This window comes from Rhododendron vialii, chromosome 5a (assembly GCF_030253575.1).
Source record: "Rhododendron vialii isolate Sample 1 chromosome 5a, ASM3025357v1".
NCBI classification, from domain to species: Eukaryota; Viridiplantae; Streptophyta; class Magnoliopsida; order Ericales; family Ericaceae; genus Rhododendron; species Rhododendron vialii.
In genome coordinates this window covers 28806626-28949656 of record NC_080561.1, presented here as the reverse complement: position 1 = coordinate 28949656, position 143031 = coordinate 28806626, and the positions used below count along the sequence as shown (strand labels likewise).

General features: G+C 38.3%; 11 protein-coding genes, 2 long non-coding RNA genes, 1 other non-coding gene and 1 pseudogene across 26 annotated transcripts; 9 read left to right on the top strand and 6 right to left on the bottom strand.

Moving 5' to 3' along the window:
* Positions 1 to 4244: 4244 nt before the first annotated feature.
* LOC131327349 (F-box/LRR-repeat protein At4g14103-like) lies at positions 4245 to 7159 on the top strand. The gene is made up of 4 exons (XM_058360461.1): positions 4245 to 4477; positions 5053 to 6034; positions 6174 to 6329; positions 6661 to 7159. The coding sequence occupies exons 2-4, from the start codon at positions 5060 to 5062 to the stop codon at positions 6928 to 6930; spliced, it is 1401 nt and encodes a 466-aa protein (XP_058216444.1). The 5' UTR covers positions 4245 to 4477; positions 5053 to 5059; the 3' UTR covers positions 6931 to 7159.
* A 1280-nt stretch (positions 7160 to 8439) lies between these two features.
* LOC131327348 (uncharacterized) lies at positions 8440 to 12552 on the bottom strand. Of its 4 annotated transcripts, none has more exons than XM_058360459.1 (8): positions 12048 to 12547; positions 11734 to 11914; positions 10699 to 10927; positions 10403 to 10623; positions 10173 to 10265; positions 9984 to 10091; positions 9499 to 9836; positions 8440 to 8705 (listed from the first exon to the last, which is right to left on the bottom strand). In XM_058360459.1, coding segments are annotated over exons 4-8 (600 nt in total). In that variant the 5' UTR covers positions 10463 to 10623; positions 10699 to 10927; positions 11734 to 11914; positions 12048 to 12547; the 3' UTR covers positions 8440 to 8704. The 4 variants fall into 4 exon arrangements, with proteins under 4 accessions (XP_058216442.1, XP_058216439.1, XP_058216443.1 ...); XM_058360456.1 differs by having other exon boundaries at positions 9499 to 9875; positions 12048 to 12540; XM_058360460.1 differs by lacking the exon at positions 9984 to 10091 and having other exon boundaries at positions 9499 to 9875; positions 12048 to 12552.
* Positions 12553 to 13378: 826 nt separating this feature from the next.
* LOC131327347 (uncharacterized) lies at positions 13379 to 14103 on the top strand (annotated as a pseudogene).
* Positions 14104 to 26261: 12158 nt separating this feature from the next.
* Positions 26262 to 32865, top strand: LOC131327345 (DNA excision repair protein ERCC-1). Of its 2 annotated transcripts, none has more exons than XM_058360454.1 (9): positions 26262 to 26627; positions 27082 to 27196; positions 28832 to 28935; positions 30756 to 30855; positions 31028 to 31104; positions 31593 to 31692; positions 31858 to 31929; positions 32009 to 32077; positions 32347 to 32865. In XM_058360454.1, the coding sequence occupies exons 1-9, from the start codon at positions 26329 to 26331 to the stop codon at positions 32641 to 32643; spliced, it is 1233 nt and encodes a 410-aa protein (XP_058216437.1). In that variant the 5' UTR covers positions 26262 to 26328; the 3' UTR covers positions 32644 to 32865. The 2 variants fall into 2 exon arrangements, with proteins under 2 accessions (XP_058216437.1, XP_058216438.1); XM_058360455.1 differs by having other exon boundaries at positions 32196 to 32865.
* Positions 32866 to 33368: 503 nt separating this feature from the next.
* On the bottom strand, positions 33369 to 45586 carry LOC131327343 (uncharacterized). 5 transcript variants are annotated; one of them, XM_058360450.1, is made up of 5 exons: positions 45423 to 45586; positions 40732 to 40984; positions 37503 to 37602; positions 34466 to 34822; positions 33369 to 33745 (listed from the first exon to the last, which is right to left on the bottom strand). In XM_058360450.1, the coding sequence occupies exons 2-4, from the start codon at positions 40933 to 40935 to the stop codon at positions 34494 to 34496; spliced, it is 633 nt and encodes a 210-aa protein (XP_058216433.1). In that variant the 5' UTR covers positions 40936 to 40984; positions 45423 to 45586; the 3' UTR covers positions 33369 to 33745; positions 34466 to 34493. The 5 variants fall into 5 exon arrangements, with proteins under 5 accessions (XP_058216433.1, XP_058216436.1, XP_058216432.1 ...); XM_058360453.1 differs by having other exon boundaries at positions 34466 to 34750; XM_058360449.1 differs by lacking the exon at positions 45423 to 45586 and adding an exon at positions 42735 to 43057.
* Positions 37829 to 39518, bottom strand: LOC131327344 (uncharacterized). Its single transcript, XR_009200273.1, has 2 exons — positions 38514 to 39518; positions 37829 to 38418 (listed from the first exon to the last, which is right to left on the bottom strand). It is a non-coding gene; the product is annotated as an uncharacterized LOC131327344 (long non-coding RNA).
* Positions 44580 to 44691, bottom strand: LOC131328169 (small nucleolar RNA snoR100). The gene has a single exon (XR_009200444.1). It is a non-coding gene; the product is annotated as a small nucleolar RNA snoR100 (small nucleolar RNA).
* A 22695-nt stretch (positions 45587 to 68281) lies between the features above and the next one.
* On the bottom strand, positions 68282 to 68758 carry LOC131327781 (uncharacterized). The gene has a single exon (XM_058360913.1). It carries the CDS (start codon positions 68756 to 68758, stop codon positions 68282 to 68284), a length of 477 nt encoding a protein of 158 aa, XP_058216896.1.
* Positions 68759 to 84361: 15603 nt separating this feature from the next.
* On the top strand, positions 84362 to 84997 carry LOC131327779 (uncharacterized mitochondrial protein AtMg00810-like). Its single transcript, XM_058360911.1, has one exon. The coding sequence runs from the start codon at positions 84362 to 84364 to the stop codon at positions 84995 to 84997; it is 636 nt and encodes a 211-aa protein (XP_058216894.1).
* A 2701-nt stretch (positions 84998 to 87698) lies between these two features.
* LOC131327342 (probable E3 ubiquitin-protein ligase LUL4) lies at positions 87699 to 96038 on the top strand. The gene is made up of 4 exons (XM_058360448.1): positions 87699 to 88214; positions 89953 to 90460; positions 94320 to 94422; positions 95677 to 96038. The coding sequence occupies exons 1-4, from the start codon at positions 87766 to 87768 to the stop codon at positions 95685 to 95687; spliced, it is 1071 nt and encodes a 356-aa protein (XP_058216431.1). The 5' UTR covers positions 87699 to 87765; the 3' UTR covers positions 95688 to 96038.
* Positions 96039 to 99646: 3608 nt separating this feature from the next.
* On the top strand, positions 99647 to 102987 carry LOC131327341 (uncharacterized). 3 transcript variants are annotated; one of them, XR_009200271.1, is made up of 5 exons: positions 99647 to 99960; positions 100229 to 100333; positions 100590 to 100735; positions 101365 to 101483; positions 102700 to 102987. It is a non-coding gene; the product is annotated as an uncharacterized LOC131327341 (long non-coding RNA). The 3 variants fall into 3 exon arrangements; XR_009200270.1 differs by having other exon boundaries at positions 99647 to 100333; positions 101373 to 101483; XR_009200269.1 differs by having other exon boundaries at positions 99647 to 100333.
* A 1315-nt stretch (positions 102988 to 104302) lies between these two features.
* Positions 104303 to 111744, top strand: LOC131327340 (signal peptidase complex subunit 3A-like). Its single transcript, XM_058360446.1, has 7 exons — positions 104303 to 104394; positions 104429 to 104711; positions 104846 to 104890; positions 109121 to 109183; positions 109573 to 109626; positions 111071 to 111157; positions 111265 to 111744. Exons 2-7 carry the CDS (start codon positions 104586 to 104588, stop codon positions 111388 to 111390), a joined length of 501 nt encoding a protein of 166 aa, XP_058216429.1. The 5' UTR covers positions 104303 to 104394; positions 104429 to 104585; the 3' UTR covers positions 111391 to 111744.
* Positions 111745 to 114429: 2685 nt separating this feature from the next.
* Positions 114430 to 122250, top strand: LOC131327338 (nuclear transcription factor Y subunit C-9-like). Of its 2 annotated transcripts, XM_058360444.1 has the most exons (3): positions 114430 to 114586; positions 114684 to 114732; positions 121467 to 122250. In XM_058360444.1, exon 3 carries the CDS (start codon positions 121473 to 121475, stop codon positions 122217 to 122219), a length of 747 nt encoding a protein of 248 aa, XP_058216427.1. In that variant the 5' UTR covers positions 114430 to 114586; positions 114684 to 114732; positions 121467 to 121472; the 3' UTR covers positions 122220 to 122250. The 2 variants fall into 2 exon arrangements, with proteins under 2 accessions (XP_058216427.1, XP_058216428.1); XM_058360445.1 differs by lacking the exon at positions 114684 to 114732.
* Positions 122251 to 129982: 7732 nt separating this feature from the next.
* On the bottom strand, positions 129983 to 136490 carry LOC131327337 (increased DNA methylation 2). Of its 2 annotated transcripts, XM_058360442.1 has the most exons (3): positions 136364 to 136490; positions 131394 to 132396; positions 129983 to 130487 (listed from the first exon to the last, which is right to left on the bottom strand). In XM_058360442.1, exons 2-3 carry the CDS (start codon positions 132376 to 132378, stop codon positions 130234 to 130236), a joined length of 1239 nt encoding a protein of 412 aa, XP_058216425.1. In that variant the 5' UTR covers positions 132379 to 132396; positions 136364 to 136490; the 3' UTR covers positions 129983 to 130233. The 2 variants fall into 2 exon arrangements, with proteins under 2 accessions (XP_058216425.1, XP_058216426.1); XM_058360443.1 differs by lacking the exon at positions 136364 to 136490 and having other exon boundaries at positions 131394 to 133509.
* Positions 136491 to 141738: 5248 nt separating this feature from the next.
* Positions 141739 to 142414, top strand: LOC131327778 (uncharacterized). The gene is made up of 2 exons (XM_058360910.1): positions 141739 to 141816; positions 141944 to 142414. The coding sequence occupies exons 1-2, from the start codon at positions 141739 to 141741 to the stop codon at positions 142412 to 142414; spliced, it is 549 nt and encodes a 182-aa protein (XP_058216893.1).
* Positions 142415 to 143031: the final 617 nt, after the last annotated feature.

Sequence of the window (143031 nt, the reverse complement as noted above, 5' to 3'; positions counted from 1 at the left end):
ATCAGGTATGAGTGGGTGATAACATTTCAAGTACTACTTCTTAACTTGTGGACTACATATAAATTCAGTGGTAGATTTGTTCAGGTTCTCTCTTCTACAGTTATACTCCTTTCTTTTCTTTTCTCTTTCTCACTTGCCCTCATTGTCTGCTCTCCAACCTTCGATTCATGAAGACTAAATTTTTATACTGTTTTGATAGGAATCACCTTTTTGACGGAATCAGGCTCCGTTCCAGAAATGGAATAAGAACTTATTTTTTGTTCAATAATAAGGCTTGTTCCACAAAGATAAGAAGGAGGTGCTTATTTTTGAAGAATTTATATAGGTACCAATAGGCGCCGGGAAGGGAAATCATACTGATGGCCGCGCCGGGCCGTCTCTGGCCACTGGACGGCCGATCTCATCATATATACTCGGAAAAGGGGTGTTCGGATTAAGTACCCTACACACCTCGGATGCCGTTGATTCCCGCGATAGCCCCCTCGGTTTTTTTTTTATAGAATTTTTGGACGACTCGGATCGGCCGATCTCATCATATATACTCGGAAAATGGGTGCTCGGATCAAGTACCCTACATACCTCGGATGCCGTTGATTCCCGCGATAGCCCCCTCGGTTTTTTTTTTTTAGAATTTTTGGACGGCTCGGATCGGCCGTCTGGTGGCCGGAGACGGCTCGGCGCGGCCGTCGGTACGATTTCCCTCCGCCGGCGCCCATTATTATAGCAACAGTCTTATTTTTGGTATAAGGCAACTTCAAGCTCAAAAATCATGTGTTTACGCAAATAATTTTTCTATCACTATGGATCTTATTTGATAGATCTCATTGAGATCTTTAATACGGTGCCAAAAAAATTGAATTTTTTTTTTCATTTACATTATTTTTGAGTTTGAAAATGTGAAAGGAACTTTTTATTTGGGTTTTGTGGAATGATCCTTCTTATTTTTGAATGAGAAGTGGCAAAATAAGTACTTATTTTTTAAGAAGGTTTCCGGAATGGAGCCTCATAATCTACAATCGAGAGCACCCAAACTTTTGTCCATACCAAAAAGTCCCATGACAAAGCTCGATGAGCCGACAAGATAGCGAGATTATCCACTTTTAAGCACCACGTGGTGTCCCAAGTCCGATCACACTACTTTTTGATTACGGGTGATATGTTTTGGGTGCCATGAGATCTCGGAGAAAGAAACTTGTTTGATTTGAAGACTCTCACATAAACTTGTCACTTCATATCGTTCAGCAATTGTGCCACGGTCACCGTAACCATCGCAACTCTCTATAACCATCGAAAGGAGGGCAGTTTCTAAGGTAGTAGCCTGGTAGGTTATCTGTTTTTGTTTTTTTCCCATTGGAAATCCTATTCATGTAAGCGAGTAAACAAACAAATACCATAGCATTGGGTCAGTTCAAATAGAGATGTTTTTTACTCCTGCAGTTAACTGGGAATTTAAGATAGAATCTCAATCTCTTCGTGTGCTTGTATCGTGAGTTTTCAGGGGATTTACCGAACGGAAAGGCAAATGATACTGAAGTCAATAACCATTCAGTTGACAGGTTCTGTGTTTGATCGGTTGCTTTGGAAGTGGAGATGGCCTATGGTGAGCTGAAAAGATATGCAAAATGATCTATAACTTTGTCATTCATTCTTTCAACGCAGGCCCCGAACATCATAGTTCAATCCGGTCTGTGGTTTGGAGACATTTAGTCTTATCCTCTGGCTTATTCCTGTCCTCATGATTTGTTCTTCCTTTTTTTCATAGCTACATGTTTGTTTCATTTGATTCTTTTAGAGCTTCGATCCTTTCAACGATGATGGTTTCATGTTGGAAAGGGTGCCTTCTTGTTTGGCATCTTCCCTTAAAGTCGTTTGCATCTCGGATTTGGATAAGAAGCCATTGAAGATGGACTTTTGTAAGGTTTCTGTTTGAAAATGCAACCATTTTGACAAGGATGACGTTGCATTGTGACTTAGAAGATAGGAGTATGAAGCAGCAGCAAAAGGTCTGCCATCAATTGAACAAGCTTCTCTGAGGCTCAAAAAGTTGTGTTATCAAATTGATTTCACGGTAAAAGGGCCAAATTTCCGAGTCTGTGTTGGTATTTGCTCGTGTGACGTGTCCATGTATTTTGAAAACAGTTACTGACCGTGTGTGCACCGCCTTGTGGCTTACATGAGTTGGTTTCCTACCTCATGAGATACTCGTCCTGAAAATTTTCTGCAATGAGGGATGACAAAGAAACTTGTTTGTTGATGAATGCAGAGGCTCTCAGAGTAATTTCTTAGCCAATATGATAAAACAAGATTTTTAGAGCAATGTGTTACAAATAATGCATTAAGGCCTAGTGGGTGGGTGGTGTCGTTCTTGAATTTGTTCGAATGGAAACAATTATCTTTCTTCCAAAACAAAATTCAAGATACGGGAGATTACCAACTTTTATTTGAGAATTGTCAAAACATAACGATGAAATTGAATTCAAAATTTGGATAATAGAGTGGAAAAAAGAAGAAGGGAAAGACTACAATACACACTCCTTATTTGGGTGTGTATCATATGCATCCCCGAAATGTTATGAATTATAGAGAAAATGTTACGAATCATATTGCTAAACAGTTATGAAATGTATAAAGGTTACGAGATACATCAAAATGTTATGAATCATAATGAAAATGTTACGAATCGAACTGTTGAAAAGTAATGAATTCTTGAACAAAAGTTAAGAAACACGCTAAAATGTTATGAATGAACCATAAAATAGGTGCATATGGTACACTCTTTGAAGAGGTGTGTATTGTAGACTTTTCAAAAAAAAAAATTAATTGGAGGATCTTATTGATTGGCATATTGTGATAAGTTTGACTTCTTGCATACAGAAGTTTTAGGCCGATAAATAAGCCCGAATCAACGAATAATTATATTGGGCAAATTATAGTTACCCCCCTCTAACTATGCCTCGCGTACACTTACCCCCCTCTAACTTTTTTTTTGGCACTTAATCCTCTTAAACTAACGGAAATTCAAACGGTCATAACTGCAAACGGTCATAACTTTTTCGTACAAAGTCGAAAATATGCAAATTATATATCGATTTCGAGATCTTGAAGTCAGCTTTCTAATGACACCAAAATCACATCACGATTCAAAGCACACAGAAAGTTATGATCAAAAGAGTAAGGGCTGGTAGATAGAAAGACCGTTTTGATCATAACTTTCTGTGTGCTTTGAATCGTGATGTGATTTTGGTGTCATTAGAAAGCTGACTTCAAGACCTCGAAATCGATATATAATTTGCATATTTTCGATTTTGGATGAAGAAGTTATGACCGTTTGAATTTATGACCGTTTGAATTTCCGTTAGTTTGAGGGGTTAAGTGCCAAAAAAAAAAGTTAAAGGAGGGTAAGTGTACGCGAGGCATAATTAGAGGAGGGTAACTATAATTTGCCCTAATATATTTGCTTGGTTTGAAAACACAAATGAGGTTCAAACAAATTTTCACACTTCACTTTTTTATTAGGCGACTTGATTATGCCACGAGTAAATTTAGAGAAATTTTTTGTTTTCTTTTTGTTTATCATAAGCTGAACAAACTACAAGCTTATTCAAGCATGAATTTTTATTTTTTATTTTTTGTAACTTAGGTGTTTGCGTCTATTTACGGGCCTGTTTACGATGTTTTTTGAATGGCACCTCCGATGTTTCTTGTTTTTCCTCTGCTAGCAGGGATCCCAATTAACAACGAGCAAAAGTCCACTGTGTATTTGGCCCTCAAGTAGACTTGATCATAAGCTAAAACTTGAACAGCCCGTTTGGTACGTGAGAGTTCGCGCGAGAAGAAAGGAGACGGGGAGAGAGCTCAATCTCTCCCTCGTTTGGAAGGGGAACAAGGCGAGAGAGGGTGAGAGAAGGAGGGAGACCAGGAGGGAGACCAGAACCCCTCCCAAGCTCAGTTCCATTTCTCGCCAAAAGTGGCAAGATTCTATGAGAAAGAAAAGCGTGTGATTCACCCCTCGTCGGATCGTCGTTGGACGAGTGGCTGTTGGTCGCCGGAGAAGAGAGAGAGAGTACCAGGTTTGCCGGAGAAGAAAGAGAGAGTTTTAGCTCGCGGAGAAGTCACCGGAGAAAAGATCAGCCGTCTGAAAATTTAATTTCTCACTATTATTTGAATGGGAAGATGAGAAATTACACCCCTTTTTTTTCTTTTTCTTTTCTTTTCTTACTAATACGGGAGAATACACTTCTTTCTGCTCTTTTCTCACGGGGCTAGAAAAGCGGCCCCAAACTCCCAAAAAATTTTGAAAGTGTAAAAGGAGCCGGATAATGCCAAACTAGCCGAGAGAGGACCTTCCATCTCTCTTTCTCTATCTCTCCCTCTCTCAGCCGATTAGAGCGTTGGGGAACCCTAAAAATTCGTTCTTCCGGTGCTCAGAAAGACGAGCTTCGAATTAACAACTCACACTGTTTCTGGGGTTTCAAAGGTAAGATTTTCCATTCGGTCATGGTTTAGAAGGATCGTCTTAGCCACTGATAGTAGATGATAACCTAGATGTGTTTTTTTTTTTTTTTTTTGAAATTCCTTTTATACGGTGAACTTCGATGGTCGTGCTTTCAATTAAGCTCCGGATAGATTTCTTCAGTTTGATTATTTGAGGTCTAGCATGTCCATGCTTTCTCACTTCCGTTGAATCAGTGTGTGTATATAGCTCTATATATAACACCGAGTATTTGTATGTTTTTTTGGATAAAGAGTAACTTCTTAAGCAAGCCCATTTCGCATATCAATTTTCATGCATAAATGGAGTAAATGTTAATCATCAGTATCTGTAAGTTATTTCTATGGTCATTTGTACCATTTACTTGCTACACATTGTACTTGTATTTTGATAAAAACAAGCAAAATCTTCTGATCGTAATATTTTTCCTCAGAACAATCTAAGCTTCCATTTATGTCACTAGTTTAATTTGCCATTCGTTATGGATTCTGTAAATTTTCTGTCTCATTGGATCATATCTCTTGATCAATGACTTTTAGATCCCTAATACCTTTATTTAGGCGGCAAATGGGACAGGGAAAGCGACAGAGGGATGATAGCGTTCATCCACACTCTTCCGCAAACATAGAGCTTTCAGACAAACAAGATGTCAGTGACGGCAATGATATTATCAGCAACTTGCCTGGAAATGTTATCCATCACATCCTCTCCTTCCTCTCCACCAAAGACGCCATAAGAACTTCAATATTATCTACTAAATGGGAATATTTGTGGACCTCTATTTCTGACATTGATTTGAATGATAATTTGAATGATACGTTTCCTCAGACTACTAAATGGGAATATAGGAATTTCTTGGATTTTGTAGACAGAGTTTTTCACTTTCACGATGAGTCAGATATTAAAAGTCTTACTATTGACTCGTCGGAGCCTGTGAACTCTTCTCGTGTTAATTCATGGATCTCTGCTTCGATGAGGCACAACATTCAAGAGCTTACTCTGTCTCTAAGTTGGAAAGCACAGCCTGTATTGCCTTGCCACCTTTTCACTTGCCAATCTCTAGTGACATTGAAATTATTTATGAACTGGTCTTTGAAAGTACCAAGTCAGATTCACTTCTCGAACCTTAAGACCTTGGAACTTTCATATGTTACATTTTCAGATGATAACTCAACACAACATCTTTTCTCTAGTTGCCCAGTGCTTCAGGAGTTGACTTTGGTGCACTGTGGATGGAAGAATCTAAAGACTATAATGATTTGTATTCCGACACTGAAGAGATTGACTATTGAGGATGAAGCTATATGGGCTCGGGGTTTCCTCAGTTGTGTGACCAAAATTTATGCTGCAAATCTTATCCATCTCCGTTGCATTAGTTCCCTGGTAGTTGACTTCCGTCTATATGACCTATCTTCATTAGTTGATGCATCTATTGGTTTATGTGACGGTTCTTGGGCAGAAGACGGAACCCCTCAAGTGCTCGGGTTACTTTCTGGGGTTGTCAATGTTAAGAAATTGTCGATTACAAGTGATACGCTCCAGGTATGCTAGCTTATTTAATTTGCCTTATATATAAGAAAAGCTGGAGTTGTTTAACTAACTGTACCTTGATTATATTTCTGGCTCGCCCAGAAATTAGACCTTCATAGTACTAATTTGTTGGGGGGTTTTTTGTGCCAAGTACCTCACGCTGGTTGAAAATCTCTCCGACCGTCTTCCAACATTTTACAACATGACCCATTTGGAGCTGAATTTAGAATTTTATGGTCTTTCCTTTGGAGTTCTCATGGTCCTACTGGAAAAATCACCAAAGCTAGAGTTTCTTAATTTTGAGCAGGTACGTCTCTGGAGGAACTGGTTTGTCAAAGGTTTCTTTTTCATCATCTGCATTTATGGACAAAAAATCTCAGTTTGATCCTGTAATGACAGCCACATGATTTTATCAGTCACATTTGCCTGAGAAAAAGTTCAAGTTCGAACACCAAAAGCATATTTGTCATCCAACTTTTTCAACGTGGGCCCTGGACAACTTAGCCAATCCAGTCGCAGCCCAACCCGGTCCATGGACCGGAGGCAATTCATTCTAATCTTCTACCTTATTCCTGTCCTCATGATTTTTTTTGATACTCATGGACACTGATTATGTTGGTTTCATCTAATTCTTTTAGGGCTTCTACGACCGTGACGAGGATGGCTATACATTGGGAAGAGTACCTTCTTGTTTCACATCTTCCCTCAAAACTGTTGGTATTGCATATTTTGATGAGGATGATGCAAAGATGTGGTTTCTAAGGTTTTTGTTAAAAAATGCAGCAGTTTTGGAAAGGTTGATGTTGCGTTGTTACACACAAGATCAGCAAAAGCTCAGCTGGCAATTGAACAAGCTTCCCAAAGGCTCAAAAAGTTGTGTTATTGAGTTACTCTCCCTCCGTTCCTAAATGGCAGTGGCGGATTTACATGAAGACCAGTGGGGGCACATACCACTCTACTTTCCATAATTACAGATTGGCCTACAATATTTAGGAACTATTCTAGTTTACCCCCTTTAGTTATATACTATTATATGTCTCGTATGTAAGTGTAATGCCTCATGTTCTCTTTCCCTTTATGCAAGCACTGCCCTACAAATTTGTTCCACGTATTAATGCATATGTTATTTTTTAGCCATTGATGAGTACTGGTTTTCAGTTTTCACTATGAATTTTGATCTATCTAGTTGTTTTATTGAGTTTTTTTTTTTCACTTTCACACTTAGCTTAAGGTTCTCTTGGTTAGTATTAGTGTATAATGGTTTACCATGGTGCTTTATAATATTAGAAGAGTTTTAATATTTTACTCTTAAAATTTCATTCATTTGGTTGATTTTGAGCTAAACTTACTTATAGACATACAAAATGCATTTCACTTGATTACATCTTGCCCAAAGAAAATTAAAAGTTGATGAGAAAAAAACTTTTAAGTGCAAACAATAAATATTACTATAGCAAGCAAAGTACCGTCAACATACATGTCAAAAAAACATAAACTTACTCCCACTAATTTTTGGATATATACACCAGTTAATAATGTTTTTTTCCTTCTTAATTCCAAAGAAACCAATGGTATTAACAAACATAAATAACCAATGACAAGGAGTTTGTTTACATCCATAAGTTGACTTCCTAAATTTGTATCAAAATGCTCTTTTACTTAAATTGAGAAATCTAAGGTTGATTTATATAAACTCCATCATCTAAACTTTCATTCAAAAGCTTATTTTCACGTCCAAACGTAACTCCCAAACATAAAGAGTTACCTACCAACGCCACAATAATTTTTCAACGAGTTCTTCTCGGATACAAGAGAGAAGGGCTCCATAAAATTACGCCTCCTTTTTTAGTGTAACCCTTGGCCACGAGTTTGACTTTATATCGTCACTACAAGAAAATTTGTGTTTGGTGATGAATTAAATCGTCACCAAATGCACGTTTTTTGTCACAAATAGTTTAGAGACGAAATTTTTTTTGTCACCTAAAAGTTGTCTCAAAAAGTCACATGGTGACGAAAATTTTGTTTCGTCACCTATAGTAATATTGGAGACGAAATTTTTCGTCACCAATTTACAAATTTTTTTGTCTCCCTTATCCAGTTTCGTCACTAGTAGTGAATGAATATTGACCAGGGAAACTATATAGGTGACAAAAAAACTCGTCTCCAAAGAATTTCATTTAAATATTACGGAAATTAGTATAGGCGACAAAATGATTTTGTCTCCTATAATCATAAAATTAAAGCCGATTGGTGACAAAAAAATTCGTCTCTGAAAAGTTTCACAGGAAAACCTCTTTAGTGATAAAAAGAATTTGTCACCTAAATTACATATATTAGAAATATTGGTGACAAAAAAAAATCGTCTCGCACTCTTCTAAGAATACCATATCAAGTACATTTTAGAATCTACTCCAATAGATCTCAAACAAGATACTATAATGCAATATTCATCCACCCCAAAATAGTCATCTACATTTAGGATATAATGCATCCATGTACGAATGTCAAAAATAATCAAACTAGACCATATGTGGTTCATCACAGTTCTTATCCTATGAATCATCAAAAAAGAAGAGTTCTTGTAGCATCATTAAAAAAGAAGACTCCGAACTTCATCCAAAAAGAAGTCTTCATAGGAACACGCATATATCATCTCCCGCTACCAACCTTCTACATACTCAATCTGCAAACATGAAACAAGATTAAGAAAATATTGTTAAGATGTTGTTAATAGAAATACGAAACATCATGTAAACTTAACATTACACAAATGAAACAATGAGTGAGGAGCAAAGCACATCAATACCACGACTTCAAGTAAGGAACAAGCAACCTCATGGAATCAATGCAAAGACAAGATATGCATAGTAGTACCACAGCTTCAAATGTATATATGCCAAAATGTAATGAATTTTATGCTATGAATGAAATTATGATAGTTAATGCCAAAATCAATCAACTGAAGTGTAAAGCCTTCATTTTGTGCTTCATAAACGTGGACAGTATGCAACAAATAATCTGATAATAGAACTGGAACATTACCTTTTGCACTAAACTTTTGTGACTCTTATGACTCAAATCCAATCCCTATTGCATCACAACCTATGTCCACTTACTACTGGGAACACTTCTCTAACTTAAGGGATCAACCATGGCATGGCATTAGATAAGCAATATTTTGCAGAACACTTTCGGAAACTCGGCTTCAAAATGAAAACAAGTGTTGTGTGTTTAAGGAAAAAACAGAAAACCAATGAAAAATTGGCCTGGTGGATGGAAGTGCAAACTTAGGTAAAAATAACTTTCACGAACACATTCATGGATACTATTTTTGCCTGAGTAATCTAGTCAAACTACTAAACTATTTGACTTCTATAATCTAAATATACTCTGTTTTTTACAGAGCAGCTCTTCTATCACTTAGAAGTTGTTCTAACTAAAAACATATCACTTGTTGGAGAGAGAGAGAGAGATACCAGTATCCGGTGTACCCTTGATTTTTAAGGCACTCCAGAACACTAGCCAAAGCCCTCCCCTGTTGCTCTTTTGCCTCCACTAGCTTGGCTATCGTGGCATTTGCTGCTTCAATTCCTTCTGATTGCGCTTGAATTTTTTCACCTTGCTCCTGAATTAACTCATCTTGCTCGTTTACCTTTTTCTCGAGGTGTGTTACATATTCATTATTGTTCACAGATCCAACAATGATACTCCTAACAATAGAGGAAGGCCTCATTCCAAGTCCCTTCAAATAGCCTGATTTTACCTTGAATACCTTGACAGAAAGCTCCTCTTGCGTTATCGGGACTGCACCATCCTGAGAATTATATTCAGCCTCTATTCTTACGATCTCATCCTGTCATTTTAAAGTAAATTGAGTAATTTAAGCTCAAACAGTTTAGTAGATGCAAGTTCTAATAATTACGCTAACACAAGTACACAATAAAGTACTTGATACACGTACATGGATATCTTCGCATTCTGGAGAGATCCACTCGTTTGTGTCTGCATTAAAGTGGGTGGATTTGTATATTTTTTCTAATGCAGGCACAACACCATCAGTTCCTTCCATCTAATATGTTTTATTCGCAACAAATGAGTTAATAAGCCTATTTATAATTTAATAAAACTGAAAATATAATTCAAAACGCACCATTTCGACAACCCTAACCGGCAATGACTTTGATCCACATCTGTGTTTGCTTTTCTTATTGGACCTGTTATTGGTGTTTGCTTTTGATTGTTTCTGCAAGGAGTAGAAACCAATAGAGAAAAAAGAAACTATGAGGTAGTTCAGGTTTAGAATGTGGTTTTAAGAGCATTAAAGATTGGGATGCTACAAGAAGAACCTATGGATATTTTTATGTGTACTCAAGAGATTACCTGCCACTTCTTATCATTCCACTTCTTATCTATTAAGCTTGTCCACTGTTCAGGCTTCATACCACCTGGGGGTTGCTTCTTGCATACTCAGCCCCCTTTGCCTTTACAAGCTTATCGTATTTTTTCTTCAACTTATAGGTGTAGTTACTTATTCTTCGTCCACATTGTGTTGCCACTGCCTTATCAACATCAATAGGATCTCCTTGCAAATCAAACTTATCCTGCAATAGCAACTATTACAGATAATGACTTCGTTGTCATTTAAGAAATAATAAATAAGTAGATCTTGCAACTACCGTCAGTCGCTGAAGTATAGGCCCTTTAACACTATCATCCAAGGCCTTCCACCGACGGACGCCAAGGTCCATCACATGTGTCCGAACCTCAAAGCCAATCTTTGAGGCCAATTTAGAAGCATGCTCCCCTACCGCTGCACGGAACTGTGATGGAATGGGAACTTTAAGCCTTCCATCTTTATCAATGACCCTTTGTGCCAATTTGCCTCCCGTAGGCCCACGAGTGCGTCTAACAGTGAGTATTGTTGTAAAGTACTAGTAAGAAGTTTTTCCAATTGGCAAGAGAATATATAGCTATAGTATGTTTCAAAAATTCATGGAGCATGGAGAATCAAATGACCCTTGACTAAACTCACACAAGCAGAGGTCAATATGCAGGTAGATTCTGCACCCGTTCGAAATGTTCTGTATCCTATGAGAAGTGTACAGATTTAGGAATAACATACAGTGACATTGGAGCCTTCATCAATCTTAACTGTACTCCCAAATTGCTGGAGTTTGGTGTAAGAAAAAGATAGTGGAAGCATCAGGCAAAAACTTGTATCCATATCTATGTAGAAAATAGGTGTAGCAGCCTCTCACTGCAAGGCTCTACTATGATATCACAATAGGCCTAGTTCCGAAAGGCTCCAATCAACATGATGGCATACACTACGCCAACACAATAACAAGGGTAGGAAATTTCACAAGTAAAAAGAATATTTTTCCAGCCAATTCACAAACTGCAACCAGATCAAAGAATATTTGTCCAAGCACATGTCACTCACATTAAAAATTGAAGGTTCAGGCAGTGAGCAAACATATTACATCTCTTTCCTTTTCTTTTGTTGTTCCCCCTTCCTTGCATATTAAGCAAATCTTATAATGGAGAAAAATTGCAGCAGAAGTAACATGTGCTTGGACAAAAAATGAACATGCAGAAAAAGAAGAAAGCTGACACAGAGGTAACAAAAAAAGGCAGCAGCTACTGGTTTATTCAGGCTTAAAAAACAAGATAAAGAATCTAAAAAATAATTCTTAAACTACATCACTCACCAACATTGTTGTTAGCTAATGCCTCACTTTGTGGCTGGACAATGGGAGGTGGTAGGGCCTGGGTATCCATGTTAGGTTGTGGCGTCGATCGGGTGACCCTCTTGGAGATCATAGTTGCATAGGATTGTGGCTCTGGATGGGACTGTGGCGCTCTTTGACAACCTCGTGGCATCTCTAAGGCCTATAACAACACAATACAGAGTGCCCAAGCATAAATATATAATGTACATATAACAAGACTACTAGAAAGAAAGAAAGAAAATGTATAGATACATTATTTTTGCCTATCATTAACATGTACTTATATATTGTACCTGCTCAAAAGAGTCAACCGACTCACTATCATGGCCAGGGTCATCCTCATCACGTGAAAGCCTATAGCCATCATCCTCCAACTCAACCCTAGTACGCTTTCCATTTTCAGCAGTAACACGTTTGCGCTGCTGAACTGATCCCACAAAAGGAGTTGCAATACTCTTCACCCCATTAGATTCACAGATCTTATTGTTCCTCTTTATCTTCTCATTTCTTTTCCTCTCATAATCTGGTATGAAATGAGTTGATAGAAAACTAGGTTGGAGCGACACTTTTCCTCCTTTGGACATTTTGTGTAACTATGAACTAGAAAATAAACACAAACATTTTAACCTAACGTAGACCAAGATCAATGTAAAAAATAAAACATTAGGCAAAGTGGAAAACCAATAACTTCAAGAACTAAGCACATATATAATACATGTCAGGATTCCCCAAAGTTACGTATTATCCTAAAAATGCAACACCTCGTGCATTTCATATTCATAACATGAGTACACATGCAAGAACATTACTACACCGATCTCAATCTCTACAAATTATGAAAGAAGACAAAGAAGAAAACAATACAAGATCTCAAAGGGTATCCAAGATCTTTCGCATGAGCCTCAAACCTAGCACGCTTATGCTCTGGGGGAGAAAGCCTATCATCTACCTCAGCTAGAACTTCTTTTCGCACCTTTGCATGCAATCGATCCCAGTCACGCCATTGATATCTATCAACTTTCCATAGAAAATGACCTCCCTAATAATTGGGTGAGCTTGTCTCTCTAACTTGAGGTCAACACAATACTTGCACGAGCAATATATATTAATTGCCCCTGTAAGCTTATTTGCATAAGCAAACTCAATGAAACTTTCTGCCCCATGTGGGTTGTCTAGCCTATTCTTCATGTGAATCCAAGACTTATCCATTAGAACTATACGTATGACCACCAGAAGTGTTTAATACAAATCAAAACAAGAAACATTATAGAGTAGAGAAACAAAAAAGCTGTATATTGACCAAGTCTATACAAATTAAAATCCACAACAAACGAAGCACAAAAAACCTTGCGGCTACAATAATCAGTGTTGATTTGAATCTTATCCTTGCTTCTCTTATATTAAGCAAGCACATTAAAATATAATCCTCCTGAAATTTATATAGATGAGACAATACCTTAATAAAGCTTAATCACCTCAACAAAAATGCAATGCTTGAGATCATCAAAATGCATTTTCAAAAAGGTCAACACACACCCACACAAGCTGGCATAGAGAGAGATAGGGCTAAAGATTGAAATTTTTAATGCATGCGGAAAAAATGCTGAACGATGACAAAAAAAAAAAAAAAAAAAACCAAGCTTTTTTATTTTTTTTGGGAAACTAGGCCTAAACAATTTAAGAAGAACCAAACGAGGCCTTAGATCCTGAAAGTTCTCCTATTAATCTCCACCACCACCACCAAACCCTCGTTTTTCTACAACAACAAAAAAAAAAACAAGGGTTACATTGCAGGGAGTTCGAGCTGACTCGAATCAATTCTATGGCATCTAAGGTGATTACACTGAAGGTGAAAGGCAAGGCGGCGAAGGGCTCCTCAAGGCCGTCGGAGGACCGGTCGCTGGCCAAGTCTGTTGAGGAATGGAGGAACTGGATCATGAAGAAAGCCAAGGTTTACTCACTACGGCTTCATCCTGCTCGTCATCATCATCGGCATGAACTCTGACCCCAAGCCCCAATTGGTAGGTCCGTTGGGAGCCCAAAGGAAAGCTCATCAGAGGCCGTTCGCCGACACCCTCTACAGGAGATCTTATTACGCACTGTGCATATATCGTGTGTGTGCACGTGTATATGTGAGGATAAAGCAAGCAATCGACAACAACGAGATTCCGAGGATACCCGGGGACGCTTGATTTGGGACAGCTCGATTTGGGGAAGATTGATTTCTCCACCACTGGGTCTCTCCCTCTCTCTCCACCGCTGGGTTTGGAAAAGAGGGGAAGTAGTGAACTAGGGATCTGGGAAAAATACAGAGCAAGAAAAAAGATTAAACAAAAAAGACAAGGCAAAAAACAAACGACGTCGTTTCACCTAAGGGAAAAATTATTTCCCGCCCTCGAGCCCTTTTTAACGCATTCCAAATGCTGCCCAAAAAATGGGGACCTAAAAACGGCTGTATTTGAAAGACAGCCATTTTTTAGGTGTACTAAAAACGCATAATGTGCAACAGTAGCACAACAATCCATACGTACTCAATAAAGAAAAATTCTCGTAAAGTTCTATAATGTATCACTTAAGGGCCGTTAGAGTTGTTTTTTTAAAATCGGAACCGTCTACCTTTTTATGTGAGAGTGATTATATCATTCGTGCTAAAAATAAAGTAAATTGGTTATCGTTATATACTTGATCGCATATAAAAAAAATTCCTATTAATGAATCTACGTCCCGCTGAAAAGGCTTCCAAAACCCGATAGACCCGAAAATTTGTGAGAGTAATTAAAACACCAAGAACAACAAAATGAACGGTATGGATCGTCATAGTTGTGTCGCAATCGTGTGGCTAGCCTACATTAGACTATAGCAGAATACATTAGTTTAGAATAAAATAAGTTGGATGTATAGATTTGAAAAGTAGCTGCAGACTCATTTTTTCGAATGTTCAATCTAAACCGTTACGATTTAAGATCTTATCAAATTTATCATTCTCCCCTATATAGGTGATAATCAGATGTCGGAAACTATGTGATTGAAACACATTTGGTGCTTCCAAAGGCGTTAAAGTCCTATAATGCATCATTCAAGGGTCGCCCAAGATATTTTTTTAAAATCGGAACCATCTACCTTTTTATGTGGGAGTGATTATATAATTCGTGCAAAAAATGAAGTAAATTGGTTATCGTTATATACTTGATCGAACATAACAAAAAATTTCATATTAATGAATCTACGTCCCAATGAATGGGCTTTCAAAACCCGATAGACCCGAAAATATGCGAAAAGTGATTAAAACACCAAGAACAACAAAATGAACAATATGGATTGTCATAGTTGTGTCGCAATTGTATGGCTACCGTACAATAGTCTCATTTTTATACAATAGAATTATATAATATATATTACTTATTCCATTTATAAGTACAAAAAGATTATTGGCCTTGGTGGGTTGAGATGTGTGTTTCAAGTCCCCAAGGACTTGGGTTCGAACCCTATAGAGATTATTTTTTTAAAACCATTTTTTATTAAAATTAGTTTTTTTTCTTATTTATTTTCTATGTATTTTATTTTAAAAATATTTATTAGATAAAACGCAGTGTATATCAGTATATATGTAGTAATTGGTATATTATCATGTTTGAATTTTGATTCAAAATTTCTTAATCATATAAAATATTTTAAAAGCTTATTTTACTTAAATAAAAGGAAAAGATTAATAAATTATTAGATTATCAAAAAATACACAGAAATAAAGTAAACTATAATCTGAAATCCCTTGTTTATTTAATAACATATTTTTTTTGGTTTTTCCATCCCTCGTGTCTTGCCCATGCCGTGCCTCCTTCAAACGTGCCGTGCTCGTGCCGACTCGGCCCATTTTAACCCTCTAGTCCTGCCCAATACTTATTACACCCTGCCAAAATGAAATTCAGTAAAATCAAATTGATTTTAGTACCATCAATGACGAAAAAACTTTCCTCGCCCTAAGTGTTCTCTTTTGTGAGGAATTTTTCTGTCGTCTATTGGTTTGAGGATTTCACACACCAGGGAAAAGATATGGAGGGAATTTATTAGTGACGAAAAAAATACTTTCCTCACCTATAATTTCATTTGTCCTCAGTTTTTAGAGACGAAAAAAAAAATTCCTCACCAATTTACTACTATTGGTGACAAAATAAAATTTCCTCTCCCTTAAATTTGTTTATCCCTCTAATTGGAGACGAAATATGTTTTTCCTCTCTAAATAGACATATAAGAGACGAAATTTAGTTTCGTCACAAGGAATTTCGTCATTAAATATCATTTTTGTTGTAGTGCGTTCTATATTGCCCTCTAAGTCAAAAGTAGTCTTGAAGACCCACTTACAACATACTTTCTTGTATCCCTTATGGCAATCCAACAAAATTTCAAACTTCATTATATTCCATTGATTAAACTCATCATTCATGGTATCAATCCATTTAGTAAAATTATCACTTTGCGCGGCTTGTGAAAATGAAATCAGAACAAAAGCATTCGTGTAGATAAATCAAATAATCATTCAAATAGCAAATCTCTTGTTCCTTCGAGATATTCTTAATGCTATCTTTTGTCATTGTTCTACAATATCTTTTAAATAACCACATCCTATGGCTTACCACTCCCACTGATTTCACCATTCTTAAAGAATCTAAATGACCAATTTTTATAACTGTCATACTATGGTTAAATAGTAAAACTCATACCCTTTGAATTTTCTATAGTAACCAATAAGGTCACCATAGTTCATTCTAAAATTCAAATTATGTCATGTGAATTAAAAAAAAATTCTAGCCTCTGCTGGACAATCTTAAACATTCAGGTATCCTAAATTCGGTCTCCTTCCCATCCACATTTCAAAAGTAGCATTTGAAACTGTCTTACGAGAAACCTAATTCACATAAATGCAGCGGGCTTAAAAATATCTATGCACCACATAATGGGTATTTCAGAGTTACAAACATACTTCTAACCATGTATACAAATATACGATTATCTTTTAGCTATCACATGATGCTAAATGGAACAGACCTCTCATAATATTTATCACATATGTCCTACCTCGTGACTTTTATATTATTTTCTATTTGCCCTTTCTATCTCAATAACATACACCTAAGCATTCATTGATTGAGATCTTTATGTAATCGAAAAGCTCACATAATAGGAAAAATCATCTATAGGTGATAAAATAGGCCTCTTAGATGAAATTTTTACTTCTATATAAATCACTTTAAGAAGCCTATAAATTCTTGTGACTTACTCCTTACTGAATATGATTTGCTTGTACTTAATGCAAATCACACATACAAGAGATTAATAAAATTTCTATTATATATCAATCTCTTAATATGCTTGATTGAAACATAGTTGCAATCGCCAATGTCACAAGATGAAGTAATTTCCATTCATACTAACCAAATTAACATTATAATGCAGCATAAGGAGAGTTCTTTATAAAATGGTCATCAAACTTTAGTTCATTCAAACATAATAAAATACCACAAGACAATAATTGGTATTTTTCAATCACCATAAAATTTGTTTTTGAAACTTATCAAAAATCACCATAAAATTTGATTTTGAAACTTATCAAAATCTAGTTTGGACTAGAGAAACTAAAATTTATAAACATTCTAGAAAACAAAAATGATGACCAATTCTTGAATAGCAAATGATACGTCACAAAACCCTTTTAATAAAAACTGTAATCCAATTCTTTAGAACTCAATGGGCTTATGTTTTCAATAGCTTCAAATCTCTCCGCGTCTTGGTTTATAAACATAAGTCGTAGCTCATAATCAAATCACTTCATAGTTGAAGGACTGACAATTAGTTAGGTTAGATTCGAAACATATAACATTAGTAACTATTTTCCCCTTTCGAATCACTTCCTACGTTTATGACAAACTTTCTGATAATGTCTCAACTATTTACAGAGGTGACATATATAGCATTGCTAATGCCAACTTCATGCCCTATTTAGGCTTCCTTCACTTTAATTCTCAAGTACTTTAGTTGAGTAGACCAAATATAACATTTCAATGGTATCCTCAAGCATTATAAGCACAATAAACATGTTAATACTCACTTTAAACATTCACACGAACATAAGGCTTAGTCTATTCCATTTCATTCATGCTTTTCCAAAAAAAAAAAATTTTGCGCTTCTCAAATTGAAAAAACAAAGTGAAGAATTTTTCGAGAATCATTACTTTATCAAGATCTAGCTTAAAAATAAAACTAATCTGGTCTTTTTTAATATGAGAAACTCAATCATTTAAATTGAAACAAAATAGACTAAGCATGTGAATGTGAAACAAATAAATTGACAATGCACACATATCATATGCTCACTACAACAATGTTTTGAGTTGCCAATAAGTTGACAAAATAAATTTTGTCCAAATAGTAATAAATAGTGTAACGGAGATCTGTCTTTGGGTTCATCTAATGTTACACTACTAACAGTTATGGTGAATCCATGTCACCAATAGGACTAATTGATAAGGATTCACAATTAAGTAGGTTTGTTACCTTTGAGTATCCAATTCCAATTTGAATTGTGAATACTTATAAATTATCCTATTCCAATTCACTAATCACTTAGAAGTGGTGTACCTTTAGGCCTACCTAATATCCATGCGACTAGATAATTGCGATTTGCAAAGTCATTATTTTTAACACTTAGGAATGGGAATAAGTTTCATATATAACTTGATATTTATGAATCATTCCAGTTGGGCCACTTTGGTGACTACCAAACCGTATCGTAATAAAAATATCAAATAAAAAAAGTGTTAAGTTTCAGTAATTTTAATTGAAATTGATGAAACATTCCAGCTGGGCCACTTTGGTGACTACTAAACTGCGTCTTAATAAAGATTTCAATCAAGATAATGACTTTTGCATAAACTTTAGGTGAAAAAACAAGAAGAAAAGAATCACTATTTTAACACCTCGTCATAATAGATATTAGAATTTCATATTTTGATTAACATCTATCAACATGCCGGTTCGATTGCTTTAGCCCAAACTATATCCTTATATAGAGTCAAATCAAAATAATGATCTTCATGGACATTAAAGGAATCGTAGATTATTCACAATTCTATAATATGATTTGATATTTGAGAATCATTATGATTGGGTCACTTTGGTGACTGCCAAATCTTCTATGTTATAGATTCAAATCAGTAATTTTCTTTATGGACATAAGGCAAATAATGAAGCATTCACAAATAAAACTAAAATTTGACGATTCTACGAACCATTATAATTGGATCACTTTGGTAAATACCAAATTGACCATAATGTAGATTATTCATCGAAACAATAATTTTTCACATAACCATTAGGTGAATAAGAGTTATATGCATCTGCCCATCAAAATGCATACGATACGACATGCATTAAGCCCTCACGGATCATATGCAAGAGGTAATAAAAACTAGGGAAATTTTTTTTTATATTCCTTCGACTTTGACCAAAAATTCATTTTGGTCCTTTACCTTTCAATTTCGGCATAAAAATACTTCGACTTTCCAATTATTTTCAATGTCATCCAATCTGTTTTCTTTGAGTCTTGCTATAGGGATTGACGGCCGCGCCAGGCCATCTCCGGCCACTGGACGGCCGATCCGAGCCGTCCAAAAATTCTATAAAAAAAAAAAAAAAAACGAGGGTTAATGTGAGAATCAACGGCATCCGATGTGTGTAGGGTGCTTGATCCGAACACCATATTTTCATGTATATATGTATATATCCCTAAAGGATGACATTGAAAAAATTGGAAAGTCGAAGTATTTTTATGCCGGAATTGAAAGGTGAAGGACCAAAATGAATTTTTGGTCAAAGTCGAAGAGATATAAAAGAAATTTTCTGTAAAAACTACTATTATCTTTCGATTGTCCGTCAACATTATCCCGTACGTAATGCAAGAACACTAGACCCACCAAATCATATGTCTTTACAATCATGGCACATGAGCATATGAATTAGGCCAAATTAATTAGTTCTCCTTATGCTGGGTCTGGGTTAGTAAAAAAAATCAGTACAAATGATCTCATCGATCAGTGGCACCACAAAACCAATCATGTATGTCCACATACCTTTCACACCTTATTTCACGTTCATTAATTCATAAAATAAAACACAAAATTCCCATGGAAGGGTATAACGTCAGATCCACGGAATGGAAAATACAATTCTCTACATAATTAATTAATAAATGGTGTACTTCAATGGTTTACCCCGAACATACCATCATGCATACGGCATACCCATTAATGACGGACAATATAAATCGGTAAAGTTGCTCAATTGATTTATTCATACCATCGGTAATGGAAAATCATGATGTTCAAAAACCTAAAAGCTCTGATACTACGTGTAAAATTTATTTTTAATGGGGTTAGATAATTAACACCTTATATTTATGACATGGTCTAGAACTATCATGATTTATCACAATACAAACATTAAGCATAAAGTTAAATAATCAAGAACAGCGTACCCGGATCTAGTAATGCGGAACTTGAGCGATCCAGTGATTAATTGAACCAACCATAATATTGCTAGAGCATTAAGCCATAGGTGTTTCTCTCACTAGCCTTTCATTCTAGCTATTTAGTAGCACACGTTAAATAACTGATGGAACCCTAGACGCCTCTTTTATAGGCTCTTTATAGGCAAAGAGAGGACCGATTTTCTTATTAAATATTAGGCTCTCTATAGGCAGAGAGAGGACCGATTTCCTTATTAAATATATTGATACTAACTTTCCATCGAAGTATAGTGTATTTAGGAAACTTCTTTATTTGACCAATAGAATAAAATAAGATATGGAGAATCCTATTAAACTCATAATCCAATATGTGCCATATAAAATATGTGAGCCACTACATTGACTAAATTAAAATTTAGTCTTACATTAATCAGTTTCAGAAAAATGTTCAAGCTTTGTTTAATTATGTAACAACTCAATTTCAAACAAGCTTTTAATTAAACATACACCCTGTAACGCTCCCAATTTTGGGTACGTTAAATAAACATTTTATTGATAAAACCAAATGGAGTCTGGCTCGTTATTACAACAAAACTCCCACAAGAGTTTAATATTTACAAAAGGGAGAGGTAACTAGGGCCTATCTACTGTTCCGCATCCTCTTCCATCCTAACCAGCTTCTCAGCTCCAAAAGCCTCCAAGGTGTACTATTTATCTTGATAATCTACAAGATCTGACACATTATACCAGCGTCGCCACCGATATAATATGTCAGGGTCACCAAAAGGTAACACCGTGAGCTACAATGCTCAACAGAACAATCCCATACCCACTAGCCCATAACTTACAAACAATAGGTTATAATAAAACATCGATTTCCACATGATACGTGTATACACAGCTACAAAAGACAATATCAATACTACATCCGCAATCGCTATATAACTATCGTTGGTGTCCAAGATTTTCTGAGTTTCTCCTACGTGACTCATCGTAGACCGTGTTAACATTTTCACATACCAATCCATCTTTCAAAAATCATTTGTTTAACACACCCAACCTCAGTTCCGCCGTTCCGGGTTCCCGAGTATCCTCACAATGGTTCCGCCGCACCGGGTTTCCATTGGCACACGATTGCATTGGCTCCGTACCGCGGATAACCAAGCCATACCTCACCATGGTTCCGCCGCTCCGGGTTCCCATGGGAACGCACACAATTCAAAACCTTTGGTTCCGCTGCTCTGGGTTCCCGAGTATCCCACAATGGTTCCGCCGCACCGAGTTCCCATTGGCACACTATTGCATTGGCTCTGTACCGTGGATAATCAAGCCATACCTCACCATGGTTTCGCTGCTCCGGGTTTCCATTTGGGGTTTTCGAAATCTAAACCCTCGGTTCCGTTGCTCCAGGTTCCCGAGTATCCCCACAATGATTCCGCCGCTCCGGTTTCTCATTGGGTTTTTCACAAATCTTACTTTTGCACACGCACACAACTCACATAATGCCACCCAAAACCGGTCATTATGTAGTTTCAAAATATTTTCATCCTCGAAATACATTCCCTTTCATTAATCACACCCTAGGTGCCATGTTTCTACTTTCTCGATTCTCGTGTCTCGTTACATACAAAGACTCCGCGGTAGGACAAAAATAAGCATGAAACATTCTAACAAGATCATCCAACTTAATACTACTCATCATACTCAATCACCACTTATAGCATAACGCCACATGTACGGACGCCCTTGGAGTGTATCACTTATGCTTATTCAAAGCACAACGCCACATGTACGGACGCCCTTGGAGTAAAATCACTTATGTTTTATCACACCACAAGTAATACAAGCAATTCATATATGCATACTCATAATTATCTTTAAAGATCAAAATACAAATACTTCTAAACAAACGATAAGTTCTATCTTTCAAAAATCTATTCTTTCCTCTTTTGTCAAAAGTTTAAAACAACACATGTTTATAAAGAGTAAAGACATTCTACTTTCTAACATACGGTTCTATACATAGAGTTAGGGGGCAAGGGGTTCTACCTTACTTCTTGGCGGTAGGGCGGCTACGGAAAGTACGTCGGTGATCGAGCGGAGTAACTTCCTACGGAATGCTTATGGTAGCTTCGAAAGAGAAAGGTTTCTCTCGAAACTTCTCTTTGACTAACACTACTCTACTTTATGGATCGAAGGGTGGTCGGGTGGCGGTTTAGTGGCGGCTTTGGATGAGTTTCTTTGAAGGATTCAAGAAAGAACCTCAAGAACTAAGAAAAACTAAGCAAGAACAAGCAAGAACTCTTAAGTTTTCTAGAGAGAAGGGGGATGAAGGATTGGTGTGAGTTGAAATGAAGTATGGGAGGGCTATTTATAGCCAAAGTCTTGGCTATTATCCAAGGGGTACAAATTTCCCTAGCGATTATTGTCCAATGGACAAAGGAATATTGGTAATAATTTGATATGACTAGTCATGGGAATCTATTGTCCAAGGGATAATATCTTCTCTAACATTTATTGTCCAATGGACAAAGAATAATGGTAATAATTTTGAAATGACTAGTCATGGGAATCTATTGTCCAAGGGATAATATCTTCCCTAACATTTATGGACCAATGGGTAAAAGATCATTGGTGAAAATTATGGCTTGAAATGACTAAACATGGGAATAAAAATGATTACTCCTATGGTATGACTAGTCTTGTCAAGTTTATGTACACCTTGGCAAATCTAGCCTCCATGATCCAAGGGGTAAAAATTTTCCTAACAATTATTATCCAGGGGATATTGATGGTAAGTAAGGCTGATGTGACTAGGCTTAGGCTTACATCTTTTAGAAGCAAAATAAGGGTTTCCCATGGTCCAAGATTCCTATATGACTTGTCTGGTCCAATCTAGGCTTTCATTGGCAAGACTAACTTCTATTACCCAAGGGATACAAATTTTCTTAGCAATTATTAACCAAAGGGTAAAAGGTGATGGTGATGTCAAGATTATTCTAGATAGGACAACACCTAGATTTGGGGAAGCATACTGTCTTATAAGTTGGGGAAAGTACATTGGCATATGGGTTGGGATAGGTACAGTGATACACATACTTCTGATTACCTCATGAACTAATGGGTAATAATTTCCCTACTTCCTATTACCCAATGGATAAACAATCATGTCATATATTCATGACATGACAAGTCAAAGGTACTATGATGTCATGGCTTTAACTAATGGTCACTAACTTTCCTAGGTTTTATTATCCACCGGATACGTAATCATGTCACACTATTCATGACATGACAAGTCTAAAGTACAATGATGGGTAGTCAAGTCATGCTATTATCCAATGGACCATAATTTTCCTAGTTCCTATTACTCAATGGATAAAGAATAAAAGAGGTAGGTACGGGCTTGAATAGTCTTGTTAACCTTGGCAAGTCAAAAGTCTATTAACCAAGAGATAAAAATTCCCCTAACAATTATGGACCAAGAGGTAAAGGAATATTGGTAATAATTAGGGTTTGAAATGACTTGTCATGTGAGTAAAATGATTACTCCTATGGTCTAATGGTCCAATAGGGTTTGGAGGAGTTCATAAGGTTTAAAGATGGTCTAAAAGGTCCAATTAGGGTTAGGGTAATGTAACTAAGTGAATTAGTGGTCCGGTTCCTCCAACTAATCGGTTGGAAACTAACTCTACTTGCCAAGTAGGATTTCTAGCCAAGAAATATAATTTAAAGATTTTATCTAACTCGTTAGGAAAATATACAAGTACTTTTATAAACATACTTGTTTTTAGAAAATGACTAGATTGCTCGACGTGAAAGATATAATTTTATAAGTCTCAAATCTAATTATGACGGATTATAAAATTTAAAAAGAAATTTTTAGTAGCAAATCCAAGTAATTAAAATAAAATTTAAATATTTAACGAAATTTTTATTTACCAAAAATCAGGATCGTTACACACTCATACTCGAGTAGCTTGGTTCATTTAGTAGCTCTAGTTTTAAGGTTTATCTACTTCTTTGGTCCTCAGAAATATGGGCAAGTTTCATAATCGTCCTTAGAAAAATAATTGTTTCAATTTCATCCTTATAATATTTATCCTGATTCAATGGTGTCCTTCCCGTCAATTTCTTAACAGAATCAGAGAATCTATCTAACGGCATATGACATGGCAATAATGTGAACTCCAAAAAATGATTAATTAGCTATATAGATGATGTGACACCCTTATTCAAGCATTAACCCAAATAGCAAATGCAAACCTCTAAACAAAAAACGTAAGAAATTTTTTGTTGCAAATGGGTACCAGTATGGTACCCAGTAGCCAATCACCCGCTACCAACTAATTGAGCTGCAGATTGCGTTTGTAACCTTTTGGTTGGTGCAGATTGCATCAGTAACCTTGGTATGTGAACACATGGTCTTTCATAAAAGAAACGGAGTTAAAAAAATTCCGCCAAAAAAAATTCTCTCTCTTCAGCATATCCTCTTCGCTCCTACTTTTTTTTTTCACTCGATAGATGTCTAACTTACCTACTCCTAAGGAGACGGAGAAGGGAATGAGGAAGGAATAGCGCTGAGCGACATATAGATGGAGCTAGCCCAAAGGGCATCAACCACTACACCAAATACTCGCACTATTCGCGAGAATCGAACCCTCACCTCAACAACAAATCACCCCTTTCAATAAGATTTTTTTTGGCACGACCCCTTATAAGATTGAAGCACATTACTTGTGCAAATGGAAACGAACTTTTTATGTATTTTTTTTGTCAAAAACTTTTTTTTTTTGTTTTTCCCTTTTGCTTCCTTTTTCTTTTATAAAAGTTCTGGGTAATTTTTTGCTAATAAAAAATAGTGGATGATTTGGACGATTTATAAATAATTGATGAACTCACCTCACACAAATTTGAATACTAGATCGTTTACACATTTTAAGCAGTTAAAAAGGATTAGGTTGTTCTTGTAATTCTGGATGAAACCTCCAATTGGTATAGTATTGTTTGCTCCTGAACTTTTATCCTTAAATTGCTCATACGATAAAACTATATCCAAGTGACTGAAATTTAAAGGTTTTGCACAGAAATATGGAGGTTGTAGTCTGGGACGAGGTGGGTTTGGGTATCGGGCGGCCTGGATTTGGGTCATTTTCTAAAGGTAGTTTACTACTAGTAATAGTTTTGTCCAAATAGAAGGCCACCTTTAACTCTAGATGACTTTGCCTTGTACACATTAGCTAATCCCGTTACCTAGTTAACGGCAAGGTTGACATTGAATTGAGATTAATACTATGAGGACGAAATTGAAACTACTATTTTTATAGGGATGAATTTGAAACTTGGCCATATTTATAAGGACCAAAGAAGTAGTAGATAAGCCTAATTTTAATGAGAGAGTCAATGTGTAGGGTAGAGATAAATGAGTTTAGAATGAGACTAAAGTCCACTTTGACTCCTGTGGTTATCGCCATGTGTGGATACTCCTTTATGGTTCAAAATTTAAAATTGACCACATAACTTATCTGTGGTTTTGAAAATGTGCGAATAGACCATCTGTCGTCATATTTTTCATCCATATTAATGGACACAACATTAAAAGACCGATATACTTTCATCATGTCCCATTGATTCTTCTTCTTTTTTAAATCTAACCACACCATCTCTTATACCGAAAATTGAATCCAAACCGTTGATATTGTAAATTTTGACAAGTACTACATTTATGCCAAAATTCAAGTCAATCAAAAAATGGAAAGCTTATGATCGAATCGATTTTGTTATGAAATTAAAATTTCAAATTTGAATTTATTAAAAATTAGATTACTGAGTTATTGATATCTGATCGAGATGATTTTTTACAGATATACTTTATTCTTTATTTAATACATTATGAACGACTCAGATTACATTTTAGAGGCGTGTGAGACACAATCCCGTTAATATGGATGAAAAATATGACGGCGTAGCCTTCAGACTGTGACGGTGCTCTGAAACATTTTTCAAATTTGTGCAACCTAAACGAACTCCAGAAGCAGAGAGAGAGAGAGAGAGAAATGGAGGACGAAGACGGCGATCGAGAAGGAGCTGAAGAGGATCGTCGCCAATATCAATCGGAGAAGAAGAGTTCGAGTTCGTTCGTAATAGAGATACCATCGTACCAACAAGTCATCAAGCCCACGCAATCCCAACCCACTCCCTCTCTCTTCACCCCTTCCCCTTCCTTCTCCCAAGCCTTCAATTTCATCAAGAACTCCGAATTCTACTCCCCTCCTCCTCCTCCCGCTCCGCCGTCCACCGCCGCCCCGCAACCCTCTCACACTTCCGCCGCCGCCGCCGCCTCCTCTTCTTCTAGGTTTTCGCTTCTCTTTTAGATACTGTTATCTTGGCTTTGGTTGATCGCTTCCTCCGTCCAAAATTCGTGCAATTAAAGTACTTCATAGTGGATTTGAATTTCTTGGCACCAAATGAAAGAACTCGTGAAAGTATTTTATTTTATTTGGTGCAAAGAAATCCAAAAAATTATGCACTGAAGTACTTTGTTGTTCTTTTCTTTTTTGAATCTAGAAATTACACAGCTCGTAATTTGGGATGGAAGGAAAATTTTCCCATAGCCGTTTCACACATTTACACGGGGTGAGGTCGCCTAAGAGTTGCTGACAAGGAGAATCAGGTTCCTGAGACCTTAGGAGGGAGCAACCCCTTAAGTCCTAGGTTTAGACCAACACCAGGCCAATCCCTTGGGGTTAATGGAGGGAGTATTTATTTATGTGGATATTGTAATTTGAATTTTGTTCTCTCTTTCTCAGGCCGTTAGGGAACGAGCAGGGGGTCCCGTCTTCATCTTCGTCTGCTGTTGCCTCATCGTTAACGACTACGCAAATTGCTAATAACCGTAATGCTATTCTTGTTAGTCATAGACAGGTGGGTTGTAATATATGAGTAAATTCATAGCTAAGGGAGTTTGTTATTTTTGTTGGGAATGAAGTTATAGTATTAGTTGTTTATTGGTAGGTTTTTTAAACAAATTTCTGCCATTATGTAAAAATGGATAATTGGTTAGTACAATCAGAAGAATGGACAACTTGGTTAGCTAGTTCTGTTTCGCTTTCTTGTTGTTTTTGTTTTTTGTAGCTAGCATTTCTTTGTTGGTCTTAATATGGTATTGTTTTTCACTTCTGTGCACAGTCAATTGAACAGGATGGTGTTGGAAAAAGGTTGTGGTAGGCATGTAACCAACTAGCTAGTTGATAAATAGAAATATGGGAATTCCCTTTGTTTTGTTAAGTTAGATGGAATTTTTTGGTATGTTTAAGGGAAAATTGGGGCGTGCAGGCATTTCATTCGTGCCTCAGACTCCTCATGATTAAGTATTTTACTTGAGGATTCAGGAATGAGGCATAATAACCCACAAGCTCAATAATGGCACTTACAAGCCCTTTGGATTTTGAGAAAAGAGAGGGTTGTGATTGGAGAGTTCTCACCAAATTGGTGGATTTGGTCGGAAACGAAAATGGAACGTCAAAACTCCTTTTTCTTCATTTCTCACCTCTTTCAGTTATCCAAACAAGTGATAGGATTCTCCTTTCGTTTGTTTTCCCATGTTTACTTGCAATCCAAAGGGGCTGTAAGTGTCATGTGTCTGATTCATAAATGTCGAGGGTCCATTACAAATTGTTATGGTCTTATTAGAAAATTGGGTATTACAGATTTTAGGATGGCTTCTGAAAAAAGGTAAGGGAAGAGAAAGAGAGGAAGAATTCCTCGCGAACATTGAAATTGAATGGCCTTCATACTATGGCTCTCTTTCGTAGAAAGAACAAAAGGTTGGAAAGCACCAGTACTAGAGAGTAAAGTGGGTGAAAAAAAAGAGGAAAAGAACTCGGAACCACTGACAACTTCTCTTTCCTCCGGTCAATATGAAATAGTTCTAGTCGCCCTGACTTGTGAACTGAAAAATTCTTTGATCCCTATCCCTATTGACCAAGTCTGCAACGGAAAGAGTGATCCGCTGAAACCATTGAAAGCAAGTTAGTTTACCAGTTAGACGAGCTACGGATGAAGTAGGTAGAACGTTCATCCAAAATGTAACAAGAAAGTTGTATTGGATTACTCTTGAATAGCATTTGATTTAAATTATAAAAATTCTAGTTGTCGTAATTAACCTTATTTCTATGTCAGCAATAGAGGGGTTAAAATTAGCTAGAGTGATGAACTGGGAAATTTGAGTTGTAGAGACCAACTTTCATGGGAGAGTTGTGTTTTTTGCAATAAATCTACCAAATAGCCCTTGCATGGTTTCATTTCTACAATTTTGCCCTTGCTTGTTAAGTTCAGTTTGACAAAAATTCTTTTACTTTCTACGACCCTTTGCCTAATCAAATGGAGCTTTGGGTGAAAACTAAAAGTGGAAAAGTTAGAAGGCAATAAGGTGCATGTTCGGGTCGGTTTACTTCTGTCCATTGAAAACACATGAGATGGAAAATGCACTTACCCGAGTACCTTGTGAAGTGGCTTTATTCACCCACCTAATCTGATGTTTCCTTTCTTTTCATTCAGAAGGGAAATCCACTGCTAAAACATATTAGGAATGTGAGGTGGGCTTTTGCAGATGTTGTTTGTGACTACACGTTGGGGCAGAGTACATGTGCTCTTTATCTGAGGTTTTAAATTCTTTACCTCCTATCAAACTCTTCTTGATTTTCTTTGATCAACTTCTAGTGCAATGCTTTTCGCAATTCCATATTGCTCTTCTTTTGTTTCTCTTTCTTTTGTTAATAAGTGCATGTCTTTTGTCTAGGGTTGTGGAATGCATTATTTGACTTGGTTGTGTCAAACTACACCTATCTTATTTACTTCCTCAAGTTTTCCCAAAATGCTAGTTTAATGATGCTCCGCCTGAGTCTGACTATGGCTCTTATAGTAGCCGATCAAAGTGTATTAAACATTTAAACATACAATCCAATCAACTAATGAGAATGGATAAAGTGGCTGATCCAACTTAACCAAGGCTTGTTGAGTTTTGGTTAATACCTGGTATCCAATGTTCATACCATGTAATCCTGTCCTTCAAAGGAAAAACCAAAACACTGGTCTGGGGCCATTATCAGAAATGACTTGTGACTAGCTATGTTTCATGGACTCTTCGATATGTTGAACGTACCCAGGTGTCTAGGGCACTACTAGGGGATATAGTATTACATGACTGGGCGGATGTCCACATAACAAGCATATTTAGTTATTGGATTTCACCATTTAACAATGCTAGAGCTCCCATACTTGTGCACAAATGTTCAATTGCTTATATTAAACACCATTTATTACCCTAGAAACGTGAAAGTTGGTTTAGAAAATAATATTTTACTATATACATGTGTCCTTGGACTTGGGATTTCTCGATGCCTACAACTTTTTAAAGAACTCCAAGTATCGATGCTAGAAGTCCCATATTTATGCAGGAAATGTTTAATCGCATCTACTAAACACCATATACTACCCTAGAATCGTAATTGTACCTGAGATCTAAACATTTTGCTATATTCATGTGTATGAGCTTTGGAATTCCTAAGTTATTGATTTGGCATAAAGTTCTACACTTCTTATGTCATGATACGGTCAAATGAAATCTCTTTCCTTTTCCCAGAGTGAATTTTTTTGGTTGAAACTGGTCTTTGGGCTTTGTATTGAAGTGGTCCAGTTTCCAGCTGCATGTTTGGGGATTAGTAGCAGGATCCTTCTAAAATGGATGCGCTCCCAAGATGGGAGCTTGACAGGAGCTCACTCCCCTCAAGACGGGAGCTCACTCCTGTCTAGGATGTGAGCTTATCGGGACATTAAGGCAGTTAATCTCTTGCTTTTAAGAGTTATGCCATTGTGGAAATAAGAATATCAAAATCGTGAGTCAAGAAGTTTTGCAAATTTAAAATTTCAAACTACAAATAATTACCCTTTAAGATTAGGAAAATTCTGAATAAGTATCACTTTGCCTTCAATGGTTAAGTATTTAAAAATATTTTATCTGCTTATTTATATATAATCTTATATATGCTCTTTAGGCGCTCCCAAGTCCCAACCTTAGGAGCTTCTAGATGCATCCGCTCCCCCACACCTGCTCCCGCTTCGTGCTACTAAGGTTTGGGGTGATAGTGTCTTTAATAGCCATACCAATCTCTGTTGTATAATTTTTTAAACTCTTGATCTATGTGGCTTCATCCGTTTATGCTGCGATGTAAGGGTAGGTGGCAGTACATTATTTTTCGTCTTTATGAGAGGGACTAAGTTTTTGTGTATGTCTCCAACAATGCAGGCAGTGACATAAAAAAAAGTACTGCTTTTTAGCGTTTGCTTGTGCAGCTTACAACTGCAATTGGATTTTGGATTCTATATTAACAAACTCTAACTTATTATCCAATATTTTGTGGACAGTGGCAATTATTTTGTTGAACTTTGCCTACCTAATTTACTGATGTAGATTCACATGCAGTCTTAGGTATCATCTACTTCATCCAGATTACCTCTATTATCGAATAAGGGAATTGCCGAAGAACTTCAAGCTTCGCGTTGTTTTGTGCCATGTTGATGTTGTAAGCCTCTTCATTAAATGACTTCGTCATGGCACTTGGTGGCTTTTCATTCAAACATTTTTTATTCTTTCCAGAGTATGCATTTCTTGCAGTCAATTTGCATTTGCTATTTCATTTGCAACTTTTCCTGTAATTTGGGGGATCTGATTGCCCACTTCCTTATTTATTCCAGGAGGATGTGGTGAAGCCTTTGCTTGAAGTTACGAAAACAGCGCTACTTCATGATTGTACCCTTTTATGTGGCTGGAGGTATCTTTTCTAGTGCACATGGGATTATGCAAACTATTCTATTTGTTTGTCTTTTTTTAAATTTCATTCATCACAGGGATTAAAAAAAATGAAATCCTTCAATATGTGAAGAAAGGCATTGAGAGAGCCTCGGAGAGTGCACAATGCCCTTGTACTGCTGCCACTCCCAAACTCTCAACCTAGCTCTCCGCCCCTCTTTAAGTTTTTCTTTTTTCTAGAACAAAAAATGACAAAAACAATAAGAAGGGAAAATGCAGTTAGAAGTCTATGCAACTCCAATCATTCTGCTGCGTTATTTGAGAAGACTATAGAAACTTCTGATCGCATTGGATTTGCTCTGTATATCATCCAATTATTCTGCATGTTATTGCAAGTGCCACTTGAACTTACTAATAAAATAAAAATGCACTTGCAAAGATAACTACCTAATGAATGTCTTGAAATTGTTTTTGGATGTAGAATAAACCTAGTTTGTTTCTTTGTTCTAGCTTGGAGGAGTGTGGTCGCTACTTGGAAACTATAAAAGTCTATGAAAACAAGCCGGCAGACATTATCCAGGGGCAAATGGATTCTGACTACTTATCACGGGTGTGTATCTCATCCAGATCTTTGGTCCTGTGATTATGGTATGTTATTGAGAAGTTAGAGACGATCCAGGGGCTATTATCATGTACTTTTAACACATAAATCAAGAAAGTTTGTTCCTTCACATTAGCAGCTTTTTGCGTTGATTGAGCATCTCTTTGCTTGTAGTTAAATCATGCACTGACAACTGTTCGGCATGTTAACAAGACTGATGTGGTCACCCTCGGATCCACGTTCGGGGTATGCTTATGCGTGCAACAAGCTATTGGTTACATCCATAGTTTTCTGTTCTTTGGGATTAATTATCTGCTGATTTCAGACTCTTTCTAATATTATGGATGCATCCATGGAAGATCTAGCTCGTTGCCCTGGCATTGGAGAGCGCAAGGTTAGATTCTGCTATGTTAAATTGCTCTCTTTTATACTATCCAGTTTTCAAGCACCATCCGTGTTTTCAACTCTTCGGCAGTCCTCTTATATGAAGGGCATTTTGCTTTTGTTTAAAGGAACCTTGGGATGGAGTGATGGACCTAGGAGACTTATCCACATTAGATGTTTTGATGACTAAACAACTGGTTTGATGTGAAAATTGATTTATGAGTTTTAAGGTGTTTTAAGAGTTGAGAGTAAATGAGCTTTGCTCTGATGATGGATCAGGTAAAGCGCTTATACGATACATTTCATGAACCCTTCAAGCGTGTAGTTCCCAAGCATCTTTCCATCCCAGGAACCTCTACGCATAACAATTTTGAACCTTGCCCAGCCAGTGAAGAAAATGAAGGTGAGAAAGAGGAAGACGCAAAGAAGCGTACAAAGAAAGAACCCGAAACAACCATTAAATCAGCCCTATCAGCTGCTTTTGCCAAGTATTCAGATAAAATCGGTAAAAAGAACAATAATTCAGTACAGGAGAAGATTGAAGAATCCAGTAGCGCTGTGGAAGAACAAGGGTAGAATAGGAGTTGCAGTGAAGAGGCTGGAAGCTGATCCAACCTGGTAAGGGGGAGTTTCAGATGGATTTTTTTTTGTTTCTTGTTTTTGTTAGATTATAGATCCTGTTGTTTGAAAAGATGTGTGAAAAATAGATCTTGTAGAAGAGCAGTGTTTACAAGTGTATACTGAAAAATAGGTGATGATTTTCACCATACTCAATGTTCATCACCCGTGTTCCGTGTATCCAGCACATTACTGCATCTTATTAGGTATTCACATAGCGGCAGAGACGACCAATTTTCACTCTGATTGTGTAATGAAGGAAATTACTTTTGTCATTGGTCATCTCCTTCCCAAGGAATGAGTGCATTATGTTGAATTTTCCGAAGTTGGTAAATAGAACAATAATTCAAAGTTGGTAAAAGTCCTTTCTATTGCGCCCCCGAGGAATGAGTGCATTATGTTGAATTTTTCAAATTTGTTCTTTGGGTTAGGGAAAGCAAAGGGCCGGTTGGGCTTGGTTTCAAACGGGACCTGAATTTTGCAACAAAAACCTAACAGAACCAAAACCCGACGGGTTTTCTATCACCTAGACTGCAACCGTACCTGACAAGTATCGTTTCGGTTGTTTTCTGAATCCAATTTTTATGTGTATACATATAAGGTATTTATGTTAGTATATATTACAATTCGAGTTCGATTTTGATGCAGATGTATAAAAACTTTTCAGATTAAAATCCGGAACCGAACAAAATTTGAAACCGGTGCGGTTTTTATTTGGGTCTCTCTCTCTCTACATCTTTTTTTTTCTCTCTTTTTTTGGAACATGAGAACGTGTATATATAGGGTAAAAAAAAAGTTCAAATACAGCAGATTAGACCAAATACAAACTCAAATGAGCAAAAAAACACAGCTGTCAATAAACTGAAACAAAGCCCTTCAACTGCTGCACCACAATTGCAAATAGAAGAGGCTGCTTTGCATCTGTATCAAATGGGAAGTAAATATTGACTTCAGAACGAACTCTTGAGAATGCTGCAAAATTAGCCAAAGCCCTTTGCCCTCGAGAGAGATTGTCTAGAACCCATCGAGAACACTGCTGCTTGAAACTCCTGCAATCCAACTGATTGAAAACAATAGACAGAATCAATGCATAAATTCACATGTAAAAGGCAGCTTATTATACTCCGTTAAATCGTGTGGAACATATCCACTGTCTTTGTCTTTCTATCAGGAAAAAATTGGAAGCTTCTGCACAAATTTGTGTTCACAAAACCAGTTATTGATGGGCATGGACACTCAGTTGTAAGCAAAACTGGATAATCTCAAGTCCTTTTCGTTGTAGAATAATGAGGCAGTATATTGGTGGAAAATGACTTTTACAAGTAGGGTGCGTAGCAGCGTAGGGAGTAATGACATGGCATTTAACTTGCTGATCGGAAGCTCGAGAATATACAAGCATTCACATACCAATTCTTATTGAGGAGCGAATGATTATAATTTGTGAGCTCCTATAATTTGAGGGGTGCATGCTTATAATTGCGTGATTATCTTAAAAAAATGTACTAGCAAATCATGAACTTTCATAAAATTAAAGTGGTTAATCCTCCTTGACAACCCATGCTCCAGAAAGCACATGCCTCAACAGTTCCAAACCACACAATTTGGTCCCAACTAATGTAAGTAGGAGGGCCAAATAGCATACAAACCACCCGGTCAGTGTCCGCACAACACGATTGCACTTACATTAGATCATGCAACTTACAACATCAAGGTTAAGAAGTACAGTTTTAACAAAGGAACCATTGACCCCAGTAAAACATGCAAAAGCAAAATAACGTACCCATGTGTAACTCAATTCAGCAGCTTGGTCAATCATCTGGAAACCCCAGGAACTGGTTTATCAGTTTGGCAACTGGATTGGCATCACCCGGATGGTATGGAATGAGACTCTCCAAGCTCATACTAGTGATTGTGTGCAAGAGCGTTTGAGGGGAGGCACAAAACAAATGCTTCCTGTCAGCTAGTTCTTCTGCTAACTCGCTTTGATGATTGTCCATCAAATCCTCATTCGCTACCACAATTAAAGGCTTACACAGCCGCAGCGTCTCAAATATGCTTCCTGAACCTGCATTGTGGTAGAATTCAGTCTCCAAGGTACCCCATCCCTTTTTCCTTATTTTCTTCTTCTCTACTCTCTCTGAGTTCACCACATGCTAGATTAGAAATTCATCCCTACGTTACCTTGAAACACCAGGATCGATAGGCATTACTATCAGAAGTTGGAAGACAATAAACTTGATTGGGAGTGGAAAGAATAACAATTCTGGTTACTAATTTTTTCTCCAATTCTCTTAGAAGCTCAGAAAACAAATATCCAAGATAGAACGCAGGTTTAATTCTTGGTTCTACATCATGGATTCATTCACACCTTAAAAGACAGTTCCACTGGGTAGAAGTCATAAAACCATAAAAAAAACTTCAGAATTGTTTCACATCAATTTTTCTTGTCCCTTTTGTTTTCATTTTCTCAAAGAGAAATTGGGCTACAAGGCCGGCAGAAACTGGCTAAACTAGTTCTAATTTGGATAAATTAGAGCTTCATTTTGGAAAATGGTAGACATATACAAATCTGAAATACTCAGAAATGTTAACAATGATGGTAGATAAGCGAAAGATGTTTTGGAATGAAAGAGTTTTCCACAAGTTTCAAAAAGGCCAATTCAGGAGGAAATGGGCTTTGTTATCTAGGGTAAAATATGGAGCAAAGAGCATAAGCAATTGGGTGACCAACGAATATGAGTTGAAGAGACCCTACGAGTAAAACTAAGAGATAGGAGAAATTCAAGAAGACCCGTAACATCTTTAAATGCGACCAAAGAGAAGATAAACAATTCCATGATTTATTCATCTTTTAGCTTTAGTATTCCACGATCCACATACTGGAACAGCTCTCCTAAGGAATCTTTAAACCACTTTATATCTCCTCGTATATCTGAATAGCAAAGATGCTCCATTAGTTATGTTAGAGATGCCAGCAATCAGTCAAGCACAAAACATTCCCCACGAACTAAATTTCATTTCTTATCCGCCAAACAGGCCGAAAATCTCCTTTTCATGGAGCATTACTTTATAAAATGCTAGTGCAGAAATGAAGTAAATTGTTTCCACTTTCCACCAAAACACACCGACACATAGTCAAACCACTCAAAACCAAATGTTTCTAAATACTTGCATGCCTTTCAGTTTTTTCCCAGTGGGTATGAATCTTTGGTGATTCTAAAATCATTGGCCATGTCACTTTTTCATACCCTTCGGCTTCAGTTTGGGTCGTGAAAAATTTATTCTAGTGAATATTGAGAATATTAAGGAAAGAGAAATATATTATTTAATAATTCATATTTTGACAACAAGAATTACATAAAAGCAACCAAGTAGCTTATTACATTATTTATTAATCCCAAGCTTTACAATCCAGTCGTCATCTATTACTGTAATTATTTTTATTTGAATGAAGAACACTTTCGATTTTCACAGCAGCCTAGACCCACATTTTTCTTCTCGAGCAACATCACATATAATTCCAAATTCCAGGACTGCTACCCAAATTTATATTTGGGCCCCAACATATTTATATATACACGCAATGTATAGAGTATTCATTGGTTGATTGATGTGATGTTGTTTATCGAATCAAAAACCCTTTACACTTCCTTTTGGAATTTTATAGCCAGTCAAATCATTATATGTAGATTATACTATCATCTTACAAAAAGCATATCCACTCTTTTATGCGTATGTATACATACAGTCCGTCTCCCGTAAGGACCACCTCATTTTAATAAAATGCGGACCTCCCATTTCCTGATCGAATTTCGATGATCCGGGCCTCTCAATGTGTTCAGAATGTGATTTTAAGGGTGCACGCAAGAAATCAGTAAAAAAAAAGACCAGGAAGGGCTTGATCAGAGCAGTTTTTGTTTATTTTTTATCGAACGGTTCAAATAAAAACTGCTCGGACGAAGCTCTTCCCGGTATTTTTTTTTGTTGATTTCGCACGGGTACCCTTAAAATCACGTTCTGAACACATTGAGCGGCTCGGATCTTCAAAATTCGATCGGAAAATAGGAGAAATGAGGAGGTCCGCATTTTAACTAAAATGAGGACCCCCTCATGGGAGACTGACTATGTATACATATATATATTTACTATATATTCGCCCTTTATCATATCTCCCCACATACTATATCCACCCAAAACTAATTTGGTCGGCAAACGACCCGTAATAGGCTACATTATACTTAAGAACTGTTTGTCGGACGGATAAGGATTTGGGAGATAAGGAATAGGGGGACATGGCATAGGAGGGATTAGCTAAGACGGAAGGATTAGCTGAGAAGAGGTTTGTTTAGTTTTCTTAGTAAGAGTAGATTAGCTTATGGTTTGGTTTGGTATGTTTGGTAGTTGATATGGGTGGACAAGAGTAGTGGGTAGTAAATAATGCAACAAATTAGTTGGTTGCCTTTATGCACTTCTTGTAGTGCCCATATTTCCTTTTTTATTGTCTACCTAAATTTAACAGTTGCATATATGTTTTCGAATATGAATTATTAAATAATATAATTTTCCTTCTTTAATATTCTCAATATTTACTATAATAAATTTGTCACGACCCAAACCCGAAGGGTATGAATCTGTGACTTGGCCAATTATTTTACCATCCCCAACTCTGAAGTTTCGAGGCAACAATGTACACATTTTTGCGCCCTATGCTATTTATTCCCTTTGGGATGGATAAAACAAGTTCAAGGCACGGATTAATAACTGCCAGATCATCTGAATAATTCGAGATAAGGAATTGAACACACCATGACACATACCTGCATGACTAATTACAAGAGATGCAGATCTCAAATTGTCTGCAATGCTAGACGAAAATGTAAAGTAGTCTACAGCCAGGCACCCATCTTCTCCACTAGACTGCATTCATGGGAATTTGTCTTAATGAACCAAAGATGATATTGAGAACTTAAATGAAGAAAAGGAAATTTCTTCATGGGGAAAACAAATCCTCATTTAAGTTCATCTGTGTGTAATGTATTACATGCCAATCTTCAAAAGTAATTCTCTCCAGGCTAGAAAATTGCTTAACCAAAATAACAGAAAGAGCCTTTTAGCATATGCAAAAGATCCAAGATATATCATGAAATTCAAACCAACTTAATCATATAAAACTTTCATGAATCTAATTACACGGGGTAACGCTTCCTTAATAGTGAAAATAAATAAATAAAAGAAAAAATAAATAAGAGCAAATACAGTTCTCATTTCCCCCTCCCCTTCACTAGGCCTAGATACAAAAAAACATGCACTTTAACTTGTGCAGAACACAAAATACTATAGCAAAATGAAGGTACAGAATTGTTACTGCACAGATGGTAAGTGTACAAATTGAAAGTCTCTTGTGTTTTAGTTTGTATTATTCCAAGATCAGCCAATCCAAATGTTAAATAACAGCCTAAGAGAACTCAAGCAGACAGATAATACTGGTGTAAGTTTTTGGTGACATGAGTGCACAATTAGTCAAATGGAAAAGCGTAGGTTTCAGACAGTTAAGACTAAAAGAAATAATCAGCGCACATTCGGACATTCTATTTCTTTCAGTCTTCAGAAGAGGCCTTTCGTAGCATTAGCTGAAGGCCAGTTGGGGATGCTGAAATGCAAGGGGCGAATAACTCCCATTATAATCGGCGCACATGCACTTTCGTACCATTTCTTTCAGTCTTCAGAAGACACCTTGCTAGTATTCAATTTTGACACAGATCTTATTAACTCCCATTATTATCAGTGCACATGCACTTTCTCCATTTCTTTCAGTCTTCAGAAGACACCTTGCTAGTATTCAATTTTGACACAGATCTTATTAAACAAATAACTCCCTTCACAATCTTATTAAACAAATACTGAAATAAATCTTTCAAATCAATCTGTTCTCTTCTCTCATCCGAATCTAAGCAGAAGTCCTCAAAATACAAATCAAACTAGTTCCAAATTCATCAATCCAGAAGAACACAACAGTCTGTACATTCTAAACATTGCTAGTAGTCAATTTTGATTTGTGTTTTAATGTATGCAACTTTTTTACTGGTAGGAGAAAACCCCAGGTCAGTCTAATCTAGAACTTAGCTCGGAACATAAGCAGGATAATGGCAACAAGCTAAAGAAGGATTTCACAGCATCACACTCACAGAAATAATAAAAAGGAAATAACCTGGACAATGAGAATCTCAAAATTACACACGCCCATGGACAAAAAACACTAAAGATGTTAAATCCCACGCAAGGTGGTGATATGGGCCAATTAAAAGCTCTGTCACATGGACTCATATACGGGTGTTGGGTGCGGCGTACATGTCAGATTCATCTTGAACCCATTGTATATGGTAAAAAATCACATATAATTTCATGTGTGCAAGCAGTGGCATAGCCAAGAATTGGTGGCAGTGGGGGCATAGTTGTCAAAGGCGCGCCCAGGGTGCAAGGCGAGGCGAGCCGCACCCCCATCACCTTGTATGACCCCAGGCGATGCGACATTAATAAGGCGCAGCCTAGGAACAAGAAGCGACCAAGGTGACGAGGCGCGAAAAGGCGCACTTTTTTCAAATTCGATCACAGCCCTAGGATTATGGTTGTGTAGGTTAAGATTACCTTTTTGCCGTCGATCTGAAACGAACAAAAGGGTCTCTCATCGTTTCTCTCATCGATCTCTCTCTTGACTCCTCTCATCGATCAGCCAACTTTAGAGAACTTCAGCGAGCAGTTAGATGGTCTCTCCTCTGTCCCTCATCACAATCATCTCTCTTAGTTGTCTCTCCTCTCCTCTCTCTCTCTCTCTCTCTCTCTCTCTCTCTCTCTCTCTCTCTCTCGTCTGACTCATCTCTCCTCGTCAACAGTTTGGGGGGGGGGGGGGGGGGGGGGGGGGGGGCCGTGTTTGGGTGTGGGTGTATGTGTGTATCAAGGTATTCTCCCCTCTTCTCTCTCTCTACATAGGTGTATATATTCATAATTGTGAGCACATAAACTACATATACACAACACACAGTCAACCTACATCTGAATAGGAAAAGGATTTTTTTTTTTTTAAAGTTTTTAGAATGAGCTTTATTTTCTATCACACACAGTCAACATACACAAATGCGAGATCGGTGACCATTTGACATTTGATGGACGTTTTTATGTATCCTTTGGATGGTATGCTTTCTAAAACTCATTGGCTCAGTGCTTATTATTTGAAATATTAGTGTACGCTATTTTTCCTATTTTTTCTGCATAGGCGTGCCTTGCTTCAAAAAGGCGCAAGGCGAGCTCGCCTCGGGCCCAACAGGACTTTGCGCCTTTCGCCCTTGACATCTATGAGTGGGGGCACAATTAAACACTCGTTACTTTGTTATGAGCAAATTTCATCTCATTTTTAGGAGTTTTTGACATAAAATTTGATTCTTTTGAAGTATTTTCTTCATGAATATGTAGAAAAAAGATTAGGATCCTCTCTGGTTCCCTTGTGGGACGTCGATCTAAACTCTTTGAGGGTCTTTTTCAGGGCAATTCGATGAGTGGAACTGTTTAATATTTACAACTTGTCGAGACCGTTAACAAGCTAAAAACCATGTTAACCCAATGGGATTGATATGTTCTTGAAGTACATCCATGTTTTATGAAATAATAAAAATGAAGTTTAATACACTAATTCAAAACTCACTTCGGCATAACCCGTGCTTGAATTGGTAATTTTAGATCAAATACATAAGAGGTTATACGTTAAACTAAAAGCACACCAAAAAAAATTGGGGATTCCAGTGGGGTCATGGGCCTCTACAGGGCTTGAGTGCCCTCCTCCATTGCTGTGTGCAAGGAATCTAGGATGGTATAAGCATAGTTCCACGATTAACTCTACTAAATAAGCTTTCTAGGTGGATGTCATACTATAATAGGGCACACCTCATACCATAACCAAGTGTCAAATGTCAAACACTTGAAATTCTATACTTTTCGAGGAGGTCCATGTAAGAGAGATTAAAAGTAAAACTCACACACAAACCTCAAATGTACCTTGCTGGGGATGTATGATCCACGACCCATTTGTATGAGAAGATGGGTATAACCTCTGCCAAACAATTCCCGTTTAACTTCTGCATTGTCCACAGCTTTAACAAGAGCATCAAAACTAGTTGTTCCTACCGTCACAAAAACAATTCTCTTGGGTTTCCTATCATCATGACTCTTGGGTTTCAAATCATCATGGGTATCACCCATTTATGATTGCGTATCTTTCTCTCTAAGTCACGCTATCCAAGCTCAGCAACTGCCACAAGAAAAATGAATCTTTACCCCGATAACCATAATTGAGTAGCTAAGAATATATTTAATCATGCGCGCACGCAGACACACATATATACATAGCCACAGAGAGGGAGAACTGTCAAAGAAAATCAGTGACAGATTTCATGCTGATTGTGATTAACAGAAGTTAACTTGACAAATAAGCTCTTCCATTTTGGTTCTTTCAAGGTATTCATCATCTTTAATGGGTTTATTTTTCTTGTAAGTATCATCTTTATTGGGTTTATGAAAACTAAGAACAAGAGGAACTATCGCAAGAAAACATAATGACAGAGACAAGAACCATTACGCGTGAGCAATGTTCTCAAGAACTCTCTCTAACAAATGCAATCCTTGCAGGAAATCGTTCGATAACACTTCTTCCTACTTGTTTCTCAATGATATCTGACCATCAAGACAATTGATGAGGACAACAAAAAATAATAAATTGCTAGATGGGGGTATTTTGGTAATTGCAGAGACTCTAATGAAGAGTTGCATGGTTTGTACAAGGATTGGTAGATCACGGTCATCCATGGTAGTTTGGTAGTTAAATGGTAGTTAAAGGGTCATCATGAATTTAGTGCTTGCATTAATATTCATCTAGTGCATTAAACACATGTAACACAGTTCAATGTATGCATTAAACACATTTTAGTTCTTTGCATTTAATTGTTAGTAGGTTCGATGTATGCATCTATATCTAGGTTCATTCATTGTCTTGTTAATGTGTTCATTAATTAGGTTCATGTCGCTTAGACTTCTAGGATTTCAAAAGGCCATTGTTTAGCCTATAAGTATGGATGTAATCTTTCTTTCCAATATAGAGTTGATTAATGAATTGAGTTTTACAAGGCTGAGGCCATTGTAATTGGGGTTTGGGCTGTGGTCCTTGCATAAACTGCCTAACCCTTGCGAGGGTGAAGCACCTCTTATCTCTCCTTCTTCTACGCGCACACTCTTCTCCGTCTCATTCTTCCTTTCTTCTTCTAAGTGCACTTATCTAAATAATATTCTTATTTCCCCACCCAAAATCACCACGATTCTTATTGTAGGCGGCAATATTCTGACTGTCCTAAAACCGTCTTATATCAACAATTCCCTTGAAACTCTTTCATTTCATACAAGTGAATTCTTATTCTTACGAAGCATTACCATTATTTATTCGTAGCTAATATAGACGACTGAAGTCTTCTTCACTTGCAACTGAGTCTAATTGTCTTTCAAAGTCTAGCAAATTCGAGCCAAAAAGGTTGGATATCCAAACCAAATGAAACTGGAGCTAAAATTTTAAAGAATCCCACAAGTCTACAACCAAGCACTAGCTTTGACACCAAAACAAAAACCAGGCATTTCATTGCCCAAATCAACAGATTCTACTTCTACAAAGCCTGGGAGTATGGCTTAAAAAAAACGGTATTTGGGAGGTCCAGTATGGTTACGAAAACGTTATACATACAGTGTTACGGGAATTCACAGGTTTAACGGCCGTTACGTAATGGGAATCATGGTGTAGGGTGTAACGGCAACCAATAGATAGAATCGACAGAATCTCACCCTGCCCTCTTTTTTCTCCTTTTTTCTAACTCCATGTGAATCAACTGTAACATTGTGTGGCTCACAAACCACCATACTTCAATTATTTCTTACAAGAAAGAGAATAAAGAGGAGAAAGACAAAAAAAAGTCAAAAAACAGAGATGCAGGGAGAAAAAACTGGGTGTTACCAAATACCTTTGATCTAGGCGAAAATAAGGGAGAAGAAGGCTGCAATTTCACATTCAACTTCGATTTCGGCTTCACCTTCACATCCTTCTTCGATTTGGGCTCCTCGGTATGTTTTTTCTCTTCTACATGTTTGATTTCGTATGTATAGGCTGCGATTTTGGGTTTTTAGTGAAGGATTAAAGTTTATTTGGGGTTTGAATGGTTGGATTGAGGTTGTGGTAGTTAGGGTTTTCTGTCAATTGGGTTTTCTCTTTGTGGACGAGAACGATGAGTTCTGTTCTGTGACTTCTGTGTTCTGTCTTTGTAGTTTTGTCTTTGGAGTATATAACGGGAATTGAGATGAACTGGAAAATTTAGGAAAATGCTATGGTGTCTACCTGCCAAAAAGGGGCATCTTAGCACACTGGTTATGCCTCTCAAAGGTTTTTTGTTATGCCTTCGAGTGGTTATGTGATGCCATTTTTAAAAAGTGTTATGCCTTCGAGAGGTTTGTTATGCCATTTTTGAAAAAGTGGTCTGACCTAATATTATAATAATAATAATAATAGTAAGGTTATGCCCCTGATCCACACAATGGCATAACATGTTATGCCATTTAATGGTTGGTTATGCTGTAAATGGTTTTGTTATGCCAAAATTTATGGTGTCTCCAAAATGACCGGAGACACCATAGCACTATCCGAAAATTTATTGTGTGTGTATTGTGTACTAATTAGCGTGTAGCTATATAACATTAGTTTGGCGTGTGTGTAGGGAAATAACTAATATCAGCCTTAGCTAGCTGTTATTAGAATTGAAAAAATTAAAATTAAATCAAAAAATACAATGCCTAATAATAAAATTAGAAAAATAAAATCGAGAAAATTCTATTTTTAGTCTTAATATCAAATACCAACATTATGTGTTAGAATTTAAATTTTTTTATGAAGATAAATGGATGGTTGTGTACTTGTGAGGTAGTAATGTAATGTTATTGGCATATTCTTGTGTTAAGAGTGCTAGTAATTAGTGTGGTATGGTAGCACTTGTGTCATTGTAGTATGCATGTATAATTGCATACCGTGGTACTATTATTATGAAATTTGGATTAATGTAACAATTAACATTAGTGTTCGCTTTCTTATTGTATAAATCATCTATCATAGTACCAATCCTAGTTCGTTAGACAGTGAAAATCCATCCCCTACGAAAATTTCAGCATTCATTGCCTCAAAATGCGATTTTTGATCCAATCTTACTTACAATACTACTTCTAAAAGTCAAATACTGGTCATATATTTCTAAAAACATTCAATTTTTTCAAAAAATAAGGTTAGAACATGTGTATCAATGATTTTTTTTATCATTTGCTAGTGCTTTAAAAAATTCACGGTTGCGGTCTCTGATTCCTGTGACACATTGACCGATACTCCCGATACCCATTACCAGCGACCGTGATTTAAAACCACGCGGCTAGGACATATTTCGCTCCAAAGAAAGAGTAGGAGATTGATAAATTGATGAGCCTTCTTGGAAAAATTCAAGGATTCATAAATTGGTGTGGGGACTAGGGAGAGGATGCCTTTGTGGAATTTTGAGGGAAACCTTTTTACGCTGCCTTGGCAGGTTATCAGGCCCCTATTTTCCATGGAGGAGGAATTGGTGCACAAGTCACCTTCTGTGTGAAGCTTTTTTCTAATCAAGTACATAAGAATAGTACTCTACAATAACAACAACAACAACAACAGAACCATGTAGTCCCCAATCAATGGGGCTATGGGCGGGGGAAGATTGGAGACAGACCTAACCTTTGGCAATATGCATAAAGTGGCTGCTCTCAGAATACCATTGAAACAGTGGCCCCCCAATACCTATTTTGCTGCGAAATTATGCCCTCAAATCAAAGTCAAATGGCAACAGAGAAGGCTGGCCTAAAGACCCAATTAAATTTCTGTGCACATTACCACAAGTGATAATTTTATCCATGGACACCTAGGTCAATTAATATGGTAAGTGTAACCAAGATGAAGATTCGGTTACCAACTCCATCTCGTAGGGGACTGCTAGAGAGATATAGGATCTGATTCTAAACTTCAATGAAATGACAATTCTCTAGTCATGTTGGTGGGAACCTTGAAAGTTCGACGACAAGAGGACTGGGCAAAGAACTCAGAAAGCTTGTTTCGCCGACTATCTGTGTCATGTGGTTGATTTGGACACCCATGGTCTGGCTATGACAATCGAATATGCACCCAACATTCGTAAGGGCTGCACCAACTACTGTATTTTGTAGTTGAAAATTGCACATACGCGCACAAATTTCTTCAATGTTCGTTTTCTAACAGGATGTACACCCGCTATGCAGCATACTGACATACTCTAATTGCATAAACAACTCCATAGTATCATACTCGTATGAAATAAAAGAAGATTGAACAATTCAATTGATCTACCCATGAGTCCATACTGGGTGGGAGATCAGGTAATTTTGACACCTGGGTCAAACATAATCCAAACCCTAAAGCTGTAACCAGAATCCTTAAAACACTAAGGGGACAAATAGTCCAGTGATGATCCAATGATATTGTATAACCGGACTTCGTGGCTTGCATCTTGCTTGAAAAACTGGATTGATCAGATATTACATTCGGTTATTCGATTTCTAATGGAGAGAGAGAGAGAGAGAGAGAGAGAGAGAGAGAGAGAGAGAGAGACCTGGAGAAGTCGCCGGAAAGGAGGAGGACAGGAGCCGCTCGTCTTTTGTTACGCTGAGAGAGAGATTATCAGCAGACTGTCCATCTAGCGGTGCTTACTTACGAGTACAGAAAAAGCACGGAGGTTTTATGCCAGCCGATGCCAGCGGTGCAAACAAAGTCCTTGTGTTGTTAAAGTCAATTTTGTTTTTTCACGAACTCTAAACTCTAAAATATTTTTATTAATGAATTCTACATATTACAGAAACTTAGGCTGGACTAAAACTCCTATGGGTTGTTTCATTTGGACTTTAGCTAATATGCTTTTTTTTTTCTTCCTATTTTGCCTGCGAAATTTTTATGTAATCTCTCCAATCTATTTGTTCTCTACTTTTTTAAAACATTGTTTCTTTGCACAAACACTTTAATACCAATACACACGCGCGCGCGCACACACACACACACACATATATATATATATATATATATATATATACACATATATACATATATGAATAAGTATACACATAAGGGGAAAGAATATACATATACATACACGAATGAGCTTCCAAATATGTTTTCCTTATGCGTATAAGGGAAAAGAATATAATTTGTGGGTTTATTCGTGTATCAAAATGCGTGTATCAAAAGGTACACATAAGGGAAAAGCAACTAATTTGTGGGCTTAGAGAGTGTTTCGGTAGTGAAAATTTTGTACAGTAAATTTTTATTTGTGGTTGAGAAGTTAATTATTAGATGTTTTCGGTAGTAAATAAGTTGTTAATGGTTTGTGAGTAGAGTTACTATAGCAAAAACAGTTTTTGTTGACAAGTTTTTTATTAGTTGAAATGAAATGTGAAAATGCTGAGAGTTTTTTGTTAATGGAAACGAAATAGAAAAATGAGTTAAGTTTGTTGTGGTTTTTGTTAGTGGAAATACCCCCTTAGTCTAATTTGAGTAGCGGGAAACCATCGTGATGCAATTTTTCTCTAGACCACGTACGTGTATTGATTTTTTGTGTGCATGATGAAAATAAAAAAAGTGCAAGGAAGCAAGCAAGACTTCCAACTTTTCTCTAGAACACGTATGTGGGTTTTGGATAACGATTCAATATGGAACTAAGCCGTTACCAGTTTTGGTCTATCCTGAGAAAAAACTTCGAGCGAATCTCGGTGGTGATGGCGGCACGTGTAGTAGTGGGGATGGTTTGCGCGTGGAACAGGCTGGCAAGAATATTCCTACAGAATCATTGGCAAATCTGGAGCGTCGGGTAGAGGAGCATATAGTGGTATGGAGGGAGCCACAAGAGGAGGCCACGTTGCATGCTGAGACAAATGCGGTCGTAGGATTGTCAGGAAAGGCTCCAAGGGAGGAAGACCCAAGTTTAACTGGGCCTGTCTCACCAATAGTCACTCCATTATCAAAAACCCATTTGGTAAGTGAGTCGTCCTCAACTATTGTTGGGCCTCAATATTATGTGGAAGAACTTGATAGCCCAAGGGCGGGCAAGTCCACTTCTTCTCTTATTGGGTCTCCTTTGCTAAGGGGCCTAAGGAATGTGGCGGGTTTCTCTTCCAAGATTGGAGAGGAAGGGTTGTCTTCTATTTTCTCGAAGGCTCTAAACTTGAAAAGAAAACTCAGCAACTGCTCTGAGGAAGAAGATGAGGGGAAGAAACTGAGAAGAATTGCAGGAGGGGAAGATGGGATTACAGAAAAGGGCAAGATGGCTTCTGGGTCAGCTCGTATGGGGGGCATTACTCGTAGCAGGGGCAGAATGGACGAGGGAAGGGGGAAAGAGTGGAAATAGATCGAGTGGGAATCTGGGGAAGAACTGGGAGGTGATTCCCATGCTATCTGATGATGATCTCGTGGATATAAGGGTTAAAAATGCGGAGGGGCTCAGTTGGGAAGAAGTTGGGGGAAGCTCTGATGAAAAGGCTTTGGTGGCTGGCCTTAAACAGCCATAGGTTCAATGGTGATGCTCAGCTAAAATGTTCAGGGGATAGGACAACCCTTGACATTCCAGATCTTACAAGGGCTGTAAACAGCCCATCGTCCTCTAGTGGTGTTTCTCATGGAGACCAAGAATAAGAGAAGCACCCCAGAACGAATAAGAAGACATCTCCGGTTCAATAATAGTTGTTATGTTAATCCAGAAGGAACATCAGGTGGACTAGCTCTCTGGTGGACCGATGAGGTAATTTTAGATTTTAGATTTAAATCAAAAAATATTTTTAGATGTGTTGTTAATTGGCCTTGAATTAATTCCCCTTGGATGGTTACTTTTGTTTATGCTCCTCCGGTGTGGAACCAGCGCCTGTTATTTTGGGAGTTCTTGAAATCCATTGCTCGGGAGAATAGGTATCCTTGGCTTTGCATTGGTGACCTTAATGACGTAAGTAGTCAAGCAGAGAAGCAAGGTGGTAATCCGTGTAGTAATGGGAGGCTTGATTAGTTCCATAATCTTTTGTCGGACTGTGAATTCATGGACTTGGAATTCAAGGGTTCGTGTTACACATGGTCACACAACCAAGGGAAAGATAACAATATTCGGATTCGTTTAGATCGTGCTTTGGCCAATGTTGATCGGCGTAATTTGTTTCCCCTGGCCCAGGTTATGCATGAGCTAAAAGTGGGATCTGATCATTGCCCTATAGTGATCAAGTGCAGGGTTCCTTTGAAGTGTGTCACATTTAACTTCAAGTTCGAATCTAAGTGGTCAACTCATCCAAATTGCAAAGAGGTTATAAATACGGTGTGGCAGTCGTAGCATAGGGGCTCTGATCTTTTTGGGGTGGTGCAAAAGCTTAAAAGGTGCAGAGAGGCTTTACTGGAATGGAGTAGAAGAGTGTTTGGAAAGGATAAGTTGAAACTGAAGCAGCTTTAGGGAAAATTGAGGAGTATTCAGTCTGCTCCTTTCTCAGTTGAGGCCTTTCAAATGGAAAAAGAAGTAATCAAAGAGATGGAGGTGCTTTTGCTTATAGAGGAGATGGCTCTTCACCAAAGGTCTAAAATTAATTGGTTGTCGTAGAGGGACAAGAACTCAGCTTTTTTCCACGCAACGATGGATCAAAGAAGACAACGCAACCAAATTCTTATGCAAAAATCTAATCATGGAAACTGGATAGAAGATGAGGATGGTATTAATGACCTGATTTATGGGTACTTCTCGGACTTATTTGCTCATTCAGGTTCAAGGGATTTCTTTGAAACTCTTTCAGTTGTGGATAATTGTATTTCAGCTGATATGAATGCAAAACTTATTTAGGTAGAGACTGTGGAGGAGATAAAAAGTGTTGCCTTTGAGTTGGGCTCTTTGAAGTCACCAGGCCCTAATGGATATCCAGGATTCTTCTTCCAAACTTTCTGGGACAAAGTAGGTGATGGAGTGTGCAAGGCTGTGATAAGATTTTTCTCCAATGGTTTTCTTTTGAAAGAGCTAAACAATACAAATATCACTCTCATTCCTAAGGTTTTGTTCCCTGAAACCATGGGTCAGTTTAGGCCCATAAGTTTGTGTAATTTTGCTATGAAGGTAATTACGAAAGTGATGGCAAACAGATTGAAGAGCATCCTACAGCAAGTTGTCTCCCCAAACCAGTCAGCATTTGTGCCTGGGCGCTTTATCCAAGACAATATTTTTGTGGCACACGAAGCCTTTCATTTTCTGAAAATGAAAAAGAAAGGTTTGGAGGGTTTCATGCCTCTAAAGTTGGACTTTAATCAAGCTTATGACAGAGTGGAGTGGGATTTTGTTGAAGCTCTGCTAATCAAGATGGGGTTTCATGCTACTTGGGTGAACTGGGTGGTGCAATGTATCTCGACAGTTAAGTTCTCTGTTGTGGTGAATGAGGAAGCCAGAGTGAAGGTGGTACCAAGGAGGGGCTTGAGGCAAAGAGACCCTCTCTCGACGTATCTATTTGTTTTGGTCAAGGATGTCTTGTCAAAAATGATAGCGAAAGCCTGTTTAGAGAAGCAACTAGCTGGAATCAAGTTCAATCGTCATAGTCCTCTACTCTCTCATGTATTCTTTATAGATGATGCCTTATTATTCTTAAAAGCAGAGGTTCAGAATTGTAACGTCATCAAGTCTATCCTCTCAAAATATGGAGCAGCCTCTGGGCAAAGGATTAATTTTGATAAGTTAGGTATCGCTTTCTCTTGAAATATGAATGATTTTGATAAGCAGTTGGTGTGTGACTTTATGGATATTTCATTGATGAAACTAGATTCTAAATATTTGGGGCTTCCTTCTTTTTGGGATAAATCTAAGTTTGAAGCTTATGTGTTTCTTGTTCAAAAATCCTTAGGCAAAATGCAAGGATGGAAGGTTAAACAGATGTTTCAAGGATGGAAGGAGATAATGCTTAAGTCAGTGGTCCAAGCTATCCCGAGTTTATGCTATGTCTTGCTTTCTCATCCCTAAAAAACTATGTGACAAGCTTGACTCTATTGTTTTAAAGTTTTGGTGGAAAGGAGATCCAGAGAGAAAGGGAATTCATTGGAAGAATTTGGAAGAATTGAGATACTATGACTCGTGCGAAATCTAATGGAGGCATGGGGTTTCAGAATTTTAGAGCAATGAACGAAGGTCTACTAGCTCGGTAAGGTTGGAGACTTTTACAAAATCCTCAATCTTTTTCGGCAAAGATTTTGAAAGGCTTATATTTTCCAAATTCCTCTTTCTTAGAAGCTGCAAGGGGAAATAGGGCTTCCTGGGTTTGGTTGAGCTTGTTGCATGGTAGGGACATTTTGATGAAAGGTTTGAGGTGGCAGGTTCAGAGTGGGAAGGGTATAAGATTTTGGGAAGATAAATGGATTCCTTCTCCTTTCGGGTTCAAGTTGATGTCCCCTAAACCTGATGGGTGTGATATTGAGTGGGTGGCCAATGTTGTTGACAAGGATAGAGGAGCATGGAACAAGGATAAGTTAAGGTTGGTGATTTCAAAAGCGGAAATTCGAGCCATTTCTCTGATTCCAGTGTCTTTTTTTCAAAGAAAGGACTTTCTTGTCTGGCATTACTCTTCTAATGGTGCCTATACGGTGAAGTCTAGGTATCGAATTGCTTTTAAAGATCTTACTCCCCAAAATGAGATGCAGCCCTCATCCTCTTTTACTCTCAACAAGAATATGTGATCTTCTATTTGGAAGCTTGATGCCCCTCACAAAGTTCGACGTTTTTGGTGGAGAGCATGTAGCAATAGTCTTGCGACTAAAGAAAATCTTGTTCGGAGAAAGTGTGGGATTTCAAAAACCTGACCCATTTGTGGGCAGTCTGATGAATCTATTGAACATCTCCCATTCTATTGTAGTTGGGTTCGAGTTGTTTGGTTTGGGTGTGATATTCAACTTAATGTTGGACATGGCTTCCCAATTTCTGTTCAAGGGTGGACTTCACAAGTGGTTGATGATTTGAAGGGCAAAGATTTAACCCAGCTCTTGAGTAGGGTGGTTACTATTGCGTGGTATGTTTGGAAGGCCAGTAATGAATTTGTTTTCTCATCTAACCCAATAAATCTAGAGATGACTGTAAGAAGAGCTCGTGACGCTATTCGTGAATTCTCTGAGATAAAGGTCCCAAGTTTGGTCCATACAAATAACTCTTCCTTTGGGAACTCTCTTTCCCATTGGGGGGCTCCGGACCATGAATGCTTTAAGCTAAACTGTGATATTACCATTAAAAAGGATGGGCATCAGGCTGCTTTTGTTGTGGTTCAGCGTGACTAGTATGGGCAGATTGTGAATGGAAATGTATCACACCCTCAATTTTCAACATAAATATAAAAGATTTCCGTAAATAAAACTCTCACAATATTCCGTACGAAACCCAAAAGATTACCATACTTCCATTCCCATATTTATGCTTCCAAGTCCATTAGATTTTAAAATGTTACATCGTCGGCTCAACGGCCCCAAATTAACATAAGTGTCAAGTCTCAAGAGAGTTAAGGGTTTACAAATATTTCATAATTAAAGAATTATAATGTTACAAATACATCTTTCAAAAGAAATTTATAAGGATAAATAAGTAACTCCTTTGGTTAGCTTTCAAAAAGGTGTGTCCACACTCCAAGCACTCTAGGCATGCAAGCTACTATTCTGGGTTAGCACCTGAAAATGATGTAAGGTTTGAGCTACACTAACCCAATAGAAAAGTCTACGTAAACTCTATATGCAACTGAGCAATACAGAAGAACAAACGATAGAAACCCAATGACAATAGAGATAAACATAACTATCATGATCAAGTATTCGACTATCGCCAATCCACCTTCTCATGCCGTACCACATTCTTTCTCATTTCTCCTTCTTTCGTCGTCAAACCCTTTATCATGAAGCTTTTCTTTTTGATATCAGACAATTTAGAGAAAACTCATGACCATTGTAGGCCGAGCTCCGTTGATTTGCTCAAGAATACCGGAGGATTTCCATCAAAATCCTTTTTAATCAAAACCAAAATCCTTTCATTTACTTCATAAACCAATTACGTGCGTTAAGAGTCTAAGCTGAAACTCCAACCAAACACTTACTCGATAACGAGCCCTGAAAGCATACGATACGAGCATTTAGCTCATACCAGGCATTTACTCATTTAAGAGCCTTGAAAGCATACGATATGAGCATTTAGCTCCTACCAGACATTTACTCATTCAAGAGCCCTTAAAGTATACGATATGAACATTTATACTCATTCAAGAGCCCTGAAAGTATACGATATGAGCATTTAGCTCCTGCAGGCATTTACTCATTCAAGAGCCTTGAAAGTATACGATATGAGCATTTAGCTCATGCCAAGCATTTACTAATTCAAGAGCCCTGAAAGTATACGATATGAGCGTTTAGCTCCTGCCAGACATTTACTCATTCAAGAGCCTTGAAAGTTCTCTTCGTGTCCATTCGTTATCCACATTTATTCCACATTCTCATTTCACAAACATCAAACTATTCAATTGAGTCCAAAGCCATTTATTTAATCACACGATACTTCAAAACCAACAATCTATTGCAACACATATAAGCAAATACACACATTCTCACCGTACCTTTAAGTACGCTCCAGTACCCTCACATATCACATATCAACCCATGACTAGACTCTGCGATGCCCGGTCTTCTAGTTTCTATACTTGGAGCCCGTAAGTCGTACACTAAAGGAGTCTAAAAGATTCTACAAGTCAAGAGAACACAAATTGCAATTCTACCCATGGGATCACTAGACATGCTCATGTGTTTCGTTCATGTTTCAACGTGCAATAGTTTACATTCCTCATTCCTTAGCTCAACGAGCTCATGCAGATCCACCGGATATCATTCTAATTTTGAGACAAGTATTATTCTACAAATACTTGAACGGATGCACAAACAAACCCACTAGAGTCGATAAGAAGCTCCAAAAAGATGATTTAGAAGACGTAGGAAAAGCAGTTCATAGACACTGTACTTATCGGTAGGTGCATGAGTCCTACCTATAGAAGAGAAGAATTCGGCACTTTACCTACCGGTAGGTGAAGAATTCCTACCGGTAGAAACTAGAAACAGAAGGGCCAACATTTTGCTTAAGACAATCTTGCACTTGGCCTACTGGTAGAAGAAAAATTCCTACCGGTAGGAAATGAGTAACTTTGAGCTGCTGCAGTATGTTTGAGTTGGTTATGAAGAATTTCTCACTTGTCCTACCAGTAGAAGAAAAGTTCCTACCGGTAGAGGAAATATGTTTTCTGGCAATTTTGACAGGATTTTCAGATTTCGATCCGATCTCAATAACATTCAACACAAACTCAAAGATGGTACAAGAACACTCAAATAACATATAAAGAGAGGTAGAATTCCCTACCTCAAGTATCCAAGCCGAAATCGAAGAGATTAAGCAAGCTTTAACTTACGGAATCCAAACCGAGCTAAATACACTGAACCGAGCTCTATCTAACGCGATACGAGCCCCAATACGCAAGTAGAGGATGGAGTTAAGGTTGATTATTATGGGTTTTGAGTTTGGAGATGAAATTTTGGGTGAGGGAGTGAGAGAGATAGAGCCGAGAGAGAGTCGGGAGAGAGAGTGAGAGACCGAGAGATGGAAAGGGGAAAATAAATCCCCTGCCACACACCACACACACATATATATACACCATATTACACCAACACCCACATCTCCCAAATCCTTGCACATTAACCCCCAACCATAATTTCCACATTAAACCATCATTTATCCCTTTATAAACTTTAAAATTATATAAAAGAAATTAACGAGTCTCTACAAAATGTGAGCTCAGTTAAGGTTTCTAGCCCTCTTCAGGGAGAACTTTTAGCACTGCATTTTGCATGTGTGATGGTCAAGGCTTTGGGATTGTTGGGCATTGTTATTGAATTAGACAACCAAGTAGCCATTAAACTTAGTGTCTCTAAACTTGTTCCTCCTTAGGAAGTGGCTTCAGTTGTGATGGATATCAGAGACCTCGTAAGGGAGGTTGGGGTTTGTCTGCAATGGGTGAAAAGGGAAGCAAACGCCTTGGCTCATGTGGTGGCGAAAAAGGCTCTTAGGGACTTCTTCCTATTAATTGGGTGGCTAATCCCCCTTCTTTTGTTGCTTATGTTTTAGCTAATGAGGTAGTTCCTCCTGTGTAGCCCTATTGACTTTCCACGAATGCCAAACTTTAAATTATACTACTTGTTATTTTAAATCAAGAAAGAATGGTAAAACTATGTTTTTAAGAAGACTTCTTTTTAAGGAAAATTTTACAAAATTGATAATTAGTTTGGAAAAAAATTTAAAAAGTGGACAAACAAAATGTGATAGATAGAGTATAACATTGGTTGATTAATCCACAGTACCTCAGTAAATGTGGAGGCATTGTAGCAGTTATATATCCAAACTCGCAAGGGTTACTTGAAGCTACTAAAGGCCTATTTAGAGGGATGAGGCTAGCCAAATTACCTATTAGTCATTTAAGATTTAGCAAGTCCCGAGATGCTCTAAAAACTAACCTATAAACTTTTGTGACAGTTACATATTGGTAATATTGCATTACATCAACAAAATCTAACAAGATAGGCTTGATAAAGACATGAGTCTTGACCAAATTGTTTGTAGCCCTAACCATCACTAAACAATTAGCAACAATTTAAAATGGAAAAAACCCACAAAAAAGAGGTGGATTAAACGATTGAATGACTTATGTTCGAGATCAACCGAGGCACTAATAATGCCATTTTAAATCCTATTCAAGTCCAAGATACCAGCTAGGAGAAGGAAAGGATGTATTTTTGGTGTAGTGCGGGGGTGCACTAGAGCACCCCAATCCCTCCTGATTTGGCTGCTCGCCACTTGTGACCATATTTCAAGTTTTACAAATGTTGGTTGTGTTCGATTAGAAGTTTAGCACTTTTCAAAAACTTAAACTGGCGTTCGGTTCCCAGTTTGGGGAAAATAATCCCCTACACTCACCTATCCTCATTTACTCCCCTCATTAACGTAAACCTACCCCCTTCTACCTTTCACCTTTACAGTGTTGCAGAGATTTGACTATAAACCTTTCACCTTTACTCATCTCTCTCTGTCTCTGTCTCTGTCTCTCTCTCTGTTGCAGAAGATTAGGACGATTCCCCCCTCTCTCAAATCAAATTTGCCCTAGCCTCTTCTCACTCTCTCTCTAGCCATGCTGTTCGTGAAATCTCAAAGGATTCGAGAATCAAAGAGCAGCTTGAGGATAAAGCTGGTATTATTTGACCGATTCCTGTTCATTACAAGACCTTTGCTCTATAAAGATGGATAAAGGGCGTCAAACGCATTCGTCTGCCTCTTTAATAACCTCCTAATCCAACAAAATGGAGGCCCAAGCAAAGACGACATTCGGTGCGGTAATTGGCTTCTCTAATCAACCTGTGTTCAAAGAGTAGAGGTATGGTTTGATTTTGTTCATGAGTTGTAAGTTCAATTTTTTCTACTACACGATTTGATTTTTCTGTTAACGGGTCAAATTGTCGGTCAGATCTGTAATCAAGTTGCTAAAATTGTCCATTAGTGTTGTAAAATGGAATCAGATTTGTCGGCACTATTGTGTTCTAGATCTGTTCTAGTAGAACTAAAATGGTCCGCAAAATTTAGGAAATTTTTGGTAGAACAACAATTGGTGTGTTCTGGATTTATTTATTTAGTTTTATTTTTGGGTTGAAGGCTTCCATCTAAAAAAATCAACTATTTTTGGGTTATGAATTCTTCCCTCATTGTTTTTCAGATCATGATAGTCACATGGACCAGAATTAATTGGCACAATTTTCAGATCTAAAAAAATCAACTATTTTTTTGTGGATTTCTTTGGTCGCATTCTTGGAATAAATTTGTTTTGTAGCTACTCTTTCTTGTAGAATCAATTGGTCATGTATGTAGTGTGGTTGGGGATATGCCTGTACGAATATTATATTGTTAGAATAATAGGTTTTCTGGGTATGCGAAGTTAGAGATGTTAAAACTAACTAGAGAAGCTGTTTGGTAAAATGCTGAGAGAGAAGATGCGGTATCATGGAATAGGCTGGTAATGATCCAAGAATAGGAGTCATGTTTATGCAGTTTGTTTGGTTCACAGTTGTGTAATTTGTTTAAACTACTTGTGGGTAATTTGTTTGATCTTTTTTGTTGTTGTTAAGCCAACCATTGTCACTGAAATTTGAACCCTCAACTCCAACTTCAAAGAGGAAAAGACGTGCTTCATCTCCTACGCCCTCGGCAAACTCATTCACCGACGAGAACAGTGTCCAAGTGGTACTCCTCTTACTCCTTATTAATGTCGATTTGATTAGGCATCACGTGAAATTGCATATGTCATCTCACTATGGTAATGTGTAACATGCGTTAATTATTTCCCACATGTTAGCCTATAATGAGTTGTAAAAAACTCGATCCCGACAACTGAAGCTATGAGTACACCGAAATTTTCCTCCAAATAATGCCCAAGAGGCGAGGAAAGACCATTCAACAAACTCGAACAAAAATCGCAAGTTTAATTCCCTACAATGGGCAGCAATCCTAGAGGAGTTAAAGAAGAGGACACATAAGATTGACTACATACCTATTAAGATCCACCAGAAATTTGACCGTCTCAAAAAAGAGTACAGGTTATTGAAAGACCTGATCGAGCGAAATGGGTTAGGTTGGGACCTGGTTAGTCAAACAGTCACTGCATCGACGGAAATGTGGCTAACATATTTGTAGGTATATAAACCTTAGAGAACCATGATTTGACTTATACCAGCACCATTCCATCTTATAGGACTCTAATTTCCAATTTTCCTATTCGTTGTAGGCAAATAAGGATGCCAAAAAATTTATTGGTAAATGGCTCGACCATTTTGACCTCTTGGACGAGCTTTTGGAAGGCTCGTTGGCCATAGGCATCTTTAGCCAACCCAGCTCCCTAGGGCCCCCCTCGCTAGAGCATGAGCAAGCATTAAGGAATCAAGGAAAGGCCATAAGGAGAAGTGATAGCATGTCAGTTGATTCCAGAAAGTGAATGTCTGATGGAAGTGGTGGAACAAGTAGTAAGTCAATGCGATGTGAGCAAAAAAAGGCTTATGATAGGGTGAATTTCACAAACCAAAAGAATGGAGAGTATTTTGAGACCTTGACACAACAACCTCTTGAGGCCAAAAATTACTCTATTGAGGCTTGTCTCGAAGGAATGAACCCACTGAAGCCCTTTGTTGGTGAAACTGCCTTTTATAGGGAAGACTTTATAAAGCTGACTCCAGATGGAAGGATGGGTTGGATCAACTGCTTTGAATTCAGGAACTAATGGGAAGAGATGGGAAGTCGAATAATAGTTTGTGAACCTAATGCATGTTTTATGAACTTAGGTAGGAAGTCCATGAGTTTGTTTTAAATTCAAGTAGTATGGAAGAGATTTGTGTTTCCAATAGTAATCTATGTTGTGACTGTTTTTTATGAGCCTTATGTCTATTTTTTCACTTTATGAACAATTTTGTTGTGACTTCTAATTTCCAGTAATAGTTTGTGGTGTAAGAACAATTTGTGATCCTTTCGTGCTACGAATTTGAAATCGTTGTGAGAAGTTTATTGGTGTTTGGTGGGTTTTTTTTCCTTTATAAGGATTGGTTTGGCACGATTGATATGGGTTTTAGTTATATGGCTAACTGCATAAAATCTAATACTACGAAGGAAAAGGAAACCCGATACATATTTAGTTATATGGTTTTAGTTATGGTTCTAATACATATTTAGATCATTAGCTGGACTTGTATTTCTCAATGACTTGTATTTCCAATACATATTTGGGGAATTTAGTTGAGATCACCATCTGGGTGTTTCATGAATTTTGTGAATACCCATATCCTCTCTAGCTATATTTATGTTGCTCTAGTGGAGATTTTTGAGGATATTAATTGACATCAGTATCTAGGTGTTAGTAACTCATTTTCGTGAGTATTGATGATTGTTGGGTCCCAAGATCATGGCCTCTTACCGGCCCCTTTTGATCCCTTCCCCTAAAACACCAGGTACCCTGCATTGTGTGGACTTCTATTGACAGGTTTCATGAGGTCTTATGGTTAGACTTATATGTGTGCCCATTATCGTAGGTGAATGCATGACCCTTCCTAGAACTTTGTTTTTGTTGGTTGTAGATCAAGGATGGGGATTGGAGAGTCATTTTTTCAAGTCCCAATCTACCATTGCAATCCTCAAAACACTCGTCATGACTTTAGAACAATCTAGTTTTATATATTGTTCCGTAGATTTAGGTAGAGTTCCATGGTCTTAAGAATCCAATTTTCTACTCCATAATTTGCTTGCAAAAAGTCTAATGTGTCAGTGCTGTCCAAGCATAATGGTTTCTGAAGACCACAAGAGGCATGAAATGATAACAGAAAATTGGCCAAAAAGTAACTCTTCTTTTTTCTTTTGTTCAGCAATAGTTTCAAGCTTACATATCATTAGTTTTTAGAGAATGAGCCCATTATAATTTGAAAACCTGGTTTGTTGAACTTTTTTAAAGTGCTAGTATATATTTCTAATAGATTGGCAAAGGTAAGTAAATCACCATGTCACCAAGTGGAATTCCGCCTCACCAACTCGAGGATGATTTTAGTGATGATGATGACTTGCTGGAACTCGAAACACTCGCTATGATGGAATGAGATGAGAAACAAAAAATTCCACAAAGAACATGTCCTTTATCGGGACTAGAATATACCATGTTTCTTTTGAAATCCAATCCAGGTAACATAAAAGATATTTTACGTGTTGACAAACATACATTTAGAGAGTTGGCGGTCGAGCTAGTTCGAAGAGGACTACTTGAATGGGATCATAAGAACCTCTCAGTCGAGGAGTCTTTGGCTATATTCTTGTACATTTGCAGACAAAATGCACGAGATAGAATTGTTGCTGACCGCTTCCAAGCAAGCATTTCAACATCATGCTTCGTGCTATTTGCAATCTCGCTCCCTTTATTATTCGACCACCAAATCTTCAAGAAACGCCTCCTAAAATTCTCCATGATAGAAGATACTATCCATGGTTCCAAGTAAGAATGTATTACATACGATACCGTTTAACACACAACACAAAATATATACCTATGCTAATGCCTTTTTTAAAAAATCTCAATAGGATTGTGTTGGCACGATAGATGGAACCCACATAGATGCTTGGGTACCGGCTTCTAAAGAATTAGCATTTCTCGGAAGAAAATCCACCAAAACACAAAATGTAATGGTTGTGTGTTCCTTTGACATGAAGTTCACATTTGTGTACCCAGGTTGGGAAGGTAGCGCCCATGATGGATGTGTTTTCTTTGCGGCAGTATTGAATTCGGACTTTAACTTCCCACATCCACCAATCAGTAAGTTTTCGAATTTTAATAAGATTTTTCTCATATTTGTTTTTGGATATGTTTTAGTAGGAACCACACTATACTCACAAGAGTAATTTATGATTTAGATAAGTACTATTTGGTCGATTCTGGATACTCAAATATGCCTGGTTATCTGGCTCTGTACCGAGGACAACGATAACACAGGGACCAATGGGATGGGGCCAATACAATATTCTGCACACCGTACGAACTATTCAACTATAAGCACTCATCCTTGAGAAATGTAATTGAGATATGCTTTCGGGTTTTGAAAAAAAGGTTTCCAATACTAAAAGGTATGCCGAATTATGACAACGTCCGTCAACCAACAATTGTTACGGCTTTTTGTGTTATCTACAACTTTATCTTAATGCATCATGAGAGAGATGAATATTTTGACAGTTATAATGAAGATATCGATTGGGAAGGAGAAACTGATGAAGAGGTTGATGATGATGTAGATGAAGTAGAGCCTTTGAACACATCTCGTGTGTTTGGAATTGATGGCGCATAAGTGGGACCAAATGGCTATTGAAATCTGGAATGCATATTGATTTTTATTGCATTGTACTAGTTTAGTTGCAGTAAATTTGTCGGGTTAACTTAGCTTAATTTATATGTGTTGTAGTACTGCACAAATTCTAAGTCTTGTTGCATTTGGATTGTACTTGGACGTTGGTAGAAGTTAATGTTGGTTTTGGTTTTTCTGATGTCAATAGAAAAATGGGTTTAGGACATTTAATTCTAAGTTCAATTTCTGAATTGGGGTCTGTGTTTTTGGCCATAGGAAATATATTAGAATGATGCCATGTTTTCCATGGTGTTATTTGGCTTTTTCCATTAGTATTATGTGTTCCTACTTTTGTACTTTACCTAAAAATTGCTTCATGCGACTGGACTCCCTCTTTTATGCAGTATTATACACAATAAGTATAGAAGGCCAAAAATTCTATGTTGTGTTTGTAAGGAAGAAGCCGGGCATCTACGATGACTAGCCAGCTTATAGTGAGCAGGTTAATAGGTTCCCAGGTACTGTGCATAAAAAATACGCCTCATGGGATGAGGCCTGCAATGCTTGGGTGACTTTCACCAAACAAGTTGAGGAAACGGTGCCACCTTCTCTTCTCCCATTGGCAGATGATGCGACTGGATCCTCAACGAATTACACACATCTGGCTAGAGATTGGTTTGGACTCGGCCTTATTCTCGCTATGATTTTTTGCTTGGGTGAGGTGGTAGCCATCTCTATTATAAAACAGAAGGGTGTGGGAACAAGTTGTTGGAACGGCTTAAATTCATTTGATTCAAAGACTGTAGTGCATCCTCCCACTTCCCGATTAAGTACCCATGGTTTTCACTTAAATCACACAACTGCCATCTCCTTCTAATCGGAATGCGTAGTGCCGTAGGCACGGACTAGCACTAGTTATAATAATGGTAGTTTGATATCCTTGTTTGGTTGTAGGAGTTATTTCAGATGAATCTGTACGTATGTTTTTCAACAGAGTATTGTGTACTCTTTTATTTATGATTTGAAACTTTAATTAATTAGTATTGTATTGCATGTATGTATGTTTAATTTTTGAGTTTCTCTTCAATTAACATCGTATCGTTTATTTATATATGAATTATACCTTACATTTGGCAAATGGAAATAGAAAAATTCAAATATGAAAGGACCTGATCAAGGCTAATCAAGAAAAAAAAATCCGTTCATTCTGTGAATATATATTCTGTATCTTCTTGTAATATGCTATTTTAGGACATGTATCGTAATCAAATCATAGGGTAATCATATCATAGCATAATCATAGGGTAATCATATCGTAATCAAATCTTGTAATCTTCCTTTCTTAGGCATAGCTTTACTCTATTTAAAGATGTACTCACCTCATTGTAATTCATTCAGAAATAATATTAGTATTTTTCGTTTCTGTTTCTCTGTTTTCTATCATGGTATCAGAGCGGGTTCCGAAACCCTAACCTGCTTTCCAATCAGTCTTCTATCCTCAAATCTCTCTCCCTCTGTCAGCTACTCTCGCTCCCTCTCTCTGTTTTTCTGCAACCCAAATCACAAGAAATGCCCACAGCAGTCGACACCCATCCCTCTCCAACCACCGGTGACCTACCCACACTCCGACAACTTCCAGCAGCACTTGCCGACACTGTAGTAGCTCTGGCGGCGACCTCTGTTACAGCTCCGACGAACCAGTCTAAGGCAGATTGGTACTCTGGTATTCTGTTTTCTTTTTTGACTACGTTTCTCTGTTAGCATCATGTCTAGCAATAAAAATCAGACTATTAGTGTTCGTTTCACCGGTAACAACTACTCCTACTGGGCTCATGTGATGAAAAATTTTGTTGTTGGTAAAGAAATATGGGGATACGTAGACGGTTCTACGCTACCTCCTTCTGATCCAAAAGACCCAGGGTATGCCACTGCCTTGGGAAAATAGAACACAGGGAATGCACAGATTTTGACTTGGTTTCACAACTCCGTAGAACCAAGTATTGGCATGAATTTTTCGAAATATAACACAGCAAAGAAAGTTTGGGATTATCTACAAGCTCTGTATCTTGAATCAAATTTTGCTAAACAATATGAGCATGAAATGTCCATCCGAAATACCATCCAAAACAATAAATCGATTCAACAATTTTATAACGAAATGACTACTTATTGGGATCAGTTAGCTCCATGGAACCTTCAGATTTGCAGCTACTTGATAGTTATGTCAAATTTCGTGAGGAGCTATGACTTGTTTAGTTTTTGATGGCCTTTCGACCTCAGTTTGAGCCTCTTCACGGGGCTATCTAGCATCGGTATCCATTGCCTTCAGTAGATGGTGCTGTTCATGTAACGCCCCGAATTTCGGAAACGTTAAATAAATATTAAAAGACAATTTTCTCAAAGGATTAATCCGATTTACTGCGTCAGTCATTCCAAAAGCATACGTCAAAATATTACAACCATATCGAATTAAGTTTAAAGTTTCGAACAAGTCAAGTAATTACATTTTCCAAATTTAAACGTTTAAGCTTTCAAAATCAAAGACCAATTTTCTGCCAGAGCATCTAAGCGTAAGGCAACCAAGGTTCCTCGCCTCCATCCGTAGCAGAGTCAAAGTTAGGCTGCTCGAACGGCACTTCCGTTCCGTCTTCAGTACCTGGCGTTCGAGTTACCAGGGCAACATAGTACCGTGAGCGATGACGCTCAGTAGCCAAAACCCACCCGAACCCATAACTTACAAGCAACAAGATTTATAATGAGAATGCAATAAGAATAACATCAAAAGAGAACAAATCCATTATTTCATTACTATTATTTATCCTAAGTGAAATCTCGGATCTTATCCACAGATTCGTTCCTACCCAAAACCTTTGATACAAACACTGGTGTGGTCCGACTCCCCTTTTCCAGATCCGGATGAAAGATACCTAAGTTATGTACTCGGATATCCCATCCGCAACCATAAGTTCGGATAAAACTTCACCGGCAACGCTCAAGCGCCGTCTAGCCCGGGTTGTGACACAAGCACAATGCCACCCTTATGTCTCGTCCCAGCATCCGAGAGCTGACCACTACCATGCCATACCCAGGGTTTCGTAAACCAACAATTCACAAATTCACCACCAATCAATCTCCAAACAATATATCACCACGGGTTCCAATCCCGGAATCCAAATCTCAGCCTATCACTTTAATAACTTTTCCATTAATCCTATTTTCACGTCTAATAAGTTAAGTCCGCACATCACAACCGATCCCGGGAACTTATTTGTCCATTCTACCATCACAATAAAATATCACACGATTTAACATTTCAACTAAAAAAAAATAATATACTAACAGGCTAACAACACATAACCATGCGATAAAATTTATCATGCAATAAAACTAATCATACGATTAAAATTTATCATGTCATCGAGTTAATCGTGCGATTAAACTAAGATTAAACTAGAAATTTATTAACCATAGGACTTATGATGTTATTACTTATTCCTTAGGGTGGTTTCAAAAGCTTTTCAACCATCAAGGAGCCAAAATGTGATTTTTCTAACTAAAGTTTCACATTACAGTAGCTGCCATATATTTTGGAAAAACAGAACAGTGGGTTTAATGGAGTTCGAACCAAGCCGTGGGTTTTTGTCCGGACTCGATCAGGACTTAAAATATTATTTCTTAGTATGCTAGGTAGATTTACAACTAACCATAAATCAGTGACTAAACTGTGTTTATACCAAAACCATTTCAATATTTTCAGTCACTGGAACAGTCGGCGAAGAAAAGAACAAAAACAGGGGAGTTTCGGCCGGATTCCGACCGACGACATCGGGTTCGATTATTATCATATCAAGCTTTAAAATCATCATATAAACACGATATATACTTAGGGAGGTGAGTTCCGGACTACCTCTCGTCCGACGAAACGATTTACGGAGGGGTTTCGGTGGTGGTTCGGAGTGGCGGCGGAGTCCGGTGGTGACGGGGGTGCTGACTGGTGGTGCTCGGTTGGTGGCAGTGAGTTCCGGTTGGTAAGGAGGGGAGTTCGGGGTGGTGATGGAGGTAGGCCGAGAGGTGGTGGAGTTGGCGAGGATGATGGTGGTGCGACCGGCTGGCAGTGGGAGGTGGCGGCAATGGCTGCTTGGTCTCTCTCTCTCTCTCTCTCTCTGTGCCGAAGTTGCTGGGAAAACAGAGATATAAAAATGGGAGGGGGTTTGTTTAATAGATTGGATTTTTGAATGTAGTGTTTTACCCAATGGATAATGGTGTGATGGAGTGTTGGATGGGATAGGAGGTATGGTGGGGGAGTGGGAACTTCTGATTTTTTTGCAGGGGAGAGGGTGGGATTTTCGGCTGAAAAGAAGAAAGGAGCGGGAGATGTGAAGTGAGGGTAGAGTGTTAGTTTGGTAATAGTTGGGTTAGGATCCTAGTTTGGGATTTAGTTAGGTTAAGGTTTGGGTGAAATGATCCAGTGTACACACGCACGCATTAACGAATTAACTCGTCGGACACGCGCGCGCACAATCGATTTTAGAAATAAAATTGGTGTGACGACATAAATAATTTTTCGCATTAAATAACTAACGTGTAAAATATAATATATATATATATATATTGGTAATTATTATTATTTATTAAAAAATACAGGGTCTTTACAACCTATCCCCCTTAAGACAATTTCGTCCTCGAAATTAAGATGTACCTTTGATTTGAAACAGGTGCGGGTAGTTGGCTCTCAGTGTGTCCTCGCGTTCCCAAGTTGATTCCTCTAGTCCTCGGTGTCTCCACAGGACTCTGACTAATTTGATTGTTCGTCCTCGGGTAACTTTTTCTCCATGATCCTGGATTTCTACCGGTTGTTCTTCAAAAGTCGTATCCTCGTCCAGTGTTACTTCCTCCCAATTAAGCACGTGGGTGGGATGGGCCATATATTTCCGCAGCATAGAAACGTGAAAGACGTTGTGAACTTTGGCAATCTGCGGTGGTAGAGCAAGGCGATAAGCTACTTCTCCAATTCGCTCCAAGATCTCAAACGGACCAATGTAGCGAGGTGATAACTTCCCTTTCTTGCCAAATCGAATGATCCCACGACAAGGCTTGATTTTTAAGAACAAGTGATCTCCCACATTAAACGTCAAAGGCCTTACCCTCTTATCAGCATAACTCTTTTGTCTATTCTGTGCGGTCAAAAGTCGCTCTCTGATCACCTTTACCTTCTCAGTAGTTTCTCGAACCAGCTCAGGTCCAAGTAAAGTGTTCTCTCTAACCTCTGTCCAACAAATGGGTGATCGGCATGGTCGTCCATATAGTGCTTCGTAAGGGGCCATCCCGATGCTAGCTTGATAGCTGTTGTTATAGGCAAACTCCACCAGCGGTAGGTGTCTCTCCCAACTTCCTTCAAAATCCAACACACAAGCTCGGAGCATGTCCTCCAAGGTTTGAATCGTCCTCTCAGACTGTCCATCAGTTTGAGGGTGAAAAGCTGTACTCAGGCGGATATCTGTTCCCAGTGCTTTCTGTAAGCTTCCCCAAAAGTTGGAGGTGAAACGAGGGTCTCGATCAGAAACTATAGATACCGGCACTCCGTGCAATCGAATGATTTCGTTGATGTAGAGCCTGCTGAAAGATTCCATGGTATTAGTCATACGAACGGGTAAGAAATGAGCAAATTTGGTTAGTCGATCCACAATTACCCAAATAGCGGTGTTCTTCTTGACTGACCTAGGCAATCCTGTCACGAAGTCCATAGTGATATGCTCCCACTTCCATCCTGGAATTGGTAATGGCTGAAGGGTCCCTCCTGGCTTCTGGTGTTCAGCTTTCACTTGCTGGCACGTGAGACACATGGATACGTACTTGGCTACGTCATTCTTGATTCCTCCCCACCAATATAGTCTACGAAGGTTCTGATACATCTTGTTCCCTCCAGGGTGCACGACAAAGTTTGATTGATGAAACTCCCTCAGAACGGCTTCCCGTAGGGTATTCATATCAGGTACAAAAATTCGATCTCGAAATCTGAGGCTCTTATCGGCGTGGATTGTCCATCCTGTTGCTGCTTTTCCTGTTGCCAATTGTTACCTGATGAAGTCGCATTCCTGATCGAAAGTCTGCACGATAAGAATCTCTCGGTGCAATGCTGGTGTGGCGACTATGGCAAACAAGCAAGCTCCTCCTTCGCTATTGGTTGGCTGTAATTGAAATTCGTTGAGAGTTTCTACCATCTCCCATTCTTTAATAGCTAGTCTAGCTAACTGTCCCCTCGTCTTGCGACTAAGGGCATCTGCCACGACATTGGCCTTGCCTGGGTGATAAGACAATGTGAAATCATAATCCTCTAAGTATTCCATCCATCTCCTCTGTCTCAGATTTAGCTCCCTCTGAGTGAATAAGTACTTGAGGCTCTTATGATCTGTGAAAACCTCGAATTGCTCTCCATAAAGGTAGTGGCGCCAGGTCTTGAGAGCATAAACAACTGCAGCGAGTTCCAAATCATGCGTCGGGTAGTTCTTCTCGTGCGGTTTCAGCTGTCGTGATCCATAGGCAATAACCTTCCTGTTTTCATCAGCACACATCCCAGATCATCTTTAGAAGCATCGCAATACACTGCATAACCCACGTTTCTCTCTGGTACGATCAATATGGGCGCACTAGTCAATCTTCTTTTGAGCTCCTGAAACGACTTTTCGCAAGCCTCATTCCAATCAAACTTGACACCCTTCTGTGTCGGTTTAGTCATCGGTTTGGCTAGCGTGGAAAAGTCCTGAATGAACCTCCTGTAGTATCCGGCTAACCCAAGGAAACTTCGGATCTCGAATACCATTTTCGGTCGCTTCCAATCCATGACTGCTTCCACCTTACTTCTTTCCACCGAAATTCCTTTTTCCGACACAACATGACCAAGGAATTTCACCTCTTTCATCCAGAATTCACATTTACTTGCCTTAGCATACAACTTGTTCTCCCTTAACACCTGCAGAACTATCCTTAAGTGCTCCTCGTGGTCTTGTTCCGATTGGGAATATACCAATATGTCATCGATGAACACCACGACAAATTGGTCGAGGTACGGCGTGAAGATCTTATTCATCAAGCACATAAATACGGCAGGTGCGTTGGTCAATCCAAATGGCATCACAACAAACTCGTAATGTCCGTAGCGAGTTCTGAATGCAGTCTTGTCGATGTCACTATCTCGGACACGCAGCTGATGGTATCCCGAGCGTAAATCAATTTTTGAGAAACAAGTCGATCCTCTCAATTGATCGAACAAATCGTCTATCCTTGGGAGGGGGTAGCGATTTTTGATCGTGACTCGATTGAGTTAACGGTAGTCAATACAGAGTCGAAGAGTTCCTTCCTTCTTCTTGACAAAGAGCGCAGGCGCTCCCCATGGCAACGTGCTCGGTCGGATAAAACCTTTCTCTAACAACTCTTCAAGTTGAACCTTCAGTTCCCGCAGTTCCGCAAGTGCCATGCGAAATGGTGCCATGGAGATAGGCGCAACCCCCGGTTGTAGCTCGATGGTAAAATCCAACTCTCTTCGCGGCGGTAATCTAGGCAACTCGTCAGGAAATACATCTGCGTATTCACAAATGATCCGCGGTAGTCCCAATTCCATGTGATCCTCTTCCTCAAGCATGAGGCTCGCCAACATCCTGATAGCTTATCTTTCCACTTCGATTGTGGTGCTGATAAGGCAAGATTCTGTCTATCCCCCTTAAAACGGAAACATAGCCCATCTGGAGAGTAGGCTATTACGATCTTTCGGTGGCAATCAATCACAGCACGATGGGCAGATAACCAATCCATTCCCAAAATTACGTCGAAATCCACCATGTCAATAATACGGAGGTCGCAGGTCAAACGTATATCAGACACTTCTATCTCACAAGATCTGCATATCGAACTTACTGGAATCTGACCTCCTAACGGTGAAGTGACTCTCATCGACGACTCTAAATGCTCGAATTCTAATCCTAACGTATTAGCGCAGGCAGCAGGTATAAACGAATGTGATGCACCAGAATCAAATAACGCTCGTACACAAGTGCTGAAAAGAATAAGGTTACCTTGAATGACTGCAGGGTCGTATGCTTCCTCCTCGCCCTGTAGTGCAAACACTCGTCCCCCAATTGGCTGATTCTGACCTCTCGGTCCTTTCCTCATTCCCTGGTTCTGAAACTGGCGTTGTTGTTGTGAGTTCCAACCTAGCTTCTGGTGGTTAGGGTTTCCCTGATACTGATTTCCTTGTCCAGCTGGTTTCCCCTGATATGATTGCTGTTGCTGTACCCCATATCCTGAGCTCCCAGATCCTACTAACTGCGAGCAGTAACGCTTCATATGTCCCTCTTGATTGCGGTGGAAGCACTTTACCCCTCCGGGTGCTCTGTTCTGCTGCTGAATCTGATGCAGTACTTGATTCGAGCCTCAATTCTGGTTATTGTTTCTCCACAGTTGGTTGTTCCGATTGTTATTCTGATTGTATGGCTTGGGTGCAACATACCCCTAATTGTTGTTACGGATTGGTCCTCCCATTTGAGTAGCCTTCTTTTGATTCAAAATTCTACGAGAGTCATTGAGTTCCCTTTCATTGATCAAAGTGGCTCTCACCACCCGAGAGAAGGTTGAAAGCTCCATACCAACGACTTTTCCCCGAAGAGGGTCCTCTAACCCCCAATCAAACTTTCTCGCTTTAGCAGCATCAGTAGGGACATACATCGATGCGTGTCGTGATAGCTCCTCAAATCGTGCCATGTACTGTGTCACAGTCATCGTTCCTTGCCTAAGTGCTAGAAACTCCTGTGCCATCTGGTCCTTAATCGGTGTAGGGAAATACTTCTCCAAAAAGATCTCCTCGAATTGAGTCCATGTAATTGTGGCGAGATTCACAGTATTCTTGGTAGCCTCCCACCAATAATCAGCTTCCCCTTCCAGTTGGTACGTGGCCAAGGCCACCTGGTCAGCCCCCTGTTGAACTCCCATGGTGTCCAACATCTTCTTGATCTGACGGATCCATCCATCAGCAACATGAGGATTAGGTGCCCCTTGAAAGGTTGGAGGTCTCTGTTTTCTAAATTCAGAAAATAGATGAGTACGGTCTGGGGCTGTTCAAGGCTGAGGTCCTCGTGGATTTGCAGCAAGATTCTGGAGTATCTGGGCCACGTTCCCCAGGGCGGCCGCAATGTTCTGATTTGTGTCCCCATTGTTGTTGTTTCCACCCGAGTTGTTATTATGATTGTTGTTGTTACTGCCGCTACCATTTCGTGTCCCCACCATCTACATAAGCCGGATTCGAATGGTCAAAAAGGGATTTCTAGTTGTATTGCCCGTTTGCATAAAATTTTACTTAAGACAAGAAATACACAATACTGAGCTGAAATATCATTCATTTAATAGTCAAAGAGTACAATCACAGATCTCGGCATCGTAGTTCTATCACATCAATACACAAAGAAAATAGTACCACTAGTACTACCATCATCAAAAGAGTACTACGAGAGATCCTACTACTAGCACTGCTACCATGAACAAAAGAGTGCTACCAAAAGTACAGCGACCCTTCTCTTCTTAGTACTATAACTAGGGTTCGCTGACAAGTACTATAGTACTCTAGTCTGAATCGTCCATCGGTGGCTCCTCTGGGTCCTCATCCTCTGAGTCTGAAGATATGTCGATATAAATCGGAGGTGCTGACGCGGGTGGTGGGTAAGTCTGTCCAGGTGAATCTGGCAGTGAAGATGGACGAGCGATGTAAAACCCCACACTTTCTGGTGACGGTGGTCGATAAGACACATAAGGCTGAGCTAGGGCCTCTGCCCTCAGGCGCTCATACTGCTCATCGTTGGCAATAATCTTTCGAGCTTCCTTGTACTTCAGGCCGTGGTTTTTGAGGCGATAGTCCACCAGCAGCTTCTGCTTCTCCAGGGAACAGTTCGGGGAGTCTTCATGCACTTTTTTGATGTCCCACATAATGCTCTTCTCTGCTTGCCATTTGAGTTTTCCCTGAAGCTGACGCGCATCTCGGGGCATGATATGACGTCCTCTCTGCCTCCATCTTCCGTAGGTGTCAAAGCTCAGGTCGTCCGATTCCGACTGTGGTGATGATGAGTGGCTCGACATCCTACATTTTAAAAAATTTAAGTTTTATTAGTAAAATATTTTAAGAAATTGATAATTTTAAAGGAGCGTGTTGATAGTGAATATATGGTATGCTTAGCTACCAATACTAAATATCCCCGCGCTTACTTCTACCCATTACTCACGTCCTCGCGATTATCGTTAAACCTAGGCTCTGATACCAAGTTGTAACGCCTCGAATTTCGGAAACGTTAAATAAATATTAAAAGACAATTTTCTCAAAGGATTAATCCGATTTACTGCGTCAGTCATTCCAAAAGCATACGTCAAAATATTACAACCATATCGAATTAAGTTTAAAGTTTCGAACAAGTCAAGTAATTACATTTTCCAAATTTAAACGTTTAAGCTTTCAAAATCAAAGACCAATTTTCTGCCAGAGCATCTAAGCGTACGGCAACCAAGGTTCCTCGCTTCCGTCCGTAGCAGGGTCAAAGTTAGGCTGCTCGAACGGCACTTCCGTTCCGTCTTCAGTACCTGGCGTTCGAGTTACCAGGGCAACATAATACCGTGAGCGATGACGCTCAGTAGCCAAAACCCACCCGAACCCATAACTTACAAGCAACAAGATTTATAATGGGAATGCAATAAGAATAACATCAAAAGAGAACAAATCCATTATTTCATTACTATTATTTATCCTAAGTGAAATCTCGGATCTTATCCACAGATCCGTTCCTACCCAGAACCTCTGATACAAACACTGGTGTGGTCCGACTCCCCTTTTCCAGATCCGGATGAAAGATACCTAAGTTATGTACTCGGATATCCCATCCGCAACCATAAGTTCGGATAAAGCTTCACCGGCAACGCTCAAGCGCCGTCTAGCCTGGGTTGTGATGCAAGCACAATGCCACCCTTATGTCCCGTCCCAGCATCCGAGAGCTGACCACCACCATGCTGTACCCAGGGTTTCGTAAACCAACAATTCACAAATTCACCACCAATCAATCTCCAAACAATATATCACCACGGGTTCCAATCCCGGAATCCAAATCTCAGCCTCTCACTTTATTAACTTTTCCATTAATCCTATTTTCACGTCTAATAAGTTAAGTCCGCACATCGCAACCGATCCCGGGAACTTATTTGTCCATTCTACCATCACAATAAAATATCACACGATTTAACATTTCAACTAAAAAAAAATAATATACTAACAGGCTAACAACACATAACCATGCGATAAAATTTATCATGCAATAAAACTAATCATACGATTAAAATTTATCATGTCATCGAGTTAATCGTGCGATTAAACTAAGATTAAACTAGAAATTTATTAACCATAGGACTTATGATGTTATTACTTATTCCTTAGGGTGGTTTCGAAAGCTTTTCAACCATCAAGGAGCCAAAATGTGATTTTTCTAACTAAAGTTTCACATTACAGTAGCTGCCATATATTTTGGAAAAATAGAACAGTGGGTTTAATGGAGTTCGAACCAAGCCGTGGGTTTTTGTCCGGACTCGATCAGGACTTAAAATATTATTTCTTAGTATGCTAGGTAGATTTACAACTAACCATAAATCAGTGACTAAACTGTGTTTATACCAAAACCATTTCAATATTTTCAGTCACTGGAACAGTCGGCGAAGAAAAGAACAAAAACAGGGGAGTTTCGGCCGGATTCCGACCGACGACATCGGGTTCGATTATTATCATATCAAGCTTTAAAATCATCATATAAACACGATATATACTTAGGAAGGTGAGTTCCGGACTACCTCTCGCCCGACGAAACGATTTACGGAGGGATTTCGGTGGTGGTTCGGAGTGGCGGCGGAGTCCGGTGGTGACGGGGGTGCTGACTGGTGGTGCTCGGTTGGTGGCAGTGAGTTCCGGTTGGTAAGGAGGGGAGTTCGGGGTGGTGATGGAGGTAGGCTGAAAGGTGGTGGAGTTGGCGAGGATGATGGTGGTGCGACCGGTTGGCGGTGGGAGGTGGCGGCAATGGCTGCTTGGTCTCTCTCTCTCTCTCTCTCTCTGTGCCGAAGTTGTTGGGAAAACAGAGATACAAAAATGGGAGGGGGTTTGTTTAATAGATTGGATTTTTGAATGTAGTGTTTTACCCAATGGATAATGGTGTGATGGAGTGTTGGATGGGATAGGAGGTATGGTGGGGGAGTGGGAACTTCTGATTTTTTTGCAGGGGAGAGGGTGGGATTTTCGGCTGAAAAGAAGAAAGGAGCGGGAGATGTGAGGTGAGGGTAGAGTGTTAGTTTGGTAATAGTTGGGTTAGGATCCTAGTTTGGGATTTAGTTAGGTTAAGGTTTGGGTGAAATGATCCAGTGTACGCACACGCACGCATTAACGAATTAACTTGTCGGACACGCGCGCGCACAATCGATTTTAGAAATAAAATTGGTGTGACGACATAAATAATTTTTCGCATTAAATAACTAACGTGCAAAATAATATATATATATTTATATATTTATATATATATATATATATATATATTGGTAATTATTATTATTTATTAAAAAATACAGGGGCTTTACAGTTCATGAGCTTATCGTTGAGGAAACGTGGTTCAAAGGGGCTAATCTTGCACCTCCCTCATAGTCTGTCTTTGCTGCTCCATTTGCTCCATCTAGCCAATATCTGGCATATCACTCGCCCACTCCAACATCTCATCCTGTCCAATTTGCGGCCAAGCCAAGGCCTCAAATTCCTGAAGATGAGTGTAACTATTGCCATCAGAAAGGTCATTAGAAGCATCAATGTCCTAACCGTCCCAAGCCAAAAGGACGAAATGTTACTCAGTCAATTGGTTCTCATGCCCCGCAACAGTCTCGGGCACCACAACAGTATTCTTGCCCTCCTGCAGCCTTGGCTGCACTGGCCTCCAGTAGTGCACCTTTAAAGATTGATTATTAGCAGTTTCAACAGTTTCAAGCTTACATGGAAGCCATTTGAGGGGGTTCCCCCCAAGCTTCTGCCATGACTACCACTCACTCAGGTTTGCGTGGTTCTCCCACCTAAGGTATCCAACCCACCACTTGGATCTTTGATTCTGGCTCTTCTCATCATATGACTCTTGATATGTCTCTTCTTAGTAATTGTGTGCCACCTGCTTTTCCTATTAGTATTGCCACAGCCAATGGTTCTCCCATGCATGTTGATTCTATTGGTTCCATTCTATCTTCTACTACACCTTCACTGTCTATTCCTAATGTCTTCTATGTTCCTCAATTGTCTTTGAGTCTACTTTCAATAAGCCAATTATCTGACTCTAGTTTTGATGTTGTTCTCTCTTCCTTTGGTTGTGTTATGCAGGATTAGAATTCCAAGAAGCAGATTGGGGCAGGCTGTAGAGTTGGTGATCTCTATCTTTTGGAGCACTTGCATCTCCCAATAAAACCTTCTTTCACTGCTGCGTCATCTTTTTGTTTAGATCATAAGTCATCTCCGTTTTATCTTTGGCATTCTAGATTAGAACATCTATCTAGTGAACGTCTAAAACTTTTAGTTAAGTCAGGTCATTTGGATCATATTTCAGTCAGTAATATTTCAGAATGCAGTGGTTGTAAGTTTGCAAAAATGTCAACTTTACCTTTTAATAAAAGTACTTCTGTTTCTACTTCACCTTTTCAGCTTGTTCACACTGATTTAAGGGGCCCTTCTCCGGTTGCTACTAAATGTGGTTTTGTCTATTATATCTCTTTTGTGGATGATTTTAGTCGGTATACTTGGGTATACTTAATGACACACAAATCTGAGTTCTTTACAATTTATAAGAATTTTCATGCTATGGTTCAAAATCAGTTTTCTATATCTGTTAAAATTCTTCGGTCTAACTTGGGTGGGGAATATTCACTTTCAGAGTTTCATAAATTCCTAGATTCGCTTGGGACTATCCACCAATCGTCTTACACTGACACTCCTGCCCAAAATGGTAGAGCTGAAAGAAAATATCGTCATCTTCTTAATACTTGTCATGCCCCATCCCGGAACGACACCCGAAGTGGGTCCGAACCGACACGACCACGTGGCATTCCACACCAAAGAACAAAATCTAAACAATAAACCATACACATAACAAAGTAAAACCTTAGCGGAAGACTTAACTTTAACATAAACAAGGTGTCAACAATTTTACGAACTTACATAGCACATAAGTTGTTGTCTCTTATCCCAACATAAGTAATTAAACATTAATAGAGATCCCCACATAATTAAAAACTTGAAATCATAAAGTACTTGACAACCTTAGTCACAAAATGAGTTTAACAAAAATTAGAGTTTGACCCATTACAACCAACTCGACCCAAAAATACCAACACTCGATACTAACCCAAGTGTCCCTAAAATGCCAACCAGTAGTGGACCAAGTCTATGACCACCTGTGACTTGGCAATCCAAAAAGGAAAATCAAAGTGTGTGAGATATAGAATACATTCAATAAAATACTACAACATCCGAAGGAATACCTCACTTGAACGTAGTTCACACAATTTCAGCTTATGTACTCAAAAAGACAACACACATATAATCACAACATATGCGGTGGCCCGTTTGCCATAATCCCATATACCCCAGGAATGGTGTCCCACACACCATGCTCCCAACTGCCGTTAATTAGGCGGCATGGCTTACGACATGATGTGCCTCACACACAAACCTTCAGCGGTACAATCAACATCCAACAAACATGCGTAACATTAGCTAAATCCCAAATAGCATGATACACAACCACCACCATGTAATACCTTATTGAACATAACCATATCAAACACACTCACTTTTGTGTCGACCGAAGTATGCCAAATTAAGGTTTCGCCACCTTCCGAATAACCGGCTCTTTACCTAGCCACAAGTTAACTCATATTAGTTACTAATTCAAAGAATACTTGGCACAAGGTTATAAAGCTAATAAGAAGCTAAACAATGTCTAACGGATACAAATATGTCCAAGTCAATACCTAAAAGTGTCCCACGATAAGTGTGAAACCCAAACACTACCCAATTCTCCAGAAAGACAACATATTCCACGACCAATCTGTCTTAGAATGATCATAACATTTAATAGGTTTAGAACTAGTTTATGAGACCACCATCGTTAGAAAGTACACTTCTAGTACATGAATTTTGATATAAAGTTTGCCCAACATAAAGTCCGGACGACAAAGTTATGCTCGTCCGAAGTTACTCACACAACTGTCCAAAATTACAGATTTTGCACGTCCACCAACTTCAAACCAAAAACTAATTTAACCTATAACAAAACAATTCACAAACCATACATATTCCGAAAGGCATACGAGTCTAGTTTCCAAATCAAAAATCGGTGCGCAAAATCGATACCCGAGCTAAAAGATATGACTGTTTTTCTCATGACATGTCGGAGCCACAAATACAAAATCCAATAGGATCACACCAACTTATAAATTCCGCCAAACCTAGAATATGCATCTAATAAACTCCAAATTTGGTACACACCATTATCACTCATCAAAGTTCATCCCTGATTTTTCACAACAAAGGAACCTAGTCAAAATCACCCCCAAACTCAGAAATTCTGAGCAGAGCAACACAATTTCCAGCAGAACAGTTTGTGTTCGAAAATTCATAAAAAATCGAATACTTAATACTTTTTAGTAATTTCAACGCCAAAATATCACTAATTTATCAATCTTTCAAACCCAAAAGGATCCATAATCAGGATAATCGTTAACCATAAAAAAAAATTGATGAAAGACGCAGCTCTGTAAGCTGTCTGCTCAAAAACAGGAATATTACCACAGCTTGATTTATGATTTTTATCTTTTTCCATATTTCTCAGAAAATTCTGAAATTTTAACACAATACAATAGACACACTATTGAACCCTTAGTAAAAATACCAGAAATTAACAAGTTTTCTAGATACCTTGAATAATTTCGTGAAGAACAAACTAGGGTTTTCCTCCTCTTTCTCTCTTCTCTCTCTCTCTCTCTCTCTCTCTCTCTCTCTATACACGTATGAGAGAAGAATGGGAAGAAATATCTCCCCACGATACTTGTAAACCTATATAAAGATTATCGCGTGCAAGCGAGACCTATTGTTAACTTATGTTCTAATCACAAATCACCTATAAGACCCTCTCAAATTCTATTGTTCACGGTTTTTAACCACCACAACAAATAGTTTCAATTAAAAGTAATTGAAATATCCGGGGCGGGTATTACAACTCTTCCCCCCTTAGAAAATTTCATCCCGAAATTGAATTATCTGACTAAAACAAATGCGGTTACTTTTGTTTCATCGACTCCTCACCTTCCCACGTAGCCTCCTCAACCTTATGATTCCGCCATAATACTTTCACGTAGGGTATCACCTTAGAACGTAACTCCTTCTGATCAAGAATCTCAACCGGTGTCTCTTCGTAAGACAAATCCTCAGAAAGTTCCAACGGTTCTGATTCCAGAATAATTGACGTATCTCCCACGAACTTCTGAAGCATAAAGACATGAAACACGTCGTGTAACCGAGCCAACTCCACCGGTAATGCCAAACAATAAGTCATAACCCCTACTCTCTCCACAATCTCGTAAGGACCTATGTACCTCGGTGCCAATTTTCCTTTCTTTTGGAAGCGAATAACCCATTTCCAAGTTGAAACACGAATAAACACAAAGTCGCCCAATGCAAACTCTAACTCACGTCTCCGTTTATCCGCATAACTCTTTTGACAGCTCTGTGCAATTTTCAAACGTTCTCTAATCAATCTAACACTATCTATCGTTTGTTGTATTAACTCCGGACCCAATGGTTGCTCCTCAGTGGCTTGTTGCTCTAACTCTCGTTCCAACATACTTATTTCACCCACATCCTCCCAACAAATCGGTGTCCTGCATCGTCTACCATACAAGGCCTCATATGGTGGCATGCCAATACTACTTTGGTGATTGTTATTATAAGCGAATTCCGCCAACGACAAGTTCTCTTCCCAACCGCCACCAAAATCCAGAACACTCGCTCTCAGCATATCCTCTAGAATCTGTATAGTTCGTTCCAATTGACCATCAGTTTGTGGATGAAATGCAGTACTAAATTTCAAAGAAGTCCCCATAGCACGCTGTAGACTAAACCAAAATCTAGAAGTAAATTTAGGATCCATGTCACTAACAATAGACATAGGTGCCTCATGCAATCTGACAATCTCATCAACATATAATTTTGCATACTTATCCATGGTATACGTAGTCTTTATCAGCAAAAAGTGAGCTGACTTTGTTAATCGATCAACGATAACCCAAATGGAATCGTACCCTCCTTTTGAACGTGGCAAACCTATCACAAAATCCATCGTCACATGATCCCATTTCCACTCCGGTATAGAAAGATTTTGGAACAAACCTGCCGGTCTCTGATGTTCTGCCTTCACTCGTTGATAAGTTTCATAGCCAGCCACATACTCCGCAATTTCCCTTTTCATACCACTCCACCAGAAATATTCTCTCAAATCACGATACAACTTAATGCTTCCTGGATGCATAGCATATGTAGAACAATGAGCTTCATCTAAAATTTCCTTCTTTAAAACCATAGCATTTGGCAAACACATTCTCTTTCCAAACAAAATCATACCATCATCCCGAACACTAAACTCAGGCATTTTCCCCTTCTCTACACGCTGTTTGAACTCTTACAAATCAGGATCCTGCCACTGCCCATCTCTGAAATGAGCTAACAAAGGTCCACCACTTTTCAGTGAAAACTAAAAACTTTCGAACATCATATACATGCCAATCTTCTTGTTGTCTTTCGACTCAAAGCATCAGCGACCACATTTGCCTTACCCGAATGATAGTGTATAGAACAATCGTAGTCCTTTATCAACTCCATCCACCGTCGTTGCCTCAAATTTAACTCCTTCTGCGTGAACAAGTATTTTAAACTCTGATGATCACTGTAAATCTCACACGATACTCCATACAAATAATGCCTCCATATTTTGAGAGCGAAAACCACGGCCGCTAACTCCAAATCATGTGTTGGATAATTCTGTTCATGAACTTTCAATTGTCTCGACGCATAAGCTATAACTTTACCCCGCTGCATCAAAACACAACCCAATCCTTGCAATGAAGCGTCAGTGTAGACCACCAAATCCTCTATACCAATCGAAATTGTCAAAACTGGTGCCGATACTAATCGTTTCTTCAACTCAAGAAAACTGTTCTCACACTCATCAGACCATAAAAATTTCACATCTTTCCTAGTCAACTTTGTCATTGGCAAAGCAATAGCAGAAAAGCCATCAATAAACTTCCGATAATAACCCGCCAAGCCAAGAAAACTTCGAATCTCTGAAATATTTTTGGGACTCTCCCAATTAACCATCGCTTCTATCTTCTTAGGGTCCACACAAACTCCATCAGAAGAAATCACGTGCCCCAAGAATTCCACACTATCCAACCAGAACGTACATTTGCTAAACTTCCCGAATAAATGATTGTCACGTAAGACCAGTAACACGATACGTAAATGATCCTCATGTTCCTCCTTGGTGCGAGAATATATCAGTATATCATCGATAAACACGATAACGAAAGTATCCAAGAATGGCCGAAATACCCGATTCATCAAATCCATGAAAACCGCTGGAGCATTGGTCAAACCGAACGGCATAACCAAAAACTCATAATGACCATACCTGGTACGAAAAGCTGTCTTTGTTACATCACTGTCCCTTACCTTAATCTGATGATAGCTCGATCTCAAATCAATTTTGGAGAATACTGTAGCCCCATGCAATTGATCAAACAAATCATCTATCCTTGGCAATGGATAGTGGTTTCGAACTGTCACCTTGTTCAACTGTCGATAATCGATACACATACGCATGGAACCATCCTTCTTCTTGACAAATAAGACCGGTGCACCCCACGGCGATATACTAGGCTGAATGAAACCCCGATCTAGCAATTCCTTCAACTGCACTTTCAATTCAAGCAACTCTGCCGGCGCCATACGATACGGAGTAATAGATATCAGATTAGTACCCGGCAATAATTCGATAGTGAACTCAACCTCACGGTCTGGCATGATACCCGGCAACTCATCCAGAAATACATCCGCAAACTCATTAACAATTAGTATCTCCTCTAGTGTAGATGCTTTCTTTTCGGTGTCAACTACATAAGCGATGTACCCCTTACAACCTTTACTCATCAAAGATTTGGCCTTAAATGCTGAAATAATACAAGTAGAACTCACTACTGAATCACCACAGAATTTTACCTTATCGCTATTTGGCAACTGAAATGTAACTTCCTTACTAAAACAATCCATGACAGCATGATACCCCGAAAAAAAATCCATACCCAAAATCACTTCAAAGTTAATCATATCTAATGGTAATAAATCTACCAATAACCTCTTTCCCCCAACCACCAATCCACAACTCACGTAACACACATTAACAACTACTACCTTACCCACTGGTGTAGAAATAGCTAAAGCAATATTTAAAAGTTTAGCAGGCTTATCTAAATGTTTAATGAAAGCATTAAATACAAAAGAATGCGTAGACCCAGGGTCTAACAACACACGTGCATAAGTGCTAGAAACAACCAAAGTACCTGTCACTACCCCTTGCGAAGCCTGTGCCCTTTGACGTGTGATTGCAAACACTCTATCTGGTGCTGTAGAATTACCGGCTCCTCCACCTCTACCACCTTGCACACTACCCATAGAAGATGCCGCCGACATTGGTGCCCAAGGACATTGCATCGACATGTGCCCAAACTCACCACAAGTATAGCACTTGACGCTCTTAAGTGCACTTGGACAATCCCTCTTCAAATGATCCGTAGACCCGCAACCAAAACATTGACGAGACATTGTCGTAGCACCACTCACTGTCTGTCGGTTAGTCTCTTGTCCTCACTTCCCTTTCCACCACCCCGTGGAACTCCCTTGTGATTTCCCGAAATCTTGAGTTCTGGTAACCTGAGATTTTTGACCCCCACCTTTGCTAGTAGCTCCTCCAGACTTACCAAATGTTGCTCCTTCTGTCTTACTTTTCTTGTATGACTCCCGGCTATCATTATGGTCCTGAATATCCTTCCCTACCCTCCTAGCCATTTCCACCAACCGAGCATATTCCTCTTGTTCATAGGAAGTCAACCTCCTAGCTATCTTCGATGAAAGCCCTTTTCGAAATCACTGACATCTTTTCTCTTCTGTATTCACCAAGTCTGGAGCATATTTCGACAATTTTGCAAACCTAGCTTCATACTCTGGAACAGTCATACTGTTCTGCCTCAATTAAATAAATGCCGCTTCCTGGTCCAACTTCCAACTCTTCAAAAAATAGTGATCATTGAACCCTTTAACAAAACGCTCCCACGTCACCACTCGCGGTACCGCCGGTATAACTCCTGGCAGAGGGGCAGTCCACTGCCACTCAAATGACTCCCACCAATCCCGAGCACTACCTTTCAAGCTAAAAGTTGCTAATGTCACCTTTTGTGCGTTAGTCACTCCCATAGCCTTCAACACCTGCTCCACAGATTTAAGCCATTCCTCAGCATCACTGGGTCAATTGCCCCCTCAAACTCCACAGTGAATAGCTTTTTGAACCTTTCAAGTAAACCAGTGCCTGTTCCACGAGTCATTGCCTCTGTAGTCTGCCATTGCATAAGAGCTGCTTGTTGTTCTGCAAGCAAGGCTACAGCTGCAAGAAATTTATCAGCATCCCCCACAACCGGATGTTGTAAAAGAACTTCAGATTGCTCAACCTCATCGTCACTAGACGCAACGTCCTCAGCATGAACTGTATGCTCCGAAGCCATTTCTCAAATATCTGTTCCAATAACTTTAACAACCAATAGCAAACGCAATTTTAGAGATATAACTCACCCGTTAGTCAATGCTATCTCTACACAAGAAACACAAAACCCCTATGGTCCACTACCGAACTCTCAACCGACCCCCAACTCAGAGTCTAAAAAGTACTAGCTCTGATACTAAGTTGTCACGCCCCGTCCCGGCAGGACACCCGAAGTGGGCCCGAACCGATACGACCACGTGGCATTCCACACCAAGGAACAAAAATCTAAATAATAAACCATACACATAATAGAGTAAAACCTCAGCGGAAGACTTAACTTTAACATAAACAAGATGTCAACAATTTTACGAACTTACATAGCACATAAGTTGTTGCCTCTTATCCCAACATAAGTAATTAAACATTAATAGAGTTCCCCACATAATTAAAAACTTGAAATCATGAAGTACTTGACAACCTTAGTCACAAAATGAGTTTAACAAAAATTAGAATTTGACCCATTACAACCAACTCGACCCAAAAACACCAACACTCGATACTAATCCAAGTGTCCTCAAAATGCCGACTGGTAGTGGACCAACTCTACGACTACCTGTGACCTGGCAATCCAAAAAGGAAAACCAAAGTGTGTGAGATATAGAATACATTCAATAAAATACTACAACACCCGAAGGAATATCTCACTTGAACGTAGTTCCCACAATTTCAGCTTATGTACTCAAAAAGACAACACACATATAATCACAACATATGCGGTGGCACGTCTGCCATAATCCCATATACCCCAGGAATGGTGTCCCACACACCATGCTCCCAACTACCGTTAATTAGGCGGCATGGCTTACGACATGATGTGCCTCACACACAAACCTTCAGCGGTATAATCAACATCCAACGAACATGCGTAACATTAGCTAAATCCCAAATAGCATGATACACAACCACCACCATGTAATACCTTATTGAACATAACCATATCAAACACACTCACCTTTGTGTCGACCGAAGTATGCTAAATTAAGGTTTCGGCACCTCCCGAATAACCGTCTCTTTACCTAGCCACAAGTTAACTCATATTAGTTACTAATTCAAAGAATACTTGGCACAAGGTTATAAAGCTAATAAGAAGCTAAACAATGTCTAACGAATACAAATATGTCCAAGTCAATACCTAAAAGTGTCCCACGATAAGTGTGAAACCCAAACACTACCCAATTCTTCAAAAAGACAACATATTCCACGATCAATTTGTCTTAGAATGATCATAATATTTAATAGGTTTAGAACTAGTTTATGAGACCACCACAGTTAGAAATTACACTTCCGTTACATGAATTCTGATATAAAGTTTGCCCAACATAGAGTCCGGACGACAAAGTTATGCTCATCTGAAGTTACTCACACAATTGTCCAAAATTACAGATTTTGCACGTCCACCAACTTCAAACCAAAAATTGATTTAACCTATAACAAAATAAGCCACAAACACTACATATTCCGAAAGGCATACGAGTCTAGTTTCCAAATCAAAAATCGGTGCACAAACTCGATACCCGAACTAAAAGATATGACTGTTTTTCTCAAGACATGTCGGAGCCACAAATACAAAATCCAGCAGGATCACACCAACTTGTAAATTCTGCCAAACCTAGAATATGTATCTAATAAACTCCAAATTTGGTACACACCATTATCACTCATCAAAGTTCATCCCTCATGTTTCACAATAAAGGAACCTAGTCAAAATCACCCCCGAACTCAGAAATTCTGAGCAGAGCAACACAATTTCCAGCAGAACAGTTTGTGTTCGAAAATTCATAAAAAATCGAATAATTAATACTTTTTAGTAATTCCAATGCCAAAACATCACTAATTTATCAATCTTTCAAACCCAAAAGGATCCATAATCAGGAGAATCGTTTAACCATAAAAAAAATTGATGAAAGACGCAGCTCTGTAAGCTGTCTGCTCAAACATAGGAATCCTACCACAGCTTGGTTTACGATTTTTATCTTTTTTCATATTTCTCAGAAAATTCTGAAAATTTAACACAGTACAATAGACACACTATTGAACCCATAGTAAAAATACCAGAAATTAATAAGTTTTCTAGATGCCTTGAATAATTTCGTGAAGAACAGACTAGGGTTTTTTTCCTCTTTCTCTTCTCCTCTTCCCAACCGTCTCTCTCTCTCTCTCTCTCTCTCTCTCTCTCTCTCTCTCTCTCTCTCTCTCTCTCTCTCTCTCTCTATACGCGTACGAGAGAAGAATGCTTGTAAACCTATATAAAGATTATCGCGTGCAAGCGAGACCTATTGTTAACTTATGTTCTAATCGCAAATCACCTATAAGACCCTCGCAAATTCTATTGTTACAATTTTTAACCCCCAAAACAAATAGTTTCAATTAAAAGTAATTGAAATACTGAAATATCAAAGGCGGGTATTACAATACTGCTCGGTCTATACTCCTGTCTTCCTCTGTCCCGTCCTGTTACTAGGGAGAAGTTGTTCTCACTGCAGCCTATCTCGTGAATCGGATGCCCACCCCTCTTCTCTCTGGTAGCTCTCCTTATGAGCGGCTTTATGGTTAGGTTCCTAATTACTCTCTTCTTCGAGTGTTTGGTTCTACCTGTTTTGTTCTCCTCCCCAAGAAAGACCGCACTAAGCTCAGCACCCGCTGTGTCTTAGGTGTTTTTTTGGGGTACGACATTAATAAAAAATGGTATTGGTGTTATGATCCTGTGACCAAAAAGCTATATGTTTCAAGGCACATTGGCTTCTTAGAGCGTCTTCCCTATTTTACTCTTCCACTTTGCACTGCTTCTGTAGCCAAATAAGACTTGATCCATATTGACCCCTTTCCTATGGATATGGATGTGCCTCCCGAAGAGTACACCTCCACTCTTCAGGTATCTGATATTTCTGGAGCCCCCTTAGCATCACCTCGTCGTGCTCCGATCACCCAGGTCTACACCCATCGTCCAACTTCTACAACTGCTCCCCAATCTGCCTCTGCGGATCCTGATTCGCCTGCCCGTCGGTATCCCGTCCGCGACAATCGTCAACCACCGGTAAAATATGGCTTTACTAATACCTGTTTCTCATCTTCTTATCAATCATTCCTTTCCCACAGTCACACTTATTTTGAGCCTAGGTCCTATAAAGAAGCTTGCAATGATCCCAAATGGGTGGATGCCATGCAAGTTGAACTTACTGCTCTTGCTCACAATTAGACTTGGGAGTTGGTTTCACTTCTGGATGGTAAGAATCTAATCGATTGCAAATAGGTCTACAAGGTTAAGACTCATTCTGATGGTTCTTTAGAACGGTAGAAAGTCCGCTTAGTTACTAAAGGGTTTTCTCAGGAGTATGTGATTAATTATGAGGAAACTTTTGCCCCCGTTGCCAAAATGACCACTGTTCGCACCTAGATATCAGTGGCCGCAGTGCACCAGTATCCTCTTTCTCAGTTGGATGTAAAGAATGCTTTTCTCAATGGCAATCTCTCTGGAGAGATTTATATACGGCCTCCTCCTGGCTTCTCTCATCCTTCCGATATAGTTTGTCGCTTGCGTCATGCTCTCTATGGCTTGAAACAGTCCCCTCGCGCTTGGTATTCACGCTTCCAGGATGTTGTTCTTTAGATTGGCTTCACGCCTAGCATGCATGACTCTGCTCTATTTCTCCATCGCACCTCTCATGGCCTGATACTTCTCTTACTTTATGTTGATGACATGATCATCACTGGTTCTGATTCTATTGCTATTGCTGAAGTCAAAAGTCATCTCTTCCATGAATTCGAAATGAAAGACTTGGGCCCGCTACGTTATTTCCTTGGTATTGAAGCTGCTTCCTCTCCTCAAGGGTATCTTTTGGGACAGTCCAAATATGTTACTGATATTCTTCACCGTGCTCGTCTCACGGATACGAAGACTGTTGATACTCCCCTTGAACTTCATGCCAAGTTCTCTGCCTCTGATGGTGTCCCCCTTGAGGATCCTACGGAATATCGCGAATTTGTGGGTTGCTTGGTTTATCTTACTGTTATTTGGCCAGATATTTCTTATGCAGTTCACATTGTTAATCAGTTTGTCTCTGCTCCTCGGACTACGCATTGGGCTGCCCTCTTACCTATTCTCCGTTATCTTCGTGGTACCCTTCATCAGTGCCTTCTGATTTCTTCTACATCAAGCTTAACCCTCCATGTTTATGCTGATGCTAACTGGGCAAGTGATGTCAATGACCGCAAATCTACCTTTGGCCTCTGTGTTTTTCTAGGCGATTCTCTTATCTCATAAAAAAGCAAAAAGCAATTTGTTGTTGCTCGCTCCACCGCGGAAGCTAAATATCGTGCCATGGTCCATGCTACCGCTGAAATCGTTTGGCTTCGCTGGCTTATTTTCGATATGGGAGTCTTTGTTACTACTCCTACGCCTCTTTACTGCGACAATAAGAGTGCTATTCAGATTGCCCACAACTCGGTCTTCCATGAGCGCACGAAGCACATTGAGATTTATTGTCATTTCATACGTCAGCATCTTCGGTCTGATACCATTGTTTTATCCTTCGTCTCCTCCACATTGCAGTTGGCTGATTTCTTCACGAAGACCCATACCGCTGCTCGTTTCCGTTTTCTCCTTGACAAACTCTCGATGCTCTCTGCTCTCGCACCTTGAGTTTGAGGGGGGGTGTGAATATATATTCTGTATCTTCTTGTAATATGTTATTTTAGGACATGTATCGTAATCAAATTATAACATAATAATAGGGTAATCATATCGTAATCATATCATAACATAATCATAGGGTAATCATATCGTAATCAAATCTTGTAATCTTCCTTTCTTAGGCATAGCTTTACTCTATTTAAAGGTGTACTCACCTCATTGTAATTTATTCAGAAATAATATTAGTATTTTCCGTCTCTGTTTCTCTGTTTTCTATCACATTCTAGCAGAGGGGTCATCTGCGTCGTGCAACAGAGAGAGAGAGAGAGAGAGAGAGAGAGAGAAAAGTTTGCAATGTAGGGAATCAAAACTCTTTTGGGAAACCGTGGGTTCAAAATAAGAGAATGCTGCCTCAAAAATAGATTTTCAAAAATGAACAAAACTAAATTTTCAAAAAGATTCCAAATATAAGGGTAACTAAACAAGGTGGTCAATTCCGGAGTTTGAAGCCACAAGGAAATGAAGAAGTAAGGTGCTAATCAACTTGTAAAAAGTCAATTATATGTTTTCTTAGGTGCTAAGCAAAAGGAAAACTAGTGCTGTAAACTTTCACTTTCCAAGATTATAAAATTTTCAAGAACAATTAAAATGTTACGAACGGGGCAAGTAAAGAAATGCCTAATTGATGATGTAACATTTTTTGACCCAACCAAAATCTCAAAAGCTAATTGTGACTTATTCCAGATTTCTAGACAATACTATTGATACATTATTTTCCCATACAAAACAAATTGGGAAAAATGACAACCAATGACGTGTTTTGATAATTAATACCAATTAAGGACGTGTTTTGATAATTAATATCAACTAAGAACGTCAGCATGTCCTTAGTTGGTATTAATTATCAAAACACGTCCTTGGGCCTTGGCCGTCATTTGCCCAACAAATTGTGTTGGGGTGACTTATAAGTTTACCTTTTTGGAAGAATTATTAATTTAAAAAATATTTGACGGGAAATTTTAAAAGTAAAATGATGAGTTTTACTATGTTTTAGTTATCATAAATAAACTTTTTATTTTTATTGGAATAGTATTTTGATTAAGATGAATGAAAATACCGAGAAAACAAAAATTTGTTATCATAAATAATACTACTAGGCAAAAGACAGGTTTTTCTTTTTTGGAAAAAAATGGTTTGATTACTAAACTAAACATCCTTTGATATATTTTTTTGCATGTAATGATTTTTGTAACGCTCCAAGCAGACCACTTGCCCAGTACCTTGATTTTGATCCACAAGACACACCACATGGCCCAAAAGCTTAAGCACAAGGTACTAGTAGTAGCCCACAAGGTTTGTTATATGTCCAAGATCATCCATGTAGACTTCCGATGTGGGACGGAGTGTTATAATCTCCCCAACTTTATAGCCTCGCGCCCTCGCAAGGGCTTGAGCACTATAATCACTATTATAAATCAAACCAACAACCAAATCAAACCAAACTCCAAGGGCCCACACGGTCGTGTACATGGATGGCTCTGATACCACCTGTAACGCCCCAAGCAGACCACTTGCTCAGTACCCTGATTTTGATCCACAAACCACACCACATGTCCCAAAAGCTTAAGCACAAGGTACTAGTAGTAGCCCACAAGGTTTGTTATATGCCCAAGATCATCCATGTAGACTTCCGATGTGAGACGGGGTGTTACAATTTTTTTTTAGATTTTGTCAAAATACTTAAAGTTAATCATTCGTTTAGATTGGAAGAATTAAAATAATAATAAAACGGATCAAAGGTGGAAAGGTACCCAAAAGACATTCAAATTGTTCTATTTCAGGTTTTTTGTCACCAACGATTTTCGAAAATCTTAATCCTTACCTTATTTGGAGTACTTTATGATAAATAAATAATTTAAAAATTTATCAAGAATTTAACAAAATTCGTAATAAAAATAAAGATGCTATTCATATAACAATTCAAACGCAACAACTTATACAACCTTTCACATATATGTGGGGCCCACACATAGTAGTGTGTGTGGAGCCCACATGCATGTGAGAGGTTGCGTAAATTGTTGTGTTTGGATTGTTGTGTGAGTATTATTTTTGTAAAAAGAAAAAGGAAAAAAGAAAGAGAATAAATTATTTACACTGCCGATGTAAATATTTTTTTCCTCCAAATTAATTGCATTGCGACACGTGTCAAAATAGTGGTTCCAATTAATAAAATATGATGACGTGGCGCAATGCAATTGATTTGGAGGAAACAAATATTTACACCGGCGGTGTAAAAAATTTATTATCAAAAAGAAAAAAGAAAAAAAAGAAGAGAGTTTCAAGACAAACACAAGACACCCTAACCGACAACGTGTTTCTTCTCCTTCTCTCTCTAGAAAATGGGCCATTCATGGAGTTCCAGAAGAAGACCCCGCACCCGCAGTCACCATCAATCCCATCGGCCGCCGCCGCCGCCACAGCCACCGACGCCGCGGCCCCTGCCGCCAAGCTACGCCTTCGCGGCCAACGCCCCTTACCCTGCGCCGCCTCAAAACCCAAACCTAATGATGCCCGCCCCTTTCCCCTACCCTCAAAACCCTAACTTCAACGCCCACAATTACCGCTCACCCATGGCGGGTCAGTACAATTACTATCTGAATTACGGCAATCAGGGTTTTTATCCTCTGCCGCAACCGCCGCCGCCCCCGCGGTACGTGGATCATCAGAGTGCTAAGAAGGTTAGGAATTACGTGAATGTTCATAAGGATAGCATAAGGGTTGAAGCGGACGAGGAGAACCCACGTTGCCATTTGGTGTCTTTCACTTTTGACGCTATCGTTGATGGAAGGTATTGTGGGCCTGTGGCCTACTTCATCTAAACCTTTTATTGGTCCATTGATTCATTGATTGTGTTCTTTTGGTCAGAAATTGGTCTGAATTTTGGATTCTGAATATGTTTTGTTGGTTTTTTGCTTGAAAATTTATGTTTAGTTGGTTTTGGAAGCCCTTAAAAACTGGACTTGTTTTAGTAGCCCTTTTTTTTAACCCAAAAAAAAAGGGAAACAAAAAGTTTACAAACACAACTGCATTCGGAGTCCTTCGATGCATGTGTACCCTGGAGGCAGTTTGTTTTAAAGATGTGATGAAGCACCGACCCTCCCGGAGGCTGGCACGGTGCAATATTTCTAATTTTTTGGGGGCAAATGTGTATTACTTCAAATATTTTGGGTTAAAACTGTATATGATGTATATATGATACTTGTTTGTATACATTGAAGCTTCATGCGTATGCATCTAACTATATTTCCACTGGTATAGTTGACGAGCAAAGTGTTTCGATTTCTTTTTCCCTTGAAATTGGTTCGGAGTTGTGTTTGAAGCTTTAATATTTGTTAAAATTCACTTTCTTCGTGATCAACTATATCGGTGCTGCAACAGTTTGTCAATTGTACGGGATTATATCCTTTGCAATGGCTGACAATTGATCATCTGAAGGGCAAATGATTCAACATAATTCCTTTCTTCAATTGAAGTCAAGGAAAGAGCATATACTTGATAAAGGATATGCTGCTAAAATGACGCTAATGCAGATCTTTTTGAGGAAACAAAATACTCTAGGTGGTTTTTTGTCCATGTGATAGATTGGCTCCTGCGGTGGACATGGTGAACGATAGGAAAATAACTCGTCGGAAGGAAGGGATCGAAGCACTATGAAGGCGTCATGTAAAAGGAATTGTAACATGGTGTTCCCCTCCATGGGACATTTATTAATGCTTGTTTCATGTAAAAAGTGAGATAACTGCATATTAGTGGTTATCATGTCCTGTCCTGTATTTCGAGGAAGTACCATACTCATTTTATTCACTTCAAGCTATTACTTGTTTTCCACTATGTTCTAATCGAAGTGGCACTGACACGGACACGCAACACAGCACAAATAGTCTTTGAAAACACTTTGTAGTGGTCCGAGTCCGGCTAAACAATGGACCTTACATCATGGGTAGCCCATTTTACTAGAGCTTGCCTGGGCCTAATGCACTTGAGTTGTACCGTCGGCCCAATCGTCCCCTGAGGCCCATGCAGCAAGCCCATAACATCACTTCATGGCATTCAAGGTCTTAGTGGCCACTAAACCAATATACAAAGATTTTTGCTGAAACACTCTTTGAATTCTTTCACCCCAGATATGTTGCATACGACATGCATTTGACTACTTGAGTAGATATGGGCATTGCCTAAATAATTGGCTTTGTAGAACCAGGAAGTCAAAATATATGAAATGAAGAGTAGATTTTAGTACTTCAAACATGTAGGGGAGAGAGAGAGAGTGCAACCATCTTCTTAGCTAATGGTCGCAACTACCACGGACAGTTATGGTCCATCATAGATTGGCAACAACCAATATAACCGTTACGGGTATTTTTTTGTCCTGAGTTGTTTTGGTTAACCTTTACATGATTGATCTTATTTGCTAGTTGTTGAGGCAGCAAAATTTTCTGATTTGTGTGGTGTTTTGATATTGCTTGGCGTACATTGACGTTGACTTCTTTTATTTTCTTTTTGAATATTTTTTAATTGTTTTGCAGTATTACCATTTTTTACTTCGGCAAGGAAGGGCCCAACTGTACCTTCACTGCGTTATATCCTAAGATCCATACACCTGTGAAGGTTCCGTTTCAGAAAGGATCGAGCCAGAAATTCTGTCAGCCCTCAGGAACTGGTATTGACCTGGGATTCGTCAATATCAATGACTTAGCAAAACCTTCACCAGTAGATGTTTTTCCACTTGTTATATCAGCAGAGTCAAGCTCACTGTCTCTGTCAAATGATGAGCCACTCGATGAGGCAGCTATGACTACGGCTTCCCATGCACAAATTACACAAGCTATCTTAGAGAAGAGTGATGAGAGCCATTTTCTAGTAAAAGTAGTAAAGCAGATTCTGTGGGCTGAAGGTGTTCGATATGAGCTACGTGAGATTTATGGTATAAGCAGTTCGACTGAAGCAACCAGCAATGAAAATGATTCAGGAACAGAATGTGTGATTTGCATGACTCAGCCAAAGGATACTGCAGTTTTGCCGTGCAGGCATATGGTGAGAATCTCCATTTCAACCCTCAAACTTCCCTCTATACATTATTCAAGGCTTAAGAAGTTATTCCTGTTATTTACTTCTTGAAAGGTTCTCAAAACCAGACTAGTCAATAACCAGGCCTAGGAGTTCAGTCAACTTTCATGAGTGTCTATTTGCTTTGTGCTGTCGGTGTTAGATAGCTTGATATAAGATTGTTGGGCCGATTTACTAATAGCTTAAGCTTTTGGGACAGTTGGTAACTTAACATGATATCAGAGCTCAGGTTGCAAGAAGTCTTAGGTTCAAGTCTCTCCGTCTTGCTTCTCCCCTTCGTATTTTGTTTCGTTCTTTCTATGAAAATTTGCATCTCCACGTGTAGGGGTGTCAAATGGGTGGATTTGGGCCAAATCGGGTAAGTTGTAAGTGAGTTGGGTCTTTAATGGGTCATTAACCCATTTAGACCCATTAATTATGAGCTCAATTATCCATACCCAACCCGACTCATTTATTTAAAATCAAACCCGACCTACCCATTAACCCAATTACATACTATATACTAAAACTTAGAATGACTAAAATATCAATGTACACAAAAATGACCATATTACCCTTGTCAATTACATACTATATACTAAAATTTAGAATGACTAAAATACCAATGTAAACTAAAATGACCATATTGCCCCTGTAAATCTAAATGGCTAAAATACCCCTATAAAATTACTGTACTATCCCTCTACTACTAAAATGACCAAAATATTTCTTGCATTTTTCCATTTTCTGGTTCTTTCAACCAATGTTTTGAAAACCTGACTGATGAGCAAACTGGAAAAGGGACCGAGTGGATGGGTCACTGGTTGAACCGGAATCAGACCGTGACACCATAATTATATTTAAAAATAATTAATATTATAAAAATAACAAAAAAATAAATATAAACGTATATATATATATATATATATATATGTATATATGTAGGAAGAATTGCATTATTATTCAAGAAGAATGCAGCATTTTGCACTTCTCCTCAATCCCACTTCGGCTGTGAGTTGATGAAGAGGTAGTCTCTAAGCCTATAAATAGCTGACGAAGTACTATGTCAAGGTCAAACGCCTCATTGGCTCACTGCTGTGCGTGGGTCCCATTGGCAGGTCAAATTCTCTTGCCTGTCATTTCTAACTATCTCGCTAATCAGTTCAAATTTTACCTTGACCGGTTCCGTTCACCCGTGACCGGTTTTCACGGGTCGATGGTTCGACCTGTAAATATGAACGGTTTTCATTTTTTAGACCGGTTCTCTAATATTACCGGTTTTTGGGTTAATCTGGACCGGAGCATCGACCAGTCGACGGTTTAGCCAGTCAAACCGGCCGGGCTGGGCCGGTTTTTAAAACATTGCTTTCTACTACTTGTTGACAAACCGTTTACTTTTTTATCTTTTTTTGTTTATTTTAGATAAACATGGAAAATTCAGATATACCAATAATATTTTTTATAAAGCACACGGAAAAAAATCATTCTTATTTTCACTGGACATTAGAAAGTGTCCAAATAGGAATCTTCAAATGTAAACCCTACGTGTGCAAAACTTCATGGATTGTGATTTTGATCCATTAAGTTTAAAAAAAAAAAAAAACAGGGAGAGATCCAAGAGCGGGCAAATATTGTATCCAGCGGGAAAAAAGTACCAAAGAATTCGCATTGGTTAGCGAAATCGTGATACTGTTCGGACTAAAAAGCACAGAATTCTGCCGATCTTCTCTTCCTCGCAAACGACTTCATCGGAGTCCCTTCCAATCTTACTTGAGTGATTGTTGTCTGGCAAGAGAGAGAGAGGAGAACACCACTGTGTCAAGATCGATTAAAGGAAGAGAGAGAAGGGAGACGGTGGGTATTTTGCGTAGAAAGTGTTGGGGAATTCTTGCCCGTGGGAATCTCGCTGCTGGTGATGGGTCTTTTACGGATGCCATTAGATTAGCTTAGTTGCTTGTTTGCGATCCCTTGTTAGAAGCTCATCTGCTAAAGCCAATCGCTCCTATCTGGACTCAGTCTATACGAGCATCTCTCTTTAGTAATCAAGAGCTAGTTCAAGCGGAACTACGATAGGAAAAAAGATGGAAAAATGCTTGATTCCTCCTCTAATTTTTTTGTTGGGTTATATTCATGACTTATTGGGTCATTTAAGTTGACCCAATTAAGCCCAATTAGTAAATGGGTTAGATGGGTTGGACCCATTCTTTCCCAACTAATAAATGGGTTGGGTTGGTTCTATTTTTTAGTGGGTGTGTTTGGGTTGATTAATGGGTTTGGGTTTAACTTGCCACCCCTATCCATGTGCAAGACGAGGTTGCACGTGAAAGAAGGTGTTAGATAGCTTCATATAGATTGGTGGGCCCATTTCTTAACTGCTCAATCTTTTGGGACTACTGGTAACTTAACAGCTGGAAGGTGTCTTGTTTTGTTTTGTTTTTTCCTAATAGTCAAGATTGGATCTGTGTTGGACGGACTCTTCTTGTGTAAGTGTTCGTGTCTAATATTGTACTTGGGCAAGGGCTTGTGAATTGTGTCTGACACAGTGTTGGACATTCACCTGTCAAACTTGTATAGCAATTTGAGCTTACCACATAACTCTGCACAAAACTCTCATATTATGCATGGAATGCTCGATTTTATCTTATAAACAGGATTTTCCATGTGTCCATACACTTAATGTTTGATGAATCAGACACTTAAGACACATTCTCGAACCCAAAACCTATATACTTCAGCCCAAACAAAGACCAACTTGTTGAACAGACTGGGGGTTAGTAAGTTGTCACAGTTGCATTGATTATATGAACTTAGCTTAGCTGAGACACTGTTGTGACCCGTTGAGGGTCTTGACTTGTTCAACTAACCCAAGGTTGTCAAAAACAATTGGGAGTTGCAGCATGGTGGCTGATTAAAGATGCTAAATCTCTGAGCCAATTATTTAACTCATGGGTTGATCCTATATGTAGTTCCTAACTACCAATTCTCAGGAGACAGTCTTATCTAAAGCACAGAAAATTAAGTAATGGAAGTAATTCCATACATCCTACCCGCTGCACGTGTGGTGGCCCACTTGTTTTTGTGAGAACCATGTAATGTGTCCTGTGGATGATTATTTTTAGCTGCCATTATGCATTTTCCAAACAAGATTTATGGTTATCCACCTACACTTGGAGGTTTTCTGTAAGGAAATGATTTCGTACAAGGGTCCGAGTACAAGAAAATGGTGTAAGGCAATAAGTTTTGTCTAATTATGTCCTAAAAGGTTCACTTTGTTTGGTTTTGAGTTTTGAGATTTTTTTTTGATGTAATGAGTGGAGAAAGATACATAGAGAAATTTATTGAGAATGGTGCAGAGAGAGAGAAACTATTTTCAAAATTTGTAAGCGAACAAAGTGATTCATTTTTGTCTAATTATGTCCTAAAAGTTGTTACAGCAAACATTTTAAAGGTACTCTCGAGACTTTGGTTTATAATGGCTTGCACCTCTCTCTCTCTCTCTCTCTCTCTCTCTCTCTCTCTCTCTCTCTCTCTCTCTCTCTGTGACACCCCGCTTTCCGGTGGCCGGCAGTACTGCAGGATGGCAGGCTCCGTCCGAACGGAAGGGGGTAAGTCATGGTTTATAAGAAAAGATCCCTCCTACTTGTACAAGGCCTTTTAAAGCCGTAAGGGCGGGCCAAAGCGCATAGGAACTTCACAGTTAAGCATACTCATTCTGATCTACTGGGAAGTCTATGGGCGTTGGGCGTTCAAAGCAAACAATATTGTACAAAGATGGAGCGGATCGTTACACGCTGTGTGTGTGTGTTTGTGTGTGTGTGACTAACAAGGCGTGTTTTGCCTTCTACAGTGCTTGTGCTGCGAGTGTGCCAAAGAATTGAGGCTTCAATCTAACAAGTGTCCAATATGTCGCCAGCCCATTAAAGAACTCATGGAGATTAAGGTTATTGAAGGTAATACTCAAAGACCCTTTTCTTAATGCTGCAGTTCTGGTTGTAACCTGCCTTTCAACTTCATCTTCTTATATTTGTAAACATGATGTGAAAAAGTTTACAGGGCAAAGGGTACAAGAAATGTTTTTGACGTTTTTCTTTGGAAAATCATCCAGGAAGCATATCTAATCAGACCCTTTTCTTAATGCTGCAGTTCTGGTTGTAACCTGCCTTTCAACTTCATCTTCTTATATTTGTAAACATGATGTGAAAAAAGCTTACACTGCAAAGGGTATAAGAAATGCTTTCGACATTTTTCTTTGGAAAATCATCCAGGAAGCATATCTAATCAGACCCTTTTCTTAATGCTGCAGTTCTGGTTGTAACCTGCCTTTCAATTTCATCTTCTTATATTTGTAAACATGTTGTAAAAAAAGTTTACACTGCAAAGGGTATAAGAAATGTTTTCGACGTTTTTCTTTGGAAAATCATCCAGGAAGCATATCCTAATCATTCAACTTTACAGCAAATGCACGACCTGTTCATTTGCACCTTGTAAACATCATTTAACCTTGGAAAATAAGAGAAATACTTTACTGAATATGTTTATTTTAAGTATGTTCTAAAATTCGCTAAACGCTAATTGGGTGGAAGAGAGGTGCCTCACGCCTAGGGCAAGGGGCCTAGAGATGACGCAAGACTAGGAAGAAAGAAAAATTACACCGAAGAATTACTAAAAAGTAACTAGTAACAACTAATAGGAGTAACAAATAACTAGTCAAATACAAAATTGGATGTTCAAAGTTCAAGACAATATAAAATTAAGTACTTAACACATAAACGATACACGTTATATGTTTTTGGTTTTTGTGAAAATAACACTTAACTCCTTGTATTTTTTAATATCACACATTTAACCCTAGAACTTTTGAAACTTACGAAATAGACCCGTCAACTCATCACCGCCTAGCTGACTGATCCCCGCCTGGTTGCCTTCTGACCGACTGATCCCCGCTTAGCCAATTAATCCCCGACTATTGTACAAAACACCTAATCAGTGCGTAGACCCTAGAATCTAGGCGTTGCCTACGAGGCCGACTTTTAGGACATTAGACTTGACATGTGATAGATGCATTTGATACTTACACTTGTACTTGTGCCTGACACTCGGACTCGAGTCTATTTGACACTGCAGTAAGATTCTAACATTAGTTACTGTTTCTTTTTGTAAAATAAGGAATTCACTTGCTGACACAATTTCCTTGTATTTTCCAGGGCAATCATGACCTTAAGGCTTTGTAAAGGAACAAGCAATACTTGTACAGAGGAAATATGAAGCCATACAGCTGGGTGCTATTTTGTACAGCCTTTTAAGGCACAATTTTCAATTTAGGAGTGACAACCATTCCTTGTGGGCAAGGTTTTGATTGCTGCTGGAGTAGTTTTTGGTTTCTTGAGTGTATTATACGATTTGATAGAGAAGTAATTAAGCTGAAATATGTGAAATATCTGATGAACACTCCCCCTCCCCAATATCTTTTTCGATTTTCTTGTTTTGCAAATTTTTTGCACCTGTTTTCTTGCAACTAATCCAATTTGCAATGCCCCAATAAGCTAGCAAGTCTACATTTCATTACTTTCTCCACAGGATAATGCCCGTTTTGCTTTATGGTTTTGTCCGACGCTGTAGTTTGACACTGAAAAGTCCGAGTTTTTTTTTGGCTTTGAGGCTACTGCTGGCGATTAAGTCAGTGGAGACAGGGTGGGGGATATAGCTCATGAGGGATCAGTTCTGGCTCTAAGCAAAGACGAGCAAGGATGTCGTCTTGGGTCCCTAAAGATTTGTTGAAAATTGGAGCTCAAAAAGTTATGTAGTAGTGTTCATTAAATATGGGAATAAAAAAATAGAAATGAGCCCATCAAATAAGTGAAGAATTTATAATACAAGCATATTTAGTGCCTTCATCGATAAACAGGTGAGGGTGATGATTTTTCAAATTTTTGTATTGATGCAGAATATTGGAATTTTACCTAGTTGAATCCTAGTAATAATTTTACTTTTTAAATTTGACTTTCTTTTTCCTATTTTTATTGTGAAATGAATACAGAGTTCGAAGTTTTTGAAAGGGAGACTTAAATATCCATCCCCAAACCCTATCCCACGTAAGTATTCATTCCAATCATTTTGAACGGTTATGTTTTCATCCTTCTAGACGGTGAATTACATATCTTACCCTTTTAATAAAAATATTCATATATGTGTGTGTATTGGCTTCCTAAATTAGTGGGATTCAACTATTTCCTAATTTAGTGGCATTCAACCATTTTCCAATTTAAAGAGAATTTCAAAATATAAAAAATTTGTAATAACCAAATCCCACCGATTTATTTTTTACCAAATTAAATTCGAAAACCATATTTATTTTCCCCATCTACTATGTATTATCATGAAACCTTTTGAAACATGGTTGAATCAACCATGTTTTTCATGAATTATTTTTATAAAATTATCATAAAAATTATTTCGAAACTTAGACAATATTCAAACTGACCATGTTTTTCATGGTTAATTCTACAAATTCACTATGAACATATTAAAAAAAACCTTCCAACTACGATTGATCACAAAACATCATGAAATATGCTTGAAAAAATATACATTGACGAAATACACTATGAAACAAAATACACCATGAAATTTGATAGAATAAACCATAAAATTTGCTTCATAGAATATACCATTAAATCTGCTTGATAAACTCAAGTGAGCATTTACATGACAAAATAGAAGTATTATCAAATGAAACGCATCAAATATGTGTTTGCATGACTCGATGAAGCAAAGAACAAAGCCAAACTAGATCGGAAATAGCAACCGCAATCAGAAAACAAAAAATACGAACTCGAGCCATTCAATAATCATCTTCCTCTCCACCATTTTCTGTTTGTACTGTCTTCTTGTCCATGAGTGTAGTATCTGTTTTATTAGTTTCATTCTTTTTGAATTCTCACCGGCTGAGCAAAACAAAGAATGAGTGTTTGCACGGGAATTCATAACAAAAGAAAAGCGGTGGAGGAAGTGGTTAATACGTAAACCATAGAGAATGCCAAGATCACCAACTAATTCAACCATATTGCTTCCTCACTGCCTATTTTAGTGCCAGTTGATGGAGACCCAAGATTGCCGATGTGATGGATGACGAGATGAGGGGCGGAGGTTGCCAAGGAGAGGTTCTGATATATGAAAATGCAAAATAGAAATGGGTATTCAAAAGGGGAGTTGTTTAAATGGTTGTCGAAATAATAGGATTTTCAACCGGGGGTTTAAATAGTTGCCAAAATACTAAGGATTTGTTAGGGGTGATTATCCTAAAATTAGGCTAGAGGACCTTCTAAATTATTTTTTAGTTCCCAAAATCCCTGCCTATAAATATAAATAAATAAATAAATATATATATATATATATATATATATATATATAATAGTCAATGTATTTAATAAAGGGCAATCCTAGAATTATTTAAAAACAGGAATGGAAACATAACTGTTCAAAATGTGGCGAATGAATACTTACATGGTATGATTAAAGAGGATGGATATTTAAAAACTCTTTAAATTCGTCTTGGATTCTAAAAAATTAGGGCTGACCCTGAATTCGGGTTTGTTTGATCAAGTGAGTGATTGTTTGAATGATGGGGAAAAGAAAGATGGAGAAAACCAATTCCTTATTAATTTCGTTGTCGTTCTATGTGAATTAAATGTAGTAATTTGTCCTTCATTTCTCGGGAATAGGTGGGGCTGTAGTGCACCCGCCGTACTACATGGCTGATCCGACTGTCCATTTCGTTGCGGATGGTTTGGATTTAATCCGAACTCCTACAAATCCTAGCCGTCCATTGTTCGGATGAAAATCTGAGCCGTCCCTTGCCGAGATGAACGGCCGGATTGACCGCACTACACGTGTAGTGCGGAGGGTGCACTACAGCACCCCAGGTCCCATTTCTCCTCTTGTCACAAATTCAGAAGATATACACACACACACACACACAAGTCGGTCTCATTTTAGGTCCGCATTATAGTTAAAATGCGGACCTCCTCATTTCTCCCATTTTTCAATCGAATTTCGATGATCTGAGCAGCTCAATGTGTTCAGAACGTGATTTCAAGGGTACCCGTGAGAAATCGGCAAAAAAAAAAGACTGAAAAATGCTTCATTCGAGCAGTTTTTGTTTGAACCGTTCGATAAAAAAACAAACAAAAACTACTCGGATGAAGCCCTTCCTAGTCATTTTTTTTGCTGGTTTTTATCGGCACCGTTAAAATCACGTTTTGAATACATTAAGCGGCTCGGATCATCGAAATTCAATCAGGAAAGGGAGGTCTGCATTTTATTAAAATGAGGTGGTTCTTACAGGAGACGGACTCTGTATATATATATACACCACGGATCCAGTGAGGGATCCCTTACCAGTCTACCGTGCGGACCTCCCTTTTTCCGATCGAATTGCGACGATCCGAGCTGCTCAATGTGTTCAGAACGTGATTTTAAGGGTACCCGCGAGAAAACAGCAAAAAAAATGATCGGGAAGGGCTTGATCCGAGCAGTTTTTACTAAACCGTTCAGTAAAAAACTGCTCGGATCAAGCCCTTCCCGATCATTTTTTTTGCTGATTTCTCGCAAGTACCCTTAAAATCACGTTCTGATCACTTTGAGCGGCTCGGATCGTCCCAATTCGATCGGGAAATGGGAGTCCCGCACGGTAAGCCCGTGCGGGATCCCTTAAGGGAACCGGACTATATATATATATATACATATGTGTGTGTTTGTGTGTGTGCGTTTGCACGACCTGCTTTGGCTAGTTCAGGGTTGCTGGGATAACCCAATAGATCTAGATAATTTTCCCAAACATGAGTAAATCGTAGCAGCAACCACCGCTTTGGCCACCAATTTCCTACCTCTATTAAAGAAGAACCAGTTTGGGCAATTCCATCGCTTGCCAATTTTTGACTGATTTGGACAATTTTGCCGTTCAATTGCAAGACATGTAGTGTTAATCAATTGGGTAATTTTGTCATTTCACATTTCCTAAGTCTGGATACGTGGCTTTACCAGGACCAGGAGGGAGAAATCCCCTTCAACTTTACTCTTTTTCCCTTCTTTCCCTCACCGATTTATACCCCCTCCCACCGATTCATACCCTGCCTCCACGCCATTATTTCTTCTTCTTCTTCTTCTTCCCCTCTATCTCTCTCTCTCTCTGAGGAATGAAATCATCAACGCCATCACGCTGGTGTCGGAGAAGGTCAGGAACGTTGAGTTCGAGAGATTTTGGGAATGGAAATAGCAGATCTCAGATTTGGCAAGATTGTCATTGTTCTGGCCTCTGTTCTTCTCATTTACTCCCCCATAGCGTCACACTCTCGCACACCACACCATCCACTCCAACTTCTTACCAAAATTATTTCACGGCATCAGTGGTCGATGGAAAGGGTAAGTCCAGTTACTGCGGCTCCGACAAATATCGTCGTCTAAAATCGTAAACGTCGCTCGTTAGGTAAGTTCTTACTCAATGTGGGTTTCGATTGGCTAATTGTTGGGTTTAGTAGTAATTTGTGAGAGTGGGTTTCGATTTGTGAGAACCCGACTTCTAGAAATTGCATAAGGTATACAGATTTTCTGTGGTTGTTAATCCTTTCTGGTTGTCGATCTAGGTTTTTGTTTGAATTTTGTTTCTATATATCTGATTTGCCCGCTTTGCATGCGTTTGTTAGTGCTAATTTCTCTGGGTATTCGGATTGTGATTGTTGGTGTTGATTTTGCAAAGAGTTAAAGTTGGTTCTATGGTTCTTTGGTTGGTGAGGGGGGTCAGAAGCGGAGAAGAAGAATTGAAGGAACGAATTTGGATTGTCAAATCTTGATTTGCTTCTCTTGGTAAGATGTTACGTACCCTACCTGCCAGTTTGATAGTAGATTGTGTTCCAATTCTTCGTTTCAGTGGTTTGATTTTTTAGGATCTATAATTAAACCATCATAACTTGGGTTAAGATATTATGTAGTTAGATTTGGTGGAAATAGCTAGAACTTAACTTGAAAGTGCAGAAACTATGGGTTTTCGGTGGATTTCTCCGATTTATGTTCTTCGCTGTGGTTTGCATGTTGTTAATGTGGTTGCAAATTTTTTTTTTAGGGTTTGTTGGTTGTCGATCAGAGGCTCCGTGAACGTATATTCTAGGGTTAGGATTTTGGTTGAAAGAAAAAACAGGGAATAAATGGGCCAATAGTTGCTCATCTACAACTTTGTGGCTCCAGATTGAGGGTTCATATATTCTAAAGGTAATTTTCTAAATTCTTTTTACATGATTTAGGCTGGATTTGGGTTGTCATTTGGGTGGATTGTATGTATTTTCGGTTGGACAATGTTTAATTTTTGGCCATGTGCATTGGTTGCTGATATTAGGCTATGGCACATTACTGTAAGTTGTTACCCTCTACTTTCACAAAATCAACAAACAATACAGATACTTACAAAAAACAATACAAAAGACTTGAGTAACGACAAAACGCGTATAAGCAATTTGAGTATGAAGTTGCCTTTGAGTCTTGGCTATATTTACCGCCCTCTTTCAATTGAAGTCACATATCTGAGGGCAAAAGTTCTGTCTCCCTGCCTAAGTGCAAACATATGGACCATATGGTTAGTGGTTTACCTATACATAGGGATGGTTACCTTAGCATGTGCTATTTTGCTGCTATATTTTTCAATGAATTGTGCTGATGGAGTATATTCAATTAGATGTTCAGAATGCTCTAACACTAACAGTGTGTTTTGGGATGAGATTGCTTGCCTTCTTTTTCTTTTCTTCAAATTCTCTTAGCTAGCTTCTGGTCCTAGGTTTTTTTTTTTTTTTCAAAGATGAAGATCTATCTGTTATCTTGCATGTTGAATTTTTTTTCCCCTGGAGACATCTAGCTTGCTCCCTTGAGGAACTGAAAATCAATCATGAGCTCCTCTGCTGTTGCAATGACGATGATATGCAATGGGCTTCTGACAATGCATAGTTCACAGGAAATAATGCATCAGGTAGTTATCTAATCACTTTGCAGGATTTAAATGTATTACAATAGTTTCTCTTTCATTATTTGAAATACTAAAGAAGGCCTTTATTGGACAAATATGAAGAAAGACAGATACCTTTTAGCTGTAGGAGTTGGAATTTCAAGGTATGCATTCCATGCTTCGAGTGTGAATCCAGAGACCTTTGAGTCTTTTCCATTTTATTAATTTCAGTGCTTTCTGAACTCGAGATGGTATCACGAATATTTGCAGGTGATTATCTTGGCTCATTTAAAGTGGTGATTATCTTGTCTCATTTAAAGTTTTAAACGCTATCACTGGTTGGTTTACTTGTGTTTTCGAGGTGGTATCACGAATATTTGTCGGGTGATTATGTTGGCTCATTTAAATACTATCACTGTTTGGTTTACTTGTGTTTTTAGTTTCCTTATTAAGTTTTTATTCTGTTTGGATCCATATAAACAAACTATAGTGCTCCATGTTGGCATTTTTAGTGTTGTGTCATTCTCCTTTGCTTTCATTCCGTAATTGAATGCTTCTCATTTTCATCCTCACTTAACTGAGTAGAAATTAATGATGCCATGTCACTGAAGCTGCCCTAATAAAGGACACAAAAACTGTAGATATCCTTATCATTGCTGTCCCAACTATCCGAGTGGATGAATTGAAAGGAATAACAGAAAAATTTGGTACAAAGGCTTTAATCGGTACTGCCATTAAAAGTTAGACTCCAGTAAGCAGCTAGACCTAGAATTTTTAGCACAATTTGGGCTCATCACATTGCGTTAATTTCTATATGTTGTATAACAACCTAAGATCGATTAATTGCTTCATGAATTAACAGGTTTCTGTGTTCCACCTTAATATATTTTTACTTTCTATGTCAGAATAGTTGTTTAGATGTCAAAAATTATGTCTAGAAGACAAAAAAAATCATGCTCTACAGTTTTAGGGTGTCATGATATATATTTTTTGCATTAGACATTAGACAGCAACAACATTTCAGTTTAATGATTGGCTATATGAATTCTTGCAAAAATTTGTTACCTTTTCTGTTCAATATGTTAAGCAAAGGAGTTGGACAACTTTCCGCATGATTCGAGTAACAAGTTCACAGGATTGTTTTTCTTGTATTCTAGCCATTGAAGGAACTTTGGACAGCCCCACACACTAACATTGATTTGCACATATATTTGCTTTTATACATATTTGTATTTTGTAGATATTGAACTTGCAAGCAGAAGACTGTGGAAGTTGAAAAGCAAGTGACAAGGCAATAAAGGGAATTGCTCCAATTGAGACCTCCTGACCACCGAGAAGGAGCAGATTCAAGCCATCCCCAACTACTGCAACGATTTTAGAAATATTCAAAATTGCTCTCTTTAACGGGTATGACAAACGTGCCATGGAGGCTGTTGCAGCTGAGGCTTGGAAATATATGTGCTGTAAAATGTAATTATCTGCGTTCCTTTTCTGCTCAACCCTATTTGGTTTTTGTCATTAATGACGTTATCTGCGTGTAAATAACAGGTTTTTACCATTAATGACGTTATCTGCGTGTAAACCTTATCCTTGGATTTACAATACGTGCTTTCCCAAATTGGTTTTTTCAACAAGCATGACGGACGTATCTTGCACGTCGCGATGTAACTAGTCAAGAACTAAAAGCCCTGTAAGGAGCAACGCCGGAGAACTCTTTTACTTGGTTCAAGCCTTGTGTCAAATCATCAAGTACAATAAAAATACACTGTTAAATAACCTGTGCTTTTGTTTTTTGAGTGAGGGAAACGAGATCATTTAGTTATTTTTTACAAATTTTTAATAGATTTGCATTTGCTTAATGAATTAATCATTCTTCAGGACTAGAGAAATTGAAAAAAAAAAAAAAAAAACCCATAGTGATGACCAAAAGCAAAAAAATGTTTAATAAAAATGGAGTTCTATTTTTTTCCCATCTTTTTGAGTTTATTTCAATTTTGGTAAAAAAAATTATACTTTTTCGATTTTTCTTGTTGGACAAATATTAGTATCAAAAAATTAAAAATGGTAGTAAAAAATTCACTCAACATAAAAAAATAGCAAATTTTTTTTAAGAAAATAATTAATTTGCTCTCATACCCTTCCTGAGTTTTTTTTTTTCCCCTTTTCTTTCCTATAATGTTCCAAACAGAGCCTTAGGGTGTGTTTGGTTCTTATGGAATTAAATGGAAGAGTAAGGAAAATAATTGAAGAAGAAAATTGTGGGGAAATATGAGAGAAACTCCACTGTGCTTTTAGGGCCTCTAAGGCCAATTTTTTCCCGCACTTTTTTTTTTTGTTGTTTTTTTTATTATTACTTTGATTTGGGTTAATCTTCTCGGTGTGAGAAACAAAAAAGTATAGACAAAATTTTAAAAAATTCTTACAAAACGAAATTTTTTTACAAAACGACAAAAAATACCCAAAAATTAAAAAGTTAAATTTTTTTTTTGAATTGATTTCCACACTCTTAGGCCAAATTTTTCCCGCACTTTTTTTTGTTGTTTTTCTTAATTTTACTTTGATATGGGTTAATCTTCTTGGTGTGAGAAATGAAAAAGTATAAAAATATAGATTAAATTAATTTTTTTTTTTCAAAATGACAAAAAACACCGGAAAATAAAATTTTTTTTTTTTTTTGTAATTTCGACACTCTTTTCGATAAATTGCATGTCATTTTGGCCCTTTGATGAAATTTTAGTGTGAAATTTCTGTAGTAAAAGATAAGAAGTGAAATGCATTTATAAAGAAAAAAGTGTAAATCGTTTCTCCTTTTTGGTTTTTGTCGAGTCCACGTATATATAGTGTGTAAAAGTGTGAGTTGGTGACTCGTAACCTCTCCGTCTTTTTTCCACAATAAATAAAAGAACGACTTCGAATCAAAACCGCTGCCAAATCCGTATCTCTTGAATTTTTTTTTTTTTTTTGAACAGATATCTCTTGAATTTGATTTGGGCAAAACGCGAAGAAAGAAGAAAGGAGAAGAAGAAGCAGAAGAAGAAGAAGAGGAGGATTGGGTAACTGGGTCAAGGCGGAAAGAAGGAGGTGAGAATTAACCAAAACGAAGACGCAAAAAGAAAATTAAAAAAAATGCATTCGTTCGGGTTCAGAGCCAACGCCTTGCTCACCTTCTCCGTCACAATCCTCGCCTTAATCTGCGCCATGGCTTCTCTCTCCGACAATCTCAACTCTCCCTCTCCCTCCGCCCATGTCCAGGTTCTCTCTCTCTCTCTCTCTCTCTCTCTCTCTCTCTCTCTCTCTTAAAACTCTACCCTTCTCTAGATCTGTGCAAGCCCCCAGATGGGTATCTTTTTTTTGATAGATATATTCGTTCTTGTTTGTGATTTTAGGTCGCAAACATTAATCGGTTCCAGAAGTCCAAAGGAAACGACGAGGTATTTGAATTTTGGTTGGGTTTTCTTTTTCTTTTCTTTTCTTTTCTTTTTTTTTTTAAATTTGGTTTATGCTGCTTTGAAATGTGTCTAGTTGTTTTCTTCGTGGTTTAATCGGGTTATAGTTGTCAATCGGGGTTTCGGTGGTTTAATGGTTGAACAATCGGGGTGAGTGTAAGCTGGTCCACACGTGAGTTATTAAAATAAAAAAAAACAATCAACAATGGGTGCATATTCAGGCCATCTGATTTTGATGTGATGAAACCTAGTTTCCTTGTGTAACCACTGGGGCTTAGCCTAGTGGTTAGACCATAGAACTTGTACTTCTCTTTCAAGGGATCGCGGGTTTGAATCTTAAGGTTGGGCAGTTGGTTATTTCCATCCCTCAATCAACTTGACTGTGCTAGTTTAGGGCTTCGGCCCGGTATTTATTTGGTATATGTGCGACAGAGACTATCTGTACATGAGACATTGGTTGGGGTGAAGTCCTGGACACTCTCGATTACTGGAAAAATAATAGCAAAAAAGAAATGATTCCTTATGTAGCATCCGGTTTGCTTTTTGTTCGGCTAAAGAATTTGGTGCCTTCGTTTCGTTTGCAACCCAAGGTTTTGGAGTATTTGAATTGGAACAATCCAAGAATAGCATCAATGAGCTTTGGATACTGGTTACTCCTACTCTGATGACTGGTGTAAAAGGGCAAGAAATTGATTGTTCAATGTTTTTTTTTACCGCTTCTCGTTAATGGGAATGCAAAATAGTTCTTGTGGAAGCTAATCCAGAATTGGAATTCTGTCACCAATCCAACAGCTGTAAGTGTAAGTTGATAACTTGTGACATTCAATTTGTAAGTTTGTTGTGAAAATTTGGCACTGAGAAGATATGCTGAATTTATTCGTACACACAACTCGGGTTTCCTAGATATGGCTCATCCTAACTCAAACATGTGTTGCAGGATTATTATTGTTTAGCTGCTGTATTTATAATTATATGATCGTTGAAGAAAATGCAAATGTCTTGTACTTGAATAATTGAAAACAAACTGGGTGTGAAATCTAGAGTTATACAACCTATAAAAGGAACTAGTCACAATATAAACTAAATCCCAATTTTACTTGGCTAGGGTCTTATGCCCAAATCAAGATGTTCCTCATATTATTCAATATGGAACCCACCACGGTAGTATTTGACTACCAAGCTGTTCATTTTCCAGCCTCAATGTGTGTGTCATTCATATGAAAAGTCAAGTTGATCGGACGCCATCTGAAAGAACCATATTAGTCACAAGTGAAAGTATCATATTGGTCGAAAGAGAAATGAACGCTCAGACTTTGACTGTTCTTTTCTCTTTTGACAATGAGTTGATCAACCTGATTCTTTGGCATGTGTTATAAACACATCTAGGCTTAGAATGAACGGTATCCTTATGGTGCCCATTTTGTGTTACATAAGAGATCTTCACATGAGTGGATCTTGATTATGCCAGTAGAGGTAGTTTTTGTTGCACATGGAGATAGTGGAAAATGGAAATTGGCATGAATAGAAACTGTGTTTTTATTTCCACAATACCCTCCTTTCGCCAAGAGGACTTGGCCCGACGGCATCGGGCGTGCATTTAGGTGCCAGGAGTAACATGGTCAGAAGGTCAATTCCTCTCTCCAAGGTCCTAATTTTACTATTTCTACAATACTGACTTTAACCGATCTAAAAGAAATCCTCGTTTCTTTTCTCTCTTGGTTCTCTGGAACTCTCCACAGTTCTTGACTTCTGTCCTCAAACTGTCATATATGCAGAAAAGAAGAGATTAGGCGTGGCAGGTAGTAAAGCTCTTGGATATTGTTGGAGTTTGTCCCACATTAGTTAATTATCTCCTCCAAAACTAGTATATGAACCTGGGCGGCCTCTCCACTCTTTGGCAATTGGTTTGGAGTTGGATGCTTTACAGAGATAAAATCCTGGGTATGTGGCTGGGTAGGATAATGGACTAGGGTTGTTTGGGAATCGATAGCTTATGGCTTGGGGCTAGCGGAGGGGATTCTTTGTCTTTGGATAGTAACATTGTGTAATGGAACAACAAGGAGAAAAAGATTAAAAGAATCTCACCTACAACAGTCTTGAGATTTACAGTGTAAGGTTGCATAAAGGATCACACAGGTGTTCGCTCGTACAAATTCTCATAGTTGCCAATCTAGGGACTAGAAAGGTTATACGTGTATTTGCGATTTACAGGTTGATCTCCCAATTTTACTATGAGTAACTTGGAAGACAAGATATTCTAGATCTTACAATATGGGCATACCAGACCCAACCAACCAGATAACATGACCCATAAGATGATCCCTCGGCTGAGTGATCCTTATAGTCTATGTCCACTAGTTTGAGAAAACATAAAATGTTCAAACATTAGGATTCCTATAACCTGATAAACAGCTCGACTTTGTGCATAGATTGCTTCATGGGGCCCACTTTGGGGTCCCCTTCACATAGTTGTCAAAGGCGATGCCTAGCCGAGGCGCACCCCTATTGCCTTGCATGTACCCAGGCGAGGCGACTTTAACAAGGCGCGCTTGTTTCAAAATCGATCACAACCCTAGGATTTTGTTTTGTAGTTAAAATTATTGCCTTGGCCATCAGTTCTCAAACATAACAAATGGGTCGATTGATCGTATCCTGGTCTACAATATTTCTCTCACCGATCTCTCTCAACCGACTTGAGAGAACTCAGTGACTGAGAAGATGATGCAGCCCTGCTGCTGATTGAACTCATCGATCTCGTCTCAATCGATTGTCTCCTTCATCAGTCATCTCTCCTCTCCTCTCCTCTCATTCATTACTTTAATTTTATTTTCAAATGTTGGATTCTTGTCTTTTGTTGATTTTGGAGTTTTAGTTCTTCTCTATGTGAGATTGGTGACTATTTGACAATTTATGGATGTTTTTATGTATCTTTTGGATGGTATGCTATCTAAAACTCATTGGTTTAGTGCTTCTTATTTGAAATATTAGTGTATGCTATTTTTCCTATTTTTTTCTGCATAGTTGTGCCTCTCGCCTCAGGTCCAACAGGACTTTGCACCTTCTTATTTGAAATATTAGTGTATGCTATTTTTCCTATTTTTTTTTGCATAGTTGTGCCTCTCGCCTCGGGCCCAACAGGACTTTGCGCCTCGGAGCGCCTTTTGCCCTTGACAACTATGCCCCCACAAATTATTCGAGTTGTTCATTAAATTCACAATTTTTTTTGAGGGGCCCTGTAAAAAATCACCTCAATTGGATAACTGTAAGTGCTCCATCCAATCTTCTAGCCTTTCATTCTGATTTCTAGATGTAAAATTTGAATGAAAAGTTAGAAGATTGGATCGAGCACTTACAATTAATCAATTCATCTGATTTCTAATGAGGCCACTCGAAAAAAACATTTTAAATTTAATAAACAGCTCAGATTGTTTGTGTGGGAACCGGAGTGGGCCCCACATAGTGATCTGTACTCTCAGACTTTCTGCCTGATAAATAAACTTCTAAATCTATCCAACGTTATTCTAAAATAAAATAGGTGAGATGAAAAAGACACAAAGTAGACCTAAACATAATCACATGAAGCCCAACAGGCACTCCCTGCAAATTTCAAATTTGAGCCCTCTTTTCTTTCCGGTCTCTGCACTCTGGCTCTGAAAAAGTTCAGATGGTGGTGTTTCATTGCAACTAATTTGCTAATTAGGACTTTAGGAGGATTGCTTTTGAGCCCCGTAGCTCGTGGAACTCAGCCATACTTTCAAGATTTATTTGGAAGCCAACAGAATCACTCATTATGTGAGTCCACCTCGTTATGGTGTTATTAGATCCTCTAACTTGTTTGTTGGTCAAGGCCCTCAAGGGGCTTTCTGACTTATAGTTGATATTGGGTGATTCAGGCTGAAAAATTGGGGTACTTCTATTTGAATCTCGGCTACCACTCCCTTGATTCCCATCAGCCCACCGCGGGGTTGTACAGTGGGGGGAGGAGTTGGTGTTTGCTCACGCGGATGAAATTCCCTTAAAGCTCCTGAAAAGGGTAAACTGAGAAGAAAAAAAATTCCAAAGGTACCTGAAAAAAATAGAATGGAACTTCTATAATTCTCTGCACTTCAAATTGACTTTTGTGAGGTAGTTCTGTTGGAACGTATCTCATTATATGTTATAATTTTTTTTGTCCTTTGCTGCTGGTTTGATTTCAAGTGTTATCATTTTCTGCAGGTCAGCATGACATTGAATGTATCAGCAAATTTACAGTCCTTGTTCACATGGAATACAAAGCAGGTTTACTGCTGTACAAATTCTTATGTTCTGATTTAGTGCTGCTTTTTAATGGTTTTTTTAGAAGGTGCTTCTCTCTCTTTCTCCAACCATTTGTTGGTTATGGATGTTGGGGTTAGGGGATGGGGAGGAATAGTGATGGCGGACATGGGTGGGTTGTTAAGGGGGGGGGGGGGGGGGGGGGGGTGGGTGGGTGGTTGAACAAGAATGGAACTTATGGAAGAGGAGAAAGGAGAATATAGAGTATTAGGAGAAAGATAAGCAGAAGCAGGGTTATTGGTGCTAGTTCCAAGGCGGATCATGTTATAGTGGGCTATTGCAGTTCTCTTTTCTGTGGTGTTATTTGTGATGCTTGTGTAGTACTTTATTTGCATTTCATTTTTTAATTGCAGGTTTTTGTATTTTTAGCTGCTGAGTATGAATCTCCAAAGAATTCCCTGAATCAGGTAAGCTTTCGCCTTTCTAGTATCTGGCAACATGCAATGCTATGTCCCGGTCCTGGGTTCATTGTTCCGCACTGATTGTATCACATAACCATGGCTCCATTTCAACTTCCATGAGGATAGTGTGGGGCATGTCAGTTTGTTTTGTACATGTTCCCTCTAGGAAAATTCAATGTTTTGTGATTGTTCATTACGTTCTTGAAGTTCGTAATTGTCCTTTCTTTGCTGTATGAACCCCATTACCGTAGCTATTGTTTTGGGTTCCTATGAAATCCTTTATTTCTAGAGTCCAAACTCCAAATCTCTCTCTCTCTCTCTCTCTCTCTCTCTCTCTCTCTCTGCCGTTTATTTCTTGGCCATTGAAAACTTTACCTTAATCTTTGCCAGCCCCTTCGTTAAACGGGACACAGCAATTTAAAGTGGACCACGTCCTTATTTCAAGAACAATTACTTGTCAATAACATACTACTGATTAAATTGATTCTATATCGGAAATTGCAAATTGGGTACTTCCTTGATGCTGGAGATAAACTTTCTGAGAAGAGTTGGCTTACAAAAAAGGGGATATTAGTGTATGATGAAATAAGGGCGTGCCTGCCTCTACTTGGTTCTTGTTGTCGCAACTAGATGAGATCTGAAGTTGATCAAGGAGGCACGACTAGACTCGCAGTTTTTTTGGATCCAAGTATTCAAAATTGACATGTGTTGCATTAAAACATTTTATGAGGGTAGGATTGAATGGAAAAATTATACAAGTGCAGGATTGGAGTAGCCAAATCGTGGATCCCATAGTTGTTAAAGCCTTAAAGGTGCGTCTAGGTGTGGGCCTAGAGGCCCTAGACCCGAGGCCCAATAAGGCTCAGGTTGTGCACCTTACGGGGGGTGGGGCGAGGCAACTTGAAAGAAACCCAACATAGACGGTTTAGGTGCGCACCTCTTGCAAGTCGCTCAGAAAAATATTAAGATAATGTTAAAATATTAGCCCTAAAGAAAGAAAGGACTGTACTTTTTAGTGCAGTCCACAGACTCCGTACTACCCACGTTGATTGAAGTCTCCACACAAACGATTGCTGATCGAAGCACTACCTTTCTTTTCATCTTTTGGTTGATCGAGTCTATTATTCTTCCTCCTCTTCTTCATCTTTTAACTTTTCAACATGTTCCAATCTTTGGATTTTTTTTTTCTTTTTCTCTTCAAATTGCAAATTGCAAATTGCCAATTGTTTTGGTAGTTGGCTGTGATTTTCCACTTGTATAACTGTGACTGTGCATCAGGTGTTCTATCAAGAGCTCAAGTGGCCTTGGACTGCATACTTGCTTTTGTTTTCTTTAGTGTGGTATCTCTGCATGGCTTTCTTAGCTCGTCTAAGTTGATGCTGTCAGGAATATTATAGGTGTAAAAAAATGAGTTTTGTGAACTGTTGACTAATCTTAACTATTACCGCAGGTGTCCCTTTGGGATGCTATTATACCTTCAAAAGAGCAAGCACAATTCTTAATTCAGACAAAGAACAAGTATCGTTTCACCGATCAGGTAAGCTTCCTTGGCGAACTACTCTCCTATTTGACCGTCAATTCGTCAACCTTACTATTTTCCCTGGTTGTTCGGGGGGTTTTATTTCCTTTTTTTTCTTTGTTTAGGGGGCCAATCTTCAGGGTAAAGAATACAACTTGACTTTGCACTGGCATGTCATGCCCAAAACCGGCAAGATGTTTGCTGATAAAATAGTAATGACCGGTTTCCGTTTGCCAGAGGAATATAGATGACTGGTTTCCGTTTCCCTACACATGAGGTTGCTGTAACTTTAGCCCCGACTTATTTGAGGAGAAAGGTTAGACTAATTCAGAAGAGAGAAACATGGCGAAAATCAATGTTTTGAGAATGCAAGAGCAAGAGTATTTTTTTTCCTCTTCGGATTCGTAGTACTTATTTATTTATGTTTTTTTGAAAGGTGGATTCGTAGAACTTAAATCTTTGGATTCTCAATGTGCTTTGGAACATGGAATGGGTTGGATAAAACGGCTAATGTACAATCCAGAGATAGAAGTTGACAACAATGACAAAGTGCCTGTTATGCTATGAATGTGAGAAATAAGTGAGCAAAGTGGGTATGTTGGAAATTTGTTTTGAAACACATTCATCTATGCTGGCAATATTGTAGCTGAAATTTTGGTCGATATTTGACTATGGTAGGACATGCGTGATGAATCAAAATTTTCTTTAGAATAGATGACGGATATAATTTCAAACTAAATGGTCCATGTCATCAAATAAAATGCTAGTACTATTTCTTTTTAAATAACTCAAGTGTTTGAGCCAGGTTATGTGCATCTCGACAAACTTGAGGGTTGGGGGTTCAATTCCACCACCCACTTGTGGGGAGCCCACGCAATTAAAGTTGGAGCAACTACTCCGTATGGGATGGCCCCAAAAGAGTTAATAATACATGTGAGGTTTTGAACATGTGATCTTGGGAGAAATCAAATTCCCTTGATTACCAGGCTAATCCCTTGGGGGCTAATGTTCAATGGATGAGACAGTCTGGACGAGAAAATAGTTGTCCTGACTCGGATGAGAAATTTGTCTTTTCAATAAAAATATTTACAGCGAAAAACACTCACATAAACACAATACACGTACAAACACTTACATTTATGTAGGGTTTCACATTCAGGTGTTTGTGTAAGCGCGTGCAGTTGTAAAAGAGTTTATTTTTTAAATTCTATAGCTTCGTTCTTAATATTGACACCTCACTATAAACCTAAACTATCGACAACTTGCAAACAAAAGTAGATACTAAACACAACTCCCCAAATTCAACTTGGACAGCAAGGGATCATTGTCCAAAACAATATTTCCTTGTTTTTGTCCCCTTCAATTATCAAAAAGAAGTTCAGTCTTGTTATGAAAAGGGACAATCTGCAGAGACAATCCGTGTTTGGCCCCATTTGGATCCCGAAAAAATCTAGAAAAATATTCATAAATTTTTGAATATTATTTTATGGGGCCCTGTAAAAAATCAGCTCCAACGGATATCGGTAAGTATTACTTTTGGATTTGTAGGGGCGAAACTGCTCAGTTCGCCCTTACGAATCCAAAAATAATACTTACCGATATCCGCTGGAGCTGACTTTTTACAGGGCCCCATAAAATAATATTCAAAAATTTATGGATATTTTTCTAAATTTTTTCGGAATCCAAATTAGGCCAAACGCGTTTGTCCCTGCGAATTGTCCCTGCTCATAGCTTTTTTGAAAGAAGTTAGGGTGTTGGGAGTGTGAAGAGGCAAAAACGCTACACGGAATGGAGAACGCGCAACCCTAACTTCTATACTTCTAGTGAATGTTGTGCCTACATTTGATGAATGTTGTGCTTAGACGAAATGTTACGGCTATTGCAATAAAATAGTACGCCTCTTTTTGGTAAAATAGTACGCCTTTTGTAGAGAAATGTTAAACCACTTTTTGATTCAAATGTAACGTCTCTTTTAGTTAAAATATTGCGTTATTTTGTGGTGAATGTTACACCGGAGTCAGGGGGCTAGTAGGGGCGGGCACACACAACCCCCCCACCAAATTCTAAAAAATACTACTATTACATTGAATTTTTTTTATTATCAAGATATATAGTCTCGCTTCCACTCTAGAAATATAACTCGCCCCCCAACACGAAAATCCTGGCTCCCTCCTTGGTTACACCTGTTTTTAGTAATGTTAGAGGGTCCTATCATATGCCCAAAAAAGTGGGTATGCACTGTAGCTTGACCCTAAACTATGGTATCGGTCCTTATTAGCTTATGTAGTACCACAATGCATACAGAAACGTCTACGGAAAGAGATAGACGATTTCAAAATTAAATGGGACACGAACACGGCGTTTCACATGTTTTTAGAAAAATACTTTAGTTATGCAAACTTACTATATTTTATCTACTAAGTGTTAAAGTTATTTCTCATATCGAATGCATTATTGACTAATAGTGTATGCATTTATATATATCTTATATGTTAGTTTTGTCTCGATACTTTAGAAGGTACTCCCTCTGTCCCATTTTCTTTAGTTTGTTTTTTTTAATATTCGTGCCATTCTTAAAACTCTCTTATCTTCCGGTATGAATCTCTAAAAATATGCAATATGAATTTTATTTGATAGGTCTCGATTAAATCTATAATATAGAGTTTTCAAAATTATGAAAAAGCATTATAAATTGAGAGATAAATAAGAGTTTAAAAAAGGTGCGAATATTGAAAAAGACCAAAGAAAATAGGACAAAAGGAGTATAAAAGTTTATTCCGGAAATACTATTTAAATTTTACAAAAATCTCATGATGTGATCGAAAAACTATAGAGACCAAAGTGAAATCTTTCAAAACTTACAAGGACCAATGGTTCGACTTAATCCTATTTCAAAGGGACGCTGCTACTGGTACAGGGGCTGCTGTACAGCAGCCGCGTACAGATCACTTTTGTGCCCATTTCGGGTCCCACAAAATGATCGGAACCACTCATTTTGTTCAAAATACTTCGTTTAGGGTTCCTGTAAAAAATCACCTCAATCCGATATCGAGAAGAGTGTTTACGAATCATCCAACTTTGCTTCAAAATTTAGCAAAGTTGGATGATTCGTAAACATCCTTCTCGATATCAGATTGAGATGATTTTTTAAAGGGACCCTAAACGAAGTATTTTGAACAAAATGAGTGGCTCCGATCATCTTTGCGGGACCCGAGATGGGCACAAAAGTGATCTGTACGTGGCTTCCGCTGTACCAGTAGCATTTCTGATTTCAAAGGTCCCGCATTCCAATAAAGTCAACACCGAACTCTCGCTCTCTGTATGTTAACGCACAGACAATCGCTGCTGCTGCTGGTATATCTGAAGCCCTAGAAACAAGGGCCGTCGTCCAATTTGCGCAAGAAAAGGGGACAAAAACAAAGGGCAAAAAAGACCCAGAAGTGTCAGGTACGAGTGATCAATCCACGATTGTTCATATTTTGGAACTTTCTTTTGAATTTCCTATAAGTAAATTTTCATTCTTTTTGACATTTTTTGCCTTTAGGGTTTCCAATCACTGCGAAAATAACATCGGCGTAAATTTTAACAAAGAGGTACCTCACTCTCCAGGGTATTCGCTGGAATGTGCATCTATGTATCTGATTTTGTAGGAATTGGATTTTGTGAATGTATGTATGTGAGCTTAGTGCATAGATTGTGTGCAATCATTAGTTGTTTTTCTTTCTAATTCGGGTGACATCCGGTATTTGAAGCAGCATTTAATGGTTGAAAATTGGGGGATCCATTTTGTTCCTTTTTTCTTCCGGTGTTATTCGTCCTTGGAAGGAAGGATCTATATTTTATCTTGTTTGAATTTTTAGGGTTTGGGTTCTCTCGAAACCGGCTTCACTGAATGATGCCATGAGTTTTCTTGGCCCTGATCTGTCTTATTACTACTAGCACTGTACTGACATAGGAAAGGAAGAGCCCAAGTTGGTGTCTCCGCAATTCCATCATTGTGTCAGTATTATCTATTGCCCAAGTATAATCACTTTTATGACATATGAAATGCTCTGAATCTTAAATAAGTGTAAGTTTAGATGTGCCCAATTTACATACCCACCAATTACCCCCCTTTTCAGAGATGGAAATATAAAGTTGTTGTTTTGAGTCCGATTACGGTGGTAAACTTCCATCACGGACTGCAACTTCTAAGGGTAGTTCTTGTGGCTGAGAAGAAAACATGGAGGTGTTCCAATTTGATACAACCGTTGAGATGTGTGCATAGTTGAAGGTAATTTTGAGAGTTCTACTTTTGATTGGAGGATGTGGTGGAGACGTTGTGTTGGGCTGGAAAAATCTAAGCGCCTCTCTCTCTCTCTCTCTCTCTCTCTCTCTCTCTCTCTCATTGTACTTCAGCCATGAAATCTAGAAAATGGGTCACTAAGGGTAGTCTGTCTATTCTCCCCTTTCGTTTGCATCTTTCTGGATTTGTGGATCTTCATATGATGTCTTTGATTTTGTGTTGAAAATTCTTATTTAGTAGAATGCTGTTCGTATAGAAATTCTATTTAAGACAGTTTTCTATGAAATTGTTATATTCTTTTTATAGAAAAAAAAATCTCGGAGAAGAATGAAGAATAGCCGTGCATAATAACCTAAAGATCAATGCTACAGGGGACATGATTTAAGTGCACATGCATAGCATGTGCGAAGCAATCAAAATGCAAAGTCAAATCTAGAATTTAACTCTAGCGTGAGGAAGCCCCAAATTGGGATACAGTAGCACTTAATAGAAAAGATCATAACTCCAATTTGTTAACCAACTCCCAATAACACCGTATTTACTATTATAGACAAAAATAGCCCACTCATCAGAAAACCATTACAACCAGTAAATTTGATTGCATCACGACTCTTTATCTATAGAGAACTTGTCGTCTAGTTGAAGTTGAATGTATAGTACGGCCTAACCATTGTTTATTTGCAATCAGCTGGTCTTGGTATATAGTTGCAGTTCCTCGCCTACAAAACACCTTTACTAGTTACCTCTGTTTGAACAGAAGTTGTCTTGTTAACGTCAATGATGACTTTGCTTACACGTGGATATGGCATCCACATAGCATGCCTCTTGTCAATCTAGGTGTCATCAAACTATCTAAGTAATACATCAGACTAATCCCAAAAGAAACCAAGAATTATCCACCTTTGGATGTGGAAAAGCAACAACGCGATGCTCAAAATTAGCTTGATTGAAGAATTTCCCAAAGGATCGGACACCAATACGACAAAAAGAGCAACACCCTACTTCCCTGTTCGGTTTGAGTTTTGAGTGAGGTTTTTAAGAGTAATGAGTGGAGAGAGATGGATAGAGAAAACTTATTGGGGACTATGCGCACGGGTTTGGAGACCCCAAACGAACAAGCCCGTGCATGTCTTGCACAAAGGGAATCTCGAGAGTCAAGTATCAAGAGAAACCTTCACAATCTAAGTCGTGGCTTTCCTCTTCTACGTAGCTTTCCTCCAAAAGTTCTCCACTTTCTTGTTTAACTGTAAGGAAGTTTTGCTTGATCATATCAATAGGCCCTTTGTCTTCCCTCCTTGCTATCGAAATCAAGCTCTAAATTTGGAGACCCATAAAGAATGGGTGCGTCTTTAAATTCATCTTTAATCTCAAAGTTGGAATCATCTTTAAGAACACTTTGAAGTTCTTTATTTGGATATCCATCTAGGATTGTAACATTGTCAAAGTAATCATCTTCGCATTTCTCATGGCTTTTGGGTTGAGATTCATCATCTCAAACTCATACAACGTGGAGCTTCTGTAGGACTCAGAAAGGTCATCATTAATGATTTCCTTGTTGCTGCCAATTTTTTTTTGGTGAAATTACACGAACACCCGCTCATCTATCTGGTTTGGACACAGACACCCCCTAACCTTTAAAAACATCCATACACACCCCCTCATCTACTGAAAAGGAAAAAAAAACTCACCGCCGTTAACGGAATGAACGAAATGTCAAATATACCCTTGGTGAAATTACACGGACACCCCCTCATCTATCTGGTTTGGACACGGACACCCCCTAACCTTTAAAAATGCCCATACACACCCCTTCATCTATTGAAAAGGAAAAAAAACCTAAATGTTGTTAACAGAATGAACGAAATGTCAAATATACCCTTTGTTATGAAATGGAGCAACAAGCATACGCCACACTTCACTCGATCAGAAATTTCTCTCCACCCTACTCGATCATGGCGCCTGTGTCTCTCTTCCTCTCCCTCTTCAACTTGCATTGTAGATCGTGAAGAAAACCTAAGTTTCGAAGAACATCGGATTGTGTAAACTGTAGAAAAGTTATAGATCGTGGCCAACCCTAGATTGTGGCAAACCCTACTTTGGAATGTATGTTTTATATGTAAAAAAATCCTAGATTTTCTTATTAAATGGCACAAATGTAGATGTATATGTTCATATTATATGATATATGAATACATTAGGGTTTTTGTTTGGGAATAGTAGGGTTTTTTGAAAGGTGTTGTACAGTGGTGTCTTCGATAACCTTTAAAAATTGGGGCTTTTGTTGTTTTGCATTTGCTTGTCATCCATTTTGTATTTGAAGTCCTCAAGGGGGCTTTTTCTCCACAACGGCAGTAGGAATCAACCCAGTTTTGGGTTTGGTTGGAGTTGTAGCTCTAACTGCAGCTATTAGATTTGTTGTTGGTGTGGCTGTGGTGGCAACTATAGCTATTGTTGCCACTTGCCACCTTCCATGGCTGTCGTAGGAGAGAGAGAGAGAGAGAGAGAGAGAGAGAGAGAGAGAGAGAGAGAGAGAGAGAGAGAGAGAGAGAGAGAGAGAGAGAGAATCTCAGATATAAAGTGATAATGAGGAATGAGGTATGAAAGGCAACTGGGTATATGTTGCCGTTAAAGGGCATTTTTGTCTAAAATTTGGCAAAAGTATTGACATGTGTCTTGCAACAAACGGTACTCAAACGGAAGGGTGCTCCTTGGGTAATGGTAGAAGATGAGGGGGTGTGTATGGGCATTTTTAAAGATTAAGGGGTGTCCGTATCTAAACCGAATAGATGAGGGGGTGTTCGTGTAATTTTACCTTTTTTTTTTTAAGTTGATCTATACCAATTCGAAACATCAAAAATGTTCTCAAACTTGACATTGAGAATCACCGCCACCTTCACATGGTAGGATTATTGCTTCGTCATGACGAGAGGAATTTAAAAAGTAAAAAATTACGATTGAAACCTAATTTTTTTGAATAAAGACAAAAATAAGGCAATTTTTTCGTCTTTATTAAAAAAAAAAATTGGATTTCGATCTTAATTTTTTACTTTTTAGATTTCCCGTCATGAAGAAGCAATAATCCCCAAAAAATTGACAAAAAACTACCAAATGCAAAAAAAATTCGATTAAGGACAAAAAAATAAGCCAAGTGGTTTATTTAGCCGAATGGCCCCTAAGTTCTTTTGTAGTTCAATTAACTTACATCACATGCGGTTTCTTGATATGTGTGTTGCAGTACTCTCGATTTTGATGCTGACATAATCCATGTTCACTCATGAATCAATTGCTTGACTCATTAAATAAGAGCATTTCAGGATGTAAGACCCGAAGCCACAAAGATTTTTATCATGGCTGGCTATTCTTTCAATGAATCCTTTTTATGTTGCAGCGCCACTTAATATTCTAGGGATGCACCAAGTGCATTTTTGTTGGAGGTTGTCCGACATTAGTTAATTATCTCCTCCAAAACTAGTATATGAGCCAAGGCTAGCTCTTCACTCATTACCATTTGGTTTCGAGTTGGATGCTTTTACAATTTCCCTGCGAACAATTTTGTTTATTAATTTTGAACAGGATCTAGACACACTTTTACATTCTTTTTTTTTAAGTAACTCGAGAGTGTTCGGGTCACCTTACGCGCACCTTGATCAATCCATTCACTAGCCGGGAGGGGGGGGGGGGGGGGGGGGGGGGGGGATTAAAGTTGAGGTAAAGTGCCATATGAGCTTGCCCTACAAGAGTTGATAGCACCTAAAAGGTTTTGTACACACTTTTACTCTCTTAACCATAGGAGTCCATCTTGAAAACACATCTAGAATCCGTTGGTTATGTTTTGTCGATACATTGGGAGCTTTGAAATGGTGAAGGAAGAATTCTCAATCTTCAGCTGTTTCCAAGAGTCCTAGGGATCATGTGTCTCAAAATGACAAGTGTGTTATCGTTTGTTATTAAGGAGTTAATAATAATGTCATTAGGAAATGTTTCAGATGTATATGCCACAAACCCTCAATTGTGCAGTTTTGCACCAAAACCAAACCGAACCTTATGTCCCAAACCAAACCGAGCCTTATGTTTTGCTCTAAAAGTGGTGTTTTAATTAGTTGTTAAGATGAATTTTTCTTGTTTCATTTACAAAGATTTGGAGAGAACGCAAAATGTTATTCTACCTGTTTCGCTAGATGACGATGTGATCTTTTTGACCATGAGTTTTTTTTTTAAACGTGTAGTCACTGTAGTGGTCTATGTAGTATTGACACGGATAGGCTACATGTGGCACGACAGGGGAAATATATGTGTAATTTGTTATATAACAAGCCTCTCATTACAATTAAAATATCATGTCATGTTTTTTCACATTCATCAGTTCTTAATTTGCTAAAGTATTTCAACAAAAGACATTTTATCGCACGTGTTCTTATATTCAATCAACCATCATCAATCACAGTTCACAAGAAAAGAAGACCCCCACAAGTGCTAATAATAGAGTGTGCTGAGAGTTTGTCATAGCGTAAGACGGTAAGAGTGTTGTAGCGTGTTCTCGGAGTGTCCAAATGGAAAAGTTGAGAGAAAAAGGACACTTCTGTTGAGTGTTTGACACGTGTCTGGAGAGTGTTGGTGTTGTCATGTGTCTGGCACCCGTATGTGACCTCTGGCGAAGTGTCCGTGCTGCGTTTGGTAATGTCAAATTATAATCGAATTAGATTATGAGGATATCCACAAACCACATCACACTCTAGAAGGGCTGTGATGTGGAGATATCCACTTTGTCACTTTCCCTAGTGATTTAGGACAGGAACCAAAAGCCCAGATAGACTTATATGCTGGATTGAGTTTTTCAATAACTTTTTGTCACATACAATGCCCCGCTCTTTGTGTTGTAGTGCCCCTCTTAGGAAATTGGTGTGGACATGATCCATGTTCTAACAGATATGATGTTAACTCATGCAAAGGACACTGTAGAATAATAACCAAGTCATTATAGATTTGAGTTGGTTGAGCCATGTTCTAATGGATATTGTTAGAGTTTGTTCCACATTGGTTAAATATAACCTCCAAACCTAGTATATGAGCCTGGGCAGCCTTTCCACTCATTGCCAATTGGTATTGAGTTGGATACTTTAACATGGTATCATAGCTAAGTTTTTGGAGGCTTTTGGACAAGACTATGTTGTTGATGGTTGGTTCCCCCTTTGTTTGTCGTTGATTGTTGATTGTCGTCGAATGTGTTAAATCGTTTGTTTACCTCACCACGTGCGACCCCTGACTCGCATGTGCCGGGGAGTGTTGGAGCTTGTCCCCACATTGGTTAAATATAACCTCCAAACCTAGTATATGAGCCTGACAGCCAATGTAGATTTTGAGCTTGTTGATATATATATTTTTTAGTGTCACATGCAACGTTCAATTTTCTTTGGTTGCAGTTCTCCTTAATATTGAAGTGATGCTTCAAATTTCATTTTCAATGTGAATCGTTGTTTTGAAAAGGAACCTTGTTCACATAAAATTCTCTTTGAATTCGTAATCATACCAATTCAAAGATAAATCTTGTGCATTCTTAAATATAGGAACTAAAAATGTGAAACATACTATAAGGCCCAAGGCACTTAAGGAGCAATGGAAATGGTAAGGGGGTTTGACTTTAGAGAGAAAAATTTGCAATCTTTAGCTTGAGCCGTTCCAAGAATCCTAGTAAGCATGTGTCCCATCAATCTATGATCGTTTGTTACTTGGGAGTTATTAATTTTCATTTGGCTAACTTCATAGAGTATGCCACAATTTTCTGTTCTTCTTCTCCTAAAGTGTTGTATATGCCACGATTATGCCTGGCTCTTATGGATGAAAATATGAAGAATCCGAAACTTAGATACATTCCCGTATCTGACACCCTTACTCGAGTCCATGTAACATGGATTGAAAAGCATTATAATGCATTAATACTCAAATTTTGGTTAGATAAGTGGTGGTTTAGTACTCACTAACATTTTTATGCTTTTGCTTGCATTGACTGAAATTGTATAAGTTGTGTGTTCTGATTCTCCACAGGATAGAATGGATCAACAAGGGCATGGACAGCCCCAGGGTGCGGGTGCAGCTCAATTCCATTATGGGCAATATGATCCAAACCAAGTTAATGGTACCCCTAATCGAGGACCAGCTGTTACATCCGTTGCGGACAGTCAATCTCCTAGTCAGCTTGCGCAACACCAGCTTGCCTATCAACATATCTACCAGCAGCAGCAGCAGCAATTGCAACAGCAACTCCAGTCTTTTTGGGCCAATCAGTACCAAGAAATTGAAAAAGTTACTGACTTCAAAAACCACAGCCTCCCCCTGGCGAGGATCAAGAAGATCATGAAGGCTGATGAGGATGTAAGGATGATATCGGCAGAGGCACCTATTGTGTTTGCCAGGGCATGTGAGATGTTTATATTGGAGTTGACTTTGCGGTCTTGGAATCACACGGAAGAAAACAAGAGGAGAACACTCCAAAAGAACGATATAGCGGCTGCAATCACTAGGACCGATATCTTTGACTTTTTGGTTGATATAGTGCCAAGGGAGGATCTGAAAGATGAGGCACTTGCATCAATCCCAAGAGCTGTTGGCGGGCCTGCCGATGCGTATCCTTACTATTATATGCCAGCTCAGCAATCGCCTCAGGCTGGAACTCCGGGGATGATCATGGGCAAACCTGTGGTGGATCCTGCTTTGTATGCTCAACAGCCTTACCCCTACATGGCTCCACAAATGTGGCCTCAGGCACCACAACAACCAGATTCACCATCAGATTCTTAGTCACTAAAGCATCTACTCTGTCTGGAGAAGTGTGAGTTCTTTCATGTTCTTTAGTTTCATTTTCTTTGTTTCAAGTAGAAGTGTAGCAGTTAATTTGCATGTTGGCGCAACTGCTTGTGTTGCATTGTCTGTGCCTACTTTCAAAAATTGGTTGTTTTTGTTGTCCTCCAAGGATACTTTTCTGGTAAAATACAGATGGTGATGGTTTATATAGTCGGGTTCTATACTTCTCAGTTTTTTTTTTACTAACCAATGGTGAGGTTATTATCTATTTTTGTTTGACTAGGTTGTTTCATGTTTTTCAGTGCTATTATGGCAATGGTTTCTTTGTCTCAATTTTCTTCCTAGTTATGATGACTGCTTTGGTCTAGGTGTATTTTTGTATTTTGTTTCTTTTTTCCGGTTAGACCTGTATTCTTTTTTGTTGGCAGCAATTGTCAACCTTATAAATGCAGGATCAAGAAAAATATGGACTTGGAATTCTTTCATCTGCTTACTACCTTTCCTCTGTATAAGAGGGTGTTCTGGATGCGCAGTAAAATGAATTTTTAGAAAAAGAAGGTTTTTCAAGCTCAAATATAATGAAAATGAAAAATAATTTTGTAATTTTTTTTACACCGTTTAAAAGATCTCGATGAGATCTATCAAACAAGATCCATATTGGTAGGAAAATTATTTATGTAAACACATGATTTTTGAACTTGAAAAACCTTCTTTTTCAAAAAAGAACTTTAAAAAAGAAAGTGGAACACCCTTTAAATTATTTACTTTTATGCACTACAGTTTTGGCACAAACAAAAACAGTTTTGGTATTGTCATTTCCTTATTTTAATATTATAAAGATCTTGTGGCGAAATTGATGGCTGAGATAGCCGTAGCAGGTAAAAAAAGTAATATAGAAGTATGTGAAACTTTTGAAATCTTAAATCTGCAGCACGCCCTATCTAGGCTAATGTTGTCATGTCTTTCCTTAGTATGACTATAACTCATGTTTGTTGTAATAAATGGTAGCATACTGTATTGTCATGTTTGCAAAAGATTGTTTATTCTCTTCCAATTTGTCATTGGCATGGCTGCATGGAGATATTATGTTCTGTATTTGTTTCTCTCCTATTTTGTATTTCTCTTGCATTTGAAGTCATTGAATTCGGGTGCAAACTGTTGCTTAAAGTATGCTTTGGATTTTATTTTGGCAGAAAGAAAGAAGAGAACTTTTGTTCCCAGAGTGCACTCAAGATGCGAGCTGATAAAAAGAGGACCGTGGTATATTACAGCAGCCGTTTATGCAGCTGGTGTTTCTGTTTCCATCTTTAGATCTCATCTCTGTTACACTACTATTGTGAAGTATAATTAGCTTAATGACCCAGCATAACACTAGAGCTTGTTGCATAAGCAAAACCAAACTGTAATTTGCAATATATTTGGTAGTTTTTGTCCCTCTCATCTGTGTTTTTGGCATTCATGGTAAACGTTGACCCTACTTGTCTGCTTGAATCCGTTTGGTTTTATAGCAAACTAGTTAGTGTGTTATATTGGACCGGCCTTGGGGCTCTGAGTAGACTGTAGAGTATCAATGGCTTCTGTCGCGACCTGGGATGTTTCTAATATGTAATTTGAATTGATGGTTGAAGGAATACAACTGCACTTGATTATATCGTTGCTCGAGTTCCAAGAAGGAAAGAGCAACACAATAACTCTGGTCGCTGTGCAGGTATAAAGACACCCATTAAAGATAGAAGGGCAAGTAAAATGATGAACCCGGTGTATGGAAACCACAATCTTTTATAGGGAGCAGAAAGGTCGTTTTTGATGTTGGATTGTCTGATTATTGAGTTTCTTAAATGGGCCTTCATGTGAGGAAGAGTGTTGGATAACTTCATATACGCAGTAAGGGCAATTTCTTAACTGCTTAATTTTTGTTGAGTCATCTACTGGACCATGATCTATGGATATGAATGTGCTTTGTTGATCTTTATGATGGGTAGTGCTTTTTTTCGTATGTTGGACGAGGCCTCAGGGGGAAAGACGTGAACGGAACACATGAATCGTATGCTTTGCAGCAGTTGGCTTTTGAATCTTCCTGCTGGTGGTGACCATTATTCAAGTGTCAATGATTTAGGTACACACTGGAATTTTGCAGCCTACTTGGTATTGTTTGTTGTTTTGTTCTCCGTGATCTTCGTTTCTTTTCTGCTGCTTTTTTTTTTGGTTTCATTTTCCCCCCCGGAAAGTGGAAACAACCAAATGTTTGAGAAAACTTGTTTATTCGTCGTTTATTCTTTCTGAAAAAGCATTGGCAAATGTGGAGTATCTTTTCGATGTTCGTTCAAAACTGGACTGTTTTTTTATGTTTCCTGAAGAATTTGTGTAACACGTGTTGTTTTTTGAAATATTAATAAAATTTGAAGATGAAACTGATGCTAAACTAGCCTGGCTTTTGCAGGGAGTCCTAACTATGACCAAAAATGCCAAAAACGATAGCCCGCCGTTACGAATACTGGTCGTTTGCTATCTCAAAGTGGTAGTCAACCAAAAGGAACACTGTTTATTACCAGGCCAATTTGTATTTGTTGCATGGACAGAATTGTTTTCATTTTTGCTTTCTCGTACAAGCGTCCCACCTGGACGGATGGAGAAGATCCATTAGAGGTGAATTTGCGAAATAGAGAGTACAAAAATCTGAGTCAATTTAGTGTCATTCAACAGGAAATTCAAATAAAGGAGCTCTTGCTAGTTCGAATCCCTCATCACAAACACCTCGAGTTCAAGTTAGACAAGGCACTTTATACTTGACCCATTTAGAGGAAGTTCACTTGATGCCAAAATGACATTGCTGAAGCCGTTTTTTCAGCTTGCTTGCAGTGTAAAAAAGTCTCAAAAAAAAAAAAAAAAAAAAAAGCAATGCAACAGCTCTGGTTTGGTGTCATTTCAGCACAATCTCAAAACCAGATCTTCAGATTAAATCCATCTCATCTTGCGATGTAAATCAAATGATTTTGATGATGTAGCAAGTTTAGCAATTGCCAAAGCTGATGGCCAATTTGGCACCAAGAATGGCATTGCCAAAATTTGGCATTGAATAATTTGAATTTGACACAAGAGTGGAGATGGTTATGCCATTCTTCATGCCAAGTTTTGGCTTTGACATGGAATTTGGCACAAGAGTGGACTTGCTCTTACCTTCATTTAACACCAAGCCCTTGAAATTCAAACTCATAACAAAACTAGTCAATAACCATCTAGAACAAAATGTTTCTTTCCACATTTGCAGTAATTCGGGAAAGAATTTTTGGGATGAGGGAGATTCAATACAGGATCAAACATACCCCCAGATTAATGTGTTCCTCACTGAATACATTAATGTGGGGTGAACCAGGATAGAACTCTGGAGAAAAGAAACAAAAAACAATCAGCCTCGACCAATCCCGGCTCACGCTTCTGTGAGGAACGGTCATAGAGAGAACAAAATAACATCTTCAAAGTTCAACCAGCAGTTATGTGAATATAGAGCGAAAAACGACATTGGGAACAAATTCTGGCAATAACAAGAGCTTACTTCTAACATGCAGTGAACAGTTGCAAACATATTTTCACGCGTTTGATAGACTAACTGCATATCCTAAACTTTGTACAACCAGCATTTCTAACAGAGTATACAGTGAACCAACGATCGTGATAACTATTTTTGCAAATAACACGGGTTTACTAAGTTATTCTCCTTTTGTTCCCCCTTCATCACAATGCCCTCAAGAATCCCATCAGTACCGAAATTACCAGAGAATTGTTGAGGATCAACTGGACCTGGCAGCTTAAATAAAATGGAGAAGTGCCCCGACGGACAAAGGTTCTGTGTCTGCATTTCAAACACCCGGGACTGCATATATATGCACGACAAGAAATTTGGGAATATTGTCGTATTGAGATTGAGAGATAAGCGTCGTGTGGGTTGTTTGTCTGTGTAACGTATCCGACGTTAGCTGGATCCCGTTCGTGATCGTCACTGTTGTGTTGGTGTTATCCATAACAGCTTGTGGGGTTAGTCTTCTTCGTACACTAATTAATGCCTTGACTATCGATTAGTTTATGATGGGTTTATATGGATTGTTGCCTTTGCAGTTTTCGACAGATGACGGGCTCTACCGGTGGTTTGTGGATCCTCCTAATAATGATCAAGTCGTTTTAGCCGGTGGTCCCTTGGTAGCTTCCTTTTTTTCTCTTTCTTCTATGAACTATTGGGTGTTGATTCTTGCATATTCCATCTAGAATTATACTTGTGAATCTAATAGATCGTTTTTCTTCTTTAGTTTTCTCACTGATTTTGACTTTGGTCACTTGAATTGGCTGAATTAGAGTTCATTTCATTTGGTAGGGTATTTCATTTCACAATAGACAGAATCATAGTTACCGGTGGTATATTTACTTGATGAGAAGACTACTATTACCATAACATCTGGGATTACTATTCGTGGAAGTCAATGCATAAATAAGCAAACCTTTACCTTTGGGAGTGGCAGGAGATATGATTCTCTTAAATGATAGGTGGTTCCTGAACTTTCGAGCACAATACTTGGTGTACGTTCATCTCTTGTAATTTGCGGGTACGGAGTGCACAATACTTAGTGTGCGTGCTTGAATTCACTCTGATTATGGTGTTTCTGTTCGTTATTCTCTTTCTCCCTGACGAAATCGTTGTGTTTTCACCTTTTTTAAAAATTAGTTGTGTGTCTCTACAATTAAGTCTGAGCTTTACGAAACTGAGTAAGTTGATACTTTTTTTAATTGTATGCTCTTCCTGTAATAGGGAGACTGCAAGTAATCTTAGTTCTTTACAATGTTGGGAATAGGGAGCAAGACAGGAGAGACAAAACGGGAAGAATGGTTAGGGTTTTGAAAATTCCTAAGAATCAAAGCCGACTCAATGTGTGAGTTCAGAGTTATTATATTAGTACGTGTCTTTAGAACATGTTCATGTGTGATGCTTAATTGTGATCATGTGACTCAAACAGCTACATACCGAAAGGAAATGGAAAAAAACAACTAAAAACCAAAGGTAGTTGGCAAGCTAACTCCTTGTTCTTTTTGGTGTTTATTCATATTGCTTTTTGTATGCTTCTGTTTGCTTTGTTGCTTATACATTTATATGTTTCTTACTAACACTTTTGATATTCCTTTGCAGAAACATTGTAGAAGAAAAGTACCAATTAATCAGGAAAAGGAACAAGAATCCCTGGTTAGCTAGGTAATTGTCTACTTAATTAACTTTGAGTTTTTGTTTTTTGTTTTTTTCTCAAATGGCATGCGTGTATTTGTAACATCATTCTCCATTTCGTAGAGCTATGACACAAACCTGGATGCTTCAGTTGCCTACATTTAGGTTCCTTTGGACACTATCAAGTGTTAACTATTATTCGGTTGGAGTCAATCTAGGTTTCATGCTTAGCTGATGCATTAATGAAATAGTAACAACGTATTTTTGAAATGGACGTGAAGTATTCCTTCATGGGTTTGATGATCTCTAGAGGAATTCATTTTTCTTTTTTTTTTCTGGGGTATAGAAGAAAGGATTTGTGGGCGAATTCAAAAAATACATGTAATCTTAGGAATGGACAACGTAGATTGGCTGCGTGGTTGCTGAATTTGATAGAGGAGTAGTTGAGTTTTCATATTCTGAGGGAGATGATACATGTTATTCTCTTGAACAAGGTCAGTTCATTCGCTATTAACACGGAAATGGGATGGCCAAAGTTAAGTTGGCTTACTAATTCACAAAACTTTTATAGTATGAGTTGTTGTGGTAGGGAGAACCTTGCCTCAAACCTTTGGATCTGCAGACCCCAAAAGTTGCATTTGGTCTTAATTTTTTTGGAATAGGAGACTACCTCATTAAATGTAACGTGAATCAGTACTATTGTTTGATGAGTTCTGACTGACCACAAAAGGAAGTGTCTAATGAGCTCTTGTTTTGAAATATGCTGGAGATGATCATACTCCCCCAAATACATATTGTCCGAAAGTCGAAGATAATGAATTCTTGTGCGGGTTATAAGTCAAGAATCGTATGAACAGACTGCTGTTACCAATGGTTTCCATAATTTCTGTTACATGGCTTTTATACCAAAAATTTGATCATTACGATGATGTATTTTGTTTGTTCTCGAATATTTTTTTTTAAACCTTACACGTGGAGTGGCTGTATCCTAGGTAACGGCAAGTTGCTATTCTTGATTCTTTTCAGAACAAAGAGTTCCTTCCGCTCATCCAGAAGGATATCTTTCTTACTGAGTTGTATGTCCAAACCCAAGTTTCCAGTGTGCATCAAGATCTTCCCTTTATATTCTGAAGTATTTTGTCTATTCTACTCAAATTTCCTTTAGCTTCATCAATGTCTCGATGAATTTTTTCTTGCTCATCCTGCGCTTATCTTTGCTTTAATGCTGAATACTTGTCTGCACTTGTATCTTGTATTTGGAGAGCACTCATTTAAGAAGGATCTTGCTACTAAGTATAGCCTTGAATTTGTGCTAGGACTTATCAATCGTGACGGTACTGGTGTGCTTGATGATTGCAGATTGCTTGAATATGACAAGTAACATGAAAAGCTTGTTAAACCTAGATACCATATAAAATGCTACTACTTTCGATTTAGGCTTTGAAATGTTTTGATTTTCGGCCACTTATCTACGCCTAAACCTTTAAAAAAAAGTACGGTTATTTTTGCGGATAATTCTTGTTTCTTGAAGGTCAAATCTGTTTGATGTTGTATTGACTCTTCAAAAAAAATAGTAAAATCTACAGTGCCAAAGTTCATTCAGCCAGTCGTGTACAAAATCGGTTACAAATGTTCTTTCCTCTTCCCTGCTTTTGTATGTATTTTGCACAATTTCAGTATTGGACCTCTAGGTTGGGCACCTTGTTAAAATAATCAATGTAGCCTCTTCCTTGTAATTGGCCCAGGTTGATAATTGATATATTTTTCATACTAAGCAATACTATTTAAATTAACAATGTATAACCACAGTTCATGATATTTCTACTTGTAGCACAGGGGTTTTCAAATCTCATCACTCAATAAGTATTTGGTTTTACGGTTTACCGATGCATGTTTAAAATTAGGATAAAATATAACACTTCGAGCTAAACAATATTCGTCAAAGAAGATCACAAGGATATATTGAGTAAATTCTTTACCAATCAATTTCCTATTTACCCAATAATTTTTTTTTATAATTTATCTAATCAATTCGCTTGGCTTGACAATAACTAACTAGGGCTCGATCAAAGCCACTACTGTAGACGAGAGGTCACAGGTCAATCCTTGAAATAAAAAATAATGATTAATTATTTATTCCTCCTGAATGGGGATTGTAGGCTTCTTATGTTCTGTTTCATGTACTTCCCAATTTTAGATCCTTATATTCTTTTACTGCTTGTAATTATTTAAAAAAAACGTGATTTACACACCCAGCAACCACACTCCTCTCACATATTTATGGGCCCACATAAATAATTATGGAAACTATACATGATGGAGTCCACACATGTGTAAAAGAGAGAGGTGTGATTGGTGGATGTGTACCTATCTACTTTTGTTATTTTTGTTTATTTATTAATATACTATATAGTGTAGTTTTATGAAAGGGAAGGAACACACATGGGCCCCTCGGGGGTTCAACCACCGAATTTGTTTAGCAGAAGAGAAAAGAAACAAAAAAACAATCCCAGCCTCGACCAATCCGGGCTCACGCTTCTGTGAGGAACAGTCAGAGAGAACAAAATAACATCTTCAACCAGCAGTTAGGAGAGAATATACAGCGAAAATCGGCGTTGAGAACAAGTTCTGGCAATAACAAGAGCTTACTTCTGATATGCAGCGAACAGTTGCTAACATATTTGCACGCATTTGATAGATAGACTAACTCCACATCCTAAACTTTATACAAACACAGCATTCCTGACAGAATATACAGTGAACCAACGATGATGATAACTACTTTTGCCAATAAGACGGGTTTACTCAGTTATTCTCCTTTTGTACCCCCTTCATCACAATGCCCTCAAGAATCCCATCAGTACCGAAATTACCAGAGAATTGTTGAGGATCAACTGGACCTGGCAGCTTAAACGAGATGGAGAAGTGCCCCGACGGACAAAGGTTCTGTGTCTGCATTTCAAACACCTGGGACTGCATATATACGGTTTGCTCGCCCGTGGTTGTCACTCCTCTTATCAATACTTTACCATCAATTGCAACTTCACAACCAAATTCTCCTGCACCAGGGGAAACAAAACGATGTCACACCTTTTTCTTTTAATCGTATCTTTGATTGTAATGAGGCCTGTGAAGCAAGAAAAGGCTATGCCAGGAGTCGATAATTCAACTTTTTGACACACATGTTTAGAATAACAGAAGAACTATGAATACAGGAAACAGAAAATAAAGGGCAGGGGAAGGTCATTACCACACCAAAATAGCAACAGTAAATAAATAGAACTGATACGGGTGAGCGACACTACACCGATACTCTGACACGTTGGAGGCACATTAAAATAACATACTTTGTTTTGTTAGTAGGAAAATGCTATAAAAAGACCCGTAAGTTGTCTTTTAAGGTTCAAAAAGTGTAATGAAAGATGTGCACAGTACATAAAAAAATGTGTGAAACAATGTTGAGAAGTGTAAAAAGTGAAATAGAAGGAGCCCTATTCTTTCGTTCATTTGTGTTCATCCTTTACTCATATAAGTACATTAACAAAAAAGTTTAAGCTTTAAGTGGAGTACAATATCATTTGGCACCATGACATGTCCCACGAGTGCAATCGTGTGCTAGAGTATTCCTGCAGGAACAAAATTCGAATACATAGGACTTGTACCAGGAGAGTGTCGGTGTCCTTGCTTTGTAGCTTGATACCTTTAATTCATAATATGTGCACAATTTAAAAGAGAAAAAGAGGAGGGAAAAAAGTAAAAGAATTCCATTCTAAAAAAACCATACTCAGATAAATGTAAATTATGCCTAACTGACGAGAGGAAATAACGATCACCTAAAAGACATTTGAAAATCTACCACTATCAATTATATAGCCAGTGGATACTAAAAATCAATGTACCTACAAGACATTTGAAATACTGCAACTACCAATTATATGGCCATTGGATGCTAAAAATCAACTTACTCTCATCCCTTTTCACCCCAGGAAGGGATACGCGGAATAGGTAGGAATCCTCACATTCTCCAATGTCCAAGAGTCCAATAGACGGTCCAAAATGACCCATTGCTGCAGTCCCAGTGATTGAATATCCACTTCTGGTTACATTTACAATGTTTCCCCACTCTTCTCTAGTTGGGGGAGAAGGAAGAAATACCATTCCTGACTCAAATCCCCCCTCACCCCTGGTGCCTACTTCAGCTGGCAATGGAGCCACATTACTGTAAGTCACAGGTACACAATTATGCGGTGCCCCATTGACCGGTCCCAAAACATGGACAGTTTGCGAAGATTCTCTGTTCTTGTGGACACAGTTTAGAGGTCCTGTAGTTTTAGTACCGTTGCCATTAAAACCAACCTCCTGCAACGATATGTCATACAATGCCTCATCATCGACACCAGTGTACATCCTTGCACCATCTCTATCCAAAACCAAGTTTTGTAACCCAGTTAGCCGTTTGAACCTTTCCATATCCTCAGGCTTGATATAGTATGATTCTGGGTGGTTAATAAATACAACGTTTTCAATGATCTTGTAAAGGGTTTTGAACCGCGAGTGCGGATGAAGTTGAGGAGGAAAGAGATCAGGAAACTGAGGGTATTTCGCTGGCATAGGGAGATTCCCATGGAGGAACCGGTCCAACCAAGGTCCTTTTACCACAGCGGAGTCATCTGCCTTTCTAAGTACATAGTGATATACCCTCTCTACTTCAACTTTTTTAATGTGGGAGCCCGCAAGCTGTTCAGAAGTATATGAGGGAAGAGCCTCAGCAAACCTTTGTAAAACGGACTTTCGGGGACTTTCTGCCTTGAGATCAGGCCCAAAGAAGGTACCCAGTATGAAATATAGGAGGAAGCACTGGTCGTCACTTGGCATCAACCCTGTCGATATACTGTCCAATTCAGACCTGACAGCAATTTGAGTTTCTGTAGCTTGAGGTGAGGTATCCATTGCAAACCAAATCAAAGCCTGAAAGGAAAAGAAGCAACTCTTAAGAAAAGGTAATGTCAATGCGAAGACAGATTAATTACTTGAGGATGTTCAGCATCACGTGCAACTCAATTTGAGAATTTTCATCTTCTAACTATTTTGCTGAGAACAAGATCAAAAATTAGGCAACATAACTTGCGAGGAGAGAAGGGGTGCAACTAAGGACAACTAAAGAAAAAATGGGGACGTGGGAACCGAATTTCAGGGTATTTGTCTCATAATAGAGACTTTACTGCACTTTTTGTGGCGGCTGTGGGAGCATGGTGTTGTTGACATGTAGGTTTCAGTGTGCTTTGTTCAAAGATGAACTCTAGCAGAGAAGGCCCCTATAGACCGGGATCAAAGGCTGCTCTGTCAGCGGTACATGCTTTTCGTGCAACGGGAAATTGTAGTTTGCTAGCACATACAAGAATCGTTCATCCTTATTTGTAACTCAATTAACAAAGTTCTCGAGGGCATGTTACAGAGACTCAGATACGGGTTATCAGATGCAGGTATGTGTAGTGTGAGACTGGTCAATTTCTCAATTCAAGGAGTTGGGACTGCAAAAATATTCACATTTTTTAATTTTTTATTTCTACATGTTAAATTTTGTTTTTACTAGGAGCCGTAGTTCATTTCATGCAAAGCACAAGAGTTTGATGCATCGTTCTCCAGTAAACTTCACTAGTAAATATGCTTCTGAGGTGAATATATTAAACACGTCAGACGCATATACCATGTGCTCGCTCAAGTGTTAGGCGTCTGACGCGATGAAATGGGTACTTTACACATTTTTAGTTTCTATAGTTGATCTCGGTTAGATTGAGAGGTTCTGTACGACTCTTGTAACCTCCATGATAATATAACAAAAACCGTGAAACAACAGTGACTCCATGGATGTAGTAAACAGATAACCGCGAAACCGCAGTGACTTCATGGATGTAGTAGCCCTTGTTTTTCGAGTGAACCACGTAAATCTGGTGCCTCGTTTATGTGTGCTCTATCTCTTTTTTTGTTCTAGATTTACTTGTTTGTATGTAACCGTTGTGTTCTGAAGTTTGTGTCTTGATTTCTAGCATAATTATATGTCCGTCGAAAACCCACAACACTTGCATCATACAACCTGTGAACTACATTACAAATATGGAATGCTATTCAGGCCAAACATAAGAGGATTTGAAACCAAAAAATTATCAGTCACTGTAACATCAGTAATACGAAATATACTCTTCAGACCAAACAAGATGATTAGTTTGAGACCAAAATTTATCAGTTACTGCAATATTAGTAAAACTTATGTGTGTTGCGGGCCAAACAGATAATGATGGAAACATAGAATTTATCCATTACATTAACATCAGACATCCATATGACATTGGAATGATTATATCTAATACTTGTCTTGCATGCATACAAGGTTTGTAGTTTGAACAGCAGGAAGACCCTGGGTACATCCTACCGGGTATATCTCTAAAAATTCTGTGAAAAAAGAAACCTGCATATAATGTCAGGTTAAAACTTGCATATAATATGTTTGAGTTAGTACCGTAATGATACTTCTACTAGATATTTAATCAGTGAATTGGATCTTCAAAGCATCAATGCATGTGTAAAAACTCACATCATCTATAGCCACCACTGCTAGTAATACAATATCCTTCGACACAAGCACGCTCGCCTGCCCACCCTCGCATACACACACGTAAGTATGTATATGCATGGCCTTTCCAAAAAAAAAGTATGTATATGCATGACTTCTACATTACACAAAATACCCTCCAAGGCTCCAATCCTGTAGTCAAATATGCTTCTCTTTGTGGCAGTTTTATGTCATGTCAATGTATTTTTTGTCCAATTAAGGCTTCACTGGTTCCTCAGTTTGGTCTAGAAGTTCGTTACATCTCTGAAGTGGAAACCTAGAGATAAAGCATTCGAAGCATGTCTAGAAATTATACTTAGGATTGCTCAAGTACCATTCAAAAAGCTATTGTCGAATGTCAATATATGAGAACTAAAAATGGGGAGAAATAAATGACTTCTGCAAAAGAAATAAGTATAATCAAATAACAGGAGTCAAGTCCTGATGGAGAAGAATAGTAGTCACTCATTTATAAACTTGGCAGTTTTTGACAAATAAGAAAGTGGATTTATTCCAATTATTTGTTGCCAGTTTCATCTAATATCTGTGAATGATTGTATTGAGTTGCCTCCCCACTGAACTAAAAGGGAATCTACTTCTTAAGGATGCCGAGAAGAAGCTCTTGTCTCTTGCTTGTTCGGTTTGCATTTGATTTTCCACTCATAAGCCAGAGATCAAAGATTTCGAAATTCACCGAGATGAAGAAGCTAGCTTTAGTCCCTCCTAAACCCCTTCACTCCTCTAAACTTCATCTTAACCTGTGCCGAATCCATCACTTATTTGAATCAGGGAAAACGTAAACACATAGACTATTTCGTCGATGTACTAAGATCGTTGATTGATAGGGGAAGGGATAAACAATTAGCTTTCAACAAAGGTAGAAATTTAACATGGATGGACATGATGTCAGCCATCCATGATTTACACTCTTTGCTTTTGCTTCTTTCTAATTTTATTGGTTGAAAAATAGACGTCAGAATTCAAATTCAAACAGGCAATCACATTTGAAATTGCGTAAAGTTTTGCAGGGGAAATGCTCCCCAATGATTTGGAAACTAAACTTAAAATGGAAGATGACCCTTCTAAATTATTGGTACCCCCACCCCGAAGTCTTTTCCCATTTGCAGATGCTTTTCCACTTGATCCACCCTTTTTCGGGGTAAGGGTCAAGTTGAATCACATAAACACAGTAACTCAATAATTAAGCCACAGTTTGCCAACACATTAGCCCTTTGGATTTGGTCTAGTATGACTGTATGAGTATATGGACAGTCAACTTTGAGTATTATGAGAATTTGTAGTTTTAGAGGAATCTCAACATGGACTAGCATGCATCCTCGCATTGAGTTATCTCTCCTATGATCCAAATGAGGGCTACACAGTATATCAGTCATTCAATATCATGCCAAAAAAAAAAAAACAAGTAGACATCTCGGATATCAGTATGTGTTAGTCTAACAGTCAATTTCACAAGAAAAATTTAAGAACGGCCACTGGTATCGCATTGCCAGAAATTCTATTAAAACCTACCAAATAACAAGTCGAAACCGTGGGCCATTTTAAACCGGTGGGAGAGAATATTCAAGGAGAGGATCATATCCATTGCATGGATAAAGAGGCCTTAGGGACAACATGCGTGTTGGGCCGATTCAGGCTGTCCATGCTCGGCAATGGATGGTTCAGATTGCGCGCATCTCAGCCAAATAGCAATGGACGGCCGAGATCTGTTTGGCCAAGATGCAATCTGAGCATTGCCGAGCGTGGACGGCCCAGATTGCCCCAACATGCATGCTGTCCCCTGTCCTAGGCACCCCAAGTTCACAAAGAAGCTTCGACTCGCAGATAATACTCTATACTTTTTAAGCATTACAGAAGAGTAAACATTCTCAAATGCAGAACGTTAAAAGAACTTTTCGTATATAGAAACAAAATCAAAAAGTAGACAAATAAAATGGAACGGAGAGAGAGAGAGAGAGAGAGAGTACATGATTTATGAACCATATTTCCGTTTTTGGACGGAAGATAACTTCGCAAAAGAAAATGCATTGTGTGAATCAGCTTATAGTGATTATCATGTGGTAGCTAGTAAACGACCATGCAAATGCTGATACACCATGTTGATTACCAGCTAAAACAGAAATTACAAGCTTTAATTGGATCTCTACAAAACCCTTGATCATGTGATGATCAGATACATAACAAGTGAGAAATAATCGCAGAATCAGAAGGAGACCTTTGACGGTGTGATGATTTTGACAGAGAGAGAAAGAGAGAACAATAAATTCCTCTAATTAATTGCATTTACGAAGAAAGAGAGGAGCTTACCAGTCAAACTGGAGGAGTTCCTGATAGAGACAGAAACGGGAATTTGAGAGAGAGAGAGAGAGAGAGAGAGAGAGAGAGAGAGAGAGTGAAATGCTTTCAGTCAGTCACAATCACCATGCACTTGATTATGTCAATTGGGTTTGCTGACTCAGGCCCTGAAAATAGATTGCACGCCCAAACATCTTCATATACTTTATCGCCGCACCCACAGGAACATGTGATGGGGAAAGGAAGAGTATCGAAGCATCACGAGACGGTGTCCAAATATGTCAAAACTATTCGGGTCTAGTTTTCAAGAAGGCGAGGATAATTATTAAAACTATTTGGGCCTTGTTTTCCAAAAAATATGCCTCGTTTTTTTTCAATTTTGTGTTTTTATTTAAATTTTTCTTGCATTTGAGAGTTTTGCGTCAAATTTTTGTGAATTGTTAGTTCGTCTCAACAACAAATCGAAAAAATAAAAACTTACGATTTTTACCCTTTTTTTTTAAAAAAATATCCAAAATTTAGTACTTTTAACCCAAAAAACTGTGCTAAAAGTGCTTAATTTTGGATATTTCCAACTAAATTGGATAAAAGTCATAATTTTTAATTTTTTAGTTCCTCTTATTAAGACGAACCAATAATTCATAAAAATTTAACACAAAACGAACAAATGCAAAAAAAAAAAAAAACAAAAAAAACAAAACAAAAAAAGCCCCAAGTTTTTTCTTCGGAAACTCTTTCTATTTCTAGCCATTTTAAGGATTCATCCTATATTATTCCAATAAATTGCACAATAGTGGATAGGGAACTATACTAGTGACCTACCCAATTTATTGCAGAAATTTTTAGGATCGATGGTTGGACCATGCAAACTAGAAATTCTTTTTCTTAGATGAAAGAATAGATTACTCGATCTAGGAGTATTTTCATATTGCTCATAATACCTATCATAATTCGGACATCTATTTCAAGTACATATAGAGTGCTAGTGGCATGTCCTTAACCCCCTCTTTCCATCACATATTTACATGATATTCACGTAAAAGTATGATGCTTGTAAAATGATAGTGCCAAAATAGTTTTTGTCAAAATAAAAAAAAATTAACGTGCAAAAAACTTTGCACCTTATAAACTGCTTTTCGTAATACCAAATTTGATTTGTTAAGGTACAATATTTCTATGCACTTTAAAAAATATTAATGACATCTGCTTTTTGACATTATCAGCACCCGTGATGAGCCAACATTATCTAGTGCTCCAAGGGCAGTGACTCAATGTTTTTTTACCATCGCATTTTCGTGTAAAATTCAACTAGAATCGCTTTGGTTCTTTTTTTGTTGTAATCCAGAACCGATCTTATAATATATCAACCTAATTTTAAGTCGCGTGGCTGCATTACAACCTGAAAATCCCTCCCACGGCTTTTTCGCACAAGCTTTCGCATGCGGGGAGGGTGCCCAAAGAATTACTTGTCTTCTGTAATTTGGATCTTCAAAATCTTTCCCGCAAGAGATGTGGACCGTTTGAAAATTCAATCATTTGTTGAAGGAAGTTCAATTAATCTGAAGTGTTCATCTTGATAATCAATGGTTCAGATTTGCTGAAATTTTTACCCGTAAAAATATATTATTACCGGTAAGAATATTATGAAAATAATGGACCATAAAAAATATCATCCGACGGTTGTGATTACTTGGACCGCACATCTGCAGTCCAAAACTCAGATTGCATACAAGCCAGATTCTTGTTGAAAGGATTATTCTCTTGTTTGAATGATTTCTTTCTTATGGTGGGCAGAGAGGGAGGTTGAGGGTCGGCTTAACTCTACATAAATGTGAGAGGAGAGGGATTTGGAAGTTGGAACCTGATGGTAAGTCACACGTCCATCGATAATGCACTCATCGGAGACCAAGTATTTAAAGGATGTGTTTGGACCATATTTGGAAAATCCCAAATTAATTAAAATTTAATAGGCTAATGGGTTTATTAATTTCGGCTAGGATAAGGCCAGCCGAGATAATGGTTAGGGAGGGATAAGCTATTTTGTTGAGGAGAGATAGAATATCCCACTTTTTGTGGCGGTGGTTAATATATATACTTTTAAATTAGCTCGCATAGTTAAGGGGTTTAATTTAATCTTATACTAGTAATTTTTTTCTTGGTTGAACGTGACTAATTATTTGACCCATGTTCTCAACGGTTGCAAGAAAATTAGGGAAAGTGGGACACGTGGTGTGTAATTCAGCCATTTCAGGAGACAGTTAGAGCCTATAAATACAAGAGTAGTTCAATAGCATTCCTAGTTATCTAGCTAGAAGTTGTTTATGGCAAAGAGTAGAGGTAGAGGACATGTGGCTACTTGGTGGTTGTCGAAGGTGGATGATCGGTGGATTTGGGTTGTTGTTGTCCGTTTGGTGGGCGGCAATGCTTGGTAGTAGGGTTTGTATTTTTTTTCAAAAGTATAGGGTTTTGTTTTTTGGGTTTTCTTGGGCTGGGCTTAGTCCACTTTAGTGGGTTAGGTTTATTTTTCGTGCTTATTGTATGATCTGGGCATGTTAGGCCCTCAGTTATTACGGGCTTTTGCCCTATAGGAGTGTTTAGGCTTTTCCTTCCAACCTTTGATTGAAATTTCCTTTTTCCTTCCCCTTTTAATAAAATACTACTACTGCTGATCAACAAAAAAAAAAGGGACAATGTAGCATGTTTTGGGATATAGACTTTAATGCTCAGGCTCCTTTTCCACACGAACACATAAGGACGGGACCTACATACTTAATTATTTTGGGCCTCACACCTAATGTATGGTGGAGCACCACATGACGGTGACTCAAAGGCATGATTAATTAATTCTCCTGGTGGTGGCATATGACTTGAAGTGTTGGAGAGGTATTTTTATAATTGCAAAAATACTTGTCTTGACTGGCTAAATCTGAGTGTGGGTGTGTGCATGGTTAACTACTAGAACATATATGTTGTGAATGGTCCACAGAGAGAGAGAGAGAGAGAGAGAGAGAGAGAGAGAGAGAGAGAGAGAGAGAGAGAGAGAGAGAGAGAGAGAGAGAGTGCTTGTATGGTAGGTAAAGGACACAATATAATGGTTTGATTCCTTTAGAGAGAAAGAGAGAGAGAGAGAGTGCTTGTATGGTAAAGGACACAATAATGGTTTGATTATTTAAAAAAAAAGAAAAACAAAAAGGACACAATGGTGTAGTTGGCCATGATGTATGTGTCTTGTATGTAGTAATGTAGACATGCATGCCAATGCATTGATACAAGCAAGTGTTGTGCTCTGGTGGCTAGCTTGATGGTTTTCTAGGCAGAGAGGAGGGGGGGCGGGGGGGAATTTTGTCTTGCCATATCGATGAGTGGCCAACCAATGTGTCGGCCATTAATAAAACACACAAGAGCATGCATCATATATACTACCACTCTATTATTGGTGCTACCTATCCCTGATTTTATCATTCGATCATCTATATAAACATGCATGTTTCCTTTTAGGAAGCAGAAGCAAACCCAAGGTGGTGGCCATGATCAAGGTCTCTAATTATGTATGGACACACTACACTTGCATTTTCCGGGTTCCACTAGGTTCTTCTAGAATGTTCCAAATCTTCTAAAATTTATTCTGAACTTTGTCGGTAAGTCTTGCAAGCTTTAGGTCTTGGGCAACCCTTCGGACTGGGGCAACAAAAAAAAAATTGAGATAGATTATAAATTTAAAAAAGTTTCCCACAGTAGCACAAATCTTTGCTTGGTGCATGTAGTAGTCACTGACGTTGTCAAAGCATTTGTGGTGCTTGGTTTGAATCCTAGGTGCTGTCATCTCTCATTTCTTTTTTCCTTCATTTTTTTGTTCTGCGATCTTTTTGTTTGCCTATCCACAATTTTTATTCTACCTCTTTTTGTTTTCCTCCCAACAATAATCTATAAGTGATGTTCTTACATTTGATTTTAAAAAAATGTCATAGTTAAAATAAATCGAGCCAGCTAACACGGTTTTTATTTTTATCTTTGAATTACCATTTCGCAAGAAAGATTAAAGAGATTGACTATGATCTCAATTGAAAATGAGGCGCAATTCCACTAAGAGTATTTTTGGGCATATGGGGCTTTTTAAACTTCTTATGCTTTTCAAGAAAGGTCATTCTCCCCACATATATAATATAAAAAGCCCAAAAAAATACAAGTTAGCGGAACGGGTCCTGAGTTCTTGGATAAGTAAAGTAGGATGACTCAATTGAGAAACTTGCTTCAAAAAATGCTAGGAGAGGTTAGTTTTTTTTAAATCGGATCGTGCTAATTAATCATAAAACACTATAAACGAGATTTTTATTTTGATGTTTTTTTTTTTTTAATGTTATTCAAGCTAAAAAACAATATAATTTTGAATTTTTTTGTACTTGTATTTTTTTATTTTATATGACTTAATAGTAAGTGGGTAATAAAGTAGGAGGTTGGGCTAGGGCAACCCAAATGTCGGGGCTGACACTTTTTGCCGGTCGAGTGTTCCAGGCTAGCACTATGCTAGAATTCTGAAATTTTCCAAATTATGATGGAGTCTTCTGGGTTTTACGAAAATTATTCTAGAGTTGTTATTGTCTAAAAACTTCGTTTGCTCCTTATAAATAGGAGATGAGAGCTCATTAGGTGGGTGTAAGACAAAAACTCTGAAGTGTGAATAAGCTACTGTAAGAGTGAAAGTGCAGGCACAAACTCTAGTGCAAGATCGAGTAAGATGTCCTAAAACCAATTCCATTATATAAGTCCAGCACGCCATCGACATTGAACTTGACCACATTGTTACTTGTAGGTTGCCACAAAAGTTTGAATAAGATAAGTTTGTTTGGAATAGGCACAAACTCTAGTGCAAGAGTAAGATGTCCTAAAGTGGGTCTTGTATAATATTTAATAATGGATGATGCTATGGTGTCCCCGGTCATTTTGGAGACACCATAATTTTTGGCATAACTTTACCATTAGGAGCATAACTAAAATCAGTTACAAGCATAACAGAACCTAAACAAGGCATAACCAAGGAATATCCAAAAAACCAACCAAGGCATAACTAAACCCAACCAAGGCATAACAAATATGTTATGCCTTGTTATGGTTTTGGTTATGCCTTGCTATGGTTCTGTTATGCTTGTAATGGGTTTTGGTTATACTCATAATGGTTTTATTATGCCAAAAGTTACGGTGTCCCCAAAATAACCGGGAACACCGAAGTCATGCCCTTTAATAAAAGTGTATTAGTTGGGTGTACAAACTGAACATATTCATTTTTAGTAAAGATCACTTGATAATGCATGTAATGCAGAAGGGGTGAGCTAGCTGCAATGTGTGAAGTGGTTAGATGATGGAGTGAGCAGTTTTACGTCCGAGTAAAAATGGATGCGTTTGAAGAGACACTTGCATCTCTTAGAAGGATGACAACAATCCCCTGGCGAAGAATCTCTTTTAAAACTGTATGTCTACAACAAAACACACATGAAAGGCTTTAAGATACAAAAGCGAAAAAGTTTCTTGGGCTCCCATAGTACTTAAATAGTACTTAAATGGGCTTTCATTATATGGCTTGCTTGTATGCAAAAGCTTTCCACTAAGGATAGACTTAGGAATTGGAGTATGGAGTTGGACCCTAAATTGTGTTCTTCGCTGAGGAAGAATCTCTGCAACATTTGTTCTTTTAGTGTACGTAGTTTCTCAAGTTGCATATGGGAGAGTATCTTATCCAAATTTCAAGTTCAGAGAAAGGCAGATGCATGGACTGAAATTGCTATTGCCTTTTGCAAAGGCAAATCATTCAAATCTCTCCTCTTTAAACTGGCTCTTGCACCAGTTGTATACCATGTTTGGATAGAGAAAAACTCTAAAAATTTTGGTGGAATGTCTAAAAGTGTTGCTGAAGTTTTGAAATATATAAATGAGAACATCAGATATAGAGTTTATACTTGGAAACAGATTCTTAGTTCTATTGAGAACCAAATTTTTTGTGATCTTTGGAACATCTCAAGTAGAATTTTTGGGATTGTTTTGGCCAAAGTTTTGATAGGTAGAAAGTAGTTTGTAGACAGGATTTTCCGTCTATAGTTTTTGTATTGAGGGTGTTTACCCTTTTTGTTTTGTTGTTGGTTGGTTATAAAATTAATTATACACTTACTAAAAAAAAGATTTGATCCTTTTGTTGCCTCTTCATTTTTTTGCAGAAGGGATCCGTTGCAATTGATCTGTCACGCTCTCGATTTTCAACATAAATATTAAAGGTTTTCCATAAATAAAAATCCTCAAGATAATACAAATATTACCCAAAAACCATTTCTATTTCCCCTTGTTCGCAAATCATTCCAAAGTCCAAAGCATTTCCAAATTTACATCATTGGCCCAACAGCCTAAAACCACTAGATCAGGTTAAAAGAAAGTTAAGAGTTTACAAGAATCCTTCATTTAATAAAAAGAAATAATAATAAAAATAATCAAATTACAACTTCTTCATCCGGAGATAAAGTTTATAAAAGATGCAAAATTAACTCTCCGAAGTCGCTTTCAAAATGTAGGATCACATGCAAGTACAGCATCCCATGTCACAGCCTCTGATTGTACCTGAAAAATGATAGGTTTGAGCAAAACACATGCCCAGTAGGAAACTCTCTACAAACTTTATATGCAAATGTGAAGATTTG

Coding starts and splice junctions, on each gene's coding strand:
- LOC131327343 (XM_058360450.1), bottom strand. CDS start 40,935: ATGGGTGATACCCATGATGATTTGAAACCCAAGAGTCATGATGATAGG. Junction 37,603..40,731: donor GATCATACATCCCCAGCAAG/GTACATTTGAGG, acceptor CCATGAATGCAG/TCTAGTGGAGAAGATGGGTG. Junction 34,823..37,502: donor TCTTGTAATTAGTCATGCAG/GTATGTGTCATG, acceptor TGGTGAACTCAG/AGAGAGTAGAGAAGAAGAAA.
- LOC131327781 (XM_058360913.1), bottom strand. CDS start 68,758: ATGGGAGTTCAACAGGGGGCTGACCAGGTGGCCTTGGCCACGTACCAA.
- LOC131327779 (XM_058360911.1), top strand. CDS start 84,362: ATGCATGACTCTGCTCTATTTCTCCATCGCACCTCTCATGGCCTGATA.
- LOC131327348 (XM_058360456.1), bottom strand. CDS start 10,462: ATGAAGCCTGAACAGTGGACAAGCTTAATAGATAAGAAGTGGAATGAT. Junction 10,092..10,172: donor CGGTTAGGGTTGTCGAAATG/GTGCGTTTTGAA, acceptor AAAACATATTAG/ATGGAAGGAACTGATGGTGT. Junction 9,876..9,983: donor CAGAATGCGAAGATATCCAT/GTACGTGTATCA, acceptor TTAAAATGACAG/GATGAGATCGTAAGAATAGA.
- LOC131327778 (XM_058360910.1), top strand. CDS start 141,739: ATGGATGCGTTTGAAGAGACACTTGCATCTCTTAGAAGGATGACAACA. Junction 141,817..141,943: donor GAAGAATCTCTTTTAAAACT/GTATGTCTACAA, acceptor TGTATGCAAAAG/CTTTCCACTAAGGATAGACT.
- LOC131327342 (XM_058360448.1), top strand. CDS start 87,766: ATGGGCCATTCATGGAGTTCCAGAAGAAGACCCCGCACCCGCAGTCAC. Junction 88,215..89,952: donor GACGCTATCGTTGATGGAAG/GTATTGTGGGCC, acceptor ATTGTTTTGCAG/TATTACCATTTTTTACTTCG. Junction 90,461..94,319: donor TTTTGCCGTGCAGGCATATG/GTGAGAATCTCC, acceptor TGCCTTCTACAG/TGCTTGTGCTGCGAGTGTGC.
- LOC131327337 (XM_058360442.1), bottom strand. CDS start 132,378: ATGGATACCTCACCTCAAGCTACAGAAACTCAAATTGCTGTCAGGTCT. Junction 130,488..131,393: donor TGGGGTGAAAAGGGATGAGA/GTAAGTTGATTT, acceptor CCCCTGGTGCAG/GAGAATTTGGTTGTGAAGTT.
- LOC131327349 (XM_058360461.1), top strand. CDS start 5,060: ATGGGACAGGGAAAGCGACAGAGGGATGATAGCGTTCATCCACACTCT. Junction 6,035..6,173: donor TTACAAGTGATACGCTCCAG/GTATGCTAGCTT, acceptor TTTTGTGCCAAG/TACCTCACGCTGGTTGAAAA. Junction 6,330..6,660: donor AGTTTCTTAATTTTGAGCAG/GTACGTCTCTGG, acceptor TAATTCTTTTAG/GGCTTCTACGACCGTGACGA.
- LOC131327340 (XM_058360446.1), top strand. CDS start 104,586: ATGCATTCGTTCGGGTTCAGAGCCAACGCCTTGCTCACCTTCTCCGTC. Junction 104,712..104,845: donor CTCCCTCCGCCCATGTCCAG/GTTCTCTCTCTC, acceptor TTGTGATTTTAG/GTCGCAAACATTAATCGGTT. Junction 111,158..111,264: donor AGTATCGTTTCACCGATCAG/GTAAGCTTCCTT, acceptor TTCTTTGTTTAG/GGGGCCAATCTTCAGGGTAA.
- LOC131327345 (XM_058360454.1), top strand. CDS start 26,329: ATGGAGGACGAAGACGGCGATCGAGAAGGAGCTGAAGAGGATCGTCGC. Junction 28,936..30,755: donor ACATGTGCTCTTTATCTGAG/GTTTTAAATTCT, acceptor ATTCACATGCAG/TCTTAGGTATCATCTACTTC. Junction 32,078..32,346: donor CTGGCATTGGAGAGCGCAAG/GTTAGATTCTGC, acceptor ATGATGGATCAG/GTAAAGCGCTTATACGATAC.
- LOC131327338 (XM_058360445.1), top strand. CDS start 121,473: ATGGATCAACAAGGGCATGGACAGCCCCAGGGTGCGGGTGCAGCTCAA.